At 39.1% G+C, this 108,605-nt stretch overlaps 2 protein-coding genes across 3 annotated transcripts in view; both read right to left on the reverse strand.

Annotated features, from left to right (window-relative positions):
* Window positions 1-16,312, reverse strand: part of hgfb (hepatocyte growth factor b) — an 18,160-nt gene extending 1,848 nt beyond the window's left edge. The window contains exons 1-14 of the mRNA XM_085461654.1: window positions 16,160-16,312; window positions 13,542-13,698; window positions 13,162-13,274; window positions 12,463-12,577; window positions 10,643-10,791; window positions 8,948-9,068; window positions 7,893-8,011; window positions 4,590-4,755; window positions 4,360-4,493; window positions 3,467-3,560; window positions 2,195-2,325; window positions 1,246-1,275; window positions 649-754; window positions 13-87 (exon numbers count right to left, since the gene is read on the reverse strand). Of these exons, the coding sequence (XP_085317780.1) occupies window positions 13-87; window positions 649-754; window positions 1,246-1,275; window positions 2,195-2,325; window positions 3,467-3,560; window positions 4,360-4,493; window positions 4,590-4,755; window positions 7,893-8,011; window positions 8,948-9,068; window positions 10,643-10,791; window positions 12,463-12,577; window positions 13,162-13,274; window positions 13,542-13,698; window positions 16,160-16,211 (1,562 nt within the window). The 5' untranslated portion in view covers window positions 16,212-16,312. The remainder of the gene's footprint in view (window positions 1-12; window positions 88-648; window positions 755-1,245; window positions 1,276-2,194; window positions 2,326-3,466; window positions 3,561-4,359; window positions 4,494-4,589; window positions 4,756-7,892; window positions 8,012-8,947; window positions 9,069-10,642; window positions 10,792-12,462; window positions 12,578-13,161; window positions 13,275-13,541; window positions 13,699-16,159) is intronic.
* A 9,043-nt stretch (window positions 16,313-25,355) lies between these two features.
* LOC146704484 (voltage-dependent calcium channel subunit alpha-2/delta-1) lies at window positions 25,356-104,111 on the reverse strand. 2 transcript variants are annotated; one of them, XM_085461655.1, is made up of 39 exons: window positions 103,835-104,111; window positions 95,268-95,349; window positions 94,926-95,042; window positions 77,585-77,644; window positions 75,217-75,252; window positions 74,196-74,325; window positions 66,812-66,943; window positions 63,389-63,458; window positions 62,717-62,767; window positions 62,396-62,495; window positions 58,801-58,959; window positions 56,960-57,064; window positions 55,934-56,012; window positions 55,454-55,503; window positions 55,259-55,348; window positions 55,056-55,130; window positions 54,897-54,977; window positions 54,451-54,525; window positions 49,566-49,637; window positions 49,226-49,297; window positions 48,627-48,688; window positions 48,212-48,288; window positions 45,537-45,597; window positions 45,367-45,458; window positions 44,309-44,390; window positions 42,175-42,237; window positions 41,477-41,580; window positions 40,901-40,990; window positions 40,746-40,813; window positions 40,616-40,654; window positions 40,458-40,529; window positions 32,223-32,375; window positions 31,986-32,038; window positions 31,515-31,570; window positions 31,258-31,384; window positions 30,506-30,618; window positions 29,510-29,592; window positions 29,104-29,183; window positions 27,323-27,428 (listed from the first exon to the last, which is right to left on the reverse strand). In XM_085461655.1, exons 1-39 carry the CDS (start codon window positions 103,921-103,923, stop codon window positions 27,392-27,394), a joined length of 3,237 nt encoding a protein of 1,078 aa, XP_085317781.1. In that variant the 5' UTR covers window positions 103,924-104,111; the 3' UTR covers window positions 27,323-27,391. The 2 variants fall into 2 exon arrangements, with proteins under 2 accessions (XP_085317782.1, XP_085317781.1); XM_085461656.1 differs by lacking the exon at window positions 29,104-29,183 and having other exon boundaries at window positions 25,356-27,428.
* Window positions 104,112-108,605: the final 4,494 nt, after the last annotated feature.

Below are 108,605 nucleotides of genomic sequence, written 5' to 3' on the forward strand. Positions count from 1 at the left end.
AGACAACATTACCATGAGGAGAAGCACTCTCTGTCAGTAAGCACCCACTCGTCTCGTATTAGTGAACCGCCACACCAGTGCATTGATCTGAGAACAGCACAAAACACAAATATTATATTGAGGTCAAATCTATGACATCCCACAGCATACATGACCTGAAACTGCGCCACTTTGGGGAGAAAATCTCGGGGAAAAAGCTTGTAATCATACTATGACAACCTGACAATACAATTAATAGAATCACATCACAAGCTCTTCGTCAATACATCTGAAACTTCACCAATATATAAGCACACAACTAATAATTATGTTCTAGACAGTCATTGTATTTAATGAATCTGGCTTAACAGGCTAATCCTTATGTTGTTCAGAGAAATAAGAGTATTATAAGTGAACTTCTTACAGTGGTAATCTGTTTTCTTAACCCTGTTTCTTTTCTATATGTACATGCTGACTGATCATAAATGTCAAGGATCAAAGCAAAAACAAACATATGTTGTACATAAATCCTAAAACCCAGTCGACAAGATAAAAAGAAAAAGAATAAGCAACCCTTCAGATTTTTTTTAATCAATTCAAGAATAGTCTGGGCAGGATCCTCCACTGTTCTTTAGTAGAGGAAAATGTGTCGAACGCTAAATCCCATACCCTTTCTGTATGCTGACCATCCAGCTGCCTTCTGATATGCTCATTGGACTTCCTCCTACGATCCTCGTTGTCTTATGGACAAAACAGCTCACAGAAGCCTCCTCACCTGGAAAGTGAGAGCGCAAATAAAATATACATTAAATTTTAGCCATAAAGACACGGTCACAGACACAATGACACTGTAGTTAACACGGACATATATTGTTTACATAGTCATAATACAAGAGGCACTCGAGCTGCCTAACGACGCAGCTCAATCATCATCATAAGAACATTAACTGATGAGGCCGATAATTAAGGTGATTACTGAAAATGTTAACAGAACCCATTTGTATTCTGAACTCTGTATGTCAAGAGAGCAGAGGATTCATCATTTGTTCTTCAATTACTATGTGAAAAAGAGTACAAAGTAACACAGAAAGACCAACAGAGACACACAGAAAGGGAAACAGATGCCACCACAACCTCATTATCTCATGCATCATTATAGCTGGACATAAAAAGCACCCCATCAAGTTCTGTAGCCAATCAAATACAGTTCAGCAACTGAGCCACTCGCACACACAGGCAGACAGATGAGCACAGAGAGACTCTCACCCAGTTGGATGGTGTTCTGTGAAGCATTACCTGCAGAGAGGCAAGGAGACAAGCAAGTGATCAGGGCGCATTAACTCATACAAGGTAAGAGCCAACCTCACACAGGGGTGTACATTTCACAGTGAGCATAGAGCAACAGCTACCAGAGCCAATGAGTTTGTTTTCCATGTCATGTTTAATTGAATGCAACACGCCTTAAAAGGGTTGCAGTGTGTCTGTAGGTTAAAGCTGCTTCCTAATTTTAGATTTTTAGATGTAACAGACGCCACAAGAGCACAACTGCTTATGTTTTATTTATATACTTTAAAGCACTTTTCTCATAGTTTTAAGGTCAGGAGTCATGAATTCATTTATATTCTGATAATCTGCTCATGTCAAGTAATCAAACATGGATGCATTATTCACACCACTAATGGAGGCTCGGCAAGATAACAGATGGTAAGGATAATATATTAAATAACAAATCAGAATTGTAACACAGTTATTTACAAAACAGTAAATGAGAAGGAATCCTAAAACGTGAAATACAACAAGGGTATGGTCTTGTAGTTAAAAGTGTAAAAAAGTGTAAAAAAGAAGAAAAAGATTCATAAACTTTTATAAGCTAGTTGCAAGCATGATGCCTCTGGCTCCATACAAAAACCCTCAGGCTTCCTGATGACTATGGATCTCCTGTGAGTATAGACAGACTTACCCACTCCAAATTATTCTCCCTCTCTCTCTCTCTCTCTCTCTGTGTGTGTGTGTGTGTGTGTGTGTGTGTGTGTGTGTGTGTGTGTGTGTGTGTGTGTGTGTTAGAGTGAGAGAGAAAGAAACAGAAGTGAAAACAAAAAACACTAGCTCAGTCTTTTCTCTAGAACTATGATAAAGCTTCAATTACACATTATCTAAGTGACTTTTATGTTTCTGTGTGTGTGTCAGTGCTCATATTGTATGGATTGACACTCACATGGTTTCACATTGCAGTAGTCCCAGGGTATGGCAGAATTGTTGGTGTAACACCAGGGACCATGTTTGTCTTTATCAGGATTTCGACAGTAGTTTCCTTCCAGGCCAGCCGTCGGCATGCCCCTCTCACCACTGAGCAAACACAGAAACCCGAATGATCCCTTAACAAATCTTTCATCAACATTTATTAAGCCCCAAAGACAATGTGAAAACAAAAGAAACATCTCCCTTGCTTTCGTTCTTTCTTTTAGTTTAAGCAGATAATTTGTCTTGTTTTGACAGTTAAAAAAAGGATTTCTACTGATTTATAACTATGTGTAAAAAGCTGAATGAATTTAGCCAGATAGGATTTGGACCGTTAAATACACAGCTGTGTAGGCTCTCTCCCTCCAGACAAGATAATGAGGTGATTTGCAAAGGAATTACTCACTTAGACAGTATGCTCCCACCTACATTCACATATCTAATACTCGTGCAGACGTATCCCACACATGAAGCATTCTCGCTACAATTTTAAAACCACAAACTAAATCCCTTCTCACACCAAATTCCTTAACTAATAAGGTGGTGAAATCATAGCAATCAAGGGTTTAAAATTCATGTTTATTTATATTATCCTTCTGGTGTAGCCAGCTCTCTCTCTGACTTCCTAACCCCAGCTTTTGACCCATTAGAAGGAGCCATACAGTGGGGTTGAGTGGCTTTGAAGTGTTCCTGTAAAGGAGCGAATTTAGGGTCAAGGGTGAGTTGTAAAGAGTGCATCGCCCAGCCAAGTTATCTCTGGGAGTCTTTCTTGCTCAGCTGGGTCATTTTCAGGAAAACGCTTCTCAAGCCATAAAAAAGCTGTAGGGGAGGCTAGGAGTTGTTTTCTCCTCTGAGAACAAGTGGCTTGCCTTGACTGACTAACAACAGCGAGACTTAAGTAGAGGTCACTTACAAAGTGCCTCCCTAAAACAACACCATGTTTCAGATTTGCACACATGGTTCTAGAAAACTCAGATACACTTGCATAGCAGGACTGTCGTGCACAAGGTCGTCTTCTGTTCAAAATTTGTGTTTTCTTTCTTCTTCTTGTCTCACTGAGTGCCTTAAAATCTCTTCCACTTTGTTGGGGTCTGTGGGTTAACATGTTGTGGACCGGTGTGACAATTTAAATGTCTATTTTAGCCAGTAGTGCTTGTCTACAGTTTTATTAATGGTGCAAGTCTGTTTTCTACATCATAGTGAAGTTTGGGAAAGTGATTAGGAAGTAGCAGAGATCCAGTGGGCCGACCTGTTGCTGTGGTCTCTCCAGGGAGCACAGGGCAGGTTTGATCTAGTCCTTGACTGCTGTCCTTGGTAATTTTCTCCAAATCTTTCATAGCAGTCTGGATTTGGACAAAATGAGATAGAAGAATTAGATAGGCTGTCTGGACACATACTGCGTGTGCAAACAAATAAGGGCTTTAAACAAAAACATGCAAAACAGTCTCTATAAATGTACAATTATGCATGTGGTGCTGTTCAACTGAAAAGCTAGAGTAAAAAAAAAACTGTGAATTGTGTTCAAATATGAGCAAAAGAATACACAACCCTTAGCTGAGCTATCGTAGTTGTTGTAGTGGTCCTACTTTATGCTTGGCTGGAAACACAAAAGTAATCCTTGACAATGATAAATGAGAAAAATACCGCCGTTCATAATTTTTTTTAGCTGTTTGTTACCCTTCATTTAATTTACAGTATTTTGTATATGGGAATGTATTGAACTCTCAAGCGTAAACCACAAGATAGCCTCAGAGTGGTTTTATAATTCCAATTCAAGCCCACTCAGTCTCGAAAGAATATCCGTTAAAATCCCTTAGGGAATCTGAATTTGCCTACTCAGCTATAGATCTGCATGTAGAACTTCTAAATCTACCTCGAAAAGAATCTCAAATGGCACTAATCTTTCGATCTTTTTTTAGTGACCAGTAAGAACTGACCATCCTGAGTTGCTGTCAGATTTTATTTGTGTGATACATGGTGGTCAGTCCTTCCCACACTCTTACAGGGCAACAGCTTTCCGCTGGGATGTGTGTGGTTACAAGATCTCTCTCAGAATATGCGCATTTATCTGCTTCCGATGGAGAGAAAATTGTCTTTTCCCTTGCTCCTGTCAAAGCCAAATAAATCCGTTGAGTCTCTCACCGCTGACAAGCCTGTTTTGGGTGCCACACTGAGGGATATTAATGCAGGACATTGTGCGGACTCTTGGGTCTGTAGTGAAGCACCAGGGGAATTCTTGGCCATCTGGATTTCGACAGAAGTTCTCTCTCAGGTCCCTGGAAAACACAAGAGAAAGTCATGCTGTAATCTGCTAAAATGTAAGTGCAAGGGTGAGTGAGTGGATGGTTGTATCATGTAAGTTTCTGACTCACTTGCAGGGGTATGCTTCAGGCAGGAATGTATGGTTATGGGGATACTGAGAGTCCCAGCGCTGGCAGGTAAGTCCAGTGGGCGTCATATCTACTGCTCCCCTGTAACCCTCTCCTCTGCCCTGGTAACACTCAGTTGTTTCCACCACATTACTTTTAGGAGGGGTTTCTAACAAATATAGACAAAAAATTAATAATAACACATGTTCTTAAACAAACCAAAAGGCAAACCAAACTATAGCAAGGATAGTATAGTATATAGAAAGCTTAGTAATTTAGGCTCAAGATCTTGTGCTCTTGCAACTAAAGATGTTTCAGCATAACCCCCAAAAGTCAATCTTTATTTACATATGTTAGATAAACAAATCCTCTTCGATATGAGGATTATCTCTGGTATATGAGGAGAATTAAACACTACCAACCACAACTGAGGGCTAACCCAACTCTTAAAATCGTGGTTGTTTCCCTCAACATATGTAATGCTGAAATAAAAAAGGAATTCACGCATAAGGCAATATGAAATGCATATGAAAATTAATTTTAAATGCCTCAACTACAGTGTATAAATGGGGCCAGTGTTGCCAACTTAGCGCTATATTTAGCGAGTTTTCAGACCCCTTAGCGACTTTTTCTCTAAAAAAAAGTCGCTAAAAAAGACGTGAAAGCGCATATCACTTTTACTCTCAACAAGCAGGGGTGCTGTAACGCAGTCAGTTCTTATTTTACTCTTTTACTCTTATGCTGTTTTGTGGATCACAAGGTTTAATATAATTACTTATAAACACACACACACAAAGTAACTCCACCAGAGTGCCTATTTCGGGTCACTTTTGCCGGTCCAAGCCCGGGTAAAGGAGCAGGGTTGGAATTGTGACATTAAAAAAAACAATAATTGCTAAAAGAAATTTAATTTGTAGTTCTAAATAAACTCTAAATGCATTTAGGACGTTTTTTACTCACTTTATGTCTCTTCCACGATGTTATTTCTCTCTCCAACGACATAGGTTAATATTAGATTAGCATGACCAATTATGCAAATTAGGCGATAACGTCATTTAGCGACTTCTAGCGACTTTTAGGACAACCAATAGCGATTTTCCTTACTGAGGAGTTGGCAACACTGAATGGGGCTAGTTTGAATCTGCTCAAATTTACCATTTATGATTGCACTAACATAGAAAAAAAGACAGTGTGAAAAGTTTGGCCACCTAATTTACACTGTGCACAGAGATGGTGAAGAACTGATAAAAGCTTATTTAGTTTAAATGGTGTATGAAGAAATTTTGAAAACAATTGCTGTGAGTTACAGATCAGTGAAATGAGAGCGGTAAGAGAAAAAAAGTGATGAAAACTGAATAAATTATGGTAACTTTGAACTGTATAGAAAGTTGAAAAACCCCCAGGAGGTTTTTTATTTGCCTGAAATTTGTATATCGTTCTCCATGAATGATTTTCCAGGAAGATGTTTCAGGAACTTCCACAGGGTCAAGGTTCTGCCACTGTTGTAATTTACATTTTCACACGAAACATAAACAAATGAGTCTACCAATATATCAAAATATGTTAGTCTGAATGCCATCCTCTGCAAAAAAAAATTGGTAACTGTGAACTGAAGTCAAACAAAAAGTGTGTTTGTGTAACATTGCTGTGGAAAACATTAATATAATAGATACAATTACACTGATTAATGTTGCATGCTCTGCCATAAAAGTGTATGTATGTTCAGAAAAGTACAGCTTGCCAATGGGGCACTTTTTTGGGGGGTTGTGGGGTAAATTGCCTCCTGGTAAATTTAGACCCTCACTGTGCAGAATTCAGTCTCCCAACTGCCAACACCTACAATTCAGACTGCAACAAACAATTTGCTCTGATGGCAGCCAAATTAGTTGGCCTAAAAATGACACTGTCCTCATCCCCAGGTTTTATCATTCCCTGATCTCAAGATACATCCACTTTGTATTAGTGCACAGTGATGTCAATAGTAGCAAACAGCCAGGATTATAGATGTATTCAGTGTGACAGTGTATTTGAAATGGTGCCAAATACTCTTAGTACACTGACTATCTGACATCAACAGAATAGCTGTGGTTTTGAAAGAATGCAGTTTAGCTAGGCTCAAAAAGATAACCAAGGCACGAAATTGAGTCTGCTGTACTTGTCTTCACGGAGATCCTCATTAGATAGTGCTACAAGTTCATTAACCTGAGCATTACACGACTGTACCCGAAAATGTACAAAGCGCCAGATCTTCAAGTCTCTAAAACAGAGATTTGCTGTGCATAGTAGATGCATAAAAATAGATTTGAACTAGTTTGACAGTAAACAAAAGAAGGGGCCTTATCAAATGAACACTTTATCTGTTTGTCTCTGTGTGCCTTGTTTTGATTAAGACTAACTGGGTCGTAAACTTGGTCTGTTCCCAAAAAGCTCCCATAATAGAGAAAGAGTGAGAGAAGGGTTGAATGCCCTGGGTAGAAGACAATTTTTAGAGAGGAGAAAATAAGGGGGAGAGAACAGTGAATCACTGGGTCCACATGGTGGAGTGCCATCTAGTAAACATGGAGCCAGGACTGCTGATGCTTCTAGCAGGAAAGCAGGCCGGTCACAGACTAAAGAGAATAAAGCAGAGTCCAACAACAACATCAGCTCTGTTTCTATTTTATGTTCTTGAAGAATCCAGTGTCTGACTTGTCACTGATTGCAGGGTGAACTCCAAGCACGCAGTGTTTGCTGGTTTACTACAAGTGCAAAGACACACAAAGCCAAAGCCAGATGTGACGCACACACGATCTCTTAAACATCAATCACACCGTTTGCACTAAGTGTATGAGGTGTAAATGATCTGCTTGTAGTGTGTGTGACCCTGGTGTTGTGTCTGCATGTGTAACACGAGGTTAATGTAGAGCAGTAATTCAGACCTGTGCAGTTTGACTACCACACATAAGAGCTGGCATAGAACAATAAACAGAAAGCCAGTGGTGCAGGGAAAAAAATAAACATTCTGGCTATCAGAGAAGACATAACAGAGAGCCAACCCTAAGAGGGAGGGGAGGGGGGCTCTGCATCTGTTTGTGTGGGTGGGTGAGTGTGTGTTTGTATATTCTTTAGCATTAGCCAGGAAGAGGGGAGGAATGGTAAAATGAAAGGTACAGGAAGCAGTAAATTTTGCTGCAGTCAGTCATACTTTGTCGACCCGCACTGAGCAGCAACACTGCCACTAACAGAAGGGCATAGACTGCTCCGTAACATGCATGACAAATGGTAATGGATTCGACCACACACAAACAAACATGAATATATGCTCACCGCAAACTGTGATGTTGCAGTACTCCCAGGGTGTATTTGGGTCTGTGGTAAAGCACCAGGGTCTTTGGCGTCCGTCTGGGTTTCTACAATAGTTATCATCCAGGCCTTTGTCAGGGTACCTAATACAAAACAGGCAGAAAAAATATGTAAGCAGAAACAAGACTCAAAAGCATTGCAAATAAATAAAATATAAAACAACTATCACACACTTGGAGGACTCATGAGGATGTTAACTGCCACTATATTCTGAAAGTCAAGAGATCCATGTTTCTATTTTCCTGCTGATTCACAAGCAGTGCAAAATAGTTGAGAGACAATTCATTGCATGTAACCGACACACTAATAACTCTTCTGAGCTCAGGGGAGTGAGGAAGATAATGAGTTGCACCACTACAGGTGTTCTACAGTAAGTCATCCCAAAGTCCTACATCCCTTCAGGCCTGTAGCCACTAGGCATGAAGTATCAGGCAGTGGGACCCTCTTATTACATTAGTGCTATGAGCAGTCTGGGACCTCGTTTACATAAACAGTGGGATGATTAAGGATGTGTTAGCGAGTCCCCACTAATCCAGACCACCTGCCATCCCACTAGCTGTCTTGACACAGATGCACACAGCTGACGTGTACACACCCTTTTTGAAGATCGTGCAACGAATAATAATATAGATTAAAATATATGAAACCTTAAAACAGGTATAAATGAATAACAGCTTAGGCCCAAGTCTGAGAGTTTAAAGCAATTTGGGACAATTAAGTCAAAATGAAGCATTTTCCCAACATATTATTGTTAAATACACACAAAAAAAACCCCACATAAACACACACTGGATTCCAATATTATTCCTTCGGGGAAGGTTTTCACTAACTGAATCCAAATCACTTCATCACCAAAGTAAGTGCAGCGAAACTGCATTGAATTACTTTATGAACCTTTTAAAACATAATGTATTCTCATGCTATAAGCATGCATGCAAGTAGATGTGATTGAGCTTGCACAAATTTTGTGCGCTGCAGAGGTAAGTGTGTATCTGTGTGTGTGCAATTGTGAGCATCACCTCTTGGGGTGGTACAGGTGTTTGTGTGGGTCATCCAAGTCCCACCGCTGGCATTCTTTTCCACTTTCTGTGTGGTCCATTGGTCCTCTGTAATCCTCGCCAATACAGTTGATACACTCAACTATACAGCAGAAAAACACATGCACATATCTTAGAAAAATGCTAAGTTGATCAATGAAAAATCATATATCCAGAATATAAATGAGAGGTGTGTTTTTTTTAGTAGGATAGCCATGGGCTCACAAAGGAATAGAGCTGAAGATCAAATTGAATACACTTTAGCGTTTAATATTAGATTCCCAAACTGTTAAGCAACATTTTGAACTAAACATTTTGATAACATAATACTTAAAGTGGGATAAGCAACATTTTTTTGTTTGTTACACTAGACAAACAAGTCGTTAACAGCCTTTCACCATACTAGATTTTCAACTGGGCTGTGCAAGAACTGGATTTCTACACCTACTACAGCGGAACCCCGACTTACGAAAATAATTCGTTCCAGAGGGTCTTTCGTAAGTCGAAGCACCTTTTTCCATCGCCTTTTGAGTGAGGCGATGCTGGCTGGAAACGAAGTTCTTGGTGGAGGAAGAGGTGGCGTTTCGTTAAATGGGGACTTTGTAAGCCGGGGTTCCACTGTATATCATAATGATCAGTTTTGGCCAATCAAAGTACTTTATTCTTGCATACTTCAGCTTTAATGAAGACTCGTTATAAACAAAGATATTTAAAATATGGATGCAAACATTAAAAAGTTTCTTGGATAAAGACAAAGCCTCATTTTCTGCCTGGTGAGTAGAATACACTGTCTAGTGTGAACAACAGCAAGGATCCAGATTGGAAACAGATGTTTGTGAGTCCACAGGCTGCACATGTATTTGTGCTTGTACACGCCATGTTTGCGTGTCTGTGTGTATGTTTCCTATTAGGACCACTTAATTTCAGGAGAAACCCTCCCAGTCATTTTTTTACTGGGAGAGCACAGGCTTTTTATCAAAATAAAATGTCATTATCTTTGTTGTACAACTTGTGTCAGTTAAAGAGCAAGAAGGATTCCCATTTTGTCCTACCCAACCACAACCTGGCGCCTCATTAAAGTGATCCAGTGCCATGCATGCTGAGGAAACAACCCCTCTGACAGCATGAATCCCCGAGGATTAGATAACAGAGGTCATTATCATCCCCTCCTTCAGTGCCTGACAGTAACATTGTGCGATATAACATAAAGGCTAAAACATGCTGAGGAGGCCCTCTTCTTTCATCACAACCACATGTATGCCACAGGGATGGATATAATGGCTAACAATTGATGTTGAGTAGACGACAGGGGGATTAATATCCCGTAACATTCCAACACCCGCTTCTTCAGGTTCAAACCCTTTACAAACCCTGAGCCTGATGGAATGAGAGAGGACAGTGTAAACCAAACCACACACCTGGGAACAGCTGCAGCTGGCCTCAGCAAGTAACACACGCACACACATATAGATAGATATCACAAGAGAGCACAGTTTAGGTGAACTTGCTTAGTCCAACTATATGATTGCCTAGTTTGCCGGAGCTCGTTTCAGGCTATCAAGCCTCAATTGATGAGATAATGCAGATTGCAGAATGGGTATTATTTTAACATTAATATGTGCTCATATAAGCACTGATATATTTCTGCAAACGTGTGTGCCTGTGTGTAAAACCCACCTTCTGAACACTGTGGTATGCCACACTCCTCATGTCTGAAGTGTGGCCGAGGGTCAGTGGTAAAGCACCATGGGCCAACAGCAGAGTTGTCTGGGTTGCGACAGTAGTTTTCCCGGAGGTCCGTCTTCCTGAACGTCTTAGACATGAATCTGTCAGAAGCAGAGCTGCAGTTACAAAACAAACACATGTACCAAGACCTGCTGCCAAATACAGTGTTTCGGCTCGCATGCAGAGCAACTTCTTTTTGAAAAACACCAAAAGGTCACAGTTTGTGGTCTCTGGTTTTAATCTCTGACAGAATGACTTCTCCTTGCTCATTTACAAGAGTGCTGCTCTGTAAACACCACCAGTGGAAATTAACAAAAATAAAAGTTACTGACAACTATGCCAAAGGACTGAATCATCAGTGACACAGCAGTCTTTTTTTAGGGAAAACAGGTTAATACTTAAAAGCAAAGTTAGTTCTCCATGAGGTTGGCGTTGGTGGACGTAACATAAACATACTGACAAATGACTCATATCTTTTACATCAGGGAAGCACATGGCTGTAGTCACCAGCTGTGATGATGGACACAGAAAGCATAGCTTGTTAGACAAGCGGTGTTTTTCCACATGATGGGGAAAAGATAAAGCTATGAAATAGTCCTTCACTAGATTTGGTAATGACAGGTACAAAAATGAGAAGTCTTTGGTGGGCAATCTATGGAGGGGGAAACCTTACACTGATAAAAATGCTATTTGAACTTGTGTCTGTGTGTATGTGCGTGCATTAATCTGTGCTTGCGTGTATGTCAATTTCCCATGTCTGTAAGTGAACTGATAAAACATACAAAGTGCCTGGGTTTAATTACCTGATTTACAGAAAAGTTAATAACGGCCTGATAAAGCAGGTTCACTGGAGGTGCAAACGTACACTGCCGGCTTTGATTCGACACTACAAAGCCTTTCAAAGTCGTTTTAAATCTCTAAGGAGAAAGGGCAGTGGGATTTTTCTTTTTTACTGAAGGTTCAACACTATTCATGTGCTCTTTGTTTTGGAAATCAGGAAATTGGTGGCTATCTTTCAATCTTGGATTACCTTTAAATATGAAAGTGATAAAGAGAATAATGAACAGAATTCCAACAATGTGGAAAAAAGAGGAAAACAGTTTAAAAACAAAAGAGAGAGGAGGTAGCATAGGGTTCAGCGATAAAGTATGGCTAGTGTACAGTACAGTCATCTTTGATTTTCAAGGAAGCACATAGCTCTCTCTGTCGCTATTAAGTCTACAGTGGATCTTAGTCATATAGGCTTAGATTAATGTAACTATATTGTTGCTTACTGGGTAAAAAATTATGCAACTGCACTGTGCAATGTAACCGAGATCAGTGCAAATTTCACTTTTGTCATCTTTTACTGGCATCTTATTATTTTAACTTTTTTCTTACTTTGAAAAATATCTTATCAGCAAAAATAGATTTAGACATTTAGGGGACATACCTAGAACTTAGATTTAACCAAATGTGGCATATGCCAGTAAAAGTAAAATACACACACTTGAATTCACACTACATACACATCTAGATAAACAGTAGGTCCACAGCAGGAAATGATCTGTGACTGTGTAAGGCGTTACAATGAGGTCAGTTCTGATGAATGACTGCTCCCAGGAGCCTAATCAACCCCTAATATATCATACTCATATATACATATGCACACATACAGACCAGCCTCTAGCTACTAGCTAATTGCATTACTAGCAGGCCAAAACTAACAGTAAGAAAGAGCTTATAACACTATTTTGTTTGACATTGTGGTGTAAAGTACATCAGATTCTTACTTGTGCTCATGAGGAACAGGAGAAGCCCAGGCCTGGCACAGGATCCCACTCACAGTCACTGACCTCCGCCCCCTGTAACTCTGCCCTGTTCCTACAATGCATTCTCTAACATAGTCTGAAATAAGACAGACACAGAGAATGGTCTTGTAAATGTGATAAGTGCTTTGCATACAGAGCCAGAACAGATAATAGAGAAAACAGACAGAAGGAGATTTTCATCTGAAACACTGAGCTTAACGGACATGCGACAATGCCAAAAGTCAAATCTGCTTTCCTAATCATCTTTAAAATCTGGACTCAGTAAAAAATATGTTACACAGCCGGCATGTTCACAGTTCACAGTTGTGGTCAGTGTGATTGAAAACGGGTGGGAATTTCCAATATTTACATAAACACCGCTTAATGACAGAAAATGAACCATGATGTGGCCCAACCCAATAAACATGCCAATAGTCCTTGCCCTTCCTAGTCTTCCCCCCAGAGGGTTCCCATCATCACGGAGCTAAAATCACTCTAGCATAAATTGTTATGAAATGGATATTATTTTTTTCTAAAAAATGTAAATCAACAAAACCTCTACAGAAGCAGTGGTGTCTATTGAAAGAAAGGCTACCTCAAGGATGTGTTTTTTCTGAGAGTCAGAGACACTTGTTGTGTATGTATCAGCTGGGTGAGCAAAAACATGGAAATGTAGAGCACCTTTCTTCTCATACAGTTGGTAGTTCATGTTCTGCTGGCTCTGAACTCCTGGTGAGTTCCTGTCGAAGGACAGCCACTGGCATTTCCTGTTTTTATGATCATACACAAATGCTCTAGAGAATAAAGAGGATTGGAAAGGAGGAAGAGAAAACAGGAGGGAGAGTGAGAATAATAATGGTCAGTTTTATGACATCTTGAAGTAAAAGGAAACCAGTAACATGGGGATTCTGTGAGTACACAAAGGTGAGGCCTGCTAAACTAACCATCAAAATTCATGCATCATGCAAACATTAATTAAGTAAGACGAACTGAAAGCCATTCCCATGTTACCAAAGTAATATCCTGAAACTGAAAGGGTAATGACATTAGCATGGACAAACCTGCAGGTAAAGGGGAGCCTTTTGTTGCGGCTGCAGGCTTTAGCACATTTCGATAAGCTCAGCTTCCTGCTTTTGGTCAGGTGGGAGGAATCAGAATGGACCATCAGTTGAATGCTGTCAGTTTTCTGGTAGTCCTGGAGAGCATTTCTTCTGCCTTCTGATACACAATTACAAAATGTGGTCACAATTACTGAGTAGCATTAATTTGACATTTTACATTATTAATGAGACTCAACTATAGGTAGAGAGAGCATCATTAGGAAGGGCCTGATGCTGTTGTGGTTGAACACGGACAGATAGCTTTATGACAGTCTACAGACTTGTCTGGCTCTACATCCATGACAAAAGTAGTCTTAGTCTGCCCATTCTAAATTGTATATATTAACACAAGGGATACTAAATACTACTTCTAGTAATAATAATAATAAAATGAATTCACACAAACAAAGTATTCTTTGTTGTCTGCTGATGAGACTGTCTAGAAAACGTCTCAAACACCTCATTTCTTTTTATTTTGCAAAGAGCCAGACTTTCATTTAATTTTAAGTGGTCTTAATTCTTCAGACTTTCTGCATATCTTTCAGTTTTTTTCTTTTTCAGTTATTTTCACTCCAGTCCTTGTTTGTGATCATTTTCACAGAAATATTTTCTTTTTGTGTGTTTAGTCACTTAACAAACAAAAAAACTATGAATCATTCAACCATTAGAAAAAAAAAGCACTTACACCAAGCAATAAAACAGTATTGTGTCTACATGTAACAGGCAACTTAGCAAAACAATTTAAAAATGCATCTTGTGCACTCTGTAATAGTATTTTTGCACCAACAAGATGATTCCCAAAAAGCTTTTGCATATCTGGCTTGATGTGCACTTTAAAAAAAACTGAGGAAACTGGACAGATGGAAGACAAAAGAAGAAGTCTTTAAAAAAGCCATGGCCTTAGGGAATGAAAAAACAAAAACAACTGTAAAACTGAAAAAAAAAAAAAAAAGACCTGACACAGGACCTGAGAGATGCATTTTGGCCCTTTAGCGGCTCTCTCTACTGCTCACCAAAGCCTCATCTGAAATAGCCTCAGTGGGAGGCTGGCTTTTAAAAGCCATATTTAAGGAAGGGAAACAAGGAGAAAATGCATAGGTAATGTGCAAGAACTGGACTGAATATGAGTGACAAGAGAAATCAGATCCAAATAAATATGGAGGTCAGCAGAGACGTACATTAGTGAGTGTCTACAGCCATCTGTGAAACAGAGTGGATGCTCTGTCAATGTTTGGAGCTGAATGAACGCATAAAAGTACCAACAGATTTTGGTCACCATGGAAAGCATCTGACTAACAGTAGTTTCATTTTTTTAGCATGACAATGATCAAAACTACACTCCCAATGCAGTAAAAGTATACCTTGTAGAAAAACACCATGGAACACTATCAGTCATGGATTGGCCTCCCCAGAGACCGGACCTCAACATTTTTGAAGCAGCATCCATAGAAGAGCTTTGAATGACCTACACGAAGCCTGGAGAACTATTCCTGAAGACTACTTGCAGAATTGCAAGACAGCTTGGCTAAAAGAGTTCAGGTTGCGTTGAAGAATAAAGGTGCTCATACCAAATACTGACTTCAAGTTTCTAAGAATCGTGCAAACGCTGTTCTTGCTTTCAAAAACCATATTTCCATTTATGTTTGCAAACGTTTCAATAAATCACTGCACCTATTTCCCCATTTTCCTGCTAAAATATAAAGAAATGAGCAGTGACTCAAGCCTTTTGCACAATACTTTATGTGTGAAGAAGTCTGCTTTAACTGTGCATCCCATTAGGTTTACAGCGTCCAATGGGATGCACAGTCATTTGTCACTGGCCCCAAATGAAATCGAGGCTGACACACACACAAACACATAGAGAACATACAAACAAAAATCGTTGAATCACTTGAAGGGAAGACGTCACACATCAGAGTTGATTTCAGATTCAGTGTCTGGATAGTTTACTATGTGGTAAGCAAGCTGGGGAGCACAGAGTACCAGAGGCCTAGTGTTTGTCCGCTCGTCAGCTTGAGTTGACCGGCTGAGTGCCAAGAAGCAATGAACCGCGAAAGTTGCACTCAGCTAGAGGGTGACTGCACGATTGATTGGATTTTAACAGGTCACTTTAGGTGACAGTGGGTTAGCGTATAAGCAGATGTTTTTTTCTTATCACTTACCCAGTGTTCATTCAGCTAAATTTCAAAGCGATACTGTATAGTCCAATGAGCTCTGGTAGTGAGTTAGAATGAAAAAGCTCTGTAATTGCTCTTAGCAAAAGCATCTCTTTTCACTGAAGTCCAGTCTTAAAAAATACTGCCAGGGATGTGTTTTGACTCTAAGTAACGCTAACCCATAAATCGCGCACCACCAGATTGCATTAATAACACACCTATACAGAGTTAAACACAAGACGAATGTGTTATTATCCGAACATCGCAGCGACAGTAATAAAATCAGATGATTCAAGGCACTCCTAACTCGTGCTTGACAGTTTGTTGTGCAGGGAGCGCAAACCAGTGCGCTCACATGCTGGCTCTGGTGTCACACGTTGGGCAGCAACGGGAGCAGTTGTGAGTAGTTTTCGGCAAACTTACCAGAGCAAGAAACGACGAAAACGAATCCGAAAACGAGCTTGTAAATCCACATGGTCTCGTCACGCAACAACGGTTTCTGGAAACAAGTCGGAAAAGCTGCTCGCGTTGCTGTCGGACTGCAACCAGGAGATGTTGCTCCCACCACTGCACAGATGATGCGTCTTCTCTCTAAGTACTTCCCCGCGTCACCCCTCCCTCCCTCTCCTCCCCTCCTCTGTTCTCTCTCTCTCTCTTTCGATCTGTGAGTCTGCTTATCCCTCCACCCCTCTCTCTCTTTCTTTCTTTTCTCTCATTTCCTTTATTTTAACCACCACCAATTTTCAATTAGTTAAGCACACGCACACACATTGCCATCTCTTCCGTAACAACGTTGAATAACTGATCTTTATATGAGCAACGTGCATCTGCGTCTTCAGACCCGTGGTTTAGGAAATATTACATCCTCTCTTTCTTTTTCTTTCTTTTTCTTCCTTAACACCCTCCACCGAGGGTTACTTTCTTATAATTAAAAAAAGTTTTAATGTCTAGAAGGAAGGAAAAATGATTCTGCTATTGTGGCAAATTTTGGGAAACATTTTCTGCTGTAATCCATAAATTTCATAGACTACGAAGACCTCAAAATCTAATTGAAAAGCAGTGCTACCACAGTTATACATTTGGACAGACTGCAGTATGCGTTCCTACAAGTCTGCAAAAAAAACCCATTATTTTAAATGTTTTGTTCTGCGGATTCTTTACCTATCTCACTCTCGCTCACCTTTTACTACTCAGTCATCTTTTTGGACCCTTTTCACTCTGCTTTTTTACAACCTCACCAGGGAACACTGAGTCCAAAACAAAACAGATATCAGCAGGCACTTGTCAACAAAGATAAACCTAATGGGGATGCAAAGGACAGGGAGGTTGTTTATGCTACTTTACTTCTTTCTCTAAGTAGTGAAATTACCGGTGGGGGTGCATGAAGACATTGCATCCATCTCCTGAGTGACATGTCTATTTCCAGTGACGACAGCACAAGACAGCAGGCATGACACTTAGTTGGCTTTTCTCTAAATACCTTCAATGCAGCAGTCACAGAGCAGTCCTTGGATAGGAGCCTGATGAGAAGTGCAGTAAAGAGACATCATGTAAGTTATCACAAGGCAGGGGCTTGCTGCATTATGGGAATTCCCGGTATTTTCTTTCAAATCATACCATGTGTGCAAAACAAAAACAGACCAATAGACGAATAAATGTCTAAGGGGAGACAGACTACATCGCTATCTTCTCTTTGGTGCAATGAGTAATACTCCTGTGGCTTCCTGAGAGGACTACAGTCATTTGCAATAATAAACAATCAGGCATGAGTCAGATACTTTCACTGGAGTAATGCTCAAGCTCCCTTTCTTTACTCTCTTTCTTTGTGTACCATATCTCATCTACATCCACATAATATAACTAAACCACACACATATGCTTGAGGGAGATTGATTCCAACTTTTTTTTCTCTCTCTCTTTTGTCTTTCCAGAACTCACATTCACACAGATTCAAAAACACGCATGTTCACACATAACGAGCAGCAGATGACTGGATAACCTTTACCAGTTTGAGTTTCCAACAGAAAGACTTCTTCACCACAATCTCATTACTGACTTCTCTTAGCAAGAATCCAGTGGGTGTTTTCACTGACTCCAAGAGCAACAGCTTCTGCTAGAAGATGGAAATTAGAGAGACCCAGTAGCCCACCACTTTCCTCATAAGAGTGCTGTCACCATGCAAGACTCCTGACATCTGTGGCAAGTTATTGGCAGAAACCTATCTTCATCCTGCTGGCAATAGAAGGGGGAAGTTCAATAAGAGATGGAGATGATATAGAGAGTAAAGAAGTTGATATGATACGAGTATAAATGAAGAGTTATGCGATAAAAACCAATTTCTTTATGAGGGAGGTACAATGCAGAGCAGGGTACTGACGGCTGGGCTGTCTTTGTGCATATTTGCGGAGTGTGTGGAGTATTAACAGACTTCCTGCAGATTTGTTTGGAAATTTTGTGTGCATTGTGTTGTGTACTATTATTTCCCCGCAAGTCCCATTACGTGGACATTTTCATCTGCAGCAAATTAGCTGACCTCTAATCATTCCAGCCTCTCTTCCAGATTACAGCCAGTCGGAATGAGAAATTAAAGGAGGGAATAGCGTACCAATGGGGTAATAGTTTGAGCAAGACAGAGAGCGACGTAAAGCAGAAAAGGACTCTGTATGAGGAAATGTGGGAGTGCAGAGGGGAGGTGGCTCAGGTATTTCAGTCTAATTAGAAAAGAGTCAAATTTAGGGGTTGTGTTAGCTCTGTTGGAGTTAGTGATGACAGTGCTGGGGCTAGACTCTGTAAACACAGATACTGTGTCAAGACATCCTCCTTTAAACAAACACACATTTCCTGTTGTCAGTGCATGCGATTATAGTCACTGCTCGTAATTGTGATCCACTGACAGTTACAGGCAGCACAAATAAACTGCACACACACTTCTTGTACAAACAAATAAAAACACAGCGTGTGAGATGAAATGTGTGTGATGCCAGCCCCGCTGTCTGCCTTCAAGTTAAATTTTCATTTGATTTTTATTTCTGACTCTCATTTCAAGGGAAATGCTGCAGAGTGGGCAGCTAACAGAAATGCAAACCTAGAGTTTTAACACATCAGTTCATTATCATGCACAATAGCAAACTGAGTCACCAACATATTCCTAAAAATAGCTTTAAAGAGGATCAGAAAACCATTACAGTTCTAAACCACTCAATACGCCATTGATTTTCCTCTCAGATAATTCATCAGTGAACAAGTGCTTTTGTCATTGCCATGGACATACTGAAACTTATTGATCACAGAAAGTAGAGACCAAAATTTTACATATGACTCATCTTAAACTGCTGAGTCATCACTGAGGTTCATATCTGTAGATGCACCATGGAAATTGCACTTTTTACTCTCTTTTATGGGGAAAAAGTGATGTTAAATTGACTCTTCAGTCGGTTTCTTGTTAGAAAGCTATTTTTCAAACTCAAAAATTTCTGCACTATAATTCCTGTACTGAGAAATATTACTTAAACAATTCAAGAGACCACACTCAGTTCAAGAGCAGAATTCTTGTAATGCCTTTTGTCTGTCACTTCTCCTGTGTTTATGGGTGGTGATGTGAACATTTGAGACTGAGCCTTGGAACAATTCATAAGCAAAATGGCCTTGTGAGTTTGTATATCCACAAAACCCCGAACTGTTTAAATGACACATCCTTTAGCATAGTACACAAGGAGCTTGTGACACAAACACATCAACATCCCACACTGAGTCTATTGTGCCAATCCTTTGACGGCGGATCACTCAAATGTGTGCAGCACAGAAACAAAGTGGGGGAACAAAAACACACAAATGGGTCATGTTTATGTGCTCAGCATTTATTGTAAAGGTCAAGCTATTTAATACAATTGTCATGTTCTTTCATACACATGGTTATTTTTTTTAAACAACCCTTTTGATCAGATGTATCCATTTCTTCCCAGTGGAGCCTCGCTAATTAGATTACTCCGGAAGTGAACAAAGATGAAAATGAAATTTGTCAGTAACCACAGAAAATGAATTTAATTCCCAAGATCCACTTTGATCGATGACGTGATTACAGTAAAAAGTAAAAACTAACTCCAGTTAAACAACAAGAGACTATCCAAAAAACACACAAACATCCACTCCGACCACTACAACAGAGAGTCAAAGTATCAAACTAATGACTTAGAATAGGGGACATTTGGAAGCAGGTCCTAAAATAGTGCCTAAACCTGTGCTTCCTTCTTTCTTAAACATCTGCAAACAGTCACCTTGTCTTGTCTGCTCCTCACTGCTAATTTACCCCCACGTGATTCGTATAGAACTGGAGACACACAGAGGAAGCGTCTCCAGGTCAGCAGGTACACTTCATCCCACATGTGTCTGTGTCCGACCTGTACACGTAGTCACTATGTTGTGACTGTCAACATGGCATAGAGTAGGGGAAATTGCAAGCGATCTGTAAGTCTCTTAGTACCTACCTGAGTGATTTGCACACAAACACACATGCTGTACACACAAGTAACTTGAGATGTAAACATAATTCAAAAAGTCGAATGTTCACGCCAGCTCTGTGAGGTCTCTTTGTACCACCTGCCAAAGTTCTACTGCTCCCCCGTTTCTAGCAGAGGGCCTGCTAAATTGTCAATGGGGCAACAATTACAACCAAGTGAACCAAGTGACATTTTCCCTTCCTGTCTGTCTAATATTTTTTTTCATATGTTTTTTAGTTTTCTGAGTGTTGTGCACACATTTTAGGCACGAGTTGAATGGAGGACACCTTTGCCATGATTGCAGTAGCAATATAGGCAAAAATATATGAATTAAATCAAGCTGTGTTGAAGCAGCATTGCATTACATACGTTTTAAAGATACATGTCAGGTAGTACAAGTGTCTATGAGAACTTATCACGGAACTGCTGCAGGCTGTAGTCTGTCTCAGGGTAATCTATCTTTTTGTGTAATGCCAAACTGTCTTTGTGATGCTGAGCTCAAAGCTCTTTGGGACCAGTCAGTCTATTCCAGGAAATCCCATTCTTCTTTTGGCTGAACACTGTCTGTAGCTGCATGCTTTAAGTTTAAAGCAGTGATGCAAATCTATCTTGTCATCTAAATCAAAAGATACTGTGTTTCTGCTTTTTTATTAAACGGTGAAATTGAAAATTCACAGATAACAGCAGTAATTATATTTTGACATTAAAAATATCATTTCAATTAAACAGATTATGTGTACTGGTGGATTAGTTATTATTAATCGCTGGCTCTCTTCCACAGCGTGTCTTTGTTTGTCTTTGTCTGCCTCCCTTCACCTCAACACAGCATGTGGCCTGAGCCTGGTTCTGCTGGAGGTTTCTTCCTGTTAAAAGGGAGTTTTTCCTCCCCACTGTCACCATGATGCTTGCTCATAGGTGTCATATTATTGTTGGGATTTTCTCTGGGTTTTTTGTATTATTATGGGGTCTTTACCTTACAATATTAAGAACCTTGAGGCAATGGTTATTGTGATTTGGTATATAAATAACATTGAGTTTAAATGAATTAATTTCGATATTACAGAAATATAAGAAATGATTTTGATAACCAATACTGTTATTTACATTAGCCCAGTGGAGTCAGACAACTACCACTCTCCTGGCAACCTCCAAACCCAGACTCATCCATCAGATTTCCAGATGGAGAAATGTGATTCATCATCACTCTAGAGAACATCTCTCGGCTGCTCTAGAGCTCAGCGGTGGCGTGCAATACGCCACTGCATTTGAAGCTTTGTATTGTGCTTAGTGATGTAAGGCTTGGATGCAGCTGCTTGGCCAAGGAAGTTCATTCCAAGAAGATCTCTACATACTGTTCTTGAGCTAAACTGAAGGCCACATGAAATCTGCAGTACACTATGCACCTCAGCATCAGCTCATCCCGCTCTGCGATTTTACTTGGCATACCACTTTGTGGCAGAATTGCTGTCGTTCCCAGTCCTTCCAAACAGGAATAATTAGTAGGGAGGAAATTTCATAACTATCATGGCACGATGCTGGAATTCACTGAGCTCCTGAGAGTGACTCATTTTTTCACAAATATTTGTAGAAGCAGTCTGCGTGCCTAGGTGCTTGATTTTATAAACCTGGGGCCACTGAAGTGATTGGAATAACTGAATTCAATAATTTGAACGGCTGAGTGAATACTTTTGGCAGTTTAGTGTAGGCATGATACTTCATATCTTGAGCCTGAAGATGCACACGTACACCAACGAGTTCTACTCTCCTCCACCTTTGGCATATTACCTACATGATCTCTAGCCATATATATAAAATGTAATCAGGTGTAACAGTGGTGTCCAGCTTGGCCACTGTATTCAAGATAGTGGAGCAACATGGCACCTTCCACAAAGTGGCGCCCTATTTTTTAAATCAATTAATTCTAAGATTGTGAGAATCAGTTTGTTTGAAGATCGAATTACACACTAATCAATCTATATATATAAGTAAAATATTCTTTATTCAAATACTCAAATAGACTGAAAAAACGACTGTGTTATTTAATTAGTCCTGTATTGCTTGCAACCACCCCTTAAAGTGTGTTATTTTTTACCTTTATGTGGCAACCTGCCTCACATCACATTGCTTTACATCTAAGTACCCATATCTGCTGATCAGTAGAATAAAGGGAAACCAGTTGCAGAATCTGTTTTGAATGTGCAGAGTACAAGCAAAACAGGAATGAGCCTATAAAAACACTACTACACTGTGCTACTAGTGGCCACAAACTTAACAGGATACCTTTAAAAGTTGTACAGTTTCTATGTCATTCACAAAAGTGTAAGTTTTTATGTTGAGAGACTTATAAAAATATCTGATCCCATGGAAAGAACCTCGGTGAATGCACATGGCCCCAACAAACTTAACACCTCATGTTACCAGTTATACTATATGTTAGGCCCCACTCTAAACACAGAGAAAATCCACAAATCAAGACTCAGTAGGGGCTAGAGTGGAATGTGTTATGTTAAGACCATTCACCTGGTTAGATTTTACCCGGGCTATGGCTACCAATTACATTCAGGACACACACATGCAGATATGTACTGTACCTACAACATGATTACAAACTGAGAGAAAAAAAAACAAGGTAGGAAGAACAGACAAGTGTGTGGTCATGTTTATGGGTTTGGAAAAGACTGTGGCATTTCCTGAAAGTCCATGCCAAGTGTATGTTTGGTGTTCTGCCCGACCTTCAGGTTGTTTAACACATCTTTCTCACCGTGTTGCAAATATTGTTGAGGCTGTCTTTGATTGACTTTGCTGCCGGCCTGTGTGCAGGGGTTCACAAAAACAGGTGATTAAAAAAAGTAAACTGCAACAGGAAAATGTTTAAAGACTATTTGGGATCATTTCGTGTGATTAACAACTTATTTGACACGTTCTCTCTTTTCCTTTTCCAGTGTGCTAAATCCTTTTGGACTTCCATAAACATAAAGATTTATATACAAATACTGTTTGATCCTAGCTTGGAGGGGGGAAGAGTGTGTCTCTCACAGGAAAATACACCATAAATATACCCAAGCAATCAGGGAGCATTTACAGAAGATACTGGAAAAATTTTTCTTACTACACTTCAAAACCTTATTGACCCCGATGCCCCTGCCCGGCTGAAGCCTTGTAGTGACGGAAAAACTGTGACCTCTATGTCACGGCTTACAGGAAGTGTGCTTTTTTTAACAGTTAGAAAAAAAACAAACAGTGCCAATTAAAAATGTTGTAGCTAATGTAAACCACATTATATTAACCAGATTCAGGGAAGTTTATTCAGACGTGGGTTGACTGCCCCGGGAACCTCATGACCCAAAGGCTGTCGAGAGTGTTGGAGCTAAAATTAGAGTGCCATTAAGTTGCAACACCGTTCCAAAAAAAACAACCATTTGCCGGTAAAGGTCTACACAAATAGATGTTATATTACTTCACAAAAGAGTTAATGAACTTTGGAGGAGTGTACTTGATGACATGCTGATCCTTGCAGATCCAGTCACGGGTCACGATGTTGATGCAGCATTAGTCTAGTGTGCCACTTCCTGCAATTAGTGGAACAAACCTAAAAAGCCACTCTAAGATTTTAACTTAACCACAGATGAGTCATGGTCTTTCTTGGGGGATCTAATATTAATACTGTTCCTCAGAAATATTGAGTAATGAAAGAAAAATCAAAACAAAAAAGTTAAATTGGATTGAAGCCACCCGATGTAAATCCTTAGAAGCAATGGATTCAAGGTGTATTCCTTATATTATACCATGCTGTTGTTAATCTACATGTGTGTACCAGTTAGTAAGTTAAACCAGTAAAATGAGGGATCTTTTTGACTTTGAATACATTGTTACAGGTTTATTTTATTTTTGGTTAGAAGGAAGGTTTTTGATTTGTTAAGCATTAAACAGAGATGTCTAACTAGTTCCTGCTTTTCTTCTATGTCTGTAGGATTTTAAGCCAGGCATGTTAAAGGGTATGACCTTGTGCCTATTTACAAGGGTGTCCCGTTACAACCTCCCTACTAGATCATTGCTGAGTAGCACACATACAAAGACCTCCCAGGCAGACACATCTCTAAGAAAAACAAATATTTTTAATAGCTACTACTCCAAATTGTGGCCTTACACATTCTTATATTATGGTCAGATAAACAACACAAACCCCAACAAGTAAAGTGTAGATTATGCTCAAGTACTCACTGGTGTTAGCATCTGACATTTGCTTGCTGCTTTAGGCAGGGGATAGCAGAGCTGTCTGTGTCAATAATGCTGCAACAGGCATCACAAAAATCAAAAACACTGAGGCCTCTGACAGTACTCAGTGGGGCACTCTCTGCCATTCTGTTTGACATCTTACATACAGCTAAGATTTCCACCCGGAGGAGCCACTGCCTTCCTCACCCCAGAAATCATGTAAAAATGGATGTGTATGGTTTTATATGTGTAGTTGAGGTATGAAGGAAGTGGAACAAGAAAAAAAATGTCTTAAATCATGTCTTTTAAGGTAGCACTTAGACTTCTTTGAGTGGTCATTTGAACTGCACAATTACTGTATTTAACATGCTGAAGTAAAGGAAGTGTTTTCATAACAAGATTTAGACTTTACTTTGGAATGAAAGATAAAATGAAATAAAGCTGCAAACATTTACACATTTTAGCACGCATCCGCCAGCATATTTAGGAAATAAATACCCAAGACCATGGAAATATGATTTAGGCTATTACCTTCTTGTACTGATGTAGACAGGCTATTGGCTATGACAACACCCAACCGCAAATCCCACATATCAGAGATCTGGGGTGTGGTCAGACACAAACTAGGCATGATGTTTTTTAGCCGGCCAGGTGTTAAGTTGTACTTTCTTTCAGTAATTTGATAATTAGGCATTAATAAGAAAACTGTAGTGTAAAGAGCTACTTGACTAATCCCAAATCACCCACACCCTTCCTTCATATACCAACACGGACACAGTGAACCACAAATGCAGATGGTCTTTCTTTTTCAGCAGCTGTCTCTGTCAGCAGGAAGGATGACATGTTTGGTCTGCTCCCAGTGGAGCCAAAGCATCTGACCAGATGTGAGCAATAAGGAGAATCTCAGGTCATACTAATACAACGTTTTTTGTGAATTTATTATATATGCACAATAACTAACACCATATTATAAACATTTTTTTCATTTCTTCCATTTTCTCTTTTTTACAGTAAATAGTATTAGTGTACAAATGTATACAAAATTTATTCAGGCTAGTGAAGATCCACAAAAGAGTATTTCATGTACGGTATTAAAGCACAATCAGATATCGGAGGGACACATACATGCCTGCACACAGACAGGGGACCCTCAGGGTAAAACACAAGTCAACACATAACTTTGCTAGACAGCATAACCTGATCACACCAGTATATCACCATGAAGGCGAGGTGGAGAGAACATTACTTTTATTCTTAAAAAAAAAAAAAAAGGAAACAGGGAAAAGATGAACTTATGTATGATCTTTATGACTTACTAAAACCTAAGACAAAGTAAGGCAATGGAAAATTATCATTGGTAAAAGAGTGCTCTCAAAGTTCTCTCCAGCATGCCCTGATGCTGATCGTAGGCATAGACAGAGTTCAAACACAGAACAAGCTCATCCCATGACATTGCAGCATTTCGACACTGAGCCTTCAGCGTCTGCTTCACAGCACTTATAGAGCAACACAAAGAGGAAACAAGCATAAAGAGAACAGCAAGAAAACAAAGAAACAGTCATTTTGATATGCTGATCTCATTCACAAGTCATCTTGGCTCCTGAGTCTGGCGATCCAGAAAGGAAACAGAAACAGGATTAATAAAGAGAGGTGTTGGAACCCAAGCTCAAGCCTGGCTTAGCTTTGTTTTGGCAAAAGAGGGGAATGATATTCCTCTCTCATCATCAAAGTCAACGGTTGTTTCCATCACCTATCTGTAAGCCAAAAAAGCAGAAGAACTGCAGCAGATTTGGACTATTTCATAACAAATTACTGCAAGGGATACCCTCTCTGCCAAACTGCAGCAAGCGTTAGCATAGAAGCATACGTGGTAAGAATACAAATCTGATGTGTTGCTTCATTCAAATACCACAGTTTGATTTACTACATAGGCACTGGGAATTTGATGCATCAAACTGAAGACAACCAAAGCTGTCACTTGAAGTACAAATATATTTGAAAATTGCAATATCCTAATAGATTATCACATTGGATGCAACCTGACCTCACTTATCTCTTGGTGAAATATCTATAATATCTAGCTAATAATGTAGCTTGTTTACTGATGTACACCCACATCTGAGGAATATCTCGAATTAAGCTATTGTGCAGATTCTCTTTAGTAGGTTTGCGGTCATTGGTACTGTGTGGAGCTTTGGTGTCAAAAAGTCGGTGTTGTCTTTCGCTCTGTACTGAGCACATGCTGCTACAATACAACACCTAGCTAGACACAAAATGCTTACTGATTTTGAGTACAAAAATGAAATGTAGATAGGTTGGTAAAGTACATTTAAAAACAAATCAAAAGGGATACTCTTAATACTTGCTCTGGTTGCCAAAATAAACGATCCTTACAGCATACTTATTCATACACAATGAATATAATAAGCAACAAACAATACCGACAACCACACAAATCAATGCTGTCAGTGAACATACAGGCTTCGAATGAGATTTAGTTGGCATAGTGGGAAAACGTCTTTCAACCTCCTCAAAATAAATCAGACACACAAGAGAAAATGAGGCAGAATTAAAGGGTTTGGTTAGCTCTTACTCTTGCACCATAGGAGAATATTAAGGAGTATATCATGAAAATGAGTGCAGCTGAGCACAGTAAATGTGTCTCTCTTCTTGGAAAATAATGAGGAGGTAATGAATGAGCACCCTTTGGCATTGGCAAATGGAAATGCTGATATTGGTCTTGAGAAAATAAAAATGTCTTGTTGCAAATATTCTGCATACATCCTGTATGGTGCAACTCGAGTGTCTTCTGGCCTCCAGCGAAATGACTCGATGATCAGTGTATGAGTGTATGTGATCGCGTGTAGGGGTCATGAGTGTTGCAAAGATGTGCTGAGCCACAACAGCAGCAGCTGAAACCCGAACACTGGCCAAAGGCTCGGTCTTAGACAAGTCCCTCCTCCACAATCAGAATCGTCTTCCTGTTGGACAGATCAAGTGTAAGTAAATTAGAAGCAGTCTTCTCTGACATTCAAAAGCTCTATCTCAACTGCTACCACCACTATTGCTGCTACTAACAGTAATAAGCATTTTATGATTATACTATATCAAATTCAGTCATTCTATAGTCTACTGTCGGTGTTGTATCAAGTCTACTTTTCACACTGACAGGTTTTTAGAGAAGCATGTTTTCCCCCTTTCCCCTTGATACAACAACAACGTACATACCTGCCACATTATATCTGTTATAACTAGATGGAACCGGAGATAGTTAGCATAGCAGAAATACTCAAAACTGTGTGGCTTAATCCCAAGTTGACAAAAAACATCTACCCAGCACACTAAGCGCATACAGATTATTTATTTAGATATCATTAGTTTTACCCATACAGAACCTGAAGTGTAAAAACAACAGTTTATGGTGTTATCTCCTTGAGTGTTTCCTGGATAAGTGCAGCGAAAGGTTAGCTCTTTCTGTGGCTAAATAGCTATGCGGTCCAGTGTTATAATAATCAGCGAGAGCGGTATCAACATATACACTTATGTTTTATTTAACTGTCAGCAAAAAAGCAAGGAAACTGAAATATTAATTTAACAGCTCTGTTCAAATATTTAGAGGTGTTTTCAGACCTCAATCTTTGTGCAATGGCTTGCACCTGGTAGCTTCAGTGTGTAGCTGTTTTTTTAATTTAATGGGAGTATTCAGGATATCCGTGCATGCCAAAGGCCTAGGAGAAAGAGGTGGGGGTCTTCTATTTTCAAAGGGCAGGAAAGCCATGTGAAGCTTCCTTTGTTTACTCCAGTGACAAAATGGACTGGCTTGGACACAAACCGTCTTCCTATGAGGAGCTTAGCCAAAAGTAATGGGACAGATGGGAGAGGAAAAGGACACGGCCTACATTTACTCTGTTCATCTACTTCCTACGTTATTCCTCCCCTCCCTTTCTGCTTCCCAGCATGGCCTCTTCATAATATAAACACCAAAAGGCACATGAATTGGTGGCCTGTTGTGTGTATGTTCTACTCCTTTATAGCACAATGAAAGGCAGAGTTCACAAAGATATGCCAGATATTTTTTTTCCAAATATTTAGATGTCTTATAAATTGTTCACAGTTGGGTGAACAATTTATAACACAACTCAACGAGTTCACATATAATTTATCTGCTTTTCTCTTTTGTTTTATGGATTTAGCTGATATGATACATAAAGGTCCACTAGTAACTTTGTACAATACCTTAAACATTATTTTTTTAAACAAAATTGTGCAAAATTATGTACAATATAAGATAGATGCAACATTCTGTGAGTAAGGGAATTATTCAACAAAGAAAAGATCTCACCTATTTATTAAGCTGTGTTATACTTCTTACTTTTTTCTCATCAGCTATTTCCTTATTAAATTATTTTAGTGAGTATAATACCTCATGGAAATTAAAATCTTTACTGTTTATAAAACTTTTTAAATTGTAATAACCAACATATTACATATTACAACATAATGGAAAAATAAATCAGCTTTAAGGATTGAATGTCCATCATACTACCTGATTTACACTGCCCCTAAAAAGAACTTTGCAATCGCCAAGAAACATTGAATATCATAGAAGTTAATATGTTAGGAATGAGCCTTCTGAAGCAGTGAGACGGCACTGACCCTGAAGCCAGAACCAGAAACAACAGTAAAGGTGTAGGGCTCATTGCAGAACCTTTGCTGACTGGGCACAAAGGTTCATCCTGTCAGACAAGAGCAGCAGCCATTGGGAAGCAGAAACATAAAAGAAGAATAAAAAATGATGAGAGACAAGAAGACAGAAAGGAATATAAACAAATGAGTGAATTGTCAATGAATATTAAAAACTGATAAATAACATGGAAACTGGATAGATAAATAAAAGATGAAGGAAGCTCAAAGGGCAGGTAATTGACATTGCTTTAAATCTATGCAGAAAGCACATTGCTGATGAAAACCAGACAGAAACTGACAGAAGCCAACCGTTTAGTCTGGCTAATAGAGCTGTTTCCAGAAAATATTCTCTGGCACATATGTGACTGTGTCTTACATATTCATTGTTGTCAAAGCACACGTCCGGCCCTTTGCGATATCTGGCTTTATCAACCATGTCACATGGATCTGGACCTTCAGCTGAAAGGACACTCAGGAAAATTCAAATTGCTGTTGTGCACATTTTAACAATAAAAACTCAATAATGCATCTTTATGTACTCAGAAACACTTCATTTTTATAGCACCAAATGACACCACCAGTCATGTTGAGGTACTTTATATTGCAAACAGTGCATCATTATAGTTAGACAGACAACAATGATCCCTTATGACTAAGCACTGGAGCAACAGTGGAGAGAAAAAACACATTTTTAAGAGAAAGAACTGCTGAAGTATGGATGGCAACAATCTGCAAAGACCTAATTACGAATGACTAATTTTTACGAATTTTAATTTTTCACATCTAATAGAGATTAATAAACATCATTTAGTAATATGTGTTTTAAAAATAGCTTTTTATATGAAAACACTGGAGACTGTAAGAGAAATTTTGATTATTGATCTGACGAAAGGTAGCCTTGATCATTGATTAGAAGTATTGTTTATAAAATGTTTAATATTTTAATGTGCTCTGGCAGCAACATTTAGTGCTACTATTACCAAATGGACAACTCTGTAGTGGCCCCCTGGTGACCTCTGGTGATGACACCTTTACTGTCCAATCAACAGAAACCTACATTAAAGACACATCTGTCAAACATGTATCCAGAACACATACACACCCCTTCTCTTAATCTTAATTTAACCTGATGGCAACCTGTAGCCCAGATGAAGATAAACATAGAAATTTAATCTAGAAGTAATGTGAGACCACCTTTCATATGCTGTGCATCTGGTTTACGGTTCACACATGAACACTGAGTGGGGACCCACTGCACACTTATTAGGTGTGTGTCCTCGTACTGACAGGTTAAAGTGCTGCTATATATGTGGTTTATGGAGGATTGAAGAGACAAAAGAAAGTACAGTTTTTAAGCCGAGTGAAAGGATACAGGGCTGTTCAGCCTGTCGCAGTGGTCTGGGGTCACATGACAAACATGTTGCTTTGGCATCAGTGATTAAAAACACAAGGTTGGTGTTTGGCAGCTTCTCAGCACGGTACATCCTAGAAAAAGGAAAATAAAGCACGTATAACGTGGTACCAATGCAGCACACATGTACATGCAGGTATGTGTTCAGTTGTGCACAAACAGTGCACTTCATACCACCTCCGTCCTCATGGGATTGACTTTTTATGGTAGTCATTAAAGTATCTGTGTCTACAGTTGTTAACTTTGGGGAGTAAAGCATCAGACACGTGGGACTCATAACACCCAGTAATTACAGCCATATTTAACCCCTCAGACAGCCCAAAGTGATACAAACGTAGGTTACAGCAAAGCAAATGTGCAGCGGCCTGTAAATGTGTGTATTAGTGAGTTTGACATACTGCCAGAGTGTAAAGGAAGAAAAACAGATAAAAAAAGGCTTTTTTTGCTTTCCTCTGCAATTCCGGGCTCTGACAGATCAAGGTAATCTGTGTGTGATCAGAACTCATCAGAAAGCAGCTGTCTGAAATCAGGCTGCAAAACAGAACGAAACCAGGAAACCAATTCTTTTCTGGATCAATCCCCACAGGCCATTAAACAGATGGACGCCCAGTAAGAACCTGAAAATCTTCAACAACAGCCATTTAAAGTCATCAGTGGAAAGAGCCACTAAGATGGAAGCATATGGGGAGTCTTGTGAACTAACATACACATACCTGGAACAGTTTCCACAATCCAGGACACCTGAGTAGGATTTTTCGTCGTTGTCAAAGAAATATTGAGTCTGCTCTGTGATACAGCTTTCTTTAAACATGGCATCTGATATGTCGTCATCTGTCGACTCTGCTAGAAATAAGAGGGACGGTTTAATAGAAAAGAGGATTAGTAAGAAATACATGGATTAAAACTGGAGTGACAGACCTCTGTCTCATCAAACTAAGACTGATGGTTATGCACAGCTTATGTTACTTGCCTGCCTGTAGAAGGCTGGGGAACATGAGACCCAAGAAGAGCTGCTGAAGTACTGACCTAGGAAAAAACAATAAAAAGTAAAAACAAAAACAAAATGAGTCACATGTAGGAGGCAACAAATCGCCTGAACAGCTTGTTTTTTAAAACTACGTTCAACCGATAGCTGTTTACTAAAAGCAACACATCTGTCTAAAGTTAGAGTAAATGGTGATGTAAATGTCATGGGAAGTATCAGGCATTCTATTTTAAAAGCTGGTTATATTGCAGTTGGACAGCTAAGCAGAAAATGATGCGGTATCATGTTGTGTAACTGCCCTTGTCTTACACTGACCCAGCCAACTTTATCCTTCAACAGCATGCAAGTCCACTCCCGTACAAACTCCCACCCTGAAATACAAGTGTGCTCCCACTCTAACATGCACACGCAAATCAATGAAACATAGAAGCACAAGCACACAACCTCTACACTCACCAGGCAGCAGTGGATGCCCACCAGCCAATACTGAGAAAGTCTGCAATGGTAGGCTGTAGAAAGACAGGAAAAGAAATGCTAGTGAAAAAACAAGCACAAAAAAGCCTCCGAAAAAACGAGTAAGGCTTCATAAATCAAATTAACTAATAAATTCTGTTTTTTTACGTTAATATATTACTATTGCACAAATAGAAACCAAATAACATATACAGTAATGGTTTCAGTGAGGTTTCTAACCACATAGACGGAGCGGGGTCCAGCTGCTGCCTTGCTGTCTTTCTCTGGATCACAGACAGACTGATAGTCATAAGTCTTGTTCAAGGAGTACAGGGAGGTGTTGACCAGGTTGGTCATCAGCACTGGATCCACCTCACCAAAAAACTGACCTATCTAGACAGGTTCACATATACACACACACAAAACATAACAGAGAGTAAGAGCAGTGTAAAAGTAAGTCTTGTTTTGTTTTTGTTTTGTTTTTTGTAAACAAAGCACGGAGTTGGGTCCTACTTACCTTAAAGTAGCATTGGTTGGAGTATAAGTAAATTAACAGAAAAGGCAGTGGCGCTATTAGGTAAGTGTTTTGCTTGCAGGGTTGAGGTACCCTTTTTATCCCCTTAGACGTATGGGTCATTAAAAAATCATTACATTGCTGTTCTAAGTGATCTATCTTTATCCAGTGAGGAAAACATTTCTATTCTAATATCACTGCATTCTTACAGAATGACAATGCCTTATTCATAGGGCACAAGGGTCAGCGAATGGTTTGATGAGTATGATAATGATGTAAATCATATGCTACAGTATGATCCTCACATAGCAGATATTAGCAGTTATTAAGTCAGCTGAAGACTTTTGAGAGGTTTTGCATCAAAATGTTAGTCCAACATAACTCTACCAGCTTAAATAAGTAATAATTAGAGTTAGGGTTGTAGAATATATTCCATCATTGATCATATATATATATATATATATATATATATATATATATATATATATATATATATATATATATATATATATATATATATTAGGGGTGCAACAATACACAAAATTCACGGTTCGGTTCGATACTTTGGTGTCACGGTTCGATATTTTTTCGATTAAAAAAAAAAAAAACCCACGTTCATGCCTTTTTAATTTGTCATTTATTAAATTTTCACGGCACATTCCGCACCACATCTCTGTGCGTTCATCATTTGTTTGAAGCCAGCTCACCTCCTGCAACTACTTTTCCGAGAATACGTGCTTCTTTTGCGGTTCGGACTCCTTCTGACATTTCTTTGGAGGTGAAGGAACATCACAGTAATTGCTTAAAGGAGCTTGCTTCTTCGACATCTTTAAGAGTTTTAAACAAATTTCTGTCCTCCTCCTGAAAATCTTATGTATGCAAACACTCGTTGCAACTTCTTATCTTGTGCCCGTTTTTTATTTTGACAGCGAATGCGCACCTTCGGACCACTTATGTGCAGCCCTGGTTATTTCGCTTGTCATATTGCAGCCACAGAAATTCTTTTGTCCATGAAACCATAAAGCTGCACTTTCTTTTTGCCTTATAGCCTGATTTGTCATAACTTCTCCGTTTTGCGGTAAGCTTTTCTTTGGCTGTCACTTCTTCACCCTGACCTGTCTTATTTGGCTCAGCAGAACTAAAATATTGTGGTGAGCTCAGACAAGGAGGAGACGAAGGTATCGTTTGGTCTTGCTTCCCGTGAGCTAGCCAGGGAGCACAGCCGTTTATTGACATCTGCAGAAGAACACTGCCGCTAGCTAACTGCTCAGCGCGGCAACAGCACAGCAGCAGCAGCAACAACAACAACACACGGGGCGCCCTCTGACCCCGGAAGGACACACCGTCGCAGCGAGAGGGCGTCACCCGTCACTATGGCAACATAAACAAAACATAACCGTACAAACAGAACCCCGAACAGCCCTGACCCGCTACATAGCCCCCACCTAAGGGGTCAGTCGTCCTCGACGACCCCATTACCCCACACAAAGTCCTGCAAATGTCCAGGTGCCTTCTTTTGGCGCACCGGCCGGTCACGACCGGCGGGGGAAAAGTCACTCGGGTCAGAACATGGGGTGCCACCATCATTCCACTTCTGACACCAATGTGGCGAGCTCAGACAAGGAGGAGACGGAGGTATCGTTTGGTCTTGCTTCCCGTGAGCTAGCCAGGGAGCACAGCCGTTTATTGACATCTGCAGAAGAACACTGCCGCTAGCTAACTGCTCAGCGCGGCAACAGCACAGCAACAACAACAACACACAGGGCGCCCTCTGACCCCGGAAGGACACACCGTCGCAGCGAGAGGGCGTCACCCGTCACTATGACAACATAAACAAAACATAACTGTACAAACAGAACCCCGAACAGCCCTGACCCGCTACATAGCCCCCACCTAAGGGGTCAGTCGTCCCCGACGACCCCATTACCCCACACAAAGTCCTGCAAATGTCTAGGTGCCTTCTTTTGGCGCACCGGCCGGTGTTGTGCCAAAGTAGTTACCCCCCTCAAAAATTGTTTCCCCATTCAAGGGAGCGCGCAAAGTAGGAGGAGCAACTTGCCCAGCTCCGTTCTGTACGCTAGTTGTCACTGATCTGCAGTCGACGCGATAAAGAGTAAAAGCTGGAAAACAGCAGACTCGATGAATTTAATATTAGTTTCGTGACATTGTAATGTGCCGTGGCACAACACCGGTCACGACCGGCGGGGGAAAAGTCACTCGGGTCAGAACATGGGGTGCCACCATCATCCCACTTCTGACACCAATGTGGCGAGCTCAGACAAGGAGGAGACGGAGGTGTCGTTTGGTCTTGCTTCCCGTGAGCTAGCCAGGGAGCACAGCCGTTTATTGACATCTGCAGAAGAACACTGCCGCTAGCTAACTGCTCAGTGCGGCAACAGCACAGCAACAACAACAACAACACACAGGGCGCCCTCTGACCCCGGAAGAACACACCGTCGCAGCGAGAGGGCGTCACCCGTCACTATGGCAACATAAACAAAACATAACTGTACAAACAGAACCCCGAACAGCCCTGACCCGCTACAGTATGTATCCTGCTGCTTTTACACACGCACTCACATAACGCTCAGCGATTCTCTGCGCGATCAACCTCTCACATGTTTAAGCTTGCTGCGGGAGATTTCACTTGTCATGTTTGCATAGTAAGCTAACATTGATAAGACGATGTCAGAGGAATTGGTGCGCAAATTATCATCACTAACCAATCAGTGCTGTCGCTCTCTATACACAGTTCAGGCGATTGCAAAGTGAAAGCAAAAAACAAGCACAAATTCAAACTCGATTTCAATATGTCACATATTGGCAGTGGCTCACCGATGCCAATGACATAATTACCCAGCTACATTTCCGAAAGAATGCAAAAGCATTGACATATATTTTTCCTTCCTATGATAGGCCGACGGGCAGGGCAGAGATAGATTTTGGTAGCCCGACTGGAAAAATCTCTAGCCCCAGGACGTCGGGCTAGCGATTTTGCGAGCCCTGTATCTGATTGAGGAATCACTTATCTTTGGAAAAGAGTTTATTACAGAGAAATGTCTCTTTCCAAAATAAAAGCTATACTATACGCTTCTTCTGGGCTATATTCTCAGCAGCATATTAAACATAACAGGTCCCCATAAGAAGAATCATGTGCTAACGGCTGTCTAAATGACTCGGGAAAAGTTTGTCTGCTTCCGCTTGTCTTTGCACTAGGATGATGTCGGTGTAAATGTGCAGTCATATTTGTTATGTTCCCACTAGTGCTGTCAGCGTAAATCTCGTTGAAATGACGTTAACGCCACAACACGGCAAATCTCCATTAACGAGCTACCGTGGATCGCCCGTGGAAGGGGCTGGACGGCCAACACATTAACGAGCTAACTGCGCTAACACACTAGCTCCCACCCATGTAATTGAGCATTGCGTGGCACATCCAACATACTGTTTTACTTTAGTCCATGACACGCTTACCTTCAGGGTCATACGTCACATGAAAACCAAAATAGTTCCAAACGCCAGATCTGAATGAGGGTGGGGGAGGTTTAATTTGCCATGTTGCAAGGAGAGCTTAACTTCTGTCTCGCTAGCTTGCCCTGCGCTCAGTGAATCTGCGTTCGACTGCTCCGCCTAGGCTGCACTGCCGAGCGCAGATCCACTGAGCGCTCAACACAGACAGCATAGTCAGAAGGAAAGTTGATAAAATAAATTAAAAATTTATTTTGTATTGTTCGATACATATGGGTACCGAACCGAAAGCACTGTATCGAACGGTTCAATATCGATACGAGTATCGTTGCACCCCTAATATATATATATATATATATATATATATAAACAAAACACCCAGCACGCCCCTGCGGGCGGTTTATCCTTCAAGCTCGGGTCCTCTACCAGAGGCCTGGGAGCTTGAGGGTCCTGCGCAGTATCTTAGCTGTTCCCAGGACTGCGCTCTTCTGGACAGAGATCTCCGATGTTATTCCCGGGATCTGCTGGAGCCACTCGCCTAGCTTGGGAGTCACCGCACCTAGTGCTCCGATTACCACGGGGACCACCGTTACCTTCACCCTCCACATCCTCTCGAGCTCTTCTCTGAGCCCTTGGTATTTCTCCAGCTTCTCGTGTTCCTTCTTCCTGATATTGCTGTCATTCGGAACCGCTACATCGATCACTACGGCCGTCTTCTTCTGTTTGTCTACCACCACTATGTCCGGTTGGTTAGCCACCACCATTTTGTCCGTCTGTATCTGGAAGTCCCACAGGATCTTAGCTCGGTCATTCTCCACCACCCTTGGGGGCATCTCCCATTTTGACCTCGGGACTTCCAGGTTATACTCGGCACAGATGTTCCTGTACACTATGCCGGCCACTTGGTTATGGCGTTCCATGTATGCCTTGCCTGCTAGCATCTTGCACCCTGCTGTTATGTGCTGGATTGTCTCTGGGGCATCTTTACACAGCCTGCACCTGGGGTCTTGCCTGGTGTGATAGACCCCAGCCTCTATGGATCTTGTGCTCAGAGCTTGTTCTTGTGCTGCCATGATTAGTGCCTCTGTGCTGTCTTTCAGTCCAGCTTTGTCCAGCCACTGGTAGGATTTCTGGATATCAGCCACCTCCTCTATCTGCCGGTGGTACATACCGTATATATATATATATATATATATATATATATATATATATATATATATATATATATATATATATATATATATATGAACCTCTTGTCTGAGGTTAATAGCTTTTTTTTCAGTTAATTTTATTTACAAGTTAAATACCCTACAATAATACAGAGAAAATTCCAACAATCAAACAACCCACTTTAAACAAGCACTTGGAAACACTGACAAGGAAAATCTTCCTTTTAGCAGGAAGAAACTTCTGACAGAACCAGGCTCGGGGAGAGGCAGCCATACTTTATCAAAAAGGGAAAGCGTTCAGCCTGATCTTAAAAGCAGAGAGGGTGTCTGTCTCCTGAATCCAAACTGAGAGCTGTTTCTTGGCCTGAAATCTGGCAGCTCTTCCTCCCATTCTACTTTTCCCCCATTCTACCTCACATCTTGGGAACCACAAGTCACCCAGCAGTTGGAGAGCAAACTGCCTTATTGGAGTAGGGTACTATGAGGTCTTTAACGTAAGATGAAGCCTAATTATTCAAGACCTTGTATGTGCGAAGGATTCCAAACGACCAGGTCATATCCTGGTCAAAAACAACTCCAACTTTCCTCATAGTGTTACTGGAGGCCAAGGTAGTGTCATCCAGAGTAAGTACTTGATAGATGCTATGTTTTAGTAAATAACCTCAGTTTTATTTAAATTTCGAAGCAGAAATGTAAAGGTCATCTACGTCTTTACATCTTTAAGACTTTCCTACAGTTTTGCCGATTGGTGTGTGTTATCTGGCCTTATGGATAAATAAAGCTGGATATCATCTGCATAGCAATAAAAATGCATGCTATGCTGTTGAATGATACTGCCTAAGTAAACGTTTGTAAATGGTATTGGGTATCTAGAAATATTATCTTGATAGCTATTGTAAAACTGAAAATGTTTTCTACGTTACAGTATACCTTTTTAAGTTTCCATAAAAGTCGGGCAGATTGGCACTGGAGTCAGTCAAATAACTGCAACATGTACTATTATTTGTGTTCTGTTTTGTTCACTAGTTAGCTTTAGGTACCAAAAGTACTTAAACAGTTTAGAAAACAAATGCAGTTTTGGATGAAAAATGTTAGCTGTAATGATAAAGTAAAAAAAGTTTCCATATATAATAGGTGGGATTGAGAATATCGTAATAATAAGAGAATGCTCTTACTATTACGATACCAGCAACTTTTATAAAACCAAAATATTTAAATACCCTGAAAATAAGAACAGGCTCATAGGTCAGTGATAAAAACTTTATAACAAAATGACCATTATACTGTACGTGGGAATTGTCAACAAATAGAGATACCATTAAACACTACATAAGGCTTTAAAAATTATGTGTGCTGATGTAATTAAAATTTAATTTTATCACCTCATCTATATTCCATAAAATTACAATTTTCTATAATTAGAAACAACAACAAAAATAAATTTAAATTAAAATATTACACGTGCTCAGTGATCATCATCAGGTGTGAGTTAGTTTAACAATAACTGACAATGGACAATATTTATTTAGCAGTATTTATTGCTGTTTTAATAACTATTAATTTACAACCCATTAAATGATTTGTTAGTTATTTTTAGGTTAGTTATTGTGTAACCTATTTTTTTATAAATTGCAATTTTTTAATTTTAAATTGTATTATTTTTAGTATTTGATGCTTTAATATGTAGAAAGTTTCCATGGGAAAGATGCAAGTTCAGAAAAGGTATTAGAATACAAACACAGCACTTTGCAGAGGTAGATGAGCCACAGTTATACAAACATCGTAGTCTAAATAAACACATGTGCAACAAAGCGTCCTCATGACTGTTGTGATGGCAAATTTGACAAAACTGATAAACTTACGTCATTTCCTGTATATTTTTTAATTATGCAAATACGCAATATTGTTTCAATTAGTTTCTTTTTTCCAAATTAAACGTTTTTTCCACAGCTAGCTTTAACTTTTCTTGTAGACTTAGTACAAAATCATAACTTTGCTTGGCAGGTGAGTCGTTCACAAAAATGTAGACCTTTCCACATAAACTTTGCTTCTCTGCAGTTCTGTTGTGGATTTGGGTTGTCTCACAGCCTTCTGCCTCTTCATGTAAGCCCACACTGCCTCAGTGATGTTGAGATCAGCACTCTGTGGGGCTTTGCCATCTGTTATGAGACTCTTTGTTTTACTTGTGGCTAAAAAGAGTTCTTTACAAAAGCATGTTTGTGGCTGTTATGCTGAAGGATGAGTTTGGGACCAATCAGATTGTACTTTGTGAAGTACATGCACTGTATTGCTTTCCCATTCAAATTTTTCACAGAGGGCATATGATCTCGCTAGATAGAAAGTGGTGGAATCCTCCAGTCACCAATTACACATGTTGATGCTCGACTGAGGTCATTGTCACAGGACTTTTTCATGTTGACTTAACCGTGTGTATTAGGTTACTGAGCGGTTAATTTTTCTTTGTCATTGAAACACATCTTAGGCAATGCTATATATCTGAATCCATGGCCCAGAACAAGATTTTTAGTCTTAAGAATTCCACTTCTTCTATTATAGATTGGAAAAGATTCTAAGTGAAGAGGTGTACTGTTAAGCCTAATAAAGGGATCCTTTTTCTGGATCATAGAACTACTGTCACTGCATACATTTACTTTTTTTCAATAGCACAAAAGGCTTGGCATCGTCTCTGAAGACATCAATTGTTTCACAATGTGGAAAAGAATACTCAAAGAGAGTAAACTGTATGTGTCAGATTTTGTGATGGTAGAATGGATCAAAGACAGCCGATGTCCTATCTTGACTGACATGAGATGTTTTTGAGCTCACAGTATATCCTACAACTGACAGGCTGGGGCTGAAGGCAGCCTAAAAGAGTGGAGTTAACACAGTTGAGCGGACTTCTCACATACACAGGGGAAACAGTTCAGTACAGCGTCCATGATTGACTAAGACCCATCGGAGCCTTCCCTTTGATCTTCGTCCAGAGTCTAGTGCTCTACTTTACCAGACACATGGGTGCACTGCTGTAGTAGAAAAGTAGAGCTAAAAGCAAACAGGCCATTCTTGTAAATGAGTCATAAGTCCTTTATTTGACCCATATATATGATTGATGAATTTCTCTGTCAAAGGTAAGAGGAACTGAGTTTGTAGACAAGTAAAAAATGAATAGAAAAGACAAGAAACATGACTGCTGGAAAAGTCGCCCCTTCTGAACATGTGGCCACACATTTTTATGATCACAATTTGTAGAGAGAAAAAGGAATGTTCCAAATTAGTGAAGCTTACATGTTTGCAATAATGTAAAGATTGCTGATGATAACTCACCAGGGTAATGTACTCATCCTTGTTGGACATGAGAAGAAATCCTCCATCATCCAGTATCACACAGTCCACATGCTGGAGGATAAAAAGTGTTAAACAACTGAAAAAGCGTTCAAAAAAAGTATTTAAATAAACTGGTAGTTTTTTTTATATTGTTATACCTTGTCATTCCTTAGACAGCCGCAAATCTCATCTTTGCACTAAAAGGAAATAAATTGAGTGAGGCAAAAAAAAAAGTTCAGTAAAATATACATTTCTTAGATATTTCAAACAATAAAATGAACAGCTTACATTCAGTTTCAGTGTGGCATTCATGAAACTGTTCATCCAGAATGAGACATTGAGTTTCACTCCCACCACTACAGAACAAACCACAAAACAGGCAGAGGTCTTTTTATTTGTGTTTCATCACAAGAAGCAATCAGCGTGGTATTAGCAAGACTGACCTGCTGGTTTGAGCGTGACTTCATTAATGACAAGATCCACTGCTTTGCTCACCAGAATACCTGACTCAGACACAGACTCCCCACTCTCTGCTGCAATTTGGAAAAAGATGAAAGAAGGTTAGATGATCTTTTATCATTGCAATTTAATTGAAATCATGTTTAGAAGTATGCGGCAGAGAGCAATTTCCACTCCCAGTGCAAAATTCCATACATTTTTATCTGCCGAAATTTACAAGAGCTGACCCTGTAAAGCCAGCACGTGTTAATCTAGTCACGTGTACTGGAGCTTTAAGCATGGCTTCATCACTGCACTGATGTCTGTTAGAGTGATCAGCGGAGATGACAGGAAGTATACAGGACAGAAGGGAGGGAAGGTGGGGATGAGCACTTTAAGACACAGCGGGAAAAGAAGAAGGATAAAGAGAGTGATATCAGAGGGCTGAGAGCCTGATCTCTGCCAGTAGGGTTGGGATGGCGTCCAAAGGCAGAGAACAGAAAAGGCTCAGTGCCAGACCACACTGAAGATCCTCACACACGGAAATGTGCATGCAAATCCAAACCTTTCAGAAAACTTGCCGTTGAAAGATGGAGCTGTGAAAATATAAATTTCATTGTCCAGGGTCCGCTTGTAGAAACTTGACTCATATGTCTCAGGATTCTCAGTCCACTCTTCCCCAGCACTGAAAACATTAATAAAGGTGTGTAATATTATATGGGGTCTGTTACAGCCATAAAACACCAAGTAAATGTGTTTGATCTTTCTAAACAACTCATATTTTAATCTATAGCCAGTTGTAACTCATAAAAATAGGCTCACACCCTTTGTAGGGTGTGACGTCCTTATAATAAAAGCAATAACGAACTGTATATTGTGTTTTTGATTGTGAGAACAAAGACTATGTGCATTCAGTTTTAGTTGCAATGTTGCTGTATATTTGAAAAGTGGAGCCCCTAAATGTTGTTCAGGCAATTGAGGAGAAATTGAGGAAAAACTGCTGTATTTGGCTGTGGTTTTTGTAGTCTTAACCCCTGTCCTATACTGGTCTGGCAAGCCCTGGGAGTTCAGCTGAAAGAGTTTAATCCTCCATGTTCTGTAAAATAGCCCAGTGAAGCAAGTGAGTAAAGCAGCCAAAACCATTCAACCTAAGAGTATTACAGTCTGTATCAATTTTCATTTTACACATTTTCACCACAAGGTATTTGGGGAAAGAATTCAGTGATATTTCCCAATGCTAATGATAGCAATGTAAATACAAAGAAAAAACTAAGAGTACCTTCTTGGATAGACTCTTGTGATTCCTCCATCTGTAGCTACAAACCTGGCCGCTATCCCATCCCTGAGAACATGGAAAGCAACAGAAAATCAAACATCAAAGTCAATCACACTCACAATTACAGAAAAAGAGCTTTTGTGAACTGAGATCAGACTACAGACACAAACTGTTTTATACCCATTCGATTTTCTCTATATGTCATAATGTTAAACAGATACCCTTCAGTGTGTGTAAATGTGTGCTGGGATTATTTCAGACAAGGGGGCATACCATAAAAGCAAACACACTGACGTAATTATTTTATTTTCCCCTCAAAACAGCGTCTTGGCAAAGCACAATGTGGTTGGGTGTGATATGCATTTTATACTTTGCTTTCATCATATTTCACTCATAAGTTGTGATCAAATCATCCATGGCGGACAAGAAAGAAGTGAAACGTTGGCTCAGCCAATAAACTGTGCATGAAGTAATCATCAGCTAGGGTAGTTCAGAGCAGTGGTGTACAAATAGAACAAAGTTTTCCACTGCACAGTACTCTGTAATGTATATAGTACTGTGCAAATGTCTTGAGTCACCCCTCATTTCTTTAAATTTTCCTTCCAACGAGCCACAAGACTTTGTAATTCTTTTAAGACATCACAATCACATTCCTTCAGGTCACACTGTCATTTCGCAAGACAATGGAGTCTCCAGATGGGGCACCTTCCAGCACCCCAACTCAGGGTGTACAAGTATACCCCTGGCTGGATTCAATCAGACGTTTGGCCAAAGTCCAATTAAATTTAGCCAGTATCACTAGGCCTCATCACTAGCACTATCTTAAGCTTCCTTTTGCACCAGAGCCATGGCATTCTATGTAACCAAAGCAGTTTCAGGGGATCGGACTGCCAAGGCCTCTGGCTTCAATCACCATCTGATTCATACTGCACCAGACTTCTACAGCGCCTCCTATGGGTGGTGGAATGATGTAGCTCATTCATCACCAGACTTTTGCCAGCAATGTCTCCGTGGGCCTGGCTCCAGGGTGGGTTTTGTGACTCATACTTAATTTGGATGGGTGGATGGATGAATGGATGGTGTTAGGCAGTACTTTCCCAGGTTTTCTAAAAGTCTTTCAAAGTTTTTCTTTAGACATTAGCTGCTTTTTCGCTCATTTTCAACTCTGAACCCTAACCCTCTAGTCCAGGGTGTCCGACTCCAGACGTCAAGGGCCGGTGTGCTACAGCTAATGTCTGCAGGATCCAACACAGCTGATTTAAATGGCTAAATTACCTCCTCAACATGTCTTGAAGTTCTCGAGGCCTGGTAATGAACTAATCATTTGATTCAGGTGTGTTGACCCAGGGTGATATCTAAAACCTGCAGGACACCAGCCCTTGAGGCTTGGAGTTGGAGACCGCTGCTCTAGTCCTTGTAGCTGAGCATTTTAAAATGAACGGCAGGGGTGTTTTTGGTTTGTTTTTTAAATCCCTTTACATTGACATATGTCTCATTCAAGCATAAAAAACAGACCGAACTCAAGGGATTAACCTGTTTCATCTCTATACAGACAACTTAGCAAATAACCTATTTTAAATTGTATCTTCAGGCACATCATTAGCAGCCTATTTAAAACAATACATAATTTGCCTTAACCTTTTTAGCTGAATATGAAAAATGGCTTGACATAGATGAAATAGTAGTTTTGCACCAAAAATATTTTCAAAGTGTTATTAGCTGAAAATATGGCTTATCCCAGCACTATATGCAGTGTTTCATTAAAAAAAAATGTTTTGAGGACAAAAAAAGACTTGTAATTAGGAAACAGGAAACAATTCCAGCAAACACCTGCTACATCTAGTGTTTGCCGAAGCCTCGTCAGATAAGGTCTCAATGGAATGAAGCAAATCAAGATGGGAAGAAGGGAGAAAATAATACAAGAACTGGATTGAACATTTGTTGCAACAGGTCTTATGGAGTAATGAATCCAAATTTGAAATTTTGTATTCTAATCATCATCTTTTGCCTGAGTATCACCACATAATATTGAAAATTTATTTAAATTCCCTATCACTATTTTATTGAAGTGCAGATTTTCACATTTGTTTATTTGCATTGCTTTCAATACACAAGACCTAAAAGTTTTGGCACTCACACGGTCTGCTCGCTCCAAAGTTTAACCAGTTCAGCTGTCAAACCTGCATCCAGGATCAGTCGACTCACAAGGGACACATTACCTATAGATTAAAGACAAGGTATTTTTTACATATTCCAGGCAGTGAAACATAGCACAACAACAGTGCGTGACAGGTGAATTATAGTAATGCAAAAAGCAGTCTCTTGTTTACAAATCTGGGCAGGTAACATTAATAACTTATGCTTTTGGAATGTGCACCAGTGAGCTGAAACCAATCAGATCTTCTAATTTGCTAAAAGTTAGAATAAAACAAGTTGTCATGCAGGTGAAAGTCAGAGTCTGAAAAAAATTGCAGGTGTATTCAGCCAATGTTCTTCTCTAAATAAATCAAGGGAAAATGACAGCTGTCCGAAAACCATCCAGCAGGGAGGCTTGTGTGGCTATTGCAATTCAGAAAGCAGGTGTACTTTGTGAAGGATTGACTGTTGTATATTTAGGAGGGAGATGATGCCAAGATGCTAAGTTTAAATCTCAAAAACGTGCTTTTCAAAATGAAATCATTCAAGCACGTTTCTCTATAGAGTTTCAACACAACATCTCCCGAGTGTTGTTTTAAATCATGTCCATAACATTTCACAATGACTCAACGTACTGCAAAGTACATGTCTTGACCTTGGGTTAAAATGGATCATGGTACACTGATCCATTAGCTGGATGATGGTGGTAAGCCATACTCTGGGTGAGATCCATTAGGTGATGACAAACACTATGAGTCATTGTGCAGCATGACAGCATCAGACTTGTAGGAAACTCAGTCGATAATTCTGTTATCATCCTGCTTAGGATATAGTAATGATCACAGTCATGCTCTGACCTTGAGATCAAGATTTGCAAGTGGAAAATCTTTTAGACCATGATAAACTGTAAAATATGCAATGTACAGATACATACACACACATAGAAATGCAACATACCGTCTGCTGTTCTGGGTGTATATGCAATATGAGTACCAACAGTGCAGGAAACAAGTACAAATGTGCACAGTGAAATAACACTGAAAAAGATGCATGACTCACATGCATCTGGAGTGTTTCTATCAATGTACTGGTTGAAGTCGAGGAGAAATTGGGTGTTGTTGAGTGACAACTTCAGCTCTTTGCAGTACTCCCTGAAGAAACAGCATTGGTCAGTTGGAATCTCCTGTATAGTATATAGAGGATGTATAGTAAATGTGAGGACCACTCACCTTGGAGCAATGTAGGTATAACCAAATTCTTCAAATCTCTCCTGCTGCAAGGTCTCCATTGCTTTTGAAAAACAAAAAAACAACCTTGTTTAGGCTCATAGTATCAAATATTATATTATCCAAAAATATATTTTTACAGATAAGTAGAATAGGAGCCAGCTGTGTGATGGCTATATGTGAAAGTATTCACTGTGAGATGACATGATAAGCAGACAAACAGAATTTATTTTGGTTGATACACACACACAGGAGTCCAAATTCCATGACAAGCTCCAAAATCCATAGCCATACATAGTCACAAGAGAATTAGACAGATATGAGGTGATGGATTAAAGTAGAGAGTGTGAATGGAGTTAGAATGGGAAGCTATGAGAGAATAACTGACTGAGAAATACTTGCCTTCTTGCCCTGTTGTGACCCCAGAGAAAAAGAGTAGGAGAGAGGGGAAAGCAGGAAAGACAAAGGGTGATAAAAGTGAGTTTGTCATCTGACGAATGATGTCATACCTGGGAAAATATGTTGAGATGTGTATATTCCCTACAGTAGGTAATGAAATACTATGCTGCACTGAAAGGATATTAGGACTAATAGACAAACCTTGAATATATAAATAACAGAGATTGATTGCACTTTGTAGAAAAGAACAGAACATAAAACAATGAAAGGTGGGGTAGACTGTGGGAATGCAAGGAAACAAGATGTAAATATAAAACAATATGAGAAAAATTTTCTTCCAGGGTGTTACTTGCTGCAAGTCTGGATTTTATTTAAAAAAAACAGTCTGGTAATTCTTATCGTATAAATGACACGGCAGGCATCAATAGCCATCATTCTGTAGTCTCTTAAAATGAAGAGTTTTTTGGACATTGCCTTTAAAATATATTGACTTGTGCGGTGCAGTCTGCAAAAACAATTACTGAGCGCCGAGTTTCTTTGGGGTCATAGATATCTGGTGCAGGATGAAACAATGTCCTTCACATATAAAACATAACAAGCAGATTCATTGTTGCTGTGTCTCTATAGACTAGGAAGGGTGTCTTTATGTCTTTACTTTTCTCTCATCACTTCCTCTACCACAGTATTGGGTCACATCAACAAATATAAAGTTCCACTATATAGATAAAGAAAAAGTCCCACATATATTCATCCACCTTACCCATTGCTATAAGGACAATTTCTAATATCCTAGAGAACAAGTGAGTGCAGAAACCAAGGTGGTTTCTGCACTCACTTGTTCTGTAGGATATTAGAAATTCTCGATAAACTGGATTAAGGTGGCGTTCAGGTGGTCTGGCCCCAAATGGAAACTCAATATGGCTGTATGGAGAACTTTAGAGTCCAATCTTCCTATCAGTGCAGACTGTGGCACTGAGGCACAGCATGCTACTTTCTTTAACAGGCCTGTAAACGTTCTGACAGCATTTATGGCACAGTGACAAAGTCGTTACGGTAACCGAGGGAGCGATACAAAGGCTGAAAGAGTCAGTCAAGATCTCATCTGTTGGAATAGCTACACCATTGCTTATGCTTTGTGGTGTTTACATCAAAGTTAGCAAAAAATTAACTAAAGCCAGATATGCCAAATCCAGTGCTTTTTTCAGCCACTTTTAACCTTTGACTAAAATGGCCCTCTGTGCTTTGATAAGATAATAAACATCTCAATGCAATAATGCAAACAATAAAGGACAAAAAGGTTTATGCAATGGAAGAGCATCACACAGCAAGAAGGAAACAGAGGACACAGAACAGTGAGTACTTGCCCCAAGAAGAAGCTGTAAAATCCCGGTTCAGAAGCAGGAGAAGAGACAGAAAAAGCTGCATCAGAATCAAAATGCAAGCAATTGTACAAAGAGTGGCACACAGAATGTGTGCATGTTAGCGTGTGCCTGAGCTGTGGTTTCATGATTTATAAGCAACTATTACATTCGCTATGTTCTGAGGTGTTAAAAGAAGCAGCCAGTTTGCATTATACAGAGAGCTTTTGGAGCGCAGAGTGAAAAAATAAATAAATCGGCTAAAGAAAAAAACGAACATGGGGGTGGTGGGAGAGGGGTGTCAAGAAGAATGAAGAGTGTGAGGTGAGGACAGGTTTATAGATAAGATAGAGAGACAGAGAAATAGGTTGAGAGTCAGGGAAAACAATCCAGGGTAAGGTACGTCTGCTTAAGGTAGGTCATCACCCTGTTAACAATTTAGGAAAGAAAAGTTGGACTTAACGACAGAAAGGAAGACATAATTGGCCAAAGAAATATTTTTAAAAGTGTAATGTCCAAAAAAAAAAAAAGGAAAAGAAAAACAACCAGTTTGGTAATGGAGATGATAATGAGGAGATGAGAGAAGCCCAAATGAAGGGAGTAAAGAAGGATGGAAGAGTAAAAAAAAGAGATAAGATCAAAAGAACCAGTGCTTGGGCTGGGTATGTGAGAGGGAAAGCATGTGGAAGAGTTTGTGTGGGAGCGAAGGGTGACTGACCAGTGGGTTGCACTAGAAAAGAGAAACTCTGTAGGGATTTGGCAGTTTTGAGGAGTAAATACAAAGGAGTCGCTATGGTTCCAGCTATGAACAAGCAGTACAAAGCAAGTGGGGACACTCAAGAGAAAAACCCAAAGACAGTATGCATGGGGGTAATGATTTGTTTGCATGCTGGCTATCGTCGCTGTATATGTCATACTTACACATGGCTTGTTTAATATCATCCCCCAGTTTAGCTTGAATGAAGTGTTCACTGTATTTAGGCAACACAAGAGCCAGGCTGCAGAAAATATGACCACAGACATCTGAATAAAATTGTACAGTAAGTACGAAATTATACATATATAAATATATAAAAAATAAAATAAAGGATGCTTTCCAACGAGTTGTTTTTCCGGAATACATTTATGGTGGACTACACGTGTGATCTCTTCAATGTATTTCTCATTCAACAGAGGCTGGTGTTAGAAACAAGAGAGTGACCCCTGTTGGCTTAGGTACAGCAGCATCTTCCAATATTTGATGTCTCAGTGCTAACTGGGTTTGAGCTTACATTAAACTGCTCGAGCATCCTTAAAAATATATATATAATACAACATTTTTTGTAATATGTGTCACCTGTAGTCTGTTCCATTGACTGGTGCCCACGTGTAGGTCCTGATTCCACTATCTATATACCTCTGCAACAGATGGTGCATACAAAAAAGAGAATTCAGAATTGTTCTGTAAATGGTAAAGTTATGTATCAAGCTCCCTTTTAGTTGTGGAAAAATAAATAAATTTGTTACAAAGAAACTATTTTCATCCCAAACCAGGAGCTCTGTCACATCATTAGCGCCTCACTTGTGGTGCAAAAATAGTCCAAAATATCCTCACGTAAAAGGACCTTCGTTATAGCAAGCAAGAACAAAAACTGTTTTCTTGTAGCAGGAGATAAAAATGTTTCTACATAAGTTGTAACTCTTTAAATGTAATAAATGTAAACATTTAAGAAAGCTTGAAATACATATTTATTCCGATGGCTGACTTAATATGTCAATATGGCTCAATCATTTTCAGTTACAGTACCTGTAGCATTTCTCAGTGCCTCATTCATAAAGTTAATATAATTTTGCATTGAAGATATAATGTAGCTTGTGGCTGGGTTTGCCGATTTTAAAAACTTCCACCAGTTACTGCACTGTAATATGTTAATCCCCTTCAGCATATTGCCTTACCTCATCCTGAGTTTTGACCAGAGTGTTAATGGTGCGCTCTCCTGTTTCACCATCAATCATCATCCTCCTGATCTACACATCGAGACAAACAAACACCACAGTTAGACTTTTTTTTTTTTTTTAAATCTGATTGACTGATAATAATAGATCATTTTAACAGTTTGTCTCATGGCTTCATATAAACAAGTTAGTCAGACAACCTGGAAAATCACTTGCAGATACTAGGAATAGTAACCTGTGACAGGACATGACAGCATACTTATCTGTATGTTTGTGTAGCAAACTTTGACTTGTGTAAGTGTTTGTTTGGTGGGGATTGACATGCTTCTATATACTACACCTCTATTTTGATGTCGTTCTCCAACTCAGCATCCAGAAAGTCCAGAGTAACAGGCTCCTGAAATTTAGGATTCTGTGGAAAGAATAATATTTCACTCAGAGAGAGGCACAGTTTTAGATTAACTAAGGACAGCTTAATCGATCACACTGACAGGATCAGTGTAATCAAAACAAAAGAGAATTTTGATTTAACTATAGACTTTTGATTAGCTGAGCTCGAAATAATATATTATGAGTTTTGTAATATAAAATTCACTCAGACATATCAATTAATCTAAAGTCTACTGAGCTAATATAGAAAAATGTTCCAGGGGACCATTTTGCAGTTGTTATTCATCATCAGTCTACCACAGATTCCTCTGCATTTTGTAACTTGGATGGACAAGTAAGACAGTTTCATCTACATTTACATCAACCTTTTCAAAGTGTATCACTAAGAATAGTAAAGTCACCAAAAAGAATTATATTTTATTAATGCTGACTTAAAAAAAAAGGGAAATCTGTCTTGTCTTATACACAGCTTTCTGCAATTTCCCAAAGAGTGACACGTATCAAACTAAAACAATTCTGCACAGTTTCATAGACAGTCTGCTTCACTTCATTATTTTCTGTTTTCTTATGTGCAGTTTAGCTGAATAGGTTCATATTGTGTCACTTCCCTTTGTTTCCTTTTCTTAAAAGCTAATTTTATAGTTGTGAGCACTTCTGGTCTTTTGAATTTGGCTCCCACAACTACTTATGTGTCTAAAGGGACTGGGTTGATGTGGTCAGAAAGGCTATACAACACATTATTCCATAATTTTAAAAGGTTTTGTTCATATAAACGGCACAAAAAACCCTAACAAAAAATGTAAACATGTGCAAATATGCATTATTGTGTTTGTGTTTAGATACTTAAACAATGACACAACAACCCTCGGATTTTTTACTTTAATAACATTATTAACAAAAGTGTGCTTTTTAGTAGTTTTGGGAACATTTTTGGAGCATGGTTAAAGATCTACGATTTATGAAAAAACTGTTAAGGAGTAAACCCTTAAGTGGAAAAAGAAGATGGTATAACAGATGGTGTACTACAGTACTGGGTAGGTAGGCAGCAGATATGCATTTAGGTGTTACTAATACGAACGAGACATCAGTTATTTGAGATGTTCTTTTTGGGTCAGTTCATTAATTTTCCTCAACACATGAATCTAGTTAAATCTTGGGAATAAAAAATAAAGGCTAACATATGGTAGCAGTTTGACAGCATATCTGACATCAGACACAGCTAAATCAGATTTGATACAAAGTGACACTGAACTCTATGAATGTCCTCTCTTAAAAACCCTATACGTCTGAGTGGCTTTATGGTGGTATAAAATAGTAGCAGTAATCTTGTGCTTCTCTATAAAACAGCAGTACATGGAATCTGATACCAGCGTGTCCTTCATAGTTCTTCACTCAAAATAAAGGGTTGGGTGGTGAGAGCATAGCAGTGTTGAAGTGATGTTTTCTATATAGATTCTTGCACGGTGGTATACATTGTGCAAGCCATACTGCAGCTCAAAACACATAGAATTTGACTGTAAAGTCGGCTATGTTGGATACAGAAGAATAACTGTGATTTTTTTTAAGTTTTAAAATGAAGTATGATTTACTGTGGGAAATGCACATGGACAAGAAAAGCAACTAACTAGAATAATCATTTACACTAAAGGGCATCAGTCAAGGTTCTTACATGTAAGTGAAATAAATTGAAGCAAGAAAGGAAGATGACGACGACGAAGCATCTCAGCATGAAAACGAGAAAAGAAAGAATAAAAGATCAAGAGGTACAACACTGGGTGATAGAGAATGAAACATCAAACACGAGTTAGACAGGAAAGAAAATGAAGAGAAGGGAAATGGGAACGGTGGATGGTGTGAACGGCAAAGAAAAAAATCAAATGAGACGTAAGGAGTTAGAAAAGAAAGGTTAACAAAGTAGGGGAGCGCTGTATGTCAACAATGTAGTGAGCAGAGATGGGGTGTGAGATCAGAATGAAAACACTCTAGCAGCAGGGTAGGTCTGCGTGATGAATATGAAATATGCACAAACATAATCAAATACAGAGAGAGCTGAGGCAGTGTGAAAGACAGAGAGAGAAAAAGAAAGAGAGGGCCCCATCAGTATTCATACAATCTCCCATTCAGACAATAAGCCTTACATACTGTATTTAAAAAGTGTGTGGTGGGCTGATGGGAAAATAGCTTGCTTGAATGCCACGTGAACATGAGGTCATTGAGAGAATAACTTTGATGCTTATGTATGGTTGAGCACAGTATGTGTGTTATTACAGTAAGACTGCTTTAGGCTTCCATGCCTTTTTTTACAGATTTGAAGAAATCTAAACTCATATTGTCACATTACTGATACAAAAAAGCAGAAAACAAGTAAAATGATAAAACAGTGTCTGCTTCTGTGTAGTTGTTCACCTCACGTATACAAGGAAAGTACAAGCAGCCATGGAAATGTTGGAGAATAGCAAATGCAGCAAATACACTCTCTACAAAGGTTAAAAAAATCATATGTCTAATTTTTTGGATTAACTTCACTGTATATTTTTATTAATGTAATGCTGCCATCTTTCAGTTTAACTAAAAATAGTATATGTTTTAAACGACTAACTATTTTTCACTTTTGTCAGAACCAGCCTTGGGACAGAATAAACCCACACTGATGGATGGTGCATAATGGCAAAAACAAACAATATATATAGCAGCAGAGCAATAATCACAAGCAACAGAATAAAGTAGAATGGCTTCCGCATAGGTGATTCAGACAGAATTGCAAACTACTAAAAGGAGCAGTAATACCCTCTGCAAAAGGTGATATTTACCTGTGGTTATTGCTTCTTCATCACTGAAATCTCTTCATCTACAGAAAACACTACATGACTACTTCTGCAAACTACAGTGCATCTACTTTATCTCACCTCATGAAAAGTGACAGCATACTTATTATTGAGTCTGAGCTTCCTGTTACGGATTCTTTTCTAGGAAATTTATGAAAAAAGATACAGAGATACACTTTGATTTCTCTGAAGTTTTTTGAGATGGAGGAATTATTTTTGTTTGTTGAGACTAAAAAGAAAAAAGAAACATACACAAGTTTGCAAAACAGATCAAACAAACACTATATAGCTTTGCAATAAACACAATGACAGAAATACATCAAGATTCATAAAAATACTCAGTGCTGAGGTGGTATAACCTTTTTGAGCCCAGGGCTGCCTTATTTTTCTGATGTTTACTATTTAAAATAAGTGGCTCCATACATGTTTGTCTTAATAATAACAAAATCAGCTTACTATCACCTCAAGAATATTTCAAGGATAAAAGATCTGATGTCTCAACAGGACCTGGAAAAACTAGTCCATGCATTCATCTTTAGTAGGCTTGACTACTGTAACAGCATCTTTACAGGTCTACCTAAAAAATCAGTCAGACAACTACAGCTCATTCAGAACTCTGCTGCTCGAGTCCTCACTAAGACCAAAAAAGTGGACCACATCAGTCCAGCTCTGAGGTCTTTACACTGGCTGCCTGTCCGTCAGAGGATAGACTTTAAAGTTCTGATGCTGGTCTATAAAGCTCTGAATGATTTAGGACCAAAATACATCAGTGACCTCCTGACCCAGTATGAACCTTCCAGATCCCTCAGGTCATCTGGATCCGGTCTTTTATCAGTTCCCAGAGTCAGAACCGGACACGGAGAAGCTGCATTCAGCTTTTATGCTCCTTATATCTGGAACAAACTCCCAGAAAGCCTCAGATCAGCTGAAACACTCAGTTTATTTAAATCCAGGTTGAAGACTCACCTATTCTCAGCTGCATTTGAATAAAGCACCAAATCCACACTTTAAGCTTAAATTTCAAAACTTACATTTAACTACTGATTTTATCTACTGTTCTGATTTTATCTGTTTTGATTTTATATACTGTTTTATTTGTTTGTTAATTAGTTAGTTAGTTAGTTTGCTTGTTTTAATCCATTTTAAATCGTGCTTTTTATTTGTTTTTTGTTTCTAATGTCTCTGTAAAGCACTTTGAATCACCTTGTTGTTGAATTGTGCTATACAAATAAACTTGCCTTGCCTTGCCTTAATGGAGCTGAGTGTGGACAGTGGATTGATAGCGCAAGTGTGTCTTAAAGGATTTAAGAGTTGCTTTTCTAAAGTTCTGGGCAGAATAAAGCCCTAATGGAGGCTCTGAGTGTGTATTTGCCTCTGGCTGAAAGTAGTGAAATGCACAGAGATTTGCTGAAAAGTAGGCAGAGACCATCTGTGAGGTTATTGCTAACTCATAATGGGCCACATCTTAATACATGCCTGTGGCAAGAAGCACTAGTGCTTTTCTTTGAGGAATTGTAAGATGAATCGGAGCTTTTGACAGGTCAAAAAAAGCAGCTTGAAAGTTAGTATGCTCGGTGGCATTCTGGTTGCTTTATATGGAAGCGTTTCCTCCATATTTCAGCTTTAAATATGTATTATCTAATTTTTTAAAACTAAAACATTAAATTATTTTTTATTGAGACTGAATGCAGTAATTGCTACTCTTAAAAAATATTCTTTGCCAAGTCTATATATCTATTTAATCCCATAAGGGGAGAGTGACCTTCTAGCCAATATCTGAGGACTGATGACATACTCTAACAGAGGGATAGATTCTCTTTATGAAGACTGATGAGGTGACGTGGTGAACATGGGAAAGTTTGAAAGAAGACCGCACCATATGCTAACCAGAATAATATTTACTGAGTGCAAACAGTTACTGTGAAACCATGATAAATAGATATAATTTAATGCTTTCAGATATGGACCTACTCAGCCACACAAAGTTATGTACAAGATCAGACGCCATACCTTTGGCTGGAGATTGGGGTGCAGCAGCACATATCCATTGGGATCTATGGCAAAGTAGTAACCATTTGGACCAATCTGATGCAAAAGAGGTACAGAGGAAAGGGAATATAATATGTGAGTCCATAAAATCCCATGATTATGTTAGATTTTTGACATGTCAAGGCACTGTACAAAAGAGCAGCTCCACTGGTCCAAAAACATGAGTACACAATGGAAAAAGGACCAGTAACTGATAGCAAAAGCAGTCTTATCAGTGCGTGACCTTTTTTAAACAGACTTGAAAAGAACAAGCCATCTAATGAATCACATCACTCACTAATTGCTCCAGAGGGAAACATCCGAGCAAGTGCTTTACAACTGAGCAAGTCGTGTAAAGTTGCTCCTTTACAACAAACGCATTTGTCTCCATGCATGTGATCACACACGGGTATGGGTGGTACACTCACTGTGAAGCGTGGTGTGAGCTTCTTGATGTCATCAAGAGACACGTCAATTGCCATTACGCCAAGAATCAACTGATTCTGGTGCTAATGGGAAGTATGAGAGAAAAGATAAGGACAGATACGAGCCCTCACGTGATGTGTTCATGCATTCATTTACTATACCTCCTCGTTTCTTTTATCTATGGTCTTGGTTCTGTTGAAGACAGGTAGCGTTCCAGTGATGACGAGACCAAGCTCCTGATCGAGAATAAAGCAAAAGCCCTATTTAGCAATATTCTTGAGCAAATGAGACTGGGAGCAAAATGGGTGATTTTTTCATTAAAAAAAACAAAAAGAATTTGTAACATAAATTGCAAAATACATACCAGAGCATCAAGGTATACGTTAGTCCACTGGACTTGTTTGGCCTGCTTGTCTGCTAGAACCATAGGTCTTCCCAGGACATCTAGATATTCCTAAATTGGACACATAACATCATTTAATACTGCAGATTCTTTCAAATAAAACATATTTGTTCATTGTTTAACATTAATTAATGTTAAACACAATAAAAAAATCACCTGTGTGTTTATTCTGATGGCTCCGATGGATGGAATCTCATAGAAATAACCTGGATAGATGATTAGGAAACAATAGATAGTGTGTAGGTATGAATAAAACACCATGTAGGAGTAAATGATGCAGGGTGTAAATCTGCAGTTTAATTTACTGCATCATAACATTTGATTGTGTCAGCTGAGTTACAAGACACAAATAAATAGATGAAATAACTGCCATCCAGATTTCTTGCTTGTGCATCACTGATGAGATTGTTTTCTGATTAGTCTCACAAGGCTCATTTAAGACAGCCATTCCTGTTAAGATTTCCGTCATCTGGCCAAGGATGTCCTGTGCTCATGCCCTTTGAGCATTTCTAGCATGTTTTATGGTGTCCTTAAATATTCCAAGTTAATCATAGAAATAATTCTTCAGTAGAACATAATGTTATCTAATACTAAGAACAGATTAAGCACAGATGCATGCTGGGATCAGTGTTGTACCTTTGTTCGAGCAGGCCATCCACTGAATGGGTCCTTTGTCATAGTTGTGTTGTCCTACTGAGAAGGTGAAGATCCTAACCTGAAGCATAAGGTTAAAAAAAATCTCTCCATGTTACCTCTTACAATGTTGAAAAACCAACAAAGAAAAATTGTTTTACAAAAAGTTAATGTAAATACTTGTAATTATTAATCAATTTAACACATTTGAAGCTGAACACAAAATAAAGGTGAAATCTGTCTTTGATCATGTGACTTTGAGCATCATATGTAATCTTTTTCCTGTTTTGACATGTTGAAATGTGATGCAACTTTGTGTAAATCCTTGTATGAATAAATGAAATGAGTTACAGACCATTTAGAACCTGTATTTATTTGAAAATAGTACAAAAACAACATGTGAAATGATGAAACTCAAAGAATTTTGGAAAATGTGGGGACCAGGAGAGAATAAGATAAATAATTTGTCAGACCACAGGAAAGTTTTCCATCTTAAATGAGTTTGGGCTCAAAAAACATTGAGTTTCAAGTTTTATTATCAGAAATGCAATGATCTGGCTTTCGCATGTTAATCTAGGAGTTTACATTTTTTAGGAAGCATAAAGCAGGAAATGGAAATTTCATACTTTAGCCTGGTTCCTTTGCAGAGGCATTCAGTTCTGCTTTTGTTCATACTTTGCACAGCATCACAGCTATTTTGGAAACTGTGTGAAGCCTTAGTTTCACACCCTCATCTGCCTTGTGAAGAAATTTTCCATAAAGAGAATGTGCACACAGAAAACACAACCCAAAGGGAGTTCCAAGAGGTAGCACCACACAAGTTTGTTGGTGTGTTTTTGTATTATTCATAATGTGTGATGTAAATCGATTTGCTCCCACTTCCACTGCTGAACATAAAGCGAGTCCCCAACATGTTAATCCTTAAATTTCAAAGTATGGCAGAATTACTTTGAGAAAGTAAGGAATTTATGCAAGTTAACTGTCCTCTATAATGATAGAAACGTGTGTGTATGTGTGTCTTTTGTATACCTTTTTGTCAGCATTATATTTCTCCAATATGGCCTGGGCTCTTTCCTCTCCTCCATCAGTGAACAGCATGATAATCTTGTTGCAGTTTGCTCTGCTCACATTAGTCTATCAAAGAAAATAAGCATGGAGATTAATTATTTGTCATGTTTTTAGCCACATATGCTGTGGGCACATGGATCAATTACTCTTTTGGATAAAAATATTCAGGCATTCACTAAAGCCTTTGCTTTGCATTGTTGCTTAGATAAGATTTTATCTAGCATTTTCATCAAAAACACCCATTTTGGATAATCAATACTCCACACAACTTAAAAAAAATTGTTAAAGGCAGTTTTCTTCTATCCCAGAGAAAGCCTGCATTTTTTTATACTGTTAGGAAGCCTGGGTACTGTAGGAGTCTCAGACAGCAGATTTAAGCCCAGGATCTTCTTCTTTTGCGAGGCAACAGTGTGAACCATTTCACCACAATGCAGCCTCTATCTATGACGATGACACATATATATATATATATATATATATATGTATATGTATATGTATATATATATATATATATACATATATATATACATATATATATATATATATATACACATATATATATATACATATATGTATATATATATATATATATATATATATATATATATATATATATATATATATATATAAATGAGTAGACAAATCCTACGTTTTTCACCCAATAGATAAAACCTTTTGTTATGAAGATCCACCTGCATTTCATATAGTGACATATATTTTTGCTTTGTCCAGCAGAAAAGGTTATGAACAGCTGCTTAGATTCATTGGCAGAAATTCTAAGCATCTTACTCTGAATCCTATCAAATATGCACTACTTCTAACCTCCTGCATTAATATTATTCAGTAAAAAGTAAGGGATGGGATTGAATAGTCAATTTCAATTAGGAAAGTTCATAATTGAGGGAACTGTCCTGGACGTTTCTGTGTGTTAGCTATAATAAGAGGTTTGAAATGTCTAATTACACTGAAATGTGCTTCAGTGCTTCCTTTATTAGCTCCTTTGGCACCGGATAAACTGAACCATCCTTTATGACAGGAAGTGAGACAATAACATCCCAAAATTTATAGCGTCAACAAACCTGACAAAGTGGCACAGATCATGAAAATGTTAATTAAAAGCGTTTTAAAAGCTATTTCACGCAACAACCTGCTGATAGGTTTTGAATTTTCAACAGCAGGCTGTTAAACCTACAGGTGGACTATGAACATTCCACTGCTGCAATAAAATCTGCTTCTTGCCAAAAATGCATGAAGAATGTAGATTTATACAGACTCAAATCGAGATTATGAGCTATAAAATTGATTGAGGTGCATTTAAGGTTGGAGCGAATTTTACTTTATTAGTAGAAATTCTAAACAAGGGGGTGAAAACGAGTTACACTGGATCACCAAGACGCACATTTTGTAGTTCATCTTCTGGACATTATTAAGGAGTCGGCAAAATTGCAGGTGCATTTGCTTCTCTTTTCCTGAGTCGCTATAAATTCTCCTTCACACCTTTCTCTGACCTCATGGATTTTTCTATCAGATGAAGGAAATGTGTTCAGGAAATAGCAGTAGGAGGTATTATTTGGAAATGTTCCATCATTACTGAGGTTCTCGTCAATCAAATGTAACATTGCATTATTTCTTTCACTGACCAGGCAGTTGAGTTGAGGCAACACATTTAACCAGCAGATGGCAGTAAAACACAACAATCTGAGGCTGTCAACAAAAATGGAGGCAACACTCATTCAAAACTTGCTTTACAACTTGTGCACTCTCTCAGCCCAAAGTCAGACAAAATAACACGTTTTTCTTACCGCAGAGAGCTGCTTAAAAGCAAACTCAAAGCCCTTTGTGTAGTCTGTAATTCCTTTAGCGCTGATGTTCTGCACGGCATCCTTCAGCAGCTTTTTGTTCCTCACGTTGGCTTGAACCAGACGGTCGAAGCACGCCGTGTTTTTCACCAGTGTGTTAAACTGGGTAACAGACAGGACAGGAGTTATGACCTGAAATTTATTCATACAATTATAACATGTGTGCAAATTCAACACATCATACAAATGCAGCACACGCACACAGACACACAAACACTACCACCTGGCCTTGGCTGTTATCAGGCAGTGGTAAACAGACACATTCATCAAGCTCCACTAATTGCTTCACATCCTCAGAGCTCAACGATTTGGTACCCATGGAAACAAGATTCTGTTATATAGAAACGAGCTTAGGCAACCTCACCGTCTTTTTTTAAAGGTGAGACTTGCTTATTTCCACCTCACAGTGCACACATGCACAAATACTCCACCCCCCAAAAAATGAGGTATGTTTGAGTTTGCTTCAGGAGTGCCTAGGAGTGAGGAGGAAAGGCATTTTTAAAGAACTCCCAATGGCAATAAGTAAAAAGACAGAATAAATTAAAAACACAAAAAGAACTTCTAATGATAGTGCAGGAAGGGCATGGGACAGCAGAGCAGCCAGCTGTCCCATTCCCAGCACATCTATTGTGTAGCAGAACTCTTCTGAAACAATACTGCACCTCATCGATCTCAACTAATCAATGCATCTCTGCGAGATGGCCGATAGGGAGGCTGAAACACTGATGTACAAAGACAAGCAGGGGGGCAAAAAGAGCCCTGACTATATGTCTGCCTTGATCAGTATGTGTGCATGTGTGTCTGTGTGCGTTTCCAGGGAACCAGGCAGCCTTGAAGTTCCTTTTAGAATGACAATAACAGACATACACATCTCTGCTGGACCGGAAAGCAATACAATATTGGCTATGGCACATGCACAACACAAAACACCAAAACACACAATGGAAGTTCACATGACTGACTGTGTAGAGCAGATGGGAATCTGTTATCACATAATCTATCTAAAGCAGAAGTGAAGAAGGTGGGTCTAGCATGTGGGATGGTGAGGAGCAGAAAGTGAGAGGAAGAGAACGTGTGTGTGTGTGTGTGTGTGTGTGTGTGTGTGGTGGTGTTGGTGGCGGGTGGTGGGGGGCTAAGCACGAATGTGAGGTGTTTGCCTTTTAGAGAATAATGATCTCATAAAGGGTACGTGACAGAGAATTATAGTTTTATCTGATTTAATTACTTTATTAAAAAAAAATAAACACTGCTATACAGAGACCTGTGGAATGACTAAGAAAAAGCCATATTCTTTCATTGTAAGACTGCCTTTTTGGCCCTGCACATGAATGTGAACGCAGTCTACCGCAAATTCCACTATTCTGCCGTGATCCTATTACAACAGCTCTTATATGTGTGTGTGATGGTCCAGGCCTTGGGAATGGATTAGTGACGACACAAGAGAGAAGACTAATCTTCAAGCTCTAATCCCAGCGGACTGTCTTCTATTCTGGTTTACTACTCAGGCTTGCTCACTGGACTGACGCTGGCTAAAAGATTGATGCCAGCAAAACATGGCTGAGCAGGTTGGATAAATGTGGTGGAGGCTTGTGGTGTGAGAGGTGTGGGAAAGAGAGAAGACAAGGGTAAAAAAACAGAAAGAGAGAGAGAGAGAGAGCAAAAAAGGAAAGGAAGAGAGGCAGCCATTAGCAATCGTCTGACCTGACCTGCTGTGAAGAACGAGCGCGAGCATCTTCCGTGACCAAATGCCAACTTAGTCCCTGGGCTACTGTTAATGAGGAGGGATTTGTGGGTAATATCAGAGACTAATGATTTAGTGACAGGTAACAACACCCTGAGGACCAGACATCGGGCAGTGGATATGTGTATGCATGTGTGTGTGTGTGTCCGTGTGTGTGCATAAATGAGTGAATCAATGACAGAAAGAAATAGATATGGTGACTGACAGAAGGAATAATGATTTTTGCTGAAACAGGAGGAAATTGACACTGACTTACCATTATGTAACTGATATATTGCAGCAGGAATATTATAAATCCATTTCATTTTGACTTTAGCTGTCTTGTTGTTTTTGATAACCTCCCTGTTTCTTATACTGACATTATGCTTAGCAAATAATATTGTTGACAGCTAAAAATACAAAACTGCTAAAAAATAGAAATGTAAAAAAAGACAGACTGGAACAATGAAAACAGGTAGCCGTATGATATTACAGGTTGCAAATAAGTCCTAAGAATTATTGTTAAAATTATCAACCAAACTTTAGTTTATGGTTCTTGACTATATAAAATAGGTATACTGCTGGCTTGTTTGAGCCACATAGTCTTAATACTTGTCTAAACTGCAACAAACCTAAATGAAGTTTTTAGTACCTTGATACAACCAGGCGAGTTCTTTGGACTATAGATTCATCATAACTCATGCACTGTACTTTTAAAGGGTTCAAGTTCAAAAGTCATAAAACTGAGTCAAAACTGAATTGGATTTCAGTGTCTCTACAAATCTCTCACCATCTCATTTTACACACACACACACACACACACACACACACACACACACACACACACACACACACACACACACACACACACACACCAACAGTAGCCAATAATTGCACATCTTTGCAGAATCAAAAGTCCACCATGAAACCGAATACATTATGTCCAAGACAAAAGGTCCCTCGAGAGAGGAAAGAAAGTCGGAATGGCTGTCATTTGCAAGGAGAACGAAGACAGCTCCAATCTCTATAAAGACCTGTCTTAATAAACACCTCCACAGGCACCCATCTACGCATCACACAATCTCCTGATTGGCTCTATTCAAGTGTAATCACAAGTGTGGAAAGCTTAGAATAGATGGCCAGAGAATGAAAAGCTGTAGAGGAAGAATGTAATGGAAGTGATGGGTGGGCGAGAAAAGTAAAAATGAAGGTAAAAAACAGAAGGAATAGTGAGAAGAGGAATGTTTCTTGGCTGTGTATAGAAAAGTGGAGGCATACAGTGTAAAGGAAGGGCATTCATTGACACAAAGAGATGAATGGAGGTATATGGTGAAATGCTGACAGGAATTGCATGGCTCAGTGATGAAAAGAACAAATGATGGAGAGAACAAGAGGGTGATAAATGTTTCCTGGGGTTCACTCCACTCAGAGGTGCAGCTTTAATTCCTTTAGGAGCGTTGGGAATGGACATACACAGCCACAGCCACATTTGAGGGCCTAGAGGTGGGGAGGGGCCATGTACTGCAGAGTTTTAATCCTGTACACCAAATAGAGCAGTGGGTATTTCATTAAAGGCCTGTTTCATGGTGGCCAGACCAGAGAGAAATCCATATTTCGTTACTGGTCATCCATCTCTCTCTGCCTCTCTTTTATTTGTGTGTATATGTGTGTGTCTGTGTATGGGCATTTGTTGTGTATGTGTAAAGATGTATGTGAATGGATACGAATTGGGTGTAAATTCTGACACCCCCCCCCCCCGTCACCTTCAATAAACAGACCACCCAACATTCAGCAAGTGGGCAGTCTAATAATACTCACACTGACTACGTTGACATAGTCATCGTCAGAAAGAGTCTCCAGCATCTCGCTGACAGAGGTCCTGATCAGTTTTAGCGTCAAGCCAGACACACTCCCACTCCTAAAAAAAAAAACAAGAAAGAAATACCTGACAGCTTCTCACAGCAATCTGTCTGCTCAGTTCTTGTCCTGTGAGATTTTACTCGATGTAATTAGAACTGCTTCTGCCTTGGGAAATACATTACACTATGTGGCAAAGCTAGAAAGGCATGCATTTCAATCAGGGGAAATCATGATGGATGCAGGAAGGTTATGGATCAGTAAGATTATCAAACAACTCACGCATCCACGAGAATTAGCATATCTTTCGGTGAGGCGGCTCCTTGAATGTACCTAGATGGTCATAAATGAATGCAAACACATTTCTGGACTGAGACACATATACTCTGAGGGCCAACCATTTGCATAATCATTTATGCTGAGAAAATACAATAACACTTTACACACTTGAGTCATATTTTCATTGTCATATTAATATAAGACTGAGCGATATGGATGACATTATGTTAATAACTCAATGGTAATGATTTAAAGATGAAAAAAGGTCAAATCAGTAGCTATTCAAAGCAATCAACAATTAGCTGTTTTTACAAATTATTATTTTTAGAGCAATACAAAATTTTATCACAAAAAAAATCTTTATTCCTGTAGTGAATACAATTTGTGTGCTGTGTGAATGCACTCAAATTTATACAACCTGCACGGAACAATCAATTAAAGACTAAAAAAAATGTATTCACCAAATTTTCACAGTAATAATAATCATAACAATATTCCACTGAAATGCAATAGGCATTATTTAATTGAATTATTTGACTGAATTAAAAAACCCTGCTTACGTCTAATTAGCCCTACATGTAAACAATGAAATAGATATACAAAGACACATAATGACATAAAAGTTTAAGTTTTGTATTCTGACTAACACTGTTATCCTTGAGCCAGTTTTCTTACCATGGCCTCCTGCGCACATCGTAGAGATCTATTTTACTAGGGGTCTTACGAGCGTCCATCCAGGGAGAAGCTAAAAGACGAGATTTGAGATGTACTGAGTTTTCATCACAATTAAAGCAGAAAAACAAACAAAAAACAGCACACTACATACTATTTTGGCTAAATTTCTAATATATTTAACTAATATGGGGCGACCATGGCTCAGGGGGTTGGGAAGCGCATCTGTAACCGGAAGGTCGCCGGTTCGATCCCCGGGCTCTCTGTCCTGGTCGTTTTGTCCTTGGGCAAGACACTTTACCCTACCGCCTACTAGAGATGGACCGATCCGATATTACGTATCGGTCCGATACTGACCTAAATTACTGGATCGGATATCGGAGAAAAATAAAAAATGTAATCCGATCCATTAAATATCACGAAAGCACCTCACAAAACTTGCAACACGCCGTAACTCGCCTCAGAACGTTAGCACGTCGGAGCAGTATGCATCACGTGATAGAGCGGCTGTGGCATGCGGGACCTGTCGGTGGTCTGGATAGCATGTGGAGCTTCGCTAGCAACCCGGCATTTCAAGTTATCCCCGAGAGAAGTAAAGCAAGTGTGTAAGTCCATCTCTGAATGTTTGTAAAGCATTCCTGCGTTAAGCTTACCAAACGATATATGGAGCGACTGCCTCTTCTGGCTGCTACTTCAATCATGAAACTGCTTAATGATCAGCTGATCGGCTTTTCTGTCGTGAGTCCGTCTCTCTGGTTTGTTTTTGGCCCACTTTGCACCAGAAAGAGGAAACCAGCGGCTGAACAACAGCAGCACGTTTAAGCTTGATCAGCTGTTGTTAGAATTTATTTATTATTACTTTCTACTCGAGGATCTTTTTCTACATAGCTGACGGCTGGTAACTATGGAAGCCCGTTTCCGCCACTAAAAAAAAAAAAGGATCCATAACTCAAAATTTCGAGTTATTATCTCGAAATTTCGAGTTATTTTCTCGAAATTTCGAGTTATTATCTCGAAATTTCGACATATTAACTCAAAATTTTGAGAAAAGCAACTCGAAATTTCGAGTTAGCGCTGCCAATCAGTAATCTACGTGAATGACGTCATTTCCATGTTACCCGGAAGCTGAAGCCCTCAGCTACAAATGCTACAGCTAAGCTACCGGTATTACATCCAGTCGTGAATGCACAGATTGCTGAGTGTTTTCAGCCTGGCTTCACAAATGATGAAATCCCTGTGTTATTAGCTGAATCACATGGTGTTACTATCAGCAAACATACTTTAATTTGTTGGGATCCGTTTTTGAGTGCGCGGTCCTGCGCCATATGCTTCCGGGTAACAAGAAAGCGACCTCATTCACGTATATTTTTGATTGGCAGAGCTAACTCGAAATTTTGAGAAAAGTAACTCGAAATTTCGAGTTATATTTCTCGAAATTTCGAGATAATAACTCGAAATTTCAAGAAAATAACTCGAAATTTCAAGAAAATAACTCGAAATTTCGAGAAAATAACTCGAACTTTCGAGTTAAGGATACTAGCTTTTTTTTTTTTTTAGTGGCGGAAACGGGCTTCCACAGGTAACTGTGCAGGGGCGGATCTAGCAAAGTTTAGCCAGTTAATGCCGATAGGGCATTAACAGGGAAAAGGGGGCACAAAGACATACTTTTCTTTCTTATTCTCATTTAAAATGTCTAGTTTTTAATAAATAATTATCCGAATCTTACACCCAAAGTTTTAATTTGATGTAAAATGAATAGAAGTGAATTACTGTATATAGTGACTATTAAGTCTAATATATATACCCTAGTAAGCTAGTAAGTACCTTTGGGAAGGTACCATCTGTGCAGTCTGCAATTTTGTTGAAGAAAGATGTTGAATCTATTTAATATTTCTTGAAAAATAATTGATTTCTGTGCTTTTTTTTTCACACTGCATCAAATTAAGGTTGATTACGTCGATTAAGCATCATGAGGTGGAGCGTGAGGGGTGGTTCCCTATTTTTTATTTATTTATTTTTGTTGTTGCTGGGAGTTGGAACCCTATTAGTTAGGTTGCTTAATATTTACGCTAAGTACTCTTTAAAATACCAGAATAGGGAGGATGGTGTAGGTTTAAGTTTATTAGATTGATCAGTATTGCTGAACTATGAAATTTATTTTTTTTTGCATATAGGTATAACAGAATAGCTTTAGTGTAGTTGTTGTTTTAAACTTGAGTATGAACTTATACAAAATGCAGCAAGATATTTAAAAAAAAACAGTTTTGTTGATTAAAAAACACTATATCGGATTCATATCGGTATCGGCAGATATCCAAATTTATGATATCGGTATCGGTATCGGACATAAAAAAGTGGTATCGTGCCATCTCTACCGCCTACTGGTGTTGGCCAGAGGGGCCGATGGCGCGATATGGCAGCCTCTCTTCTGTCAGTCTGCCCCAGGGCAGCTGTGGCTACAACTGTAGCTGCCTCCACCAGTGTGTGAATGTGAGAGTGAATGAATAGTGGAATTGTAAAGCGCTTTGGGTGCCTTGAAAAGCGCTATATATAAATCCAATCCATTATTGTTATATGATAAAATCATATTGTATTTAGTGTCATATTCTGCTCAGGAGCCGTTGTGTACATACTACATTCTGTGACATAATGACAGGCTTATTGGATCGATCAATTTATTATACCGTCTACATTATAACATGTTTTAAATCACTAAAAATATTTATGAGGGAAAACACGCACAAATTATCGGAGACGCACAGCTATTAGTGAAGGGCACCATAAAAACAAGGAAGTATACTGAGAGTGAGTGACTGCCTTTCATGCATGCTAAGAAGTAAAAGAAAGGATAAATCAAAGCCAATGCAAATTTATGAATATGAGACATAAACTTTTGTCATAAAGCTATAGAGTCGATGATGACAGGGAATCTCATGAATAGAAATAGCTTGGCAAAGATAACACGCATACATAAAGTCGCACATAAAGTCAATGTGAGCTTAATTATGCGGGCAGTGGATCAGCTGGAGGCACAATCGAAGATTGCAGCGGTCCCAGATCCAGCTGTACACAGTGGAATATTCTCCCATGTTGCTTGTCTGTGTTTTATTGTGTTATGGTGTGTTAATATCTGTGCATTCCTGGATTATCCTTTTTTGTTACACATTTCAATGTTTTTTTTCCCTTGCTACCTAGCCTGACCTGTCACCCCAACGTGATGTTTGTGTATTGTATGTACGGTCGGCAAGGTCTATCATCTCGGTTGTGGGCAACTGCAACTGACAAATAAAGGCTATCTCATCTCCTCAATTACTAAGCAGTGTGTATTTAAGCACATACAACTTCAGAATTATATGAACAGACACATAAAAACCTATTCAAAGGCAATGTTTGGGTTGTTGTCCCCCCCCCCCTTTGTTTCCTTACCTGGATAATAGCGAGCCAGGCCAGTGGCACTGCCAAACACCTGCCAGAGTAGGGTTGGGTCATCCTCTCTATTCTTTCTAAACACTTCCTTCAGTTCCTCTGTCCAGGTTAATTCATTCAGCACAATGGTGGCTGGATGAACAAATACACATGAAAAGCTCATTTATCAAAAGAAAGCATGCATATGAAAAAGAAATACGTCATGAACCCACCAACATAAGCAGAATTCAATACATTATATACTCTAATTACATTTTGATTTTGTGTGCAGCTGTAAAATAAACATTTTCATGTCCTTGTGGGTTTTCTGCAATCATCTTTAGAAGGCTTAGCAAAGAGATATGGACAACACAGTTTAACACATTCATTAAGATTCACACACAGGCCTCACTGTCACCCCAGTTGCCCAGCAGAGCACGACCAAATATTTTTCCAGCACAAACAGAAAGCGCTTGCATTAGGCATCAATATCAAGGAATAGTACTCAGACAAGTAATGGCTTTGCACAGACACAATTAAAGTATTTTACCTAAAACCACCAAATAATCTGCATGACTGCATGTGCAGAAGTTTTGTGTGTGTGTGTGTGTGTGCATGCTTTTGACAGATAGTGTGTGCTGTGAGAGGCAACAGGCATTATGGATGTAATGACACAGCACCCAGACAGCTCAGAGCCACATTAAGACTGATGATGGATGGAGACACAACACATGCTGCCCCCAACCATATCTGTCCTCTCTGCCGCTCTTCTTTTTTTTTTACCATCTTCCACTTTTTTTGTACTTTGTGGCATTGCATATATTTTTTTATGGGACTCTGTACATCTTGACATGTGGCTAGAAGTATAGTGTGCATGTGTGTAAGCCATATTGCTATCCTGTATTGAGCGTGACGTGTCTCATTGATGTGCAAAGCAAACAGTGTTCATTTGCATCTATGTCTCTAGAGTGAAGAGTTAATGAAGCCTCGGTTGCCAGGAGTGCATGTTTTTCATTATAGAAAGGGAGAGAGCATGAAGCGTGTGCACACACAGTAATATATTTCTCTCATTAATCATTGAATTTTAGAATTTTAAGGCAAGAGTCAAAAAAATACTACTGCACTTGTTAGATAATGATAAAACTGCAAACTATATGTATACTTTTTATTGAAGACTGATTAAGTTAGGCCATTGGATAGATAGCACAAGCCATCTTGTTTTATCCAAACAGCTTGACAGTTAAATACAGCGAGATGATACTCACGTGTACTAGACTGTAAGACGAAATTATGGCACAAGGCAACCACAAGCCTCTAACTAGTAATTTGTTGCTTTTTAATGTCTCCACTGGTTGTGAATATCCCTGAGTTAGTCATAATCTTTAATAAGCTAAACTTCACTGCTGCTTCATAAGGGAAAGACTATCCTCGGGTTGCCCATATTGCCAATGACACTAATGAATTCCCTGGATACACATGTATGCCACACTGAATTCACACCTAGTGATGACATAATCTCATTGGGACATCGTGGGTGCAGTATAATTCACAAAAATATGCAATATGGATTGGTGCATATTTTCCCTATTTTTTGACTGCTTTAATTATCAGTCTTTTCCTTATAGAAGCAACAGTTACACACTGTATAACAGTGAAAGCTAATAAGCAAAAATGTTCTATACAGCTACAGTACAACATGCTCAGTTAAACAGTTATTTATAGTTAGTTTAACATAAGAGAGAGATAACTACAAGACTTTAAATTTCCCATCATTACTAATTAAAAGAATAGTTGGATATTTGAAAGACTATAATGTATGTCACAAAATAACCTCTGATATGGAAATATTGCTGGCTAAATATCTAATCATTGGAGATAAAAACCGTCTTTGTTTTTCTAAGCGGCACAAAATTTGCTCACCTGCTACATTTGTTTATGCCATACAAAAGCTATGGTGAAAATTGCCTTTGGATGACAGAAGTGATAGGCAGCAAACTGGAGGGATTTTTGCATCTACACAAATCTGGCACTTGAATTCCAATCACAAGCAGTATTGCCCTGAGTGTGAAAGGTGAAAGATGTCTGCTGAGCTCCCTGTGACACAAGATGACATTACAGTATGTGTGAATTTGTAAATTAGGAATCATTTTTGCAGAAACAGACGTGTGTGAAATTGTTGAATAATAAAAAAAAAACTCGTTCCACAGTCTTGGACAAGTTAATTAACCCAACAGGATTTATTATTTCAATCATATCAAATGCAGTGATCTCTTATATATAATAAAAAAAGAAATGTACCATTAACACAAGAAACACCTGGAAACAGAAAGTGATGCGCTGATTCTGAGGGATTATTTAAAGTTTACTTTAGGCTACATTTGTGCTGAGCTCACAAGAAATTCTTCTATATGACTGGCCTATAGCCAGGAGGCATTGGGGTGTTTTTAAAAATTAAACAAATGCATGTTTAATATATATGATTAAAATAAAAGCAAATCGACTGAATACAAAAGATGGACATGGCCACTGACACGTCACTCATTGCTTAGTGAAGCATCTGTTGTAAAGTTTTAAGTGCTTTTTTCCATATTGGTGCTTTATAAATGAACTTAAATATCAAGCATGGATCTGAGAGTGAAACCAAGGGACACTCCCTCCTAAGACTGTAGCGATCACATTGAGACCATCCATTCAATGTATTCTGCTCATTTGATTCAGGGTCATAGGTGGTGACATCACAATTGCCATACGGCAAGAGGCTGGCCAGGTCACCAACCTGTCACAGTGCTAAAACATAGAGAACCAACCATTTACACACACCATTCAGCACTGTCCCTGGACAGAGCCTGCATAGACACGGGTAGAACATGGAAAGGACTGTTTAGGCGTGAGGTGCTAGCCACCACATCACTGTGCTGCCCTTGGCTAGGGACCATAATTTACCAAAAGAACATTATGTTACATTCAGCTTCACTTGAAACCAGTAAGGCCATGAACTCATCAGGAAAATAATTAGTGAGATCAGAGATCACATTAGACAAAGGGTCACTTTCTTATGGATTTCTGCAGCTGAACTTCTTATTGTAACCAGCCTTGCAGAATGCAGATGGAAGACAGTTAAACATTGGCTGGAAACTGGGTCTATCCTTCATATACAGTCTGTATTCTATAGTGCTCTGAAAAAAAGATTTTGTCACCTTGCTGATTTCGTCTTTGCAATGCAATTGCAAATTGCATTACATCTGACATTAAACAATGTCAAACATGTTTATGATGATGTAACAGTATGGGACTTCTTTGATGGATAACTTGCCAAAAACCCTCCAGTGTGGCTGAATGAAAACAAGTCTGCAAAGAAGCTGGATGAAATTGGTCCAAAGCAATTTGATAGACTCGTTGCTAGGGATGGGTATTGATAAGATTTTCACGATTCCAATTTCATTTTTGATTCTGTTTAACGATTCGATTCTTTATTGATTCTCTTATCGATTCTTTTTAAAAAAGGAGAACACTAAGGTTGATTAGCTTAGAACTTTGTTTTATATCTTCTCTTTGAACAAGATAGAAATTTAGGAGTAACATGGCCTTACAAACCCAACAGTGAGATCTTAAGAGATCCACAGCCTATGGCTCTTCAATGGGGTGTCACAGGGTCCCCAGGAAAAAAATTGTAAATGTAAAATAATAAAATAAATATTCTTCTGTAGCAATAACAAAGTATAACATAAATTATTCAGTAGCAATTACACAAGAATATCCAGTAATGTCCCTGCCTACAATTAAACACATTCACTTACCAAAAATCGGGGCATCTGCTGTGGCAAATGGGTGCAAGCCTTTTACCACAAACTTAATCACTGCTCGGTGACATTCGTCTATCCTGGCCTGAAAGGAGACGCTACCGGTAGACTGCAGTGAGAACTGCCAGCATCTGAGGCAGCCAGACTCTGTCTCTCTCATCATGGTCGCCTAAATGCACAGTAATGGCAGGTTTTGTAATAAGGCAGATCGCGCTAACATAATATGCACTGTTAGTTGATTATTTACCTGCCGCATTAACGGGAGAGGACGTGCAAACGTTACCGCTGCTGCTGGGTTGAGATTCACGAGTCCGGAGTGGAATTAAAAACACGACATTCATTTGAGGTCATCCCGTGTTTTGTGAGCAAATGCTTTTGCATATTCGTAGTGTTTCCTCCCTTAAATGAAATATCTACTTTTCAAGTATTGCAAGTTGCCCTGTTGTCATCCGTTCTCGTAAAGTATAACCAAACCTTTGAGCGTTTGAGCCGCCCTGTTTCCTGCCAGGTAAATGACACACTCCGCAACGTGGTGATATCATTCGGGGCGACTGGAATCGATAAGGGAATCGTTTGCAAAAATGGCAAACAATTCCAAGGAATTGAAACAGTGGGAACCGGTTCTCAACAAGAACCGGTTTTCGATACTCATCCCTACTTGTTGCCATTCGCTGTCACAAACACTTGATTGTAGTTCTTGCCGTAAAGGGTGGCACAATCAGTTTTTAGGTTTAGAGTAATTGTGTTTGAATCATTTTTTTTCTATTTTCATTTATCTATGTCTAATAATGAAATTAGTTTGATGACATGAAATGTGGCACAAATACTACTAAATTTTACATTTTTATATTCAGCTTCCACTTGTATATCCACTGAATTAAATTATTTTCTATTTCGTCTGATATACTTTTTTTTGGTACTATGTCCTTCAATGGACATTTTATGCTTTTGTGATCTTTCTGTCATGCCTGTATCCTTTCCAATACTGGCCTCACACACATGAGTCTGATTTCATAAACTTGTCACCCACTTTACCCAGAAAATCTAATTTTCTCCAGCTGAGCAAAGGCTATTCCGGGAACATTTATAGGGTGGAGATTAAATTGGAGAGTTGAAACCTCAATAACTATGAATCTTCTGACCTGGAATACCAAATACATACTCCTTCACATGTGTCCATATCTGACACAATATATGAGCCTGCGTATGCTCTCAGACATACGTTTTTCTCCATATTCGCAGTGCTTCTTTGAATACATTAGTTAATTTTAAATAATTTTCTTTAGCTAGATATTCCTAGAGTTTGAAATTTAAACTTAAATCTGAAAAACAAGTCTCAATCTCAAAACAAAATTGCATGGTCTGGTTCTTTATTTCCATACCTGAGATTGTTGCCCACAGTGTACCGCCAGGTTTGAGTCCTTCCTCGTAAACACACACACACACCTAAAGTTTCTTTCATCTCGCTGGGTAGGTCCCAGAAGCTCAGCGTATCCATGCATACTCATTACAGGCTACCAATAAACAGCATCCTTGTGAGAGAAAGGCAGCGTGAGTAGCTGTGGCACCCAGCCCAGATTAAAGGCCAGATAGGGATCTCAGGGAAAAATTGACAAATTCACAGCAAGTTCAAAAGAAATGCTAATAAACTAGACTTTCCACCCACAGATAACAAAACCTGACAGCTTTCCATTCCAATCTACATTTCCCTTTTCTGCCCATGTGTCTGGGGTCAGCAACAAGGTGAAGCAGGTAACCTTGGGGCCAGACGGTTCCCCAGCAGGCTGAGGTCCATGCTGAGGAAGTCATTCCATCCTGCTGTCTCTCCAAGTCACTGCTGACGCATTACTTTCCACTGCACTGATTCCACTACACCAATTACTGAACATCTTACCACAAACACACAGATGTCTTTCTTCACAGAAACACAGATACAAACACACATCATTCAGTAATGCTGCTGCAAGATGGTTTAAAAAACCAGATTGTAATTAAACTGGAATCTTTCTGAAGTTCTTCGAGAACCAAGGCCTACTGTGGTGACACATACTTGAGCAAATCACCTAAAGCTTTATTCCTCTCCTCGTAAGTCACACTATATTAAGGACATCACCCCACAAGTTGAAATCTAAAAAATAGAATAAAGGAAAAGCCACTTAAAAATATTACATAATTCAAACCACACTTAAGCTAATCAGCCAGGCACCCTTAAGTCACTGACATTCAACTTGAGCTGTGCTAATGTCAGGGAGACTCTCGAGATTTAAATTATGCTGTATCACTCAAGGTAAATGTCAGCACATGATGTTGAAATGATCAGAAATGTACTTTTATAACAAAATGAGCAAAAATACTCTTTAACAGGATATCTTCCAATCCATGTTACTAGATAATGCTTTCTTCCTGCTTCGACTATTGCTGTCCAACAATACCCAACAGCCTCCTCAGACATGTTCTCACTACAAGACATACTTACAGGATATGTGACGATCATTCACTATGAATCCGTCAAATGATTACCTGCTATATTTTAAAACTGTTTCAAGTAAATATTGCACTCGCTTTGTAGTATGAGCTGGCAGGCTAAAGACTTTTAACATCCAATGTGACTGAAACAGCCCCATCAAGTAAAGCCTGAGTATGGGATGGTATGAATAGATGAAAACAGCCATGACTATAACATAAAGCTGCTTAGGTTTTAATTTTCCTGTATCCAGATCATGACAACCAAATGTTTATTCAACATGTTTAAGTTTTTAAGAGATTATCATTAATATTCTCTATAATCTTGAGTATACATGATCCTATTTTTGTTTTTTCGCATTCTGAGAAACTGACTACATGTTCAGTGAACATTCACCAACCTTTCACAAGTAGCAGGTGCAGTGAAATGAACCATTCTGTTCTTAAAAAATGCTGACAATGCAAATGTACTGATTGATATATTTCAACAGATGATATTATTGTTTCAGGATTTACACACAATCCAGTGTATAGTGCAGTTCAGTTGCACATTGCATTCTTTTATGGCTAACAGTATAAAATACCTGTGCCAAGAATAAATATAAGTGTCCACTCAAGCAAAAATTGCATGCATATATCTATTATAGTCAATATCTATAATATAGTCTATAGATATAAGTGTATTATATCTCCTATATCTATCTATTTATATCAATCTGTTCCTAAAGACATTCAATAGCTGCAATATTCATATGAATAATACATTTATGATTTATAATTTTAATAAATGCATACTTATCATTCTAGTTCTGGTTAAACAGAGTATTAAACTGAAAGCTGCATAACTACCAATAGCAAAAATATTTCTAAACAAAAAAAGAAAACATAAACACATAAATCCTTTCAGTTGTCGTGCCTCCTGTTCTTTTACATTCCAAGGGCAGGCAGCTTTGTTAAGTAACCGATTACTACAGGAGAGCTTATTACTTGTATGAGGCTTTTTTTGTTAAACCCATCTTTCAGCTAAGGGCAACTTTGCTTGAGGCACAATCTGTAAAAAACATTTCATAATGGGTTGGTGTGTCAGCCGTATCCATAGTAACCACTTTGGTATGTGTGCGTGTGTGTGACGATGCACTCACAGCCATCATAGATGTCAGTGGGAATGTGGACAGCCGTGTGGTTGTAGTCAGTCAAACGTTTAAACGAGGGGTCCTCTTGAAAGTCTGGTCGAATCCTGTTCTTTCTTCCCTCTGTCTCATTTGCATCCAGCTGAAAGGGGAAAAAAGATTCAAAGCACTATCTATGGCTGTTCTCACTATAGGTTTAAGAAATCATAGCAGACATCTTTATGTAAATTAATGAGGCACATTGCACATATATGACATGGTTTGTTGGTCTCCATAAAAATGAAAGACTTTACAACAGCCTGAACGCACATTCTCAACAGCTCATCGCTACCATAATAACAACATTGCTGCACTTTTCACACCCTGCATGCTTTAAAAAAAAACCTGACTGTTTACGTGATGATGTCTCGCTTTTTTTCATTTTATCATCTTCATTTGGGAGGAGGAGCCGGAGACACTCAGATTGTTTATGCCCCTTGTGGAGATTTATAACTCCTGCCGTGCATTTGCCAATTTACATCAATGAGAGCAGTAGAGACAGGGAGGAAAAGATGAGATACCGATGAACGAAAGCAGGGTAGAGAGGGGCCAAGGTAGTGAGGTGGTGAGAGAGGCAGAGGGGGAGGGAGAAATGGTGCGAACAGTTGCTTCCTAATAAAGCAAGAGCCTTGCCAGCTCATACATCTCATCTGTCAATTAGAGGAGAAACATGGCAGAGACCTCTTCACCTGAGAGAGGCTGGAAGGAGGGATGACAGAGAGGTAGCTACATGGGAAGAAAAGCTCCAAGAAGCAGCAAACTGGGGGCTGCAGTACAGAGCTAAGACGATAAGAGAAAGCGGGGGTGAAAATGTGGTGATTTTTGCAGGAGTAAAATGAGGGAGATGAGGGAATATGAGGCAATGAAGGCGGGGTGGGGGTGGGGATGCTGTGTAGCAAAAGCACATTCATGATGCATGTATGACCTATGTGTTTGCAGGGGCTCAAAGAGAAAGAGAATAAATTAACAGAGGAGGGCAAAAAAGCACACTCACATTGTCCTTTGCGTTGTAGTAGGCAATTTCATCATCCTGTAAACAAGTGACAAAGAAGCACAAAAATGCTTTTTGGATGCTTCAGGGTGTTGCACAAAGAACCCTAACATTTATGCAACTATTAAATATTTGATCAATTTCTAAGCAGTTCTTTATTTTGCCATTTGTTAATTCTATTATTTAGTTAAAAAAGATACTAGTCTGTGTTTTTGCTTAAATAAATAAGGTATGGTCATATTTCACCATGTCCCTCTGTCCCTGCAGCCATTTGCAATGCTCCAGGTAAGCATTTTTTGCCTCTGAGATAGCAATGTAATAACTGCCTCTGTGACAAGTATTTTTCCTGAGCATTGCTTTTTTCTCTTATATAATTGTTTGCCACCCGGGTTGTTAGAAGGCAAAGCATCTGTCATTGAAAATGAGGGGCATGTATCATAACACAGTGTATAATGAGCAATAAACCAGTTAACAAAAGGAACTGTACTCACTGCTAATGATGGATGCTGAAAACATGTAAAAACTATTCACACAATCAAATTATTCTAAGTCTAGCAAACTTAGACTACATGCATCACCATTTGTGTATCTGTGCGTCTGCTAGACGTAGGAACACAATATGATATTTTCACAATTATTCACTCACAAAACAATAATATTAGTATGATTTTTAACATTGTGCAATATGTAGAGTATTGCAGTAGTGATTAATCAACATCAAATTTTGTCCTCAAACTTTGTCACTATCAGATTTATCCAATAAGATAAATTGGATTTCACTTCAGATATTTTTTTAATTTAATTTAATTTATTTATTTAATTTTTTTTTTTGGCAAAATGAGATTATAAAGCATGCCAACACTATCACTAAAGCCTGCGGTAAAATGTTGCCATAAGATGAAGTTAGTTATCTGTCTGAGATCGAATAGGTTGATGTTGGCTGCATGAACGTCACATGCACTCAGTTTCTGGTAATGCACCAGTTAACTGTGATAAATCGTAGAAAATCACAAAATCTGTTGTTGTCTGCATAGACAGAAATTCACATTTAACCACTACACTTGCGCTCAGCAATCTTGCTGTTCTATAAATACAACCAGCTGGCAGCCAGTTGAGTCAAGTCCCCTCGAGTTGTGCTCACTGACAAAGACTCATTCAAACTGATGCCAATATGATGGCAATCTGTCTGCATTTATAAATTAGATGTGAATTATTTGAAAAACTTCAATCAAAAATGGTCATTACTGTGCCACACCCGCAAGCTCTGGGCAACAATTAAGTTACCCTTAGTTGAAATCGGCAAAGGAATGTGAACAATTACCATACAATTACCAGGCAGCCATTAATTTTTGTTTGGTTGCTGCCCTATTTTTACTTGTATGGCTGAGTCATTAGCCTTTTCTGAATTAGGAGGTAGGTTTGTTGAGCTAAATGTTTCCAGTGTCCAGACAGTTTTTCACAACCTGTTAATGTAGGTTTGCTCAGCTAATGTTATCTCAGGATAATGGTGCATGAGACAAGTCGTCTTGTTTCCCAGACAGCTAGTATTCCCAGAGTATTTTAATTAATTTAATCAAATATAAATATTTAGTGTCCCTGTATCGATATATTATCCCCATCCTAAATACAGCAGTACTATGCTTGTCATGGTCCTGGGTCGTGCGACCCAGTGTTTTGTGTTTAGTCTATGTTGATGTTTATTGATTGTTTAGGTTCATTAAGTTAGTCCAGCCATCTGTATATACCACCCTTGCATTACGTCTCCCTTGCCCTTCGTGTGTTTATGTCTGTGTGTCTTGTACTGTCAAGTTCATGCTGTCAGTTATATCACCTCCCCCTGTACTACGTCTCCCCGGTTCATGTCTCATGTTTCCTGTTTTACTTTGAAGGCCTGCATTCACTGTCAGTGTATTCAGTTTCACTCCTCCTGTCCTGTCGTTAAGTTCATGTGTGTCAGCTGCGTTCCCATGTGTGGCCACTTCCCCTGATCATTCCTCATGTGTATTTAGTCTCTGTGTTTCATGTAGTCTGCGTCGCGTCGTCTGTGTTCCCACCCCCTGTGTTCCATATCTCCAGCCATAGCCTTTCCATAGTTTATGTCCAGTTTAGGTTTCTGTTTAGCTACTACTCTTATGCTGCCCTCACTCTGGTTTGTTCCTTTCATCAGCCATAATAAAAGGCTCGCTTTTGTTTAATCCACTCCTGTATCTTCGCTTGTGTTCGCACCTGGGTCCATTACACGCATTCTCCACTCGGTCAGTCACAGCGGACCGTGACAATGCTGTATCATTTTTTCATCCATCCCTAATAGATAGCACATAAAAAAACACATATAAACATTTTTTTTCTGTATTTTCTCTCTCTCTGTTACCTCGAAATCGTCTTTCCACTGATGCTTCATTTGAAACTCTTCAGCAGCTGTGGCCAGTTTCTGGGAAGTGAAATATGACAAAAGATTTAGGCTGGAGCAGAGCAGGGCGATATGACCAAAAATATTTATCACGATATACATTTGAAAATTTGCGATAACGATATAACTGACGATATAATTGACACTAGACAAAATACTTTACAACTCCTGAACTTTATTAGTGCAAAAAACCCCCAAAAAACATCAATGTATTTTCACTTAAACAAGCAGCTTTTTTAAGTGCATTAAAATTATATAAAAAAAATAACAGTGCAAATGCAAATTCCTTGCTGACAGTTTAACCAAAAGGCATTTCCAGTGGAAATTGGCCAACATATCCTCAGCATAACCATGTATAATATTCACAAAACTTAAAAAGAGGTTATACACACACAATACGGTAATATTATGTTGAAGCACAGTACGTATCACTCCGCGAGGCGCCTGCCTACGATAGCCGTAATGCTCCGATAATCCACCAAGCGGTGCGGGTTTGTAGCTCAGCAAAGTTGTACTGAAACATTTGACAAATTTTCAAGTGCCGTGTACCACATAAAATCGTTTCGAGGTCAGTAAACACAACCAGAATTCATACATAAGGCACACGGGATTATAAGGGGCACTGTCGATTTTCAGAAAAATCAAAGGATTGATTTTAAGTGTGCCATATTTTCCAAAAAAACACGGTAATAATGACAGCCCACTGGCATGCTCTACCAAAAATAGTGCTTTGTTGTGTATCTGACGGATGAAAGCTAAACCAGTTCCACACCACTGAAGTTGCAGCATTTTTACAAACCAATTCTGTTCATCTGTTTCATTTAACGATCCACTTCTGCTCTTCTCATTCTGCGTCGCCGCCATGTGCGTATGTAAACAAAGGCACTGCGCATGCGCGTTTTACCCATATTCTATCGCGATATTTCATTTTCCTATCGTTGCATAACATTACACTGGTATTACCGTGAACGGTATGATACAGCCCAGCCCTAGCCTGGAATATATACTGGGTATCCTTCCTTCAAAACATCTCTCTCATTTGAGAAAACCTGAGCAAAAGAGAGCACATTAGAAAACGCGGTGGAGACCACCCTAGAGACAAGAGAGAAATGATTATGATCTCACTTGCAGAGCTCAAACCACAGGGCTATCAAGGTCTTGCAGCACTCACTGTCCGCTAAAGGCCACGCCACAGAGTATCAGAATGTCAAAATGAAAAGGTTGTACTGTAAGAAAGTAGTGTGTGGGTGGGTGTGTGGCTGAATGTGTGAGCAAGTCAGAGAGTGTGAAACATAGAGCTAACTGAATAAAATAAGTTGGGTTCAGTGCAGGAAGAAATGATGGATCAGTGAATAAAGTGAAGAACAAATAAATTACCCACTGAAAAAGCTATCAATCAAAAAGGAATTATATAAAGGAATATAAATGTAATTAACCACACTTGTATTATTATATGGTGTTTACCTGACAGTGTAAAGCACCTTGAGGTGACTGCTGTTGTTATTTGGCACTATATACATGCAATTGAATTTAATTGAAAATGTAATTAATCTCACCTTTAATCTAGTCATCTCTCCTGCAATTGCACATATACGTGCTGTTTTGTTACTTCTTGCAAGTACAAACTATAATAACAATGCGTCTTCCATCTGGGAACAAACAAGTTCTGATGTGCATCCAGCGAAATAAACATCTATCCAAGATCACAAGGTTGAAATGTAATATATATGTCTTGATACTGAAAAATCTTGAGATATTACCTTCCAGTTGTGCTATACAATTCAGGTGATGCTTACATTATAATTTAGCAAAGTGTAATTTCATCTTCTGAATTCTTTTTTTTTTAATGGAAAGGAAGGCAGAACTGAGAAATGTGCTAACAAAAGGGGAAAAAATGGCTCAAAAAGGGGACAGAGTGATAGATACCTTATTTCTACATTTTTACTTTGATTTGTGGACTAATTTAACCACGAGGCCTGCATCAATTTTTAAAACATCTTGTTCCAAGTTTCATAACTAGTGCCATAGAAATGGAAAAGGTAAGAGGTTAGAACAAAAGTGCGATAAGGAATGAAAGCAAAGAGCAGGACAAAGAATCTTCCTTCACAACACCAAAGTTAAATCATGTTAGAATCAAATCTTTTTATATGATTACGAAAAACTGTTTTTATAGCTGCATCTTTGTCTGACAACCATCTGTTGGCTCGTGCAAGCATATATAACAGGCATGCTAGATGGACACATCTTTGGATGAGATGCTTATATTATTTTGAATTGGTATTTTTACGGAGTATGTTTATGTGACCCTGTGTCTGCTGTCGGCAATCGTTCCATTTTGATCAACAGTTCCATTCCTTTGGCCTCCAGTCCTGGGCTCTGTTCCAGACCTCTCTCTAGCTCCCATGCACTGGATGTCAACCGCTAAATATACACCCTGCTGCAGCTATATACACACGTACACACTGACCAACCCAAAACAGTGAAAAAAATGTGAAATGATTACAAGCATTGTGACCGATGTACATTGTACATAAAAATTGCATGTGCTAACAATGCATCAAGTGCTGAATCGTATTTACCAGTTAGTGGTAGCAAGCATCATAGTCAAACAGAGTCAGACACTGCTCCCTGCTACCACCAATCACTAAAGCGTTTAGATGTTGTCAGTGATTCCAACTGCATATCTAAATCAAAAGCTCTGTTAAAAGTTACAGTTTTTGGAGTAAAATGAAAACATGTCCAACTGGCAGTTGCACAATGCAGACAAACATGAGGTGTCTTGTTATTTATTTTAAGCATTCCCACATCGTAATGAAACCATTGCTATTTTTAAAACCATGTGTTTGGTTAGGGAAGCCTAACTCTGCAGATCGGCATGTTCTACTCTATTTTAAAATGTTAAAGTTGGCCACTTATGCTCATTTCCAGCTTCATATTTCTTGTTCTTTGAATCTTTTTGACTCTACAGTGGTGTGAAAAAGTTTTTGCCCTCTTTCTGATTGCCTGTTTTTCTATATGTTTGTCACACTTAAATGTTTCAAATGAACCAAACAAATTTAAATATTAGACTTGTAGAGGAATTGTGGCCCACTGTTTTTTGCTGAAATGTTGTAATTCAGCCACATTGGAGGGTTTTCGGGCATGAGTCTGCTTTTTAAGGTCATGCCACAGCATCTCAATCGGATTCAGGTGAAGACTTTGACCAGGACACGCCAAAGTTTTTATTTTGTTTTTCTTAAGACATTCAGAGGTGGACTTCCTGTTTTGGATCATTGTCCGGCTGTAGAACCCAAGTGTGCTTCAGCTTGAGGTCACAAACAGGTGGCCGGACATTCTCCTTCAGGATGTTTTGGTAAACAGCAGAATTCATGGTTCCATTTACCACAGCAAGTCTTAAATTTCCTGAGGCAGCAGAACAGCCCTAGACCATCACACTACAACTACCATACTTAACTGTTTACTGTTTTCAGGTGGGGTTTTTTTTAGATCCTGTCATAATGTGTTGCTTTTTGAGATCTTTTAGCCTGCTTCACTTTATAAAACAGGTTCTATTTAAGTGATTTTTTGATTCAACAGGTCTGCCAATAGTCAGGGCTGAGTGTGTTTGGTGAAACTGAGCTCAGGTTTCCAAAAAATGCAGTTTTTTGCAATTAATTCATTATTTTAATAAGAAGGGCAATTACTTTTTCAAACAGAACGAGGATAACTTTTCTCTCTTAATCAATGAAATCATCATTGTAACTTATCTTATCAAAATAAGTTTGATGATCTGAAACATTATGTGTGACAAATATGCAAAACACTAGTAAATCAAGAAGGGGCCAAACACTTTTTGACACCACTGTATGTGTCGGTCAGTGGAAGTTGATTCTAAACTGTGCCGATGCACTTGTAAAATCATCTTGAGGTCATAGATAAGTGTGACATTGGTGCCCCTGATAATGTTGCTTAGCAACAGGGAGATCCCAAAATGAGACCATCACTTATCAAAGAAACTTGACTCGGCTAAGTTTGACATAAATGCCTTCAGCAGATACGCTATGCAAAAAATAGAGCATTTTTGATCTACTGGCGAGATTTGTGAGTTGTCAAATGTCAACAGTGTAGCATCACATCAACCCAAGTGCACTAACTGAGCTTCATCAGATAAACAGAAAACCAGGCTATTGCTCATAAAATGATAAGCTTGCATAATATCAGTGCAAAAAGATACAGGAACACATAATCAAGGTAGTCTAAAAACATATGGATAGGCATTATCCATATGTTCCCTTGGGTTTCTCCTTCAGCAAAACATTGTATCAGAAATGATACAGGCATATAACCAACAGCTGTTCAACTCCTGATACATCGTACATCATACTTAAGCCATTAGTGTGACATTCATGAATTATATAAGACTTTGTGTGAAAAAAACACATGTGAAAATCCCTTTTTTTGCCTGACTGTATATGAACATGCACATGCAGATACCACACATCTACACACGCTTCCTAAGAGACCAACAGGCATGTTAAAAATTCATGACAGGGCTTTGACGAGTCTCCACTACCCCCTGGGAGATATGGGGGAGGGTGAGAATGAGTGTGCGAGGAAAGATACCTAATTACCCTTCTATTTTGCTTGCATCCCTCTCTCTCTTTCTCTCTTTTTTATGTCAAACACATACAAAGGTTATCAGTCTAGCCAAAGAAAGCAACAACATAATCAAATGTGCTTTGCACTGAGGGATCTAGATTTGAAGAGGCTACTCAGTGAGTGAGAATTTGCACTATAATGGATTACACTCTGCAAAACGCCCGACCTAATGGTTTTTTAGTCTCACTTTCACTAATTGTGAAAGTTGGACACCATGATGAGCTCACTCTTTCAGTTCATGACCACTGGAGACCTGAGAAGAACTATCACTCCTCTGCAATTGGCAGCAGAGCGTAGCATGGGTACCAGGAGAGTGAGAATTGGGTATATGATTCTTGGGAAGAGAAGTTGTTTTCAGACTCGTACTGATAAAAATTTTTACTGGTTAAATGTTTAAAAGACATCTAAATATACCTAAAAACCGAGTTACATTTCATTCAACGTGGCATTGAAGTTGGGTCGTGTTCTCTGGGGGACGAGGCGGTTTAGAGATTTCAGGGAGAACAGGGGGAACAAGAGAGAGTTCTCAAGAATAATGCAGTCTATGACAAAAATGTTCAATAAAACCTACAGGCAGCGCAACTGAAGCTAGTTAGTAGTGAGCTCTATCTTTTTTCTCAGATGAACATAAAAATGACCTCATGATGACTCTAACAACTGCTGTGCAGATTAATATTCTAAGAGCCAAATAGGGCAGATACAGCTTTTAACTACTCATACTCACTGATGTATAGGATCATTGTTCTACTGCCGTTGAGAGCTGACCTGAGTGCTAGGTAGTCCTACTAGTCCCACAGAGAGATATTTCTGCCCTGCTCTCACCACTCTTAGTTGTCATTCTGCCAGGGCCGCCCAGCAGCCCACCATGCATTTAGTGAGAAAGCAGAGCACAGCTTAAAGGATAGACAGAGAAGATGAGACAGGCTCTGCTAAACCTCACAGAGCATCCCAGACACCCTGTGTATATGTGTGTGTGCGTGTGTGTGTGTTTATGTGTGTCTAAAGGCTCCAGACACTGAAATCAATAGGCTGTTCAGTGCACACTGCCCAACTCCCACAGACAACAAAGCAATACTTACAAGAGTAGTAACAGTCTAAATGATCATTAACACCCACATTCGCTCTTATCTTACTCTTTCTCAGTTCTGATGTGTCCAGACATCGTGTTTTTTACTTGCCATAATGAGCTCCGTCTCAAATGGATGGCAAAAAAAGTAAAAATGGGGGAGGTGTGAAAAAAGAAATAATAGAAAAGAAAGAGATGACTCTGAAAAGGGAAGAGGGAAGGACATAATTAACGAGCAGATGTATTAGCAGAAAGGACAGTCTAGAGAGAGGAAAAAAAACAATACTCTGACTCAGCATGATCACTGCCTTCAAAGTAAACTCATTAAAACAAAGCTCATCAGAATGAACACTGGAATGAGGAAAACATATAGCTGGGTGGCTTATGGATGATTTACTGAGCAACGGGATGGTTTCCGTGTTTGGAAAAGGACAAACAAAAACACCTTCATCCGTGTCTAATAAATAAATACTTTACATATATGCAGGAATATACATAAAGGAGAACAAAAAGAGTAAGAAAATAAATGAATTCATATCATGGCAAGACATGGAGAGCAGGGCAAAGGACAGACAGACAGGACAGTAGTAGTTTAAAATGAAAGCTGCATGGAGAAAGAAGAGACAGATGGCAGAAGAATAGAGTGAGTGATAAAGCAGTGAGAGATGTCAGAGGAGATAGCTAAAAGGTTGATTTTAAATATCAGTTTGACAGAGAACTGTGACAAAAGGCCAGGATTTGAACAAAGAGGAGACAGCACTGGGTGTACTGGAACAGAGAGTTGACAGAAAAGGTGGGAGGGATGGAAGTATCCACAGAGAAGAAGGTGAGATAGTAAAAGGAGGAAGAAAGCATGAGACAGAGTGACAGACCTGAGGTATCTGCAGCTGCGAGAACCCATGGGAGAGCCTTGCTGATAGGAACAGTAAATGTACACCTGCTCCCCATTCCATTTAGTATTTTGGCTTTTTTGTTGTCATGCATGTATCTCAGAGATCTATTGCTAAGTGTAGCTATATCCCCTATGTGGACACCATGGATGGATAATTGGTATTAATATACTTCTTTCCAGTACACTTGGAGAATGCCATGTTCTTGTAGTATATCAGCTGTGTTCAAAGATATGCAGTCACAACTGTTTGGACGGTCCCCCTGAAAGCCTCTCGTACAACCTCAAATTGTTATTATGATTTACAAACACTCTGATCTAAAGAAACCTTGCATGCTTACCACTTCACAACAAGAATGGCTCTCTTCCACAGTGTGTACTTTGTCCTGTCTCTCTCCCCTCACCCCTAACCAATCATGGCAGATGGCTTCTACCTGAAGTCTAAAAGGGAGTTTTTCTTTCCCACTGTCACCAATCAAAAACTCCTATTGGGTGTCTAATTGTTGGGGTTTTCTCTCTGTTATTGCATGTGCTTTATCTTATAATATAGAATTTCTGACACGGAGAGACTGTAGATTTAGGTGTGCTTACTGTATGCTTACTATTAGGGATGGGTACTGGTATCCAGTGCCATTATGGCACCGGTTCTGACATAAACGGTAGTAACCAGACCAAAAAGCAGCGCACATTTCAGTGCTTTATTTCGGTGCTTTTTCTTCCTGATATGTCATACACTTTAGATTCTAGCCAATCATTTTACGTTTCCAAGGATAGTAGGCGGGCCCAGGTATGTAGGTTCTTTTAGAGCAGAGCTACAGATTAAAAATGCCCAAGGCGAAGTGGTCAAAACTCTGGCTGTACTTCACAGCAAAAGATGCAAACTCAGCAGCCTGCAACAAGTGCTTTAAGGTGATACTGTGATACTGTGCAAAGGAGGTAACACCTCGAATCTGATAAAACACCTGGCGACATATAGCATTTTGTTAAAAGCCGAGAAATGCGCCGTATTTGATAGCTTGTTGCGAGACCTCACACCATGCACATCTACTGCAGGTGGGTTGCCTGTTATTGGACCCGGAGTTAGCAACATCCCCCAAAAACCCGAAGAGGAGAGTCCTGGCCCCTTGCCCTGCCAGTGTAGCAGAAATGATGAGGGATGATGATGGCAGCAGCAGCAGCTTCTCTGCATGAGTAGCTTAATGTTGTTCGTGTGTAATTTACGTTGAGTACGCTAACCGCGTTATTACATTAATGCATGTAAGGTGAACTAGCAAACACCATCGTAGTTACATGCGGCTGTCTTCTTGTTTGATGGCAGATGCTCCCTTCACCCTGGCAAAAAAGGCTAAAATGACCAAAGAAAAAGTGGAAAACAGTTAAACATTTTTGGACAAAGTTTGTGTTTTTTCCATTGTTTAAGCACTGCTTCCAGCCAAGACTGATACCATAAATCCCCTATAGCTGCAGAAAAGGCTAACGTTGTTATCTTTTTATAAGAAAAACAGCTGAACATGAGAGGTTTTTGGACCAATTTTGTGTTCTCCATTCTTTTAGCACCGGTTTGAGCACCGTTTAAGCACCGGCACCGTTTCAGAAGTACCGGTTTGGTACTGGTATCGGATAAAACCTAAACGATACCCATCCCTACTTACCGTTAAGATCTATACATATATATATATATATATACCTATTATTTACTTATCAATTTTGTCAATCATGAGTACAATGCTTACCATACTGTTACAAAAAGATTATTAAGATTAGATTATTAATGTTCATTTAATTAAAACTTGAGCTTTTATATCTTCTGGTTTTATGAACGTTTTCTATTCAAATCAGAGAAAACCTTATGTCCAAAACTATGGCATAAGCATACAGAACACCATAATATGTAGGAAAATATACATCATTGTCCTTTATACACCACTATCATATGTGGTGATAACTGCAGTATTTAATTTTTTCATGTTTCAAATCTACATTAAACAAATCTTAGTATTAAAAAAAACATTTATTTCATTTCTTTTCTACTCTTTGCAATTTTCTGACTGCTCAGTTTATCTCTGCTTGTTTCCCGAGGAAAAACAATGATAAGGATTTACTATCCTTGGTTAGACTGATTCATTTTATTATTACGAAATATTATTATTTCACTGTCTATTGGTTAATTATAATTAGATTACAGACAATATATAACAATCTGTAAAAGAATTAACATGTGCGAAGGAAGCATAGATATACTGTTTGGTAGTAATCGCAGCTGAGAGCAGAACGGCAGAGAGACACTCATGCTAGTGTAAGAGCTGATCCTAATTACCTTGTTTCATCTCAATTATTGCAATAATTACAAAGTATGGAAATGCTGATTCTGAAAAATGCTACATGCCACATTTAATTGGCATTGATCAGTGTTCATTTTGAAGGAACAGTATCTTTAGACCACAAAAGGCTTTAATACATTTTGTAATCCACTAACACAGTTTGGATTTCATCTTGATTAGCGTATTAGGCTATTGTCCCTGGCCTACTAGAAGTCTAGTTAGAATTTCCTATTTGCAGTCCTCCCCCCCTTCTCTTTTCATTATCACACAAACAATAAATATAAATGTATGCTCACAGAAAAAGACACACACATACACACACACACACACACACACAAAAACACCGTTTACCTGCTTAATACAGTATGATCAGCGCACAGTTGTGATGGGATGTAGAGTAACATCTGTTCTGGAGACTAGAATATCTCTGATCGTGTCATAGCTACTACTCATTGCTGTACACTGGTACACAGACACACACACATACACACACACACACACACACACACACACACACACACACACATACACATAAATGCGTCTTCTGCTCATTATTCTAACATTGTGACAGCAGGCAGCAGATTAATAAAAATATGGTCCAACACCTGGGGTACAAAGACTCCATTAAAGAGATCTACAAATACCACATTAAACACTTAACACACATCTCTAAACAGAGGGAACTGGATAACTGAACTTTGCAGCATTACCCTGGAAATCTTGAGAATGACACTTTTATAGATATGACTATGATTTTTTTTCATTATTGATATGATTGTAATCTAAATGTTTTCATTACCATATCATGCTTACATTATAGGGAAATGTCTGAAAGACAGCTGGGACATTTCTTTCCTCCGTATATGCTTAATACGTAAAATATATAAATATGTATAAATATATAAAAATAGCACTCCAATGTTATGATATTGTGTTGTTTGTCTTGAACCATACTTTGCATTTGTTTCCCTCTTTTAAGTGAAGTAATCACTGAAAAATGGTAAATGGCTTGTATAGCGCTTTACTTAGTCCCTAAGGACCCCAAAGTGCTTTACACTACATTCAGTCATTCACCCATTCACACACACATTCACACACTGGTGATGGCAAGCTACACTGTAGCCACAGCTGACCTGGGGCGCACTGACAGAGGCGAGGCGACCGGACACTGGAGCCACTGGGCCCTCTGACCACCACCAGCAGGCAACTGGTGAAGTGTCTTGCCCAAGGACAGAACGACCCAGACTGTCAGAGCTGGAGCTCAAACCGGCAACCTTCCGATTACAAGACGAACTGCCAACTCTTGCACAATCCAGATTTACCTAATACCACGTTTTTGGTAGTGGAGACTACCTGAAAAATATAATATTTTTACCACTTTACTGTTTATTCTATGTCTACTATAGATAAAGTTACAGAATGTCAAAGTAGTCAATGAGTCATTGATTTGCTTGTATTTTGGTCAGTCTGACAGTCAAATAACCAAGACAAAAACTTTGTACCAGCTAGCATATCCAACAAGGTATATAATTAAAGACAGTGGGCTAATCGTGTTAGGAAATTCTAACAGCAAAGTTTTAATCAATGTATTAGATCACATCGACTGGGCCTCAAAATCAGGATTTTCTTTTTCTTTTTTATTAAGATGAGTTTTACACATAAGCTGCTAGTTAGCAGCTAGCTAACACTGGTAAAAAAACAAGTGAACACTTGATCATTTCAGTGTAACACAAACTCAGTTAAAATTCAGAGATCTTTTTAAAATCTTTCCAGTTGGAAAGCATAAAACCATTGTGAATTAATCTGATGCAGAGTGACAACAGTTGCACTGCAAAGACAACAACAAGACAGCCCCAAAAGTGGAATGGTTTTGCAGGTGGTGGTCACAGACATGACTGATTCTTCCTCTGGTTTGTTTCTTATCTTTCTCTTCATGAGCGGAGGTTCACACTGAGCACATGTCACAGGCATGAAAGAGTCTGGAGATGTGGTGGCAAACGTTGCAATGCCTGCACTATCATCTGCAAAAGCAACTGCGACCAGTGGTGGACCTACAAGCTTTAATATTATCTAGCATGCCAATCGAGCTGCATGAGCACAGGTCCCATTAAAGGATGCTGGCTCCTCATACCACCTTCAATGAGTCTGATTTTGACAGTTTGGTCAGAAACATGCACATGAGTAGCCTACTAGAGCTCACATTGTAGGGCTTGACAGTGCTCCTTCTGTTCCTTCTTGTTATTTCTATTTCATTTAGCCTTAAAAGGCCAGCAAGTAGTGTATGTGCCACAAACTGTGGCTTTTTGATTTTCTTGTATCCGTCTGTAGACTGCATTAAATCGAAATAATAAAATAAATATTTAAAAAATTAAGTATTTTATCAACTTACTGCTAAATGCTATTCTGTAAGAGAGTTCCATGATCATGTTGCCAACATTGTAAAATTAAGATTATTTAGCAAAGACACATTAATCTGCAAATATCCATGTACCAACACACCCCATTTTACAGCGCAGAGTCTCACACACCACCACCTGTGTCCTGTAGACTTTCTTTCCTTTTTTGTGTGCTGCAGGCTGAGGGATTACTCTAAGTAATGCTGTGGAGTGGCTCATTAGTCACTGGATAGAGCCCTTCACCTCAGGAGAAAAGAGGAATTGTGCAGACACACACATACAGTACTGTAGACATACACATTTACCCCATGCAGACTGTTCAAGTAAAAACAAATAACTGCGGCTGATATGTGGTTTCTGGATGTAGGGAACAACCCATTCAAAGAGCAAGTGTCTAAAAATATGCTAGTATATTATTTAGAGTGATAACTCAGCCTGCAACACCAAAACTCAACATCTGCTTTATGTTACATTCAGTTCAAGTGATGTTATCAATGAAGCAAACCTCAAATGGACGTCCAAAAAAAACTGTGGGACCCCACACAATCACAGGGCACTTGTGTGGGCAGTAGGTATACTAAAGAGGGAGTTTGATGTGTGAGCATGCATCAGTGTCTTTCTTCAGTGTTTATTTAGTTTATCTTTTGTAGCACAAGTTTAGCTGTATCAATAATTGAGCCTTTAATTACAGTGTACTTAGGCATTCAGGGAAACAGATAACAAGCTGAATATGTAGGAAGGAGAGATGTGTTGTGAATCAACTCATCTCTCCAAGATGTGTTGACTCAAGCCAGGAGAGTCTCACACAGTTTTGCCGAGTGGTCAAGCGTATTTGACATCAAGATTTTCATTATGATATCACCCTAAGCAGAATTATTTACTCTAATGACCCTTTCACAGCTTCATACTGTTTTTTATGAAGGTGTGATAGCCATTTATTCAGCGTAAGAGGCAAGAATTTTCTTGGTTGAGATAAATCCATTATAATGGAAATCTGTTTAAGCATATGGACTATGCTCTCTGTATTATAATAATAATAATAAAAGTAACAAGAATAAAAATAAGATGGAAATCAACAGTAAGTGGTCTGAATTTAAAGATACAAATATGCATTCATTAGAATTTATTATAAATTTATAGAGGAGTTTTTGGTACTTTGGCCCTTTGGCTCATGCGTGTGTAGGTGGCTACATTTCAGTGCCTAAGCTCTATCAAACAACTGTCTGCCAATATCCCCTATTGAGTTTTTTATGTAGCAAATGATGTATAGTGGGTGGATCAGTGAGTGGGCAGGTGGACAGTCCAAACGGTGAATGTTTCCATGTTTAAATGTGTGAGTGTTCCCCACTGGGCTTCGAGCCACAGTATCCATTGTAAAACCTTTGATAAAGTGATCTCTCCTAGCAGTGTGCAGCCAAGTACATATTAATAATGCATGCTACATTCTGCCTCACACTTATTTATGAAAGCATGAATAGGCACACATAAATGGACACTTATTTCACACACCTGTGGCTAGGTAAGCTGCAGCCTTTGGAAGGTCATCCATCACACGGAGTTAGATATCAGATAAAGAGAGACAGACAAGACACAAGAAAGAGAAAGACGAAAGCCAACGGGAGGATGCAAGTTTGAAAGCACTTGTCAAGTAAGTGAAAATGGCTTGAGTGCCTTGGGCAATCTCCAATTATATTGACATTGCGAGTCACTTCCAACCTCATATCAAAAGCACTGAGCAAAAAAGGAAGTCCCAGTTGCAATGAAGATTCGCTTCCTGCATTTTGCCTAATAAAGTTTAGAGCAAAAAGCCCTCCTTTGACTTAGAAGATTGGTCAGCAAAAATCTCAAAGCACAACTGAAATCTAGTGGGACAGTTTGCTTCCTGTATACTATCTTCTGGTTTGAGTTTGCTGGTGTTTATTCTCACTCCTACTGTATGCGGTCTGCAAGTATTAGAAAGACTATACCCAAAAGGGAAACCAATCGCACTATTCGCTAAAAGCCTTCTTTATTTCCTCAGCTGCTCTCACTATGATCCTTTGCTCACTGTCTATCTGTCCATCAATCCACATAGCCATTATTTTCATGTGGACCTGCCTCTTTCCCAGCATGCATTTATCATTTATCTTCTCATCTATACATCTCATGACAGAGAATCCAATATCAGTGTGCCTTGAGGTTACTCATAAAAGAAGATGAGGCATAATAAAGAGTGAGACGTGATCGATGTGTGGAGGTTGGATCAACTGTCAACATAAAGTTGACGTCCCACCCACCACCTACCCTTATGAACTTTTCACATAGAAAATACACCGTAACATTGCCCAGTATTGCAGCCATTTCTCTCTTCTACTGCTTTTCCATGCAGTAGAGCCAATATTCACTTTGCTGCTGATGCAAATTGTGGCACCAGCACTCGGAAAATTGATAAGAACATGAGTGGCTTTACTTAACAAACAAAAGACAGACACTTGGCAGGACACATGTTTATGGACATTCATAAACACTCCCTTTCCATTACTAATTAGACAACAACTGCAAGGCCTTAAAAAGGCAATTTGCTATTCAGACTCCTAGTGGAGATGAGAATCTCTGCCCTAAAAAAGAAAGAAAGAAATTGGGGGGGAGAACATCCCGAGGGTCGAGGCTCTCATTATCACATTCAGTCCAAAAGAAGAAAGATCTCAGTCCGTGCTTTCTACTCTTTTAAGTATATGCTTCACCCACTGTTCCTTTAGCATACAGCATCTATCCTCTACTATGGAGCCAAATTAGATTTATAAATCGTCACACACACATACCTTTATAACAGAAACATTAGTTGGCTATAAAATGTCCATCAAAAGTAATACGCACTCCTCAGGTTTAGACTGTGATAACATACAGACTAGGGGTGCAACGATATTCGTATCGATATTGAACCGTTCGATACAGTGCTTTCGGTTCGGTACGCATATGTATCGAACAATACAACATTTGTAATTTATTTTATCAATTTTCCTTCTGACGATGCTGTCTGTGTTGAGCGCTCAGTGAATCTGTGTTCGACTACTCCGCCTAGGCTGCACTGTCGAGCGCAGATCCACTGAGCGCTCAACACAGACAGCATAGTCAGAAGGAAGAGCGCAGGGCAAGCTAGCGAGACAGAAGTTAAGCTCTCCTTGCAACAGGCAAATTGAACCTCATTCAGATCTGGCGTTTGGAATTATTTTGGTTTTCATGTGACGCATGACCCTGAAGGTAAGTGAGTCATGGACTAAAGTAAAACAGTATGTTGGATGTACCATGCAATGCTCAATTACATTGGTGTGAACTAGTGTGTTAGCGCAGTTAGCTCGTTAACGTGTTGGCCGTCTAGCCCCATGCACGGAGCGATCGGCGGTAGCTCGTTAACGGAGATTTGCCGTGTTGTGGCGTTAAGGTCATTTCAACGAGATTAACCTGAAAGCACTAGTGGGAACACAACGAATATGACTGCACATTTACGCCGACATCATCCTAGTGCAAAGACAAGTGGAAGCAGACAAAAAAAAGCAAGCAAGCATGCTACTAACTTTAGCCGAGTCATTTAGACAGCTGTTAGCACATGATTCTCCTTATGCTGCTGAGAATATAGCCCAGAAGAAGCGGATAGTATAGCTTTTATTTTGGAAAGAGACATTTCTCTGTAATAAACTCTCTTTTCCAAAGATGAGTGATTCCTCAATCAGATACAGGGCTTGCAATATCGCTAGCCCGACGTCCCGGAGCTAGCGATTTTTTCATCAGCGATCTCTTCCCTGCCCGTCGGGCTATTGTAGGAAAAATATATGTCAATGCTTTTGCATTCTTTCAGAAATGTAGCTGGGTAATTATGTCATTGGCATCGGTGAGCCACTGTCAATATGTGACATATTGAAGTCGCGTTTGAATTTGCGCTTGTTTTTTTGCTTTCACTTTGCAATCGTGCGAACTGTGTATAGAGAGCGACAGTACTGATCTGTGAGTGATGATAATTTGTGCACCAATTCCTCTGACATCGTCTTATTAATCGTTAGCTTACTATGCAAACATGACAAGTGAAATCTCCCGCAGCAAGCTTAAACATGTGAGAGGTTGATCGCGCAGAGAATCGCTGAGCTTATGTGAGTGCGTGTGTAAAAGCATTTCAGTTCTGCTGAGCCAAATAAGACAGGTCAGGGTGAAGAAGTGACAGCCAAAGAAAAGCTTACCACAAAACGGAGAAGTTATGACAAATCAGACAATAAGGCAAAAAGAAAGTGCAGCTTTATGGTTTCATGGACAAAATAATTTCTGTGGCTGCAATATGATGAGCTAAATAACCAGGGCTGCACATAAGTGGTCCGCAGGTGCGCATTCGCTGTCAAAATAAAAAACACGCACAAGGGTTAGGGTTAAATTTAAAAACTGTACTTTTGAGTTAAAAGATATATTTATAATTTTAATAAATGACAAATTAAAAATGCATGAACATTTTTTTGTATCGAAAAAATATCGAACCGTGACACCAAACTATCGAACCGAACCGAACCGTGAATTTTGTGTATCGTTGCACCCCTAATACAGACCTCCTAAAGGTTGTTCTGAACAACTGTTGGGTAGTTGTGTACTTTAAAACAACTAGAAGATCCTGTTACTAAACCACTCTAAAAATGTTTTGAATGATACTCTATTTAAAGGCTTTGGACTTCAACCAAATAAAAAACAACCACATTTGGAAAACTTAGCCAGAAAAATATGCAAACAAATAGATAATGCGCAGATGGTGGTGTTAATGCAGAATTATGTGTTACGTTTTGGGCAATAACTTGTGAATTACTCAACTTAACTATTCATGCTTTACACAATAATGCTGTTACAGTTATATGTTGTGTCCTACTTAAGGAAAAGCAATCATTCAGTTTGGCATAAAAATATAGTTTCTCCCCATTTACAACTGCTGTGCTGGTAGGTGTGATTGTTGGATATTCAACTAAACTTCGTTTTACTGTATGTGGATGTAGATCAATGTATGTGAAGATTTAAATCTCCAGTCAGATGCATACAGTATATGCATCAATAAACATAATTCAGCTACCTTTATTAAATTTGTATGCTATATAGAGACTGAATTTTCTTTAACTTTTTTGTTGCCTTTAATAACACATGATCATGACTTTGCAAGTTTGTCTGTGACAGATGCAGCTCAGAAAACAGAAGGCTTTTGTATCTCATTGCTTTTAGTTTTGGGACTGTCACAAAATCTACACATAGCACAGGGTGTCGTGCTTGTTCAAGACAAATCAAACATAAAAACAACTTTTTGTCTTTTGCCCTTCTCCCCCGTCCCTCTTCTCAGCTGTTTCTCTTTCCCTCTTTCTTTCTCCCCTTCTTTCCCCCAGTCAAGTCTGTCCCGTATTCAGTAAGTGAAAATAAAATAAACAATAAAAGGTGAATCAAATGGACCATTACGGCAAGGCTGGGATGGTCAGTTTGGTAAAGTAAATCCGTTGGGCATCTTTCTTTGCCTTTAGACAACAATTCTGATGGCAAAAGAGCCAAACGGGACAGGCCAAAAAAAAAAACAAAAAAAAAAAAAAAAAAACATAGGAACAACTTAATTTTTTATCATCTTTTTCAAATTGCTTTTATCCGTGTTGGCAGTTTTCATCCCTGGTCTGCAATGAATTAAATGTACCCAAAGTGAATTCCTGATGTGATTTTCACTTGAATGACAAATCGGTTCATCTGCTGTTATTTGTATTGTATTACTTTTACAATGACTAAATACCACAAACATCCCTGTGTCACCAAAACCTAATGTGCTCCAGTTTATCTTTAGGTTTTTACAATCACACTCTGATTATTTAATATCCATGGTGGAGTCTTAGAGAAGAACAGATGGAAAACTGGTCGCTGTCATGGCACTTGAAGAGTTTGTCCTGTGCAGCATCAAAAGCTACAAACAAATTGCAAACTGACAGTTGGTTCCTTTGAGAGGAGTGAATTTTACCTCCAAGGCAGCAGACCTCTTGTGTAGCAGCTGCTCTATGTTCCTGGCTGCTCTGGCCACTAGCTCCTCCGCATCGTTTTGCTCCACAGTGTAGAGGTGCTGGTTACTCAGAAAAATCTACATGGAGAAAGACAAATGTAATTGCTGTTTTAATACAAAAAAGACTTTTTGTACACACATTCATTTGTTTAAATTATTGTTAAAACTAAATATAATTTTCACAGGAAATTAAGAGTTTAAACATTTAGGGGAAAATATACAAGGGGTTGACTTAAATTTTAAGAAAGGAATAGGATTATGCTCAGATTTTATGCATGTCTGTGTATATTCCGGTGTTTATACCTGAGTGAGGCTCTTCCCAGCTGCGGCTGTGTCTGCCAGGGTAACAAGCTCTTTCTGCATCTGATCAACCCATTCTTTAATCCTATGGGGCAAAGAAATGCACACAACCAATCCTGTAGCTCAGATATAACCAGTTTAGAAGAGACGTTGCATGCATTTCAGTTAAACTGTCTTTCAATCTACCGTATATCAATCATCTGAAAAGACCAACCAAGTCACTTGATGCAAAAACAAACAAGGTCAAAGAGAATCACTCTTGTGGGTCGGGCAAAATGTCAACCAATCAAACCCAGATCACCAGAAACAAACACAATGTCATCTAATAAAGCTTGTGTCACTGCATGTCAACTAATACAATTGCTTTCAGAGAGTTCAAACATGAAGTCAACCAATCAGATAAGTGCCAGCTATTGTTGTGACTAGTGACAGTGATGTGAGTGGACAGGCAGGAGGTGGGCGGTAGCTAAGACCAACATGCTTTTCTATACCTCAAAGAGCTTTAATCATTTCCAGCCTGCTGGTGCCATTGATGTACGAATAATAGCAACCAAACAACAGACTCAATGATGGTACCCATTCGCTTGAGTGAAAATTGCTCACCTGATGCTTGCCTTTTATTTTTATTTATTTATTTTCTGTGTCGTCGTGGTACATCAGTCACTGTGCCACACACTGGTTTATACCTTAGTCTCATCCTCCTCCATTACTCACTATGTACCACTTGAACAAAGTGGCCATGGATGATCACTGGGAAGAGTAGAACCTAAGACATTATGCATGATATGAGACAGTGGCTTGTTAGGATAATCACATGTTGTCAGGTGATGTGAAGTTGTAATGAATGAATGAATTTGCTGATAGTAAATTATCCTTAATACTGTTCAGAATATCATCAGGTATATTGAAAATGAGTAGGTGTAAGGGTAACCCAGATATTAAATAAGAAAATGTAACCTGTGCATTGATTCTAATAACAGACCTCACTGAGAACCTCTACAGAGTCTGACCTTGGTATGTGTGGGTGTGTGTGTGTGTATGTGTGTGTCGTGCAGGGTAGGGGTGAAAGTGACACACAGGAGCCACCAGTCTATGAATGTCTGACTTTTTTTGATAAAAAGTATGATTTAATAAAAAGAAGTTGTATTAAAAAATGATTGACAAACACAGTTTTTAAAAGAAAGTAAAAGAAAGTATTCCTCTGTATTTGAATTAAAAAGGGATTATGTTACAACAAATGTTCATTTGAGAATCTGCTAAAAACAAATCTAACTGAAGTAGAATTACATAAACTGAATGAAACATGAAGTGAATTATATCCATATGTGACTGAATGTTTAAATGTGATGGGGTTTCTGTGTTAACAATGACATGAAATGTAATGAAGTGATTTTAAAATTTAAACTTTAAACTTTGCGTTAAATCACGTAAGTCAGATAGATAAATAGAGATAGATAAGATGTGGGTGGACATCAGGTGATTAGATGTTAATGCTGGGCCCACGTCCTCATTTTAAGTTTGACAGCGTTTTAGTAGGTAAAGGTGAAAGCTTGGACATGAATTGAGCTGCGGTGTGGGGAAGGCCTCGAAGGGGACTGGCGGCAGCGCCCGGGCCTGGCAGATCCCCACGTAGTAAATAGGAGTGAAGAAGTTAAAGAATTGAGAACAACGAGGGAGGGAGGGTGGGGCACGTAAACGAGAATGAACAGCTTGCAGAACTGGGGGAACCTATATAGATGACAACCGGAAGGAGTGTGCTTGGAGGCGTGGTCCTGCTCCTGAAATTCCGATACATAATCTCCAATAATGTGACTGGATGTCCCCAGTTAGAGGTCGTCTCAGAAGATGTGACATCCAGTAAGAGAGGGGAGAAAGGGTGAACGTGAAAAGTTAAGTGAAGAAGAGATATAGGGTTCTTCCCCTTTGTCTTCTGTGAGATGAGCAGCTCAGAAGATTGGACCTGAGATGTTCACAGTTGAAAATTACAGCAGAGACGCTAGAGGGACTGACCCAGCCCGACCTGTGGACCAGCAAAATGGTTGTATATTTTTGGCTTTCCTCTCTGCTCAGTGTGTGTGTGTGTGTGTGTGTGTGTGTGTGTGTGTGCGCGTGTGTACAACATACTTCCACTAAATTCCCAAGGGATACTCATTTCCTGTTGGGTGATTATCATCAACTCAGAACACGGGGATAAGTGCATCTTTAGGCCTGGTTGTGCTCACCCTTTCTCCAACCTCTCCTCACGGAAGATAAGAATAAAATCAGCATTAGCTCAGAGTCAGTTAATAAGATAATTATAGTTCAGGTGATTTGATTGTTGTTTTGTGATTATTACTATTTGATTTTGCTTTGCTCCTGCTAAATTGCTTTAATAACATTTCCTGCAATTTGTCTAAATTGTAGACATTCACTTTTTAACCTTTTGTGAAACAGTATTGGTAAAAATCTGAGTATCGTTCTTTACTAGTCCAAATAACTCTTACAGGTTACTCTAGTCATTTGAATACAACACTCCCTTGGGGCCTATTGTCTTGGCTTTTAAAATCAACCCAGTTATTAACAAGTGCCCAACTGAGGCTACGTCCACACGTAGCCGGGTATTTTTGAAAACGCAGATTTTTCTATGCGTTTGCACCTTTTGTCCACACGTAAACGCCGTTTTTGGTTACTGAAAATGCAGATTTTTAAAAACTCCGGCCAAGGTGGATATTTTTGAAATCGTGTGGACGAGAAAAACGGAGAAAACGCAGCGTCAAAGGTGTGCGCCTTTTTTGACGTCACACTGTGCGCCACGTTATTGTTTCGGTGAAATGAATTTCTACAATACTGTTACTGTTAATTGTACTCTCTGCATTGTTTAAATGCTTACATATACACAGTTACTGTCCCTCCACACATATGACTCGGTTCTGCTTCAATGCCCCAGCTTTGTTTACTTTTTCCCACCGAGGCTTCTAGACTTCTGATTGGTCAACATTTCTACAGGTTAGGATTATATCGCCACCTGTTGCTTTGGCATGTTCCTAGCAGCGTTTTTCTTCATTTCTGCCTTTACGTGTGGACGGGATTATTTTTTAAAACGAAAACGGAAAATCTCCGTTTTCAAAAATACCCGTGTACGTGTGGACGTAGCCTGAGAGGGGAGCTGCCGTTTAGTAATGAGTGGTGGTGATAAGGCCGATCCTGCAAGGCTACTCGGGCATTTTTCTTATCAGATGACGACAGTGGAGGACATTTGGATGATTACAAGGCAGTCAGAGGGGTGAGTCCCCTCACATATATCGGCTCCAGCTGAACTCTGCATTACTTACTGGGTAAGAGACTTATAGAATCAGAGTTTAGGACTTTTTAATCAGAGAGCTGAAACAGACTTCCCATATAGGGGTCATGGACCCTGCAGATCAATGATGTAGAAACTTTTTTTTGCCATGTATACTGTATGAGAATGATGACAAGTTTATATAGCATAGAGAGGTTCTCATTAACATCCATTTCACAATTCGGCTGCCTTGAAGCAACATGCACACACACACAGACACAGACACACACACACACACGCAGGAACAAACATTGAAAATCAGATATTCATACTCAGAAAATACTTTCAAAAACTGTCATTGCAGCGGTGTGTTGAAAGTCATTCAATTTACTACGTGAAAAACATCGACCGTGACATTTAGTGCAGCTGAGGGGGTTGGCAAGACAGAAAGGTTCAGAAGATCAAAAAGCAAGGAAAAAATGCATCAGGGATACAAAATCCACAGTGAATGAGGAACATTCAAAGCAAGCACACTTGTGGAGAAAGATGAGACACTTTGCAAGATAGGGAATAACACAGGGAATAGTGAATGTGAAATACAGTAGTTTAGGGAAAGCTTTACTAGTGTAAGTCAGGAGATTTTAATCTTTGCTTCTCAATCTCCAACTTGAAAAAAGTACAGCTTCTTAAACTCCATAGTGATTTGAGGAAAGTTGAACTCTGCAAATATTATTACCTGTCACATGTAGGCTGCTTATTTCCACTGAACCTATGGCCTATTGGATAATACAGATTATAAGTGTTATGCTGATGGGCCTGTTACCCATATTTTGTGTTGATCTATTGCTGTCATAAGTTGTTAATTGTTTCATAATAATCATTGTCAACTTGACAACCTTACCAAGAGAATGATAATTTTCTCTGCCTTGTAATTTTAGCAGTATAGGCCAGGGTTTGCATGACTTTAAGTATTTTGTGACCCTTTTTAATATCCTGTTGTTCACTGGGTGTAACAAAACTGTACTGTTTACACACTGTGTGTGTTTATGTGGACCTTAGCTCTTGAAGCCTGAAGCACAGACAAGTCAACTGTGATTTAGAGTGTATGTGTGCTTCCTGGAATTTGGCATTCAGAAAGGCAGAGGCACTTTCACCTGACTTCCTGAGTTTAGCTTCTGTGGAATCTTATCAGCGTAAATTTCTGGTTGTGAGATAACCAGGGTATGTGTGCATGTGCTCTTCTTCAAGTACAGTATGGGTGCGTGGAAATTTTTTGTTACTCACTTTGTTTGGAAATCTATATGAAAAGCTCATTTGTTTTATGTATACACAGAAACCAAGCACTGCAACATGCAAGGGAATTGGTCTTACTAGTACAGACCTCACTAGACTCCTGCAGCAGAGGAAAATAGTATAGAACAATGCTACACCCCAAAGCCATATCTGTCAGTTTATATGCATATTTGAAATCAAATATTCTTTTTAATTAGGATTTACTGCAAATCAATACAAAGTTGTTCAGATTGATCACCCTTTCCCTATGATAAAGTACATCTATCCTGACTGAAGTAATCTTGTCTTAGATGACAATGCACCAGCCTTGGGGCACAAGGTGTCACTGAATGCTATGAAATTGGTGTAAATCATATTTTATTACCTTTGCTGCTTCAATCCAGTCTCCCAAATGGGAAGTTTTGAATTGATGTTTTCAACAGCATTCTCCATCACCATCATTAAATGAGGGTATGTCTTTTGAAATAATGGTGTTGCATCCATCCAGTAGACTTTCAGACACTTGTAGAATCAGTGCAGAGTCACAGTGAAGCTGTAGTGGTTGAACATGGTGTCCTTGCACCTTACTAATAAATATATATATATATATATTTCTTTCTCATATTCACCATCCATCTTGTTTAATTTGATCTATTCTATTTCTAGACTAAAAAGGCAAAGTACTCTGATCTGTGTCATTTTATCATCTTTCACAGCGCTAGCACTCTAGCACTCATCATAAGGTGAAGGTGGGCTGTTATCAATGGCTAAATCAAAAAGGTGATCCAGAGGTGCCTGTAATAAACATTAATAAAGTCGATGTTGTTAAGCTGAGGTAGCAACATTTTTCTACTCTGGTTTCTGGGCTTTGATTACTGTAGCCTGTGGCACAATGCTGGATAATTAAACACACATACGCAGACACAAATGCATATACCAATGGCAACTGGGTCAGGCACTGCCCTACATTGTTTTACAGACACAAGAAGAGCAAATGAGAGCAAAAAACAGAAAGAGAGGAAGAGAAACAAGGCAGGAAAGAGAGAGACAGATGTTGTGGTACAATCACTTTGGAACTAGAGAGAGTAATGAGCTGGCCCATGATGTGTATCTCGGTAGGCGGCTGTATTAAACCACAGTCTAATTACGCATCATTATAGAGGCAAAGACTGAAGCAGGTCCAGTCCAGACAGAAAAGCAGAATGAGGCATGGAAACACCAGCTGCACCAAAACAACCTGCAGTGCCTGCCCTCACTCTGAAGCCTCTGACACCCAGGTGGCCAATTCAGTTCCTGTTCAACATGACCTAGATAATAAACGTTGCTTTAATGTGAAGTTAAGGGTTTGAACATCAAAATTACTTGACCACCTCATGACCCTTAATCTGTTTTTTTTGGGAGGGGGGGTTGTTGTTTTTTTTCTACAACCGTGGGACAAACAGTAGAACTGTGATATATTCCTACCACAGCCGACATGGGTTCACAGTAATAGATTCAAAAACTCCCATGCGATGTCTTTAAAGTAAGCTTTTGCCCCAGTTTTATTTTCTGTTAACTTTAAATAGTTGCTGAAGAGAACTAAGGTAATGTAAGATGTTTTGTCTCCAGAGTTGCTACTTTAACAACAGAGCTATTTAGGATTGTCAAGAGACAGAAGAGCAGGTGTTTACAGTTTGCCAGAACAGCTTATCCATAATGAAAATGTTTTCTCTCCATCCATTTGATCAGTGTAATCCAGGAGGATGCACTTAATAAAACAGAGTGTAAAATACAGTTAATTTTAATATCTCTTTTGCTCATGATGCCTATGTTTAATAATTCTATTATATCTCATTAGCTTGCACAATATAACAAATTTTTTTTTTAAAAGGAAAAAAAGAAACTTCTTTAGTTTCTCTTCTTTCTGGAACTATTTTCATTCATCAGTTATTTCTCACAAATATCTTTGTTGGTATTGTGCCGTGCAGAAAAGCATGCAAGGACAGTCATGTTTTTACTGATCACTTTCATGCTTACTGTTTGTTAGTCCATTTGGCAAGAAAGAAGTATGAAGAACAAGGACTATCTGGTTTGTGCTCTTCATTCAAAAATGAATCCCCACAGCATCCTCCACTTCTAAGCAAAATGTTTTTCAAGTATACAAAAAAAGAGGAAGGGACATTAAGATACAAAGGTGGTGAAACTGAATTATTTAATATAGTTTAATACAGATGGAGAATCTATTTGTGGTGGGGAGGGAGAGAAACAAACAAACAAATAAATAAATCATATGCCATCTCCACTCAGTCTCCAGCTCCACCATCTCCAACAGCAGTTCTTCACCTGCTGTTGATTGTGGTTAGAGTGGCCCTCTAGCTCTCAGTGCACCTGAGCCAAAGGAGGACTGCTGCTGTTCAAGAAGGTGGAGCTGGAGTCTCATTTTCTTTTCTATTGACAGGATGAGCTCTTCTCTGCAGATGAAGAACAAGCTTGTCACAGAGAAGAAGCTGAATGAAACTGAGGATCGCTACAATTGAAACCTGGCCAATTTGCCAGCAGGTCTAAAGAACACAAGACAGAAAGAGTATGGGTTAGCAGTAAATGAAGTTTACAAATAAGAGCGAGGAGATTATCCACAAGCAAATCAAATGCAGAAAGCATCTTGAAAAAAAATGCTTTTTTTTAAAGCTACACAAAAAAAGTGTAGAACATTTCAGTAAGTCTGTTTCAAATAAAATGGCTTCTGGATTTTCTGAGCACTTGTTGTGGGTGCACTGATCAGTCTTCCAAAGTAAACAGTGCAGCATTACTATAATCTAAACAGACCAGAGCAGTTTAGGCCAGTGAACATTGCAGCAACTGTTTCATCTTTTCTGATACTGTTTACATTTTGATAAAGAAGAAATGTTTCCTTTCCATCTATGAGTCAGAATCTTGTCTTGTGGTTGTGGATAAGCGTATGATTATTATTAGTTCAGTATTATATGCTCTGGCAGCAATGCAATACTGAATTTAAACATCTTTTGAAAAAAAGACTTGGAATTATTGAGATATACTTTTTTCTCCATATTTGGCTATTTTATTACTTGGGTAAACCGGTTTAAGATCCCCCATCCCCCCTCCTCTCTACACCCCCACCACCGGAAATTTCCTTTCTGACAAATATATTGACTCATTCACGTTTCATCTTTCCTTAGAAGATGGTGGCCTGGTCATGTTTGAATAGCGCAAATATATTTAATATAACGAAACAAATATATAACTTTTTTTTTTAAACAAAAAGAAAAAAATAGTTTTGAGTTGATGTAATAGGTTACCCTGGGGGCTATCTAGTTTAATATCAAACAAAAATATTATTTTGCAGTAAGCAAAAGTTTGTATTTTTAAGATATGAAGGAAAATTAATGTCTCTCAGAGGCCTTCCCCTCTTGTGAGAAAAGAAGCACCTTTTACAAGATTTTACATAAATTTATAATAAATTATCAATTACAGTTTAAATATCCTGTAAACGATACTTAAGCATATTTTTTTTACATATTATGTTGATAATCCAAAAAATATTCTAAAAGAAAATAGGGGCGTTTTACTCCAGTTTACAATATGAGGAACAAACCTCAAAGGGTAGAATCACCTGGTTCTTGGCCAATGAGGGTCCCCAGAAAAACGCCAACTTTTATCATTTATTATTGGCTAAAGCAGCAGGACCGAGCAAAGCCACTCTCCTCTAGGCTACAACTTCATAGAGGAGCTGTCACGGCTCGCCAAGCCACCGGTGACAAACTGCTGATTAGGGTAACCAACATTAATCAGCGTAACAACGCGAGCAGGCAGAGGTCTGAAAAAAGCTGTCTTTATCAAAATGACCACCGCATGAATGAAATGACCTGCCCACCCTCTCACACCCACGCACACCATGAAGCCTATACACTCGTGAGTGTTTCATTAGAGAGAGAGAGAGAGAATAAAAAAGAGAAAGCAAAAAAGCTCCCTGAAACAAGGTCTCTGCAAACCAGAACATCAATTGATCGAAACAGGATTACAAGAGCTGTAGCCTACTTACATGAGCTGTGTCGGAAACTGCGATGCCCAACAACCGTCCTGCCACAGCAGGAACAGAAACACCCAGGCTCGTACCCCGCAGGAATCCATTGTAAAAAAAAAAGAAGAGGGGAAATTCCCCGATGGACGTCAATATAGAATCTGCTCCACTCCCCTCTACCGCCGCTGAATGAAACGACGGGCGAAAGCAGCGCGTGTAGCCGCCTGTCGCTCCCTCACAGATTAACGAACACTGACACCTCTAATCTGATCACTCGGCCATCCAGCGCTCTAACAGGTACTGGATCTGAATGCGATGCCAGACTCTCTCTCGCTATCGCTATCTCTCTCTCTCTCTCACTCACTCTCTCGTTCTCGCTGTTCCCGCTCTTTTTGTCTGTCCCTTAATTAACCGGATGCAATTATGACAAACAGTAGTTGTGTAGGCAATAAAAGGAAAAGGTATAATTATGGTGTCACAAATGATTACTAAAAAGCATAACTTTAATTGGTGCTTTTAATCATTAGTTATCGTTAATCTCTGGCTCTCTTTCACAGTGTGTTTTTGTCCTGTCTCTCTTTCTCCCCTTTAACAGGTTTCTTCCTGTTAAAAGGGAGTTTTTCCTTACCACTGTTGCCAAGTGCTTGCTCAGTTTGACTGTTTTTCTGAATTATTGTATTAGGGTCTCTGGTTTACACAATAAAGCACTATATAGATAAAGTGAATTGAATTGAGTTGAACTGAAATGAATAACTTTTGTGGTCTTTTGAAATAAATTTTGATAACTTTTGTTTTTCTTCAAACAGGCACCATGTGTGCTTGCTCTCAGGTGGGCAGCTTAAGTAGCAAATATGTAATTTTTCTGTTCTTTTTATAACATCAGTCAGAAAAACAAAACAATGGAAGGGACTAACTGGCATACCACCCACACAACATATGCAGTCAAATATATACAGGTTCAGGGCTTTCTCTTTAAAATACTTCAAAACCTCTCATCATTGCCTACAATGTGGAGATAGGGGAGAATTTACTGCCTTTGACTGCACAATCTTTACCAGTTATGCTAGACAGCAAGCAGACTAACTGTCCCACATGAGAATGAATGAGAATACTAGGCTGGCAGCTGCATTGATTTCACACATATAGTGCACGAGTGAAATTACCAGCAAAGTACAGTATTAGAGCCCAATAAATCTCAGTACTATCCATCATGTTTTATAAAATTGCATTTCTAAAGATGTGCTGCACATCGCATCGAATTTTAAAAGTTGCAATATAAATTCAAAGTCTGGCACAACTGCAGTAGTAATGTTTTTGTTGATATTTTAAGTTATTAGTATCATCACCCTGTGAATAATTGAATAATTAAAGCAAAACCATAAAACCTAGTCTATCAAAGTGCCTGTGTGTGCTTGTGCATGTGTCTGTTTGTACATGTGTGTGTGTGTGTAATTCAAGCCTGGAGGGAGGGCAGGGCGGCACAAGCACGGTGCTTGGGGATTTGGTTATCAATTGTTGCTTGGCAACCACACACCATCTCTCTTGTCCTCTCACCCTCCCCTCCTCCCATTTCCCCCTTTCTCTCTTTGTTTCTCCCTCCCCACCTATCCATTGCTCTTACTGTACTACACTGTTGCGCTGACCCTTCAGTTTTTCCACTGTTCTCATCCTTCACACCTTGTGACATCACCTTTCCCAAATTCTCCCCCTACACCTTTTTCCACCCTCATTTCTCCTAAGAGAGGAAAAGAAGCAGATGTGCCTGATGATGGGATAGGAACGAATAGTGAGAACTGGACAGGAGAAAAGAGCACAGAGAGGGAGAAGGAGATGGAGAGATGGTGGCCTCTTCTGCAGACAATCCCATTCAGTACTTCAAGGATCTTGCAGTGCACCCTGAAAAGGAGTCACTGCTACATACCTTCTCATATAGTCTAAGAAATGATCATTGGAAAAAGACCAGAATAAAATCTTCTGGCATCAGTCAGACAGGCCGTAGAAGTCAGTTTTTCTCTATCCGTGTACTAATGTACTGTATTCCATATAATGTAGTTAGATGATTAGATTGATTAACATATATTCCGTAACAGGAATACATACAATAAATAATTTGCCTTAAAATGTATTTTTGTATGGGCTTTTTCTTACTCCATATGAGGAATTTACTGAAAATATCTGCACAGAGTACAGAATATTTATTTTGAATATTAACCTCAAAGTTAATACTGACATCCAAGAGCAACCTGGAGATTTATATAATGAGTATAAGTGAATAATGTGTTGAACCATAATTGGTTAAAGAGCAGCTGTATTGGGTTTATTTGACAGAGGATACTGCCACCTATAGGTAATCTACAAAAATTACTGGAAACATTAAAGAACAAACCAGCTTCAATACAGTCTTTGTTTTTCTCTCTCCTGTCTTTCTTTTCTTTTTTCTGCATCTATGCAGTAGCGTGCCGATATCATAACGGCTGTGTTTAATATATGTGTTCATACCCATGCACATTTAAATTTGAACATAGATGTAGTATCTGACCACCTGGGAGAACATTATGATGCATTTCATCAATTACATTCCGTCATTTAATTAAGTGAACAGCTAAATGATACACTGGATCTTGATAAATGAACTATTCAAAATGGAAATATTTACGTATGTAATGTAATTTAGTGAGAAATAACGAAGAAAGATAAAGTGAAATAAATGCAATCTTAGTTTTAATATCTGTTCAAACATGAGGAAAGCCAGTGGATGGGTGAATAGACACATTTAAAATATTTAAAAACAATTATTTTGACCTCACTAAAAAAATTATAAAAAAAAAAAAGCAAAAGCAGGTTCATTCGGCTAAATGACATATTTATAATAATACAATTCATAATAAGTTAAACTAATAATTAAAATAATGATTAAAATAATGAAATAAAATAACTCAAAAATATATACTCCTCTGTACTGTTTCAGTATTATTATAAAAAAAATAACCTTGTATAAGAAAAACATTATATAAGGTTATTTTTCTAGCTTTCTGAATTGTATTTACTTCATTTTGTAAATGAGTAATTCTATATTTCTATTTGCAGAGTAAAACTAAATTGGAGTTTGTTTCCTAAGACCTATTTACTCATAGTCTTCTTTCAACTTTGAAATTCTTGATGGTCATGACCCAAGAACATATTTCTTTTGTACCATGACTGAGACTCATTCTTAGAATGGTTCAGGTGTTATTGAAGGGCAAGATCAGAGAGGCTAAGAACAATTACAGTAGAAAGCTGGAGTGGAAACTCCAGCAGAACAGCATGAGAGAGGTGTGGAGTGGCATGAAGACAATCACTGGATTCAGTCCATTCAACAGCAGAGGAGCTGGGAGCAGTGAGGACAGAGCCAATGAGTTGAATGTGTTTTTCAGCAGATTTGACACTGCAGTGAATGCTCTCCCCCTAGTGACTTACCTGTAGTCAGCCTGCAACCCACATTCTCTTCAAACTCCTGTGGAAGTCCTGACACCCCTTCCCCCCTTTGTCACTTTCACTCATGACCAGGTTCAGAGACAAATGAGAAGACTCCGCTCAGGCAAGTTTGCTGGTCCAGACAGGGTGTGGCCCTATGTCCTCATGGCCTGTGCCCCCAGGTTTGTGGAGTCTTTCATAAACTGTTCAGGATGAATCTAAGTCTTTGGAGGGTCCCAGTGGTGTGGACGATGTCATGTCTCATTCCTGTACCAAAGACACCATGTCCCAATGGCCCCCAAGGTTACAGGCCTGTGGCACTGACCTTCCATGTCATGAAAACCCTGGAAAGACTCATCCTTTCCCGTCCCCAACCTATTGTCAGGCCACGTCAGGATACCTTTCAGGTCTCATACCAGCCTTGCCTCAGAGCTGAGGATGCCATCATCTACCAGCTCAGTTCTGTCTATGCACATCTGGACCAGCTGGCAAGCACTATAGCCCCCTTTCCATTAGTACCTACTCAATTGACTCAGCATGGTTTTCAGGGTTTTCCATTAGGTCATAGTACCTGGTACCAGGTACTTTTTTAGTACCTGCTTGCCTGAGTTTCAAAGCAATCTGAGCAGGTACTAAAATGTGACATCGTCAGACTGCGTGCCACCAATTGGCTGGTCAGTAGCATCTCTCAATGAGTCATAAGGTCATAAGGTCAATGCTGGACAGTACCTCCCACCCACTCCATGACGTGCTGGCCAATCACAGAAGCACGTTCAGTGAGAGATGGAGAATACCCAAATCCATAACTGAACCACACAGGAAATCAGTGCTGCCTGATGTGGCTACAACTCCTCTGTCTAATGCATAATACACAGTGCAATAGTCACACCCTTTTGCACATGTAGAGTGAAAATGAGAAATAACAAATGATAAAGTTTTACAGTATACAGTTTAGAGTAAAATGTCCATCATATATTTATCTTTTTTTGTAACTTTATTATACTGTTTTATTTAATTTAATCAGTTACTGTACTGTCTTGGAGCAGCTGCAACCACATCATTTCCTAAGGGATTCATAAAGTATTCCAATTTTAGAGCTGCAGTCTATGATACCAAGTGGCTCATCCCCAGATGTTAACGTGAGTCAATTCTGCCTCACAGTGACCATGCCTTGAAATTACAGCCAAATAAAGGATAGGAGGCTCTACCAAAGCCATTCATCATCCCAGTTCCAGCTTCTGCTGACATAGTAATAAGTTATGTAAAATATGCAATCACCAAATATTTAGCTAATGTTAAAGCTGTGTAGATGGTGATAATATTTTCAACTCCTAAGAAA

This window comes from Copadichromis virginalis, linkage group LG7 (assembly GCF_057382275.1).
Source record: "Copadichromis virginalis isolate Kocher_CV1m ecotype Utaka linkage group LG7, C_Virginalis_male_GT1.1, whole genome shotgun sequence".
NCBI classification, from domain to species: Eukaryota; Metazoa; Chordata; class Actinopteri; order Cichliformes; family Cichlidae; genus Copadichromis; species Copadichromis virginalis.

Excerpts from the sequence above, each read along its gene's own strand:
- LOC146704484 (XM_085461655.1), bottom strand. The coding sequence starts at position 103,923 with ATGGATTCCTGCGGGGTACGAGCCTGGGTGTTTCTGTTCCTGCTGTGG. Across the intron at positions 42,238-44,308 it reads CTTTGGAGCGAGCAGACCGT|GGATGGGATAGCGGCCAGGT; the intron begins GTGAGTGCCAAA and ends CCATGTTCTCAG. Across the intron at positions 30,619-31,257 it reads GATTGTGGAAACTGTTCCAG|GATGTACCGTGCTGAGAAGC; the intron begins GTATGTGTATGT and ends TCCTTTTTCTAG.